The 144,179-nt window shown below is 45.3% G+C and overlaps 1 protein-coding gene across 1 annotated transcript; it reads left to right on the top strand.

Annotated features, from left to right (window-relative positions):
- Positions 1 to 27,871: 27,871 nt before the first annotated feature.
- TTLL10 (tubulin tyrosine ligase like 10) lies at positions 27,872 to 142,063 on the top strand. The gene is made up of 11 exons (XM_044277540.1): positions 27,872 to 28,193; positions 42,883 to 43,048; positions 58,038 to 58,156; positions 64,953 to 65,064; positions 69,369 to 69,454; positions 92,524 to 92,689; positions 120,904 to 121,075; positions 126,501 to 126,641; positions 126,998 to 127,114; positions 140,848 to 140,941; positions 141,229 to 142,063. The coding sequence occupies exons 1-11, from the start codon at positions 27,872 to 27,874 to the stop codon at positions 141,927 to 141,929; spliced, it is 2,196 nt and encodes a 731-aa protein (XP_044133475.1). The 3' UTR covers positions 141,930 to 142,063.
- The last annotated feature ends 2,116 nt before the right edge of the window (positions 142,064 to 144,179 follow it).

Genomic DNA, 144,179 nt, shown 5'->3' with positions numbered 1-144,179 from the left:
CTTCATGGTAACGAATAAAATTTTCCTAAAATGGCGGTTAAAAAAAAGAAATCAAATACTTACCTCATCTACAGACGTGGACAAAATTGTTGGTACCCTTTGGTCAATGAAAGAAAAAGTCACAATGGTCACAGAAATAACTTTAATCTGACAAAAGTAATAATAAATTAAAATTCTATAAATGTTAACCAATGAAAGTCAGACATTGTTTTTCAACCATGCTTCAACAGAATTATGTAAAAAAATAAACTCATGAAACAGGCATGGACAAAAATGATGGTACCCCTAGAAAACACAGAACATAATGTGACCAAAGGGACATGTTAATTCAAGGTGTGTCCACTAATTAGCATCACAGGTGTCTACAACCTTGTAATCAGCCATTGGGCCTATATATATGGCTCCAGGTAATCACTGTGTTGTTTGGTGATATGGTGTGTACCACACTCGACATGGACCAGAGGAAGCAAAGGAAAGAGCTGTCTCAAGAGATCAGAAAGAAAATTATAGACAAGCATGTTAAAGGTAAAGGCTATAAGACCATCTCCAAGCAACTAGATGTTCCTGTGAGTACAGTTGCACATATTATTCATAAGTTTAAGATCCATGGGACTGTAGCCAACCTCCCTGGACGTGGCCGCAGGAGGAAAATTGATGACAAATCTAAGAGACGGATAATCCGAATGGTAACAAAAGAGCCTAGAAAGACTTCTAAAGAGATTCAAGGTGAACTTCATGCTCAAGGAACATCAGTGTCAGATCGCACCATCCGTCGTTGTTTGAGCCAAAGTGGACTACATGGGAGACGACCAAGGAGGACACCATTGTTGAAAACGAATCATAAAAAAGCAAGACTGGAATATGCCAAACTACATGTTGACAAGCCACAAAGCTTCTGGGAGAATGTCCTGTGGACAGATGAGACAAAAATCGAAGTTTTTGCCAAGGCACATCAGCTGTATGTTCACAGACGAAAAAATGAAGCATATCAAGAAAAGAACACTGTCCCTACTGTGAAACATGGAGGAGGCTCTGTTATGTTCTGGGGCTGCTTTGCTGCGTCTGGCACAGGGTGTCTTGAATCTGTGCAGGGTACAATGAAATCTCAAGACTATCAAGGAATTCTAGAGAGAAATGTACTAGCCAGTGTCAGAAAGCTTGGTCTCAGTCGCAGGTCATGGGTCTTGCAACAGGACAATGACCCAAAACACACCGCTAAAAACACCCAAGAATGGCTAAGAGGAAAAAATTGGACTATTCTAAAGTGGCCTTCTATGAGCCCTGACCTCAATCCTATTGAGCATCTTTGGAAGGAGCTGAAACATGCAGTCTGGAAAAGGCACCCTTCAAACCGGACACAACTGGAGCAGTTTGCTCATGAGGAGTGGGCCAAAATACCTGCTGAGAGGTGCAGATGTCTCATTGACAGTTACAGGAAGCGTTTGATTGCAGTGATTGCCTCAAAAGGTTGCGCAACAAAATATTAAGTTAGGGGTACCATCATTTTTGTCCATGCCTGTTTCATGAGTTTATTTTTTTACATAATTCTGTTGAAGCATGGTTGAAAAACAATGTCTGACTTTCATTGGTTAACATTTATAGAATTTTAATTTATTATTACTTTTGTCAGATTAAAGTTATTTCTGTGACCATTGTGACTTTTTCTTTCATTGACCAAAGGGTACCAACAATTTTGTCCACGTCTGTATTTGCTCGCGGAGAAGCCATCATGATGGAAGAAAACGCACGAAATCGCGCACATGCTGCCATATGACATCACCACGTCATCACGCTGGCTGGGCGTAGTTACATCATCAGCAATGACTGCCCGCGTCCGTCTGGCGTGGTGACGTCATCACATCAGTGCGTGAGAGATTTTGCTTGTTTTCTTCCCTGATTAACACCTGAAAGGCCTTAATGTGACTGTCAGATGTCGTGATCAGGGTTGAACGCGGCTTCTGAGGGGTTCAATGATGGGGGGGTGGCGGCGTGATCACCGTTCGCCTTCATGGCATCCACTACATGCAATGGAACGCGATTGGCGACAAAGTAATTTGTTACAAATTGAATTTCTTTCATCTCTAGCTAGGTGCTGCCCCTTATTGCACTGAAGCCCACACTTCCATAAAGAATCAAAGTGTAGTTTCTTGGGGACACCTCAGTCAATTTTCACAAGACAGGTATTGTCTTAATCAGCAGGATCAACCCCATTAGGCAGCATGTATGGTTTAGAGCGCTTGACCCTGCTAATAGGTGCTTTCTAACATTTTTGCTTACCTTTGGATTTAAGTGATGCCCACAAATCATGTTAAAATTGCAGGACCACATCAGGTTTCCCTGGTCTAAACATATGCACTAAGGCTGTATGCTCAACCTAGAGGTAGCTTAAAGGAGTTGTGCAAGAGGTGAAGGGGGGGGGGGGGGGAGGCTTGGCAGGTCCCCCTACCTCCCACACACACACACTCACCCAGACCTATAAAGGAAAGATGACTTACCTGCTTCCTGGGACTGGATCTCAGCTCTTTCTCATGCTAGCCTGCGATGCTCCTCTGGGCTCCCTCAGTGTCAGCATCCAGTTTGACATTGCCGCAGCCAATAACTGGCTGCAGCAGAGACAGTATCCCTTCCCTTTGCGTCATGTGACTATTTGTCATGATGTAAGTTGAGCCGGGTTATTGCTATATCGAGTGATTGGCTGCGGTGATGTCAAACCAGATGTTGACATTAAGGGAGTCCAGCAGAACATCGTAGGCCTGCATGAGAAGATGAGAAGGAGCGGAGATATCTAGCGCCAGGAAGCAGGTAAGTCATCTTTCCTTTACAGATCGGGGTGAATGGAGGGGGAGTGCGGGGGTCTGCCAGCTGCAGCAGAGACAGCATCCCTTTGCGTCATGTGACTATTTGTCATGACATAAGGTGAGCCGGGTTCTTGCTACATCCAGTGATTGGCTGCGGTGATGTCAAACCAGATGTTAAAATTGAGGGAGTCCAGCAGAGCATCGTAGGCCTGCATGAGAAGATGAGAAGGAGCAGAGATATCCAGCTCCAGGAAGCAGGTAAGTCATCTTTCCTTTACAGTTCGGGGTGAATGGAGAGTCGTCGTCCCCCCCCCCACTACGGCAATGTCAAACCAGATGTTGACATTTTGTCCAATTAAACTCTTATGGCCACCTACAGTATGTGCCCTATTACTAAAGAGAGTGATTTCCGCCACCTTTAGTATCTGATCGCTGGAGGTCACAGCAGCCTGGTCTGTGCTGATCCCCTGATCGCTGCAGCACTGCCTTTCGAGCTAGGACCAATCACTGAGGACAACCCTTGTAAGTGTATAATCACTAGAAGTGAATTGGCCATGGCTTGTCGCCATTTATACGGAGCATAATCATCAGCACAGACAGAAAATAAATTAGCAAACTGTTGAAACCTCACATTTTTCAAGAGTTGGAGCTGTAGTTGGGCTGAGCACCGCCGGTTTACACGAACTCTTGACCGCATGATTATCCTGTCGATCTGTGTGAGTGCCCTCTCAGCAGTGCCCACTGCCTTACTACATAATTAGCAAACTGTGTCCTGGCCAGAGGTGAGTTTCACATCCCTCCGTCGTACTAAAACACATAATGTTATTTCATAATCTAAGCGCTATATGAAATTTCATCCGAGAAAGTGACACAAATACGTCTTGCTGCTCAGCCTATGTGCAGGAGATCCGCTTTTGGCAAGTGCAAAATGTTCCTTCAGATTAGAAAGTTATGAGCCATCGTCTGCTTTTCATTTTCATTCATGCCAGCAGCTTTTCTTTCTTTTTTAATAAGTAACTTGGCATGTCAGTTCTCTAGTTTCCAGTATAGGTAGATTGGATTTCATCCAATTCATTGTCTTTTCCGCTGTATTCACACTTGCCCTTTTCTGAGTATACAATGACCTGCAGAGGAGCAGAACAAGAAAGCAACCTTAACTGAGATCATTCCACCAGGAGAAACACAAGGCGGCTGGCAGAGCCAGTGTGTGAAAAATCCAAACTTCCTGGATTTTTGGTTGCACGTTGCATGTGACTTAGCAAACTTACTTCCAAGCTGTCTGCGATTTGTTTTTTGTTTTTTTTGTTTTTACAGCCAATTGGCTCTGCCTGAAAAACTGATCCAAAAAGTGCAACATTTTTGTGAAAAATGCTGTGAAACCACCCATAGACTGGTGTAACACAAAGGGAGAGATTTATGGAAACTGGTGTAAAGGAATACCGCCTCATTACCCATAGCAATCAGATTCCACCTTTTATTTTTCAGAGCTCCTTTGGAAAATTCCTCCTTATTTTTTTTCCTGGCAGTTTGTTGTTGGTCAGTGGTGTTTTTTTGGCATTGCAGCATAATCTCAGTCTGGATTTTTTTCCATTTTTTCATTGTCATTGCATACTTTTCACATAGACCTCCATAGTTTATTTTTATTTATTTTTTGCCCTGCTTGAAAAAAGAAAAGCATGCACATTGTGTTGCCATTTTGTATTTTTCCCTATATTGCTCCACAGAGGAAGTGACATCTTAGGGGGGTTCGCACTTTCATACAAAACTCTGGTGTTAAGACACACTAGATGGGCAAGAACACATCAGAAAGACCTAAAAAAAAAAACACAACAAAATGCTCAGCAAGCCAGGTATTTTTAATGCTAATTTGCCCTAAAACCATACGAGGGGCTCATAATCATAAAATAGGGCACCCTACCCAGGGTCTGTGGAAAACTGATGATGTGTTAATACACAAAATAAAATCAGTGGGTATGTGTGCTGATCACATAATTGTATCATAGGTTCCTGACCATGACACTTACTACATAGTAACATAGTAACATAGTACATAAGGCCGAAAAAAGACATTTGTCCATCCAGTTTGGCCTGTCATCCTGCAAGTTGATCCAGAGGAAGGCAAAAAAAGAACCCCTGTGAGGTAGAAGCCAATTTTCCCCACTTTGGGGGAATAAAAAATTCCTTCCCGACTCCAATCAGGCAATCAGAATAACTCCCTGGATCAACGATCTCTCTCTAGTAGCTATAGCCTGTAAGAAACAGTCATGTAATGTGTCTAAGTTTCGTTATCCTGGTAAACTGTGTTAAAATTTAATGTATAATGCTATTCTAGTAATACAGATAAATGTAAATGCCTGCAGTATTCGTTTGGTCAGTAGATGGCAGCATAGGACCAATTTGCATTGAAGTTTGCCATAGAGAAAGTGTATTAATGTGGTAGTGGCTCTTTAAAACAGCAGTTAAGTGTTGAAGTGACACGCCCCTTATGATGTCAGCCTGCCTCAGTGTGAGCAGGAATAATGAGGAAGAGGGACTAAAACTATAACGGCTGCCATCTTGGCTAGATAGAAAGCAAGTTCTGTGCTGTGTAAGACGTGTGTGGAGATACTAAAGGACGTTCCTGTGCAGCCAAGCTGTGTGAACTTCAGTCTAGAGACGGATGGAGTATAAAGAGACCGTGCATTTAGTGAAGCCAAGTTAAAAAGGACTGTGTGCAGCAGCTAACCTGTGGAGCTGACATTGGGCTGACTGGATTGCCCCAAACAGTAAAGAGACTCACAGTGCTGTCGAGGTACCGGACAGTCACTGTAAAATTCTGGATTATATCCATCTGGTTTTCCGGCCTGCTGAGGAGGACTTCTTTGTTGCGGATCCTGCGCTGGTTATAAAGGAAAAGGACGACATCGGGCCCCACCGTGCACTTCCACAAACTGTAAGAGGTCCACTTGGACCACTGGGATAAGGGGGGTGCGCACCCGCTTGAAAGTTAGGGTCAGTTAGGGATAGTTCCTGGGACTGCTATTCCTTAGTGTCCGCACCGCGAACACGGACACAGCAAAGGTGGAAATTGTTGTAGTATTTGACTTGAATTGTTCATACTGTTTTATTGTTAACCTGCTTTTATTAATTGATAGTAAATGCGATTTTCTTAATCTTGACTTCTGCGTACGCACTCTTTTCTGGTTGCGGAGTCATACCACCTGCCTTGCTCTCGGTTCACAAATTGGCGTAGTCGGCAGGATCCGCCTACCAGAATGGACGGCGACGCACCCGTTAGGAGGGATGGTGCTGGAGGAAGAATGCCAGCAGGGGCTGTAATGAGTCAGTTAGCAAAGTTTGATGGCAATAATATGTCTGTGAGTGTGTGGGCAGAGCAGATACGAATGGTACAGCGCATGTACCAGACCGCACCAGAAGTACTAGTAGAGCTAGCCATATTGACATTACAAGGAGATGCTAAGACTACAGTGATATTGCGGCCATTTGAACAAAGACAGACATTTGAGCAAGTTGTCCAGATTCTAGAGACTATTTATGGAGAAACCGCATTGCTGGGGTCCCTGCAGGCACGGTTCTTTCAGAGGGTACAAAAGGAGAATGAAAGTCTCCCTCAGTATGCAAATGCCCTACAAGAACTGCTCCGAGATATTCAAGGGAAGGAAAGAGGGGGCTCACCAGCCTTCTGTAACCCTGATCGGACACTCCGTGACCAGTTTGTTCTGGGGATCCGTGATGGCAGTTTGACTGTTGCTATGCAGGACTTTATACGACGGGAGACTGATGCTAAATTTCATGACGTACAGGTGGAGGCCATCTCACGTGCCAATAGTATGGTTCAGAAGCCTCAGACCGCAGTTGGAGTTACATTGTCGCAGGGGGCTAGCTCTGGCCCAGAAACAGTGGAAAAAGGGACAGTTAAAGAGATACTTACAGTAATGCAGAAATTGCAAGAGCAAATGGAACACCTACAAACCAATTGTAATGAGAATTCTATGAGAATTGCAGGCCTCCAGAAAACTAGAGACTAGAGTTGAGCGAACACCTGGATGTTCGGGTTCGAGAAGTTCGGCCGAACATCCCGGAAATGTTCGGGTTCGGGATCCGAACCCGATCCGAACTTCGTCCCGAACCCGAACCCCATTGAAGTCAATGGGGACCCGAACTTTTCGGCACTAAAAAGGCTGTAAAACAGCCCAGGAAAGAGCTAGAGGGCTGCAAAAGGCAGCAACATGTAGGTAAATCCCCTGCAAACAAATGTGGATAGGGAAATGAATTAAAATAAAAATTAAATAAATAAAAATTAACCAAAATCAATTGGAGAGAGGTTCCATAGCAGAGAATCTGGCTTCCCGTCACCCACCACTGGAACAGTCCATTCTCAGATATTTAGGCCCCGGCACCCAGGCAGAGGAGAGAGGTCCCGTAACAGAGAATCTGTCTTCATGTCAGCAGAGAATTAGTCTGCATGTCATAGCAGAGAATGAGGCTTCACGTCAGCCACCACTGCAACAGTCCATTGGCATATATTTAGGCCCAGCACCCAGGCAGAGGAGGGAGGTCCCGTAACAGAGAATCTGTCTTCATGTCAGCAGAGAATTAGTCTGCATGTCATAGCAGAGAATGAGGCTTCACGTCAGCCACCACTGCAACAGTCCATTGGCATATATTTAGGCCCAGCACACACACAGGCAGAGGAGAGAGGTCCCGTAACAGAGAATCTGGCTTCATGTCAGCAGAGAATCAGTCTGCATGTCATAGCAGAGAATGAGGCTTCACGTCAGCCACCACTGCAACAGTCCATTGGCATATATTTAGGCCCAGCACACACACAGGCAGAGGAGAGAGGTCCCGTAACAGAGGATCTGGCTTCATGTCAGCAGAGAATCAGTCTGCATGTCATAGCAGAGAATCAGGCTTCACGTCAGCCACCACTGCAACAGTCCATTGTCATAAATTTAGGCCCAGCACCCAGGCAGAGGAGAGAGGTCCCGTAACAGACAATCTGGCTTCATGTCAGCAGAGAATTAGTCTGCATGTCATAGCAGAGAATGAGGCTTCACGTCAGCCACCACTGCAACAGTCCATTGGCATATATTTAGGCCTAGCACACAGGCAGAGGAGAGAGGTCCCGTAACAGACAATCTGGCTTCATGTCAGCAGAGAATCAGTCTGCATGTCATAGCAGAGAATGAGGCTTCACGTCACCCACCACTGCAACAGTCCATTGGCATATATTTAGGCCTAGCACACAGGCAGAGCAGAGAGGTCCCGTAACAGACAATCTGGCTTCATGACAGCAGAGAATCAGTCTGCATGTCATAGCAGAGAATGAGGCTTCACGTCACCCACCACTGCAACAGTCCATTGGCATATATTTAGGCCTAGCACACAGGCAGAGCAGAGAGGTCCCGTAACAGACGATCTGGCTTCATGTCAGCAGAGAATCAGTCTGCATGTCATAGCAGAGAATGAGGCTTCACGTCAGCCACCACTGCAACAGTCCATTGGCATATATTTAGGCCTAGCACACAGGCAGAGGAGAGAGGTCCCGTAACAGACAATCTGGCTTCATGTCAGCAGAGAATCAGTCTGCATGTCATAGCAGAGAATGAGGCTTCACGTCAGCCACCACTGCAACAGTCCATTGGCATATATTTAGGCCCAGCACCCAGGCAGAGGAGGGAGGTCCCGTAACAGACAATCTGGCTTCATGTCAGCAGAGAATCAGTCTGCATGTCATAGCAGAGAATGAGGCTTCACGTCACCCACCACTGCAACAGTCCATTGGCATATATTTAGGCCCAGCACCCAGGCAGAGGAGGGAGGTCCCGTAACAGAGAATCTGTCTTCATGTCAGCAGAGAATTAGTCTGCATGTCATAGCAGAGAATGAGGCTTCACGTCAGCCACCACTGCAACAGTCCATTGGCATATATTTAGGCCCAGCACCCAGGCAGAGGAGGGAGGTCCCGTAACAGAGAATCTGTCTTCATGTCAGCAGAGAATTAGTCTGCATGTCATAGCAGAGAATGAGGCTTCACGTCAGCCACCACTGCAACAGTCCATTGGCATATATTTAGGCCCAGCACACACACAGGCAGAGGAGAGAGGTCCCGTAACAGACAATCTGGCTTCATGTCAGCAGAGAATTAGTCTGCATGTCATAGCAGAGAATGAGGCTTCACGTCAGCCACCACTGCAACAGTCCATTGGCATATATTTAGGCCCAGCACACACACAGGCAGAGGAGAGAGGTCCCGTAACAGAGAATCTGTCTTCATGTCAGCAGAGAATTAGTCTGCATGTCATAGCAGAGAATGAGGCTTCACGTCAGCCACCACTGCAACAGTCCATTGGCATATATTTAGGCCCAGCACACACACAGGCAGAGGAGAGAGGTCCCGTAACAGACAATCTGGCTTCATGTCAGCAGAGAATTAGTCTGCATGTCATAGCAGAGAATGAGGCTTCACGTCAGCCACCACTGCAACAGTCCATTGGCATATATTTAGGCCCAGCACACACACAGGCAGAGGAGAGAGGTCCCGTAACAGACAATCTGGCTTCATGTCAGCAGAGAATTAGTCTGCATGTCATAGCAGAGAATGAGGCTTCACGTCAGCCACCACTGCAACAGTCCATTGGCATATATTTAGGCCCAGCACACACACAGGCAGAGGAGAGAGGTCCCGTAACAGAGAATCTGTCTTCATGTCAGCAGAGAATTAGTCTGCATGTCATAGCAGAGAATCAGGCTTCACGTCACCCACCACTGCAACAGTCCATTGGCATATATTTAGGCCCAGCACCCAGGCAGAGGAGGGAGGTCCCGTAACAGAGAATCTGTCTTCATGTCAGCAGAGAATTAGTCTGCATGTCATAGCAGAGAATGAGGCTTCACGTCACCCACCACTGCAACAGTCCATTGGCATATATTTAGGCCTAGCACACAGGCAGAGGAGAGATTCATTCAACTTTGGGTAGCCTCGCAATATAATGGTAAAATGAAAATAAAAATAGGATTGAATGAGGAAGTGCCCTGGAGTCCAATAATATATGGTTATGGGGAGGTAGTTAATGTCTAATCTGGACAAGGGACGGACAGGTCCTGTGGGATCCATGCCTGGTTCATTTTTATGAACGTCAGCTTGTCCACATTGGCTGTAGACAGGCGGCTGCGTTTGTCTGTAATGACGCCCCCTGCCGTGCTGAATACACGTTCAGACAAAACGCTGGCTGCCGGGCAGGCCAGCACCTCCAAGGCATAAAAGGCTAGCTCTGGCCACGTGGACAATTTAGAGACCCAGAAGTTGAATGGGGCCGAACCATCAGTCAGTACGTGGAGGGGTGTGCACACGTACTGTTCCACCATGTTAGTGAAATGTTGCCTCCTGCTAACACGTTGCGTATCAGGTGGTGGTGCAGTTAGCTGTGGCGTGTTGACAAAAGTTTTCCACATCTCTGCCATGCTAACCCTGCCCTCAGAGGAGCTGGCCGTGACACAGCTGCCTTGGCGACCTCTTGCTCCTCCTCTGCCTTGGCCTTGGGCTTCCACTTGTTCCCCTGTGACATTTGGGAATGCTCTCAGTAGCGCGTCTACCAACGTGCGCTTGTACTCGCGCATCTTCCTATCACGCTCCAGTGCAGGAAGTAAGGTGGGCACATTGTCTTTGTAGCGTGGATCCAGCAGGGTGGCAACCCAGTAGTCCGCACAGGTTAAAATGTGGGCAACTCTGCTGTCGTTGCGCAGGCACTGCAGCATGTAGTCGCTCATGTGTGCCAGGCTGCCCAGGGGTAAGGACAAGCTGTCCTCTGTGGGAGGCGTATCGTCATCGTCCTGCCTTTCCCCCCAGCCACGCACCAGTGATGGACCCGAGCTGCGTTGGGTGCCACCCCGCTGTGACCATGCTTCATCCTCATCCTCCTCCACCTCCTCCTCATCCTCGTCCTCCTCGTCCTCCAGTAGTGGGCCCTGGCTGGCCACATTTGTACCTGGCCTCTGCTGTTGCCAAAAACCTCCCTCTGAGTCACTTCGAAGAGACTGGCCTGAAAGTGCTAAAAATGACCCCTCTTCCTCCTCCTCCTCCTCCTCCTGGGCCACCTCCTCTTCCATCATCGCCCTAAGTGTTTTCTCAAGGAGACATAGAAGTGGTATTGTAACGCTGATAACGGTGTCATCGCCACTGGCCATGTTGGTGGAGTACTCGAAACAGCGCAACAGGGCACACAGGTCTCGCATGGAGGCCCAGTCATTGGTGGTGAAGTGGTGCTGTTCTGTAGTGCGACTGACCCGTGCGTGCTGCAGCTGAAACTCCACTATGGCCTGCTGCTGCTCGCACAGTCTGTCCAGCATGTGCAAGGTGGAGTTCCACCTGGTGGGCACGTCGCATATGAGGCGGTGAGCGGGAAGGCCGAAGTTACGCTGTAGCGCAGACAGGCGAGCAGCAGCAGGATGTGAACGCCGGAAGCGCGAACAGACGGCCCGCACTTTATGCAGCAGCTCTGACATGTCGGGGTAGTTGTGAATGAACTTCTGCACCACCAAATTCAGCACATGCGCCAAGCAAGGGATGTGCGTCAAATTGGCTAGTCCCAGAGCTGCAACGAGATTTCGCCCATTATCACACACCACCAGGCCGGGCTTGAGGCTCACCGGCAGCAACCACTCGTCGGTCTGTTGTTCTATACCCCGCCACAACTCCTGTGCGGTGTGGGGCCTGTCCCCCAAACATATGAGTTTCAGAATGGCCTGCTGACGTTTACCCCGGGCTGTGCTGAAGTTGGTGGTGAAGGTGTGTGGCTGACTGGATGAGCAGGTGGAAGAAGAGGAGGAGGAAGCCGAGAAGGAGGAGGTGGCAACAGGAGGCAAAGAATGTTGCCCTGCGATCCTTGGCGGCGGAAGGACGTGCGCCAAACAGCTCTCCGCCTGGGGCCCAGCTGCCACTACATTTACCCAGTGTGCAGTTAGGGAGATATAGCGTCCCTGGCCGTGCTTACTGGTCCACGTATCTGTGGTTAGGTGGACCTTGCCACAGATGGCGTTGCGCAGTGCACACTTGATTTTATCGGATACTTGGTTGTGCAGGGAAGGCACGGCTCTCTTGGAGAAGTAGTGCCGGCTGGGAACAACATACTGTGGGACAGCAAGCGACATGAGCTGTTTGAAGCTGTCTGTGTCCACCAGCCTAAATGACAGCATTTCATAGGCCAGTAGTTTAGAAATGCTGGCATTCAGGGCCAGGGATCGAGGGTGGCTAGGTGGGAATTTACGCTTTTTATCAAATGTTTGTGAGATGGAGAGCTGAACGCTGGCGTGTGACATGGTTGAGACGCTTGGTGACGGAGGTGGTGGTGGTGGTGTTGGTGGTACATCCCCTGTTTGCTGGGCGGCAGGTGCCAACGTTCCTCCAGAGGCGGAGGAAGAGGCCGAGGCGGCAGCAGCAGAATAGGCCGAGGCGGCAGCAGCAGAAGAGGTAGCAGGGGGAGCCTGAGTGACTTCCTTGGTTTTAAGGTGTTTACTCCACTGCAGTTCATGCTTTGCATGCAGGTGCCTGGTCATGCAGGTTGTGCTCAGGTTCAGAACGTTAATGCCTCGCTTCAGGCTCTGATGGCACAGCGTGCAAACCACTCGGGTCTTGTCGTCAGCACATTGTTTGAAGAAGTGCCATGCCAGGGAACTCCTTGAAGCTGCCTTTGGGGTGCTCGGTCCCAGATGGCGGCGGTCAGTAGCAGGCGGAGTCTCTTGGCGGCGGGTGTTCTGCTTTTGCCCACTGCTCCCTCTTTTGCTACGCTGTTGGCTCGGTCTCACCACTGCCTCTTCCTCCGAACTGTGAAAGTCAGTGGCACGACCTTCATTCCATGTGGGGTCTAGGACCTCATCGTCCCCTGCATCGTCTTCCACCCAGTCTTGATCCCTGACCTCCTGTTCAGTCTGCACACTGCAGAAAGACGCAGCAGTTGGCACCTGTGTTTCGTCATCATCAGAGACATGCTGAGGTGGTATTCCCATGTCCTCATCATCAGGAAACATAAGTGGTTGTGCGTCAGTGCATTCTATGTCTTTCACCGCTGGGGAAGGGCTAGGTGGATGCCCTTGGGAAACCCTGCCAGCGGAGTCTTCAAACAGCATAAGAGACTGCTGCATAACTTGAGGCTGAGACAGTTTCCCTGGTATGCATGGGGGTGATGTGACAGACTGATGGGGTTGGTTTTCAGGCGCCATCTGTGCGCTTTCTGCAGAAGACTGGGTGGGAGATAATGTGAACGTGCTGGATCCACTGTCGGCCACCCAATTGACTAATGCCTGTACCTGCTCAGGCCTTACCATCCTTAGAACGGCATTGGGCCCCACCATATATCGCTGTAAATTCTGGCGGCTACTGGGACCTGAGGTAGTTGGTACACTAGGACGTGTGGATGTGGCAGAACGGCCACGTCCTCTCCCAGCACCAGAGGGTCCACTAACACCACCACGACCATGTCCACGTCCGCGTCCCTTACTAGATGTTTTTCTCATTGTTATGGTTCACCACAACAACAAATATATTATTTGGCCCAATGTATTGTATTCAAATTCAGCGGGATATAAATTTGAGGCCTAGTATTTAGGCGCTGGGTGACCGGTATGGATTTAGTGACAGAATTAGACTTGGAAATGCACAGAAGCGTGTGTGTGAAGTTATTCTGAATGACCCTATGTGCACCTTCAATATGATCTACCCTTTTAGGGATAGATTTCAAATAGCTCTGATATAGCAGAAACGACTAAATTATGAAATTGCTAAATTGGGAATTGTATTTCAACCCAGAACAAAAAATGTGCTTTGACGGACACTAAATAACTTTCCCAGCCACAACAGGACAGCGGTAACGAGAGATTTAGCGGGATATAAATTTGAGGCCTAGTATTTAGGCGCTGGGTGACAGGTATGGGTTTAGTGACAGAATTAGATTTGGAAATGCACAGTAGCGGGTGTGTGAAGTTATTCTGAATGACCCTATGTGCACCTTGAATATTATATACCCTTTTAGGGATAGATTTCAAATAGCTCTGATATAGCAGAAACCACTAAATTATGAAATTGCTAAATTGGGAATTGTATTTCAACCCAGAACAAGAAATGTGCTTGAACGGACACTAAATAACTCGCCCAGCTACAGCACTAGGGACAGATTTAGCGGGATATAAATTTGAGGCCTAGTATTTAGGCGCTGGGTGACAGGTATGGGTTTAGTGCCAGAATTAGACTTGGAAATACACAGTAGCGGGTGTGTGTGAAGTTATTCTGAATGACCCAATGTGCACCTTGAATATTATATACCCTTTTAGGGATAGATTTCAAATAGCTCTGATATAGCAGAAACCACTAAATTATGAAATTGCTAAATTGGGAATTGTATTTCAACCCAGAACAAGAAATGTGCTTGAACGGACACTAAATAACTCGCCCAGCTACAGCACTAAGGACAGATTTAGCGGGATATAAATTTGAGGCCTAGTATTTAGGCGCTGGGTGACAGGTATGGGTTTAGTGCCAGAATTAGACTTGGAAATACACAGTAGCGGGTGTGTGTGAAGTTATTCTGAATGACCCAATGTGCACCTTGAATATTATATACCCTTTTAGGGATAGATTTCAAATAGCTCTGATATAGCAGAAACCACTAAATTATGAAATTGCTAAATTGGGAATTGTATTTCAACCCAGAACAAGAAATGTGCTTGAACGGACACTAAATAACTCGCCCAGCTACAGCACTAAGGACAGATTTAGCGGGATATAAATTTGAGGCCTAGTATTTAGGCGCTGGGTGACAGGTATGGGTTTAGTGCCAGAATTAGACTTGGAAATACACAGTAGCGGGTGTGTGTGAAGTTATTCTGAATGACCCAATGTGCACCTTGAATATTATATACCCTTTTAGGGATAGATTTCAAATAGCTCTGATATAGCAGAAACCACTAAATTATGAAATTGCTAAATTGGGAATTGTATTTCAACCCAGAACAAGAAATGTGCTTGAACGGACACAAAATAACTCGCCCAGCTACAGCACTAGGGACAGATTTAGCTGGATATAAATTTGAGGCCTAGTATTTAGGCGCTGGGTGACAGGTATGGGTTTAGTGCCAGAATTAGACTTGGAAATACACAGTAGCGGGTGTGTGTGAAGTTATTCTGAATGACCCAATGTGCACCTTGAATATTATATACCCTTTTAGGGATAGATTTCAAATAGCTCTGATATAGCAGAAACCACTAAATTATGAAATTGCTAAATTGGGAATTGTATTTCAACCCAGAACAAGAAATGTGCTTGAATGGACACTAAATAACTCGCCCAGCTACAGCACTAGGGACAGATTTAGCTGGATATAAATTTGAGGCCTAGTATTTAGGCGCTGGGTGACAGGTATGGGTTTAGTGCCAGAATTAGACTTGGAAATACACAGTAGCGGGTGTGTGTGAAGTTATTCTGAATGACCCAATGTGCACCTTGAATATTATATACCCTTTTAGGGATAGATTTCAAATAGCTCTGATATAGCAGAAACCACTAAATTATGAAATTGCTAAATTGGGAATTGTATTTCAACCCAGAACAAGAAATGTGCTTGAACGGACACTAAATAACTCGCCCAGCTACAGCACTAGGGACAGATTTAGCGGGATATAAATTTGAGGCCTAGTATTTAGGCGCTGGGTGACAGGTATGGGTTTAGTGCCAGAATTAGACTTGGAAATACACAGTAGCGGGTGTGTGTGAAGTTATTCTGAATGACCCAATGTGCACCTTGAATATTATATACCCTTTTAGGGATAGATTTCAAATAGCTCTGATATAGCAGAAACCACTAAATTATGAAATTGCTAAATTGGGAATTGTATTTCAACCCAGAACAAGAAATGTGCTTGAACGGACACTAAATAACTCGCCCAGCTACAGCACTAGGGACAGATTTAGCGGGATATAAATTTGAGGCCTAGTATTTAGGCGCTGGGTGACAGGTATGGGTTTAGTGCCAGAATTAGACTTGGAAATACACAGTAGCGGGTGTGTGTGAAGTTATTCTGAATGACCCAATGTGCACCTTGAATATTATATACCCTTTTAGGGATAGATTTCAAATAGCTCTGATATAGCAGAAACCACTAAATTATGAAATTGCTAAATTGGGAATTGTATTTCAACCCAGAACAAGAAATGTGCTTGAACGGACACTAAATAACTCGCCCAGCTACAGCACTAAGGACAGATTTAGCGGGATATAAATTTGAGGCCTAGTATTTAGGCGCTGGGTGACAGGTATGGGTTTAGTGCCAGAATTAGACTTGGAAATACACAGTAGCGGGTGTGTGTGAAGTTATTCTGAATGACCCAATGTGCACCTTGAATATTATATACCCTTTTAGGGATAGATTTCAAATAGCTCTGATATAGCAGAAACCACTAAATTATGAAATTGCTAAATTGGGAATTGTATTTCAACCCAGAACAAGAAATGTGCTTGAACGGACACTAAATAACTCGCCCAGCTACAGCACTAGGGACAGATTTAGCTGGATATAAATTTGAGGCCTAGTATTTAGGCGCTGGGTGACAGGTATGGGTTTAGTGCCAGAATTAGACTTGGAAATACACATGTAGCGGGTGTGTGTGTGAAGTTATTCTGAATGACCCAATGTGCACCTTGAATATTATATACCCTTTTAGGGATAGATTTCAAATAGCTCTGATATAGCAGAAACCACTAAATTATGAAATTGCTAAATTGGGAATTGTATTTCAACCCAGAACAAGAAATGTGCTTGAACGGACACTAAATAACTCGCCCAGCTACAGCACTAAGGACAGATTTAGCGGGATATAAATTTGAGGCCTAGTATTTAGGCGCTGGGTGACCGGTATGGATTTAGTGACAGAATTAGACTGGGATATGGCCAAAAAATAAACAGACTATTGCTGGTTAAATGCACTTGGTGTGACAGCTTCACCCTGATGTAGGCTTTAGCCAAAAAACAACCACACCATTGAGGGTTAAATGCACTTGGTGACAGGCGCAGCTTGCCCCTGATTTAGTATATGGCCAAAAAATGAACAGACTATTGCTGGTTAAATGCACTTGGTGTGACAGCTTCACCCTGATGTAGGCTTTAGCCAAAAAACAACCACACCATTGAGGGTTAAATGCACTTGGTGACAGGCGCAGCTTGCCCCTGATTTTGTATATGGCCAAAAAATGAACAGACTATTGCTGGTTAAATGCACTTGGTGTGACAGCTTCACCCTGATGTAGGCTTTAGCCAAAAAACAACCACACCATTGAGGGTTAAATGCACTTGGTCGCAGCTTGTGCTGGCGCACCACAAGACACAAAATGGCCGCCGATCACCCCAGAAAAATGTGACTGACAAACGGTCTGGGCAGCCTAAAAACAGTGAGCAATTGAGGATCAGCAGCTCAATGATCCACAGCTGCAGATCGATCAGTTAATCAAGTCCTTTGGAGGAGTTAATCTGCCTAATCTCGCCCTACTGTCGCAGCCGCAACCTCTCCCTACGCTAATCAGAGCAGAGTGACGGGCGGCGCTATGTGACTCCAGCTTAAATAGAGGCTGGGTCACATGGTGCTCTGGCCAATCACAGCCATGCCAATAGTAGGCATGGCTGTGATGGCCTCTTGGGGCAAGTAGTATGACGCTTGTTGATTGGCTGCTTTGCAGCCTTTCAAAAAGCGCCAAGAAAGCGTCACAAAAGCGCGAAGAAAGCGACGAACACCGAACCCGAACCCGGACTTTTACGAAAATGTCCGGGTTCGGGTCCGTGTCACGGACACCCCAAAATTCGGTACGAACCCGAACTATACAGTTCGAGTTCGCTCATCCCTACTAGAGACGAAGGGGTGGGCCGTTCACACCAAGAAGGTCAGAATCACCCACAACCCTACTGGAGGGATGAGGATAGGACCTACCGAAGGGGTCCCAATAATGTAGTACAACTCTCAGGAGAGAGCGATGGGGCTTACCGAAGGGGCCCAAACCGATGGCCAGAGCGACGGGAAATACGCCACATTGCTACTAGATGTCCAGAGCAGCGACAAGCTTATGAGAGACCGCCGTTAAAACTGAAATCCCCTCCTGCAGTAGGGCGGGCAGTAGGGGAAACTGAGGAGACTATGAGAGGAGAATGCCCTGAAGAGGATCTGATCGCTGCAAGTCCCATCATACAGATGGAATTGGAAGGTATTCCGGTTACCGGGATGATTGACACGGGTTCCCAAGTAACGACCCTGAGTAGAGACTGTTACGAACTGTATTTTCAGCGACATGTGAAATATGATCCCCATACATTCATACGAGTGGTCGCAGCTAATCAGTTACCAGTACCGGTGGTGGGAGTGGCCTGGATGAATGTCAGATTATGTGGCCAAGATCTAGGCAAGAAAGGCATTGTGGTAGTACAGGAGTCACATGAAGTAAAGGTCCCTGTCATCTTGGGGATGAATGTGTTAAAAGAATTGGATCAGATTCTCTTTGAAAAGAAAGGTCACGGTTATTGGAGAGAAACCACTAGCCATCGGCCTACTCAAACGGCCTTCCAGCGGCTGGTCCGTACATGTGGCTTACAGAAAAGTTCAGATGCACAGTGTCCTCTTGCTCGAATTTCGGTCCCTCTGCATACAAAAGTTACGTTGCCACCCAGACGGGAGATGATAGTGTCCATGCCTGTAGGCACCTGTAGGAAACTAGAGGGCATAGCTGTGTTGATAGAACCACTGCCGACAGCCGAAAGAAGTGTTGATCCGCTAGTAGCCCGTTCCTTGGCAGTAGTCCGCAATGGGAGAGTACCCCTCCGATGTGTGAACACTCAGGATCAGAGTGTAGACCTAGCCCCAGGAAGGCTGCTGGCTAACCTCTATGTGACTCCGGAGGAAGTGAGGAAAGCGACCCCGATGCAGTTGAGGCCGGCTGAACGAGGTGAATGGGCCGTAACCGTGTCTATGGGGGAAGGCGAGAACCCCACCCTTAAATGGAATGGCAGTGCAATTCGAGAACAGATGAAGATAGAGACTTCTTCGTGTTCTCTGGAACAGATCCGGAAGGTAGATGAACTGTTATGGGAAAACCGCACAACCTTTGCACGTCATGCTGAAGATTTTGGATGTACAACAGGGATCTACCATGAGATTCCCACAGGAGACACCCTTCCAATCAGAGAGCGCTACCGACAAATTCCTCCACAGATGTATCAGGAGGTGAAAGAACTGTTGACCCAGATGCTGCAGGGTGGGATCATTCAAGAAAGCCAAAGTCCCTGGGCAGCTCCAGTGGTACTAGTAAGGAAGAAAGATGGGTCCATTCGGTTTTGCGTAGACTATCGAAAGTTGAATACCTGCACCGTACGAGATTCCTACCCCTTACCTCGGATTGAGGAGTCCCTTTCAGCACTAGGAAGAGCCCGCTACTTCTCCTCACTAGACCTGGCTAGTGGGTATTGGCAGGTGCCAATGGCCGAGAAAGATAAGGAAAAGACAGCCTTTATCTTGCCCATGGGACTATACGAATTTAACCGGATGCCCTTTGGATTGACAAATGCACCTGGAACGTTTCAACGATTGATGGAGAAATGTCTTGGTGACTTCAACTTTGAATTCACTCTCATCTACTTGGATGACATTATAGTGTACTCTGCAACCTTTGAGGACCATCTCCGCCAGTTGGGACAAGTATTTCAACGATTGCGGGAACATGGGCTCAAACTGAAACCCAGTAAATGTCGGTTGTTCCAATCTGAAATTGATTACTTGGGTCATTGTGTATCAGGAGAAGGGGTGAGGCCGTCAAGGGACAAGATAGCGGCTGTTCAAGACTGGCCGACACCGACTACCCTGCGAGAAGTGAGGGCGTTCCTGGGAGTAGCCGGCTACTACCGACGGTTTATTAAGGACTTTGCTAGAGTAGCAGCGCCACTTAATGCTCTCCTACGAGGCACCGCCGGGGGTCCGAAGAACCGGTCCGTGAAATGGGGCCCTGAACAGGAACACGCCTTCCAGGCATTGAAGGATGCTCTTACAACGGCCCCAATCTTGGTGTATGCTGATTACCACTTGCCCTTCCAGCTATATACCGATGCAAGCCTGTATGGTCTCGGAGCGGTGCTATCTCAGTTCCAGGATGGCCAAGAGCGTGTCATAGCGTATGCCAGCCGATCCTTGCGAGATTCTGAGAGAAACCCTGACAATTATAGTTCATTCAAGTTAGAACTGTTGGCACTGGTATGGGCCATGACTGAGAAATTCTCTGAGTATTTGACCGGAGCTGAAGTCTTAGTACTGACTGACAACAACCCATTGGCTCACCTGGAAAATGCCAAGCTCGGGGCTTTGGAGCAGAGGTGGATAGCCCGAATGTCTAAGTTCAATTACCGCATTAAGTATCGGTCCAAGACGGAGAACCAAAATGCTGATGGACTTTCTAGGGTAACTACCCAGGCCCCCAGCGGAGACGTGGATCATGAGTTGGAGCATATGGAGATGCCTGACTTCAGCAGATTTTCACAAGCCTTGGTCACTGCTATGCAGTGTGCAGTGGAAGGGACCGAAACGGCTCCTTTCTTTGGCCCCTCACTACAGGAATGGGTGCAAATACAGCAGGCCCATGAGGGGCTGGCGAAAATGATCAAGTGTGTTGAGAAAGGCAAGAAGCCCTGTAAAGAGGAAAGAGAACGACTGACCCGTGAAATGCTATTAGTCCTGAGTCAGTGGGAAAAGTTAGAGATGAAAAATGGAGTACTATGCCGAAAGGTATATCTGCCTTCTGAAATCGACATTTGTTACCAAATCGTAGTGCCTAGTGAACTGGCTCAATCATTGGCTCTTGAGGCTCATAATAAGAATGGACATTTTGGTCATGAGAAGACCTTTCGGTGGCTACAGCGACTGATTTACTGTCCAGCTCTCCGTCAAATGGTCGAAGAAGTATGTCATAGATGTCGAACTTGTGAGATCCATAAGGCAATAGAACAAAGAGCTCCCCTGCAAACCATAGTGACCCAGGAACCTTTAGAGATCGTCATGATAGACTACCTAATGGTGGGCCCATCCAACAGTGGGCACCAGTACTGCCTCGTAATGGTGGACCACTTCACCAAATTTGCGGTGGTGACCGCCACCAAGGACCAGACCGCTGAGTCAGCAGCTCGAGCCCTATGCCAAGATTTCATCCGAGTGTACGGGTGTCCACAACGCATCCACTCTGACCAAGGGGCTTGCTTTGAGGGACATGTAATGAAAGAAGTTCAACGTATCTACGGGATAAAGAAGTCGCACACGACTCCATACCATCCCCAAGGAAACGGAGCCTGCGAACGATTTAATAGAACTCTGCTACAGATGATGCGGACTTTGGAGGAGGACAAGAAGTTACAGTGGCCTCAGTTCTTGTCTGAGATGGTGTGGGCCTATAACAATCAGGTCCATTCTACAACGGGGTATTCTCCTTATACTCTCCTCTTTGGACGGTCTGGGCGAAGTGTCGGAGAGTTACAGTTAAATGATGTGGATGGGTTCCCTCCAAGAGATCCAGCCTCCTGGGTGCGAGCACACCGGCAGAGACATGAGACAGTTCATCGATTGGTGCGACAGCGTCTGCAAGAAAATTCTCATCCTGATAAGACCCCGGTGCAAAGGGCACCATTGCAGCCAGGTGACCTGGTGCTGGTACGTGTCAAGAAGCCTCAAGGAAAATTGGAAAGCAGGTGGGAGGCTGTGCCATATCGTGTAGTTGCCCGCAAGTATGCAAATGGGCCTGTGTACGAAGTTCAGAAGGAAGGAACTGATTGTGTCCGAGTACTTCACAGAAATATGTTGCGCCTGTGTCAATCTGAAGAAGCAAATTGTGATGGAACTGATAATGTCAACGAGCTCCCACAGTCCGAGACTGGTGGTGTGGAATGGGCTTACGATGATGAGGATGATTGTTGGCCAATCCCCGCTCCTGAGGATGTTCCACCTGTGACTAGTGTGCCCCCAGCCTGTGCCCCCTATGATGCGGAGTCTGCTGGTCCTTCTCAGCCTATGGCTACAGTACCCCAGAGTATACCAGTGGTTCTCAGATGCACCACTAGACCAAATGCTGGCATTCCCCCTGTTCGGTATGCGCAGGACGAGTTTATTTGGCCTGCCATACAACGGTACATTACCACTCTACATATAAGAGTACAGCCCTCTGGATATTCAGTCATTGGCAGGGACTGCCAATCTTAAAGTGGGGGGGAATATGTAAGAAACAGTCATGTAATGTGTCTAAGTTTCGTTATCCTGGTAAACTGTGTTAAAATTTAATGTATAATGCTATTCTAGTAATACAGATAAATGTAAATGCCTGCAGTATTCGTTTGGTCAGTAGATGGCAGCATAGGACCAATTTGCATTGAAGTTTGCCATAGAGAAAGTGTATTAATGTGGTAGTGGCTCTTTAAAACAGCAGTTAAGTGTTGAAGTGACACGCCCCTTATGATGTCAGCCTGCCTCAGTGTGAGCAGGAATAATGAGGAAGAGGGACTAAAACTATAACGGCTGCCATCTTGGCTAGATAGAAAGCAAGTTCTGTGCTGTGTAAGACGTGTGTGGAGATACTAAAGGACGTTCCTGTGCAGCCAAGCTGTGTGAACTTCAGTCTAGAGACGGATGGAGTATAAAGAGACCGTGCATTTAGTGAAGCCAAGTTAAAAAGGACTGTGTGCAGCAGCTAACCTGTGGAGCTGATATTGGGCTGACTGGATTGCCCCAAACAGTAAAGAGACTCACAGTGCTTTCGAGGTACCGGACAGTCACTGTAAAATTCTGGATTATATCCATCTGGTTTTCCGGCCTGCTGAGGAGGACTTCTTTGTTGCGGATCCTGCGCTGGTTATAAAGGAAAAGGACGACATCGGGCCCCACCGTGCACTTCCACAAACTGTAAGAGGTCCACTTGGACCACTGGGATAAGGGGGGTGCGCACCCGCTTGAAAGTTAGGGTCAGTTAGGGATAGTTCCTGGGACTGCTATTCCTTAGTGTCCGCACCGCGAACACGGACACAGCAAAGGTGGAAATTGTTGTAGTATTTGACTTGAATTGTTCATACTGTTTTATTGTTAACCTGCTTTTATTAATTGATAGTAAATGCGATTTTCTTAATCTTGACTTCTGCGTACGCACTCTTTTCTGGTTGCGGAGTCATACCACCTGCCTTGCTCTCGGTTCACAGCCTGTAATATTATTACGCTCCAGAAATACATCCAGGCCCCTCTTGAATCCCTTTATTGTACTCACCATCACCACCTCCTCAGGCAGAGAGTTCCATAGTCTCACTGCTCTTACCGTAAAGAATCCTCTTCTATGTTTGTGTACAAACCTTCTTTCCTCCAGACGCAGAGGATGTCCCCTCGTCACAGTCACAGTCCTGGGGATAAATAGATGATGGGAGAGATCTCTGTACTGACCCCTGATATACTTATACATAGTTATTAGATCTCCTCTCAGTCGTCTTTTTTCTAAAGTGAATAACCCTAATGTTGATAATCTTTCAGGGTACTGTAGTTGCCCCATTCCAGTTATTACTTTAGTTGCCCTCCTCTGGACCTTCTCCAGCTCTGCTATGTCTGCCTTGTTTACAGGAGCCCAGAACTGTACACAGTACTCCATGTGTGGTCTGACTAGTGATTTGTAAAGTGGTAGGACTATGTTCTTATCACGGGCATCTATGCCCCTTCTGATGCAACCCATTATCTTATTGGCCTTGGCAGCAGCTGCCTGACACTGGTTTTAGCTTAGTTTGCTGTTTATTATAATTCCTAGATCCTTTTCCATGTCAGTGTTACCGAGTGTTTTACCATTTAGTATGTACGGATGACTTGCATTATTCCTTCCCATGTGCATAACTTTACATTTGTCAGTGTTAAACCTCATCTGCCACTTATCTGCCCAAGCCTCCAATCTATCCAGATCGCTCTGTAGTAGTATACTGTCCTCTTCAGTGTAAATTACTTTACACAGTTTAGTGTCATCTGCGAAAATTGATACTTTACTATGCAAGCCTTCTACAAGATCATTAATAAATATATTGAAGAGAATAGGGCCCAATACTGACCCCTGAGGTACCCCACTAGTGACAGTGACCCAATCTGAGTGTGTACTGTTAATAACCACCCTCTGTTTTCTATTACTGAGCTAGTTACTTACCCACTTACAGACTTTTTCTCCCAGTCCGAGCATTCTCATTTTATATACTAACCTTTTATGTGGTACAGTGTCAAATGCTTTGGAGAAGTCCAGATATACGACATCCATTGATTCGTCGCTGTCAAGTCTAGAACTTACCTCCTCATAGAAACTGATTACATTAGTTTGGCATGACCGATCCCTCACGAAGCCATGCTGATATGGCGTTATTTGCTTATTTCCGTTAAGATGCTCTAAGATAGCATTTCTCAGAAAACCTTCAAACAGTTTACCCACAACAGATGTTAAACTTACCGGCCTATAGTTTCCAGGCCCTGTTTTTGGACCCTTTTTGAATATTGGCACCACATTTGCCATGCACCAATCCTGTGGGACATTCCCTGTCAGTATAGAGTCTGCAAATATCAGAAATAAGGGTCTGGCTATGACATTACTTAATTCCCTTAGGATACGGGGGTGTATGCCATCCAGTCCTGGCAATTTGTCTATTTTAATCTTTTTAAGTCGCTGATGTACTTCTTCCTGGGTCAGACAGGACACTTTTAATGGGGAATTTATTTTTGCATTCGGCATGTCATCTGACAGTTTATTTTCCTCAGTGAATACATTGGAGAAAAAAATATTTAACAGCTTTGCTTTCTCCTCGTCGCTCTCTGCGACTTCCCCCTCATTAGTCTTTAAAGGGCCGACACCTTCAGATTTATACTTTTTAACATTTATATTATTGAAGAACATTTTAGGGTTAGTTTTACTCTCTTTGGCAATTAATCTCTCGGTCTCTAGTTTGGCCGCTTTTATTTGTTTTTTACATGTTCTATTCTTTTCCTTATAGTTTTTCAGTGCTTCCATGCTACCCTCCTGTTTTAGTGATTTATATGCTTTCTTTTTGTCATTTATTGCTTTCTTTACAGTTCTATTTATCCACATTGGTTTCTTTTTGTTCCTTAACCTTTTATTCCCATACGGTATGTACCTCTCACAATGAGATTTTAGGATGTTTTTAAAGATTTCCCATTTTGTGGCTGTATTTTATGTACAGCGAGCCCATGAGGAGCTGGAAGGAGGGAGGGAATGGTAGTGGCTCTGGCTGTCAGTCAATCACGGCAGCTGTCCTCACACTGTTGCACCCTAAGGCCATCCAGTGAAAGGAGGGCATACTTTCTTCCCTCAAGGCACACCCTGGTTCTGGGCCTCCTGCCTGATGGTAGCTGGGATGCTTTTGATGCTACGTGTTTGGATGGGTGCAAGGCAGGTTGATTGCCAGCATATGGTGTGGGAGTCAGGAAACCAGGCCAGAGATAGAAGAATAAATATCTCTCTTTACTGTAGTGTAAAGTAGGAGAAGTTGTACATCCAACTATACAGGGGCGGATTGGGAACTAAAAGTGGCCCTTGAAAAAAAGGTAAAGGTTGCTCCATGTTGTAGGGGGGTCCAAATTGGCAGAAGGCAGGACAACAGTAGTAGGCAGGGCCAGCAATGCATTAGTGCAGGGAAGTGGCCCAACTCAACCAAATATCACAGTGCAGCAGAAAATACCGCTACCTACGCCAGAGGATTCTACTGTATCTCTGCCCTAAGGAAACTGGTGCAGTTAAATTCAGGAGGGCACCTGCAGCTGCTGACCAGGTGCATAAGAGAGAATCAGATCATTATGAACCTGTCTGGCGGCTGTGAATCACACATTGATCTGTCAGTCTCTGAATCCTGAGCCTCAAGGAAAATGAACCTTGGTCTGTGCTTCCTACGTTTCCTAATTCCCTCCTAAGACTCCCCTAGAACACTCCAGAGCTATGGGTGGAGAAAGCCACCATCTAGCAACCACCTACAAAGAGGCTGTGTCAAAGTTAGTTATCTCCTTCACTACCATACAGAGCTATGCTGGGATTTATACATGACATTAAATTACATAACATTCAAGAACAAATCATTTAAAAATACTTCTAGCTCAGGGCTAATGCATACATATCACCATATTTCTAACTAACAGTTCTGATCCAACAATTTCCAGCAATTAGCAAAACCCAAATAGCTTGCACCCACATAGCTGCAGTTTGGGCACCTCCAACACACACTGTATGTAACATATCCAATATAACACATTGCTGATGGTCAAATCTTATCCTTAGAGTTTACTCACCTCAGTGATTCATGTTTGTCTGCTCAGCATGTTCTTTACACATCCTTTAGCAGAAAAAAAACTGAGACATGCACTACTTCAGTCCATGTGGTGGACCAAACATGCCCACTGAGGTCTATAGGTCTGTAAACTGACAGAACAGTGTTTGGTCTGTTTTCACAGTCCATGGGTAGAAAAACTTTAGAAAACCCCTTCTCAGTCTAGCATTGCACGGGGGAAGAGGATGACACATGGAGGACAAAAAATTTACGCACAGACCAAAAAAAGATATCTTCATGTATGAAACACTGACCTTTCTTTATGGATATAAAATGGATACAGATTTGTGAATAAGGTCTAATAAATATCTGTGTAAAAAAAGGGTATAATCTGTGTAAAACAAATAATTGTATTCCTAGAAGATTTGACAACACACAGTATTTAGTAGGGCCTGCTATTGATCCTCCAGCCACACACTCATGTGATCAGATTTTCATATGTAGTTCTGAAGCTAAAACCAGGTGTGGACTCAAAACAGGTATCGTGGATGGGCAGCCTGAATCAATTCTAATCTATTATATAATAATTAACTGAATTTATTACCACCCTTCCAACCAGACTCTACATGAACTAAATAATAATTACCCTTAGTACACAAATGTAAGTAATGTTTAAAGGGCCTTCAAAAAGAATGAGTGAAAACTATTTCCTAATATACTAATCAATTTTTATTAATCATGATTAATTGATTAGTATATTAGGAAATAGTTTTTGCTCATTCTTTTTGAAGGCATTTATACATTTTAAGTGTTCCTGCTAGGATCTATAGTGGTACTAATGTTTAAAGGGGCATTACCATCTGAAACATTAATAGCAGATCTCTACGTTATGCCATCCACCTCTGGGACCTTATCTACTGAACAGGACCCAAAAAGTGAAGGAGAGCACACATCGCATGCACAACTTGATCTCTATTAACCATTATAGGACTTCCAAAAATAGCTAAGTGAGCATGCTCGGCTATTTTCGGAAGTCCCATAGTGGTGAACAGCGAGCAAACATGGCCACCTCTCCATTCTCTGCTGTAGGACTGCCAGAAGTAGCCAAGCCAAGCACTCAACTATTTTCAGAATTCTCACAGCAGTGAATGGAGATCATGCCAGGTTAGGTGGGGGTCCCATCTCTGTTACCTACATCTATTTGACATTGATGGCATATCCTAGTGATGTCATCAATGTCACAAATGGGAATGTGGCTTTAACATCTAAAGGCAAGATCCCAGTTTCTTATACATACCGTCATTTGGCTACTGATCACTGCTTAACTAAATGTGAAGATCTACCAAGCATAGCAAAGTCTTAGACACCTCTCTTTGTACAGTATTACAGTATATAGCAATCAGAAATGGGTATACTTTCCCCTTCCCCTTGATCCTTACTCAGATATTTTTCATTATCACAATGTTCATTGGTGGTGCATGGGTCAAAACTATAGTTAACAACTCTCTTTATCATGGTGATGTTAGCCCTCGTTGTTTTATCTATGGCCAGCTTATGGAACGAGGTACTGACTGGTCAGCACTTGCTTGTAAGCAAACTATTGGTTGTGGAAAAACAATGGCAAATGTTCCTTTTTTATTCTAAAGTTCATGAAATGTTTTATTCCCTCCTCAGATAACAACATAGTGAGATGGCCTAGGTTGCTTACTACCTAGTCCTTCAACCTCCCAAAATGCAGCTGAAGAGCAGTCCATCTGAGCCAAGGGAGGAAGACTCACAGCAATTGTATGATACATCAAAACGTCCTTCAGAGCCAACGGGAATCAAACAACATGAAAGGCAAATGGATACAAAGGATGCCATAGAAGAAGCTACACCCTCTGCAGCTAACAATGACAAGCTCGAGCGGCCAGAAAATCATCTTTCACAGGAAAAAAGCCATAATGAATCTAAAAGCCATACCGTCAGGGTCTCAAGATCTTCAAGAAAAGCTCCTTCCACAGCAAGAAAGAAGAAGAGGAGCCACCTTGGCTCAGACTCACAAATGTTACCAGGTATGACATTGTTAACAGAGGCATTAATAATATTATTCCAAAAGTTATATTTGATAATTTTGCCCCCCAGCGATAGACTTGGGGAAATGTTTTGCTATAGTCCCTTGTTTGAAGAGACTGTATCACTCCTATTTTTACCAATTAAAACCAAAGAGTGACACATATTCATTTTTTCTAATCTATTCTTATTTTCATTGTCAGCATACATAGTGCAGCAAGCCGTACTGAAGTGCAGTAAGGATGAATGGAGTGGTAGTGGTGGCAAGGATGGGTGCAGTAGTCGCTCATGGTGACTATCCCCACTCTGGTGCTCCCTGGTCCTGTGCAGTGGTTCGAATGTGCACCCTTTCCTCCCTCGGAGCTTTGGTGCTCCTGCATGGTAATAGGTGGGGTGCCCTTGGTGTAGATGGGTTTTGGGAGGGATGCATGGCAGGAGAGCAGTATGATAGCTAGGGACCAGCGTATGGGTGGTAGAGTTAATGACTAGGCCCATTTGGTTGCAATAAATAGTCTGTCTTTACTAAAAAGAAAATGGGAGCGGTTTTTCATGAAGCGTCAAAAGTCACAGTCCCGAGGTATGTTACAGAGCTTAAAGCTTCTCCCAATAGTTGTGTATAGGCAGTAGCAACGATGGTAGCTGTCCTCTCTGAAATTTATTCTAAGTTCACATTTCAATCTTCCCAAATAACTACAGGCATGCAATACAATTTTTATGAACTCTTTCTGCAGTTCCCAGTTGCAGGGTCAGAGGCGGACTGGGAACTTAAAGTTGCCCTGGAAAAAAAACTAAAAGTGTCCCTGTGTTGTGGGTGGGTCCAAACGGACAGAAGGTTGGGCAACACAAGTAGGCAGGGCCAACACATATTGGCAGGGACAACAGAAGCTAACTTTTCTGCTCCTCCCCTCTTGGTAGGAGTGGGCTGGCCCTGCTTCCTGCCAGGAGGGGATTTCCAGGAAGAACAGGAAACACACATCTGAGCTCCTGCTCCTAAGAAGGATTCTACAGAGAGAATATCAGCTAAAACATATCCTCAAGTAAATCCTTAAGAATTCAGACAGCAGAGTGACCAGCTAACACCTGCATCAAAGACACTGCTGTGAGGTGAGGGACTACAGCTAAGACACCCATCACCTACAATACTACTAGGCCAGTACAATATTAGTGCTAAACTGCAGCAAATCAACCTGCCTCCATATTCCTTACTGGTGCCAGAAGATTGCACTTGCAATCCGCTGCTATTGAACGTACCTGCTATTAAATGTAACTGCTATTGAATGTATACTTTGCACTTAGTAAAATAGACTGTGATACATTCACTTCTGGCTTCTGTCTTCAAAACTTGATTTCTGCACCAATCCTCAGTGGCAATGGCCTGAGGGAGAACACTGTGACACATCATCTCCTCAGGGCTACTACCACCCCCACCCTCTGTACTGGCTCCTCTGGGGCTTGCTGCAGCTGTGTCGGATATGATCTCAGAAACCCTTGCTGTAGATGCAGACACTGAACGAGCTGGGAAATACTGGGAGATTTTAGCCCACAAAACGGTGATTGCACTGGTGAACTATAAACCCAGGATCAATACAAAACTGAACATATGCATTAGCTTCCTAATAAACAGCATGTAATATTTTACAATTCAGAGATAGTAGCTTCAGGAGGGAATGGTGCGCAGTAGGGCAGAGGTATTCATGAAAATGCATATGTTGTATGCCACACATATTAATTAGGAAAGGGTGCAGCTTGAAGGAAAGGTGTATGTCTTAAGTTGTGTGCCAAAATTGTGCTAATTAGAGAGGAACGAAAATGTGTAAAATCCGATTTGGCAACTTCACCGATGTAAGCCAAGAAATTCAAATCATTACGAATTAATTCTTCATGAATCGCTATAAATCAGGAATACCCAAGCCACTCTGCCTTAGAGTACGGCCACATGGAGCGGCCATGCTGCGGGGAACCACACGGCCAATTAGCCCGCAGCTACATTTCATTTAATAATTTAGACTGCACTGTATAGTTCTTCTTCATTGTTAATGGCCGTGTGACACCTTTAATGCACCTTTAAACAGGGACTTCTACTGGTATGGGGTTTGGCTGGTTAGGTGGGACACAATATGCACATTATTGCAGTTCTTGTCTGTAATCTCCTGCAGGTTATTTGACAATAAACACAGAATATTAATCAGCTCTGGCATACCCACTTCTCCAACCCCAGCGCTCTCCTGCCCTACAGGTGGGAGCCCATCTGCTGCCATCTGCTTTTCCTCCTTTTCCACATTATCTAATATCAATGAGAACATCCAGCTCCTCCTCTGACTGCATCTTGCTGACATTTCCAGGATATGGAGAATTTGAAGGATGATTTGGAAGAAGTAAAGCCAGAAAAATATGAGGATGGTCATCATTAAGACCTGGCCCCCATAAGGGGTGCAGATTGGATTGTATTGGTTGGCATGCTGGCACTGGAATAATAAAGGCTTCCATCTTATTGGTTTTGAATTAAATATGTTAATAGGTTTTTGTCCGGTCGCCTGTTGGCATATTTGCCGTGCTACGGCCGCATCTCTGGTCCATCCCAATTATAGTGAATGGGGTGGACTTCTGGCAGCACACGTGTGCAAACGTTCGCTAGAAGAGCCTGCCGGACAAGCCTAACACCAGTGTGAAAGAAGCCTAATGCTGTATATATTAAAAAGTTCCTAAAGATTTTTCCTTAATTTATAGAATTCCTTTTACACATATCACTCCTCAAAAATGTCTCATTGCGCTGTACTTAATGACCTATAAAATCCAGGGATTATAATCCTGGCTTCACCCTACCATAAAGTTTTACCTTATGACCACACGGTCAGGTTTCCAGATGCAGTTTTGGAAGCCAAAACCAAGAGTGGATAATGAAAGGAGATAACGTATGAAGGACAGATGCAACTTCTTATCAGGAGACTTGAACGTGCGGCTGTACACTTTTCCAATAATAGGCGAGACCGCCTCTAATCCGCAATTAGAAACTGCACCTTTTGTGTGCGGATATGGTGCAGAAATGCACATAAATTTGTGTGGATCTCATGTGCATTCACCCCCATCGTGTGTAGATGGCATTAAAGGAAACAAAACCCACTAATCAGCTTTTCAGCAAGTAAAGTTAGTTATTACGAAGTCTACTGATTAAACCGAAAGAGAAGTGCGCTGCCCTCCTCATTACGGTGTGTAGGTGAGTCATACCCTAGAAATATCAATTTTTAACCACTGCTGCTTGACACCCACATTTCTGGACTGGCACACAGCCTTATCACATCTGCTTGTACTACAGGGAATATGACTTACTGTCTTACAGTTTATAAGTGTTCTAGTCACACTTACAAAATGTAGCAAATGTAGCAAAAATGCCAGAAAATACCCCTGCTTACATGCATTGATGTTCTGTAGGTCATGTGATTATACTGAGCAGGGGAAGCCATGCTGCAGTGCAAAGTGCTAGTCTATGGTCCGCGGCTACGTGATGTGGTGGTCAGCCGGTGCACACTAATATATTATACCTAGAGATGTAAGGTATCGACTTATATAGTAGATTATCACTTAAAGGGGTTATCCAATTTCTCCAACAGCCCCCCATGTGCCGGGCCCCTCACAGGTAATATACTTACCCTGCTCCCTGCGCCGCTCCTGGTCCCTGCACCGCTGCTACTCCCTGTACACGGATGAAAACATCTGGTGTTGGGGAGGAGCAGCCTATGGCAGGAGGGGACGGGGACGAGCCTCCCTAGTATCGCAGGTGATGCTAGGGACCAGGAGCAGCACTGGCAGCGGGGAAAGTATATTATGTGTAAGGGGCCCGGTACATGGGGGGGGGGCTGTTGGAGAAAATGGATAACCCTTTTAACCCGCAGAACGCCGTGCATGTACGGCGGGGAAAACTGTGCCAGAACGCCTTACATGCACGGCGTTCATTTAAATGCTCCCCTGCCGAGATCGCGCACCTGAAGCGCAAATTACCGTGCTGTATCGGGGACCAAACATCTCCCCCTTGGCGGCCAGGGACCGATCAGCAGTGGTCCCGGCCGCAGATCACCGCCACACATCCTGTTAGTTCCAATGAGCAATCGCACGCGTGTGCGCATGCACGCACACATCTCCTCCTCTTCTGGCACCCGGCTGTTGCTGAAATGAGAGGATCGGAGATGAGAAATAGCTGTCTGAACATAATTCATTGTAATTGGTCCGTTCCTGACTGTGGACCAATCACAATGAGTTATGTACAGGACGCTATCTCTCACCTTCGATCCTCTCATTTCAGTCAGAGAAGTGATCGGAGGCAGAGCAGTTAGACCTGTGAAAAAAGAAACAAACACACCCACCAAAAGTGCCCCTCATTCGTCCCCTGTGACCCTCATCACCCCTCATTTGTCCCCTGTGCCCTTCATCACCCCACTTATTAGTCCCCTGAGACCCTGTGACTGTGTGCTGTCTGCCAATAGTGACAATACATCAGCACCACAGTCCCTGTCATCCATACTGTCAGTAACCTGTTTTTGGCAAACCATTAGGGTTAGTTAGGGAGTTATTAGGGTTAGAGCTCTTGTTTTAGGGTAAGTTAGACGTTTATTGAAAAAAAATAATAATAATAAAAAAAAGTAATAAAAAAATATTGGGGACGTCCGTACGTCCCCCCCCATACCTCCGAACCTTTATCTTCTACCAATGATATAAAGCTCCACTGCTTTTGGAGCAATTTTATTTTTCTATTTTTTTTCTGAATATATATATATATATATATATATATATAGATAGATATAGATAGATATATATATCTATATATCTATATATATATCTATGTAAATTTTACAAAATGTCTCAACGGGTGTACAGCGCCGAGGAGGCTTATGCAATACTAGCCTCAGAGTCTGACTCTGACAGTGGAGAAGAAGAATCTTTTCTTGTTTATAGCTCTTCTTCTGATTCATCAGTTGACGTACCCTCTCACAGACACAGGAGAGTTAGCAGAGCATCAGCTTCTACAAATGACCCCAGCTGGACTTCTGCTATTAACTTTGTACCTCAGCTGCCGGACTTTACGGCCACTACAGGCATTCATGTGAACACTGCAGGGTTCAAGGAAGCTGATTTTTTCCATCTGTTTTTTTCTGATGAATTGATAGACATGATGGTGGAGCAAACTAATATTTATGCCAATCAATTTTTAGCCGCCCACCCCTTCAGTGGACTCCCACGACCCCTTTGGAGATGAAAATTTTTTGGGGTCTAATACTTAATATGGGGATAATTAATAAAACCATCACTACGGTCATATTGGAGTAATACCGCACCATTATGTCCAGGACCCGATTCGAAAGTCTCCTGAAATTTCTACATTATAACAATAATGCAGATTGTCCACCCCCTAATGATCCTAGATACGATCATTTATACAAAATTCGGCCCATTATAGATCATTATAATCTCAAGTTTGCCCAGGTCTACACCCCCCAAAAGCATCTGTCCATTGATGAATCCCTTGTGCACTTCAAGGGCAGACTGCATTTTCGCCAATACCTGCCCAACAAACGGGCCAGATATGGCATCAAACTCTACAAACTATGTGAAAGCCAAAGTGGCTATACACATAAATTTAGAGTTTACGAGGGAAAAGATTCAAAAATTGAACCCCCAGAGTGCCCCCCTCTCCTTGGAATAGCAGGAAAAATAGTATGGGACTTGATTCACCCCCTTTAGGGTCAAGGGTACAACTTGTACCTTGACAACTTCTACACAAGTGTCCCACTACTGAAATGCCTGTTTTCCAGAGACGCTGTTGCATGCGGAACTATCAGACGAAACCAAAAACATCTGCCTAAAATTTTTATAGACCAAAGGATAAGAGTGAGGGAAAGCAGGGCAGTTTGCAATGATAACATGATGCTTGTTAAGTACTTACTACCATACATGCTGACAGATCAACCCCTGTTCCAGTTCGTGGATCCACCGAATCAGTCCCCAAACCTGTGTGCATCCAGGACTATAATAAGTTTATGGGAGGGGTGGATATGTCAGACCAGGTACTGCAACCATACAGTGCCCTCCGCAAAACTCGGGCATGGTATAAAAAATTGGCATTGCACCTGACACAAATTGCCCTCTATAATGCTTTTGTAATATACAGAAGTGCAGGAAACAGAGGAAAATTCCTGCACTTTCAAGAAAATGTAATAAAGAACTTTTTATTTGGGGAACAGGAAGGGGAAGGGAGCAGGGCCACAGGAAGTGAGAGCAGAATAATACGAGGACAGCATTTCCCTGGGGTAGTTCCCCCCACAGAGACACGGAGAAGGCCACAAAAAAGGTGTCAGGTATGCTCCAGAAATGGAATCAGGAAATACACAATTCATCATTGTGAGACGTGCCCCTCAAAGCCGGGTCTTTGCATAAAAGATTGTTTTAGAAACTACCACACCTCTGTTGACTTTTAACTAAACCCCCTTTGATCATTTTATAAAACACCCCCTTGAAACTGTATGCTGGTAAAAATTCTAATTTCCCGTTTCTCCACATTTCAATTGGCATTCTTATAAAACCCATAGCAAAGCTAAAAATTCTCATTACGCCACTAGATGAATACCTTGACGGGTGTTGTTTTACAAAAGGGGACTAGAACTTTGTATGTTCTGGTAGCTCAGTGCCTCTGCAATGTGATGACATATAATATACAACATATTTCTTTGATATAATTTGAGACCCTTGTTTCTTTTAGCTGCTATATTTGGCGACTATGTCCTACCAAGTAAAGCTTATATATATATATAAAATTTGTAGGATACGGAATACATCAGGTGATGCTTATCAGTACACTGAACTTTACAGTGTGCCCATACAGCAGTTTACGGCCACATATGAAGTGTTGCCATATTCAGGAGAAAATGGGTAACAAATTGTGGGTTTAAATTCTTCTGTTACCCCTTGTGAAAATAAATAATGTGGGCCTAAAGAGACATTTTCTTCTTTACAGCCAAATATTTCTAAATTCTATGAAACGCTTGTTGGGTCAAAGTGCTCGCTACATGACTTAAAAAATTCCTTGGGGGGTGTAGTTTCCAAAATGGGGTCACTTCTTGGGGTTTTCCCACTGTGGGGGTACCTCAGGGTGTCTTCAAATGTGACATGGCACCTGAAAATTATTCCAGCGAAATCTGCCCTCCAAAAGCCATATGGCGGTCCTTTCCTTCTACGCCCTGCCGTGTTACCATACAGCAGTTTACGGCCACGTATGGGGTGTTTCTGTAAACGGCAGAGTCAGGGCAATAAAGATACAGTCTTGTTTGGCTGTTAACCCTTGCTTTGTTAGTGGAAAAAATGGGTTAAAATGGAAAATTAGACAAAAAAATGAAATTCTCAAATTTCATCCCCATTTGCCAATAACTCTTGTGCAACACCTAAAGGGTTAACGACATATGTAAAATACGTTTTGAATACCTTGAGGGGTGTAGTTTCTTAGATGGGGTCACTTTTAGGGAGTTTCTACTCTAGGGGTGCATCAGGGGGGCTTCAAATGGGACATGGTGTAAATAAACCAGTCCAGCAAAATCTGCCTTCCAAAAACCAAACGGCGCTCCTTTCACTCTACGCCCCGCTGTGTGGCCGTACAGCAGTTTACGGCCACATATTGGGTGTTTCTGTAAACGGCAGAGTCAGGGCAATAAAGAGACAGTCTTGTTTGGCTGTTAACCCTTGATTTGTTAGTGGAAAAAATGGGTTAAAATGGAAAATTAGACAAAAAAATAAAATTCTCAAATTTCTTCCCCATTTGCCAATAACTCTTGTGCAACACCTAAAGGGTTAACGACGTATGTAAAATCAGTTTTGAATACCTTGAGGGGTGTGGTTTCTTAGATGGGGTCATTTTTGGGTGGTTTCTATTATGTAAGCCTCGCAAAGTGACTTCAGACCTGTAGTGGTCCCTGAAAATTGGGTTTTTGTAAATTTCTGAAAAATTTCAATATTTGCTTTTAAACTTCTAAGCCTTGTAACATCCCCAACAAATAAAATATAATTCCCAAAATAATTCAAACATGAAGTAGACATATGGGGAATGTAAAGTCATCACAATTTTGGGGGGTATTACTACGTATTACAGAAGTAGAGAAACAAACTTTGAAATTTGCTAATTTTTCCCAATTTTTGGTAAATTAGGTATTTTTTTATGCATTTTTTTTGTGTCATGAAGTACAATATGTGATGAAAAAACAATCTCAGAATGGCCTGGATAAGTCAAAGCGTTTTAAAGTTATCAGCACTTAAAGTGACACTGGTCAGATTTGCAAAAAATGGCCTGGTCCTTAAGGTGAAATAAGGCTGTGTCCTTAAGGGGGTTAAAGGGGTTTTATGACTTTTTTATACTGATAATCAGTATCTGATCGGCAGGGTTCCAACACCAGGGAATTCCACCGATCAGCTATTGAAGAGACCTTGGGGCTCCAGCCTCCTTGCAGCTCAGCAAACACAGCACCGTACATTGCACAGTGGCTGTTCTTGGTATTGCAGCTCAGCCCCATTCATTTGAGGGCTGAGCAGCACCTAGGCCACTTGACCGATGAACGTGACATCACCGGCCCAGGGAAAGCTGCTGTGAATGCCGTGGCTTTCTTATACAGCTGATTGGTGGAGGTCCTGGGTGTCGGACCCACACTGATCTAATACTGATGACCCATCCAGAGGATAGATCATCAGAATAACAAAAAAAAGTCAGAAAGCCCCTTTAAAGGAGTCTGTTTGCTCTCTTGACATGTCTGTTATAGCAAATAATTGCTTTCCCGATGACAGAACTATTCTGGAGCACCTTTTTGTAGAACTTTGTGTTGTGCCATTCCTTGATTATTCTTCCTGGAAATGTACAAATAAAGTCATCAACTGGACAATGCAATTTACTTTGTTATTAGTGTATGTACCTATGCAGTCTGACAGTCAACATCAACTGGACAGGGTCAAAGACATACCCTTTTGTCCATTCCTCAATTTATTAATACATTTCCAAAAGGAATAACAGAGGAATGCTAAGAAAAGATGCTTCAGGATTGGTATTTTAAAGGGAGTGCAAAACAGGTATGTCAGGAGAGATGACAGGTCCTCTTTCAATGGTTTGTTTGCTACAAGTGTCCCATCATGACAGTCTTACCGCAGGGGGTATAATTTGTCAGGGAACCTGGCACCACAGCAGTGGTTAAACATTACAGAAATCCCATTGAAATCAATTGGCTATCCAAGTATTAAGAGGTAGTGTTGGGTCTCTCTGGCTAATAGATGAGGGGGCTCTCTGGAAAGGTTAGTTAATTAAGGCAGTGTTCACATCAGCGTTTGAAATTCTGGTATTCTGCTCTGGCATGGGAAAAGAATTTACAAGAAAAAAAGAAAAAATTGAGAATTTGAGGAACTTCAGGAAACAAAATCATTCACCAACAGTAATTTCGGGGAACACCCTCAATTAGGCATGACTACAACTCTTTCTAAAAGCTTGAAAGACTTTGTACACCGTGAGATTGGTACTTTCTCAACCTCTATTCACATCTAGATATTATACCAAGAGGTATGTGGATTTCTTTTAAACCTGTTTTTATGAATGATAGGGAGCCAAGACCAAGGGAATAGAAAGCAGTCTACTGAATACTTAGAGGGAAAAGGGTATTTTTAACCTATCTAGCTACAATCTCAGTCAAAGTGAGATATAAGTACTCTCCAAAGGGCTGTTGTTCTGCCCTTCCAAGGGCCCAGATATGTTTGAGTTGTTTGTGGACCTGAATTAATATATCCGTCGATTAACAATAAAACGCCATTTTATACTTAAGGACCTCACCCCTAACTCCACGACCACGACTAATATTAACCTTCTAGTGGGAGAGATAGAGGCCAATGTAGTAGACACCTTAATGGAGGATCTCCAACTCAATACAAACCTAGATTTACATTTTATCCAATAAAAAACTGTGGAGCCCACCTCGAAACATTTTACAATGTGCTCCTCAATGACCTAAAAACCCTAGCTGGCCCTGGTCAGGCAGAGATGAAACCAACACACAATCTCACTGAAGCACAAATTAAGGCCATCTCCTCCCTGAAATCCAATAAAGAAATTGTTATTAAGAACACGGATAAGGGTGGGGGGATTGTCATCCTAGACTCCAATGCCTATAACAATGAGTTTTGTGAATCTTGTCAGATGAGAACTACTATGTCAAACTCTCAAGTGACCCAGGTGACGATTTTAAGAAGACCCTAGCTTCACTTATTGATAGAGGGTTTTCTGAAAATACTCACTAAAAAAGAAACTCAATTTCTTAAAACAGCATTCCCCTCCACCACGTATTTCTATTTCTTACCCAAGATCCACGAAACCCTGACCAACCCCCCTGGCCGCTCAATTATCTCGGGGCTTGACTCATTGACCTCAAACTTATCTGCAGATGTAGATCAGACCCTACAGAGATAGGTCAAACATCTACCGTCTTACCTGAGGGATTCCAGCCATCTGATCACACTCCTCCGAGATATCAACTGGGAACCGGGGATGCTCTGGGTCACACTTGATGTATTGGCCCTATTTAGCAATATCCAACACCATTTAGGCATTAGAAAATTTCCTCAATGAGGACATGTTTTTACCACCTAGTCAAAAAGCATTCCTCCTAGATTCCATTCACTTTATACTGACACATAATTATTTCCAATACAAAGGGGAATTCTACCTCCAAAAGTGCGGAACAGCTATGGGGACTAGCTATAAGTACGCCCCATCATATGCCAACCTGTTCATGGGGGCCTTTAAATGTAGGGAGGGTCTCTTAAACTATGATGATATTGTCTTTTACAAAAGATTTTTCAACAACATCATCTTCATTTGGAGGGGAGAGCCCTCCACCTTGTCCGCACTTATCCATAAATTGAATTGTAAAGATTGGAACCTATCATTCACTGCCCATTTCGACCCTAACTCCATAGTCTTCTTGGATCTCCATCTTCAGGCCCAAGAAGGTAAAATTATAAAAAGCACACATTTTAGAGAAGTGGATGCAAACATTCCATACGGACAAATGAAACGGGTCCGGAGGAACTGCTCTGATAACAAGGTTTTAGTTAATCAACTAGCAGTACTACAGAAGAGATTTAGAGATAAGGGGTATACCAAAGATTTAATACGAGACTCTAGATCCCGCATCCTGAAAGAGTCAGGATGACCGCTTGAAATCCTGGTCAACCATCCCCAAGATTGAACCACTGGATGTACAGTATAATTTCTTCACCAGGTATAACTCTCTCCATAACTCCATTGAATTGATCCTTCAAAACATTGGCCAATTCTCTGTCAAGATCCAATCACTGGTAAAACCCACCAAAACCAGTATCACCTATATAACTCTAAAAAAAATATTAGCACCTTCCTGCCCCAAACATACTGGCCGTAATCTGGTTTCCCGAGATGGCGATCTCAGTACCTAAAGGTTCCTTCCAGTGCGGCTCCAGGCGCTGCATGTGTTGTCTCAGCATCTCGGACCATGTAGACGCAGTGATTATTTCCAACACGGGTGAATCTGTTCCGCTTAGACACAATATGAATTGCAACTCCAGGCACGTTGTGTATATGTTGGAGTGCCCCTGTGGGTTACAATATATTGGCCTTACTACCCAAACAGTGAGGGAGAGACTCAACCAACATCGTTCTAACATCCAGTGGGAATATTTGAAACATGGGGTGTCAAAAAACTTTTCTGAGGCAACCCTTTTGACCTAAAATGAACCCCTATAGATTCAGTTCCCCAATCCTACTCCCAGCTTTGCAAAAGAGAAATGTACTGAATCTACAGGTTCAACACCTTCACTCCCTTTGGCCTGAACGAAACCCTGGAATACAGTCACTATTAAATAGAATAGAAATAAAATTCCTTATCCAAACTAGCTATCCATCCATGCAGCCAGGTAGGAGAGATATGTGGTGCTGACCCTGTAGACCCAGTAAGAATATATTATTTTAACACATCACCATCCCATCCCTGCCGTGATCATTTAAGTGACGAATATGATGTAATTTATCATTTAATCCCCCTATTGTCACTTCCAACACATTCCCATCATCATAAAGAGGAAGGGGCTGGTCAAAAAGAAGGGGAGGGAGGAAGAAATATGAGGAAGGGAAGGAGTTAGAAATGGGATGAATGAAGGGACAATTAGGAGTGACATGACCCCCCCCCCCCCCACCCAACATCGCTACGTGCCTCTACTCAAATCAGTTCCTCCAAGGGTCTTTTAATTATATATAGGGTTAAAACCACTAACCCCTCACCATTTATTTATTATTTATTGATTTTTTTCACTCATCAATCTGAACAAATACCTATATATGATTTGATCTATGTATTAACCCCTCCTCCCAGCAGCCATCATGTTTTGACCTTAAAATAGGTGTATATTCATATGTACAGTATACCTATACTGATATATGAGGTATTTCTTATATTTATATATTTTTATATGGATTTAGTGTGCGTTTATATCCAAATAATATTAATATATTTTCATATATATGTCGATTACATGTGGCTTAATGTGAATATGAAACATATTTATGCTTATTTTTATCTAATATTTTTATCAGTTTTTTATTATTTATTCATTATATAGTCTTATATATATGGGATATAGTGCAAGTTTGGGTCTTCTAATGACCCCAGTAATATCCTGGCCACGGTCCGCTCCGCCTGTGGAGCACATTGTTTACAATGGAGACCTGGGGATCTTCCGATTGGTCCCGTTGTCTCCCTATTCATGGTGCGTTCCACTGGTGGAACACACATCCGGTTCTCAGCACCACATGACCGGAACCCAACCGAACCTAGCAGCACCTTATTCGCGGTGCGTTTCTACTGGTGGAACACACTTCCAGCTTCCAGTATCACGTGACCGGAAGTACACCCATAAAGTGCTCCTTCAGGCCCCGGTACTATGAACTATCTATTTGTATCATGGTTTTATGTGTGGGTTGTGTATAAAATATTATGAATGTATGTGCACCATGTTTTTCCTGAGGAAGGGGTTTATGACAGCCTCGAAACGCATTGAGGTATTTTCAAATAAAAGGTCATCTCGTATCACTTGAGAAGTCCTCTGGGTCATCTATCAATAAGATGACAAAGTGACCACCACTCTACAGGCGATCTAGGCGAGGGAGGGTCCGGTGTCAAGTGTCTTGAGCTTATCTTGCACCACCCTCCCTGGTGACGTGAGTAACACACAAGTTTGTGTGTATTTTACTTTATTGAAGACCACAGAAGTTGTCCAACATTGATTTTATCACCACAAAGTGTGTCCTAATTCTTTTTATTTACATTCTCTATCCATGTGGCTTTTTACCACATATATGTCTTCTAATTGACCTATCTTTGACACCTCTCCACGCGTCCTTTCCATCTGGATGGTTTATGGAGTGGCACTCTAAGCCCCTTAAAACCTAAAGTAATGACGGCTTTTGTCGACATCATCTCCTGCCACTTTTGAATTTATTTATGTTTTCTCTACACTTTGGCGCTCCACTTGCCTTTTTTTTTTTTTTTTTCATGTATATCCACTGCTACCGTGACCTACGAGTCAGGCCGACTTGGACAGTTCTATTTAGTGTGAGCAGCCTCACCCATCTCCATTTCTTTTTGGTCATTTGGTCTCTTTTTTTCTTGTGGGTAGACTTTGGCGCCCTATTCCCCCCCCACACCCATCCTCTTTCCCTACTATCACACCGTCTTCTCTTCACCTCTCCATTTTATCTTTAACTCTTTCCCCCCGTCACCCACTAGTGGCCTAGCCAGCTACATTCCCTTGTACTCTGACCATCCAACTTAGGCTCTTTTTTTTATATTTTTATACATAGAAACAGAATGCTGCATTTGTCGAATACAGCGTATGCCGGACACTGTCAAAGCCTGACGGATCCCATTCACTGTAATGGAGTCTGCTGCGTTTCCAGCATGAATACAAGGATTCTGCTGGACAAAATACCAGTATTGCTGGTATTATATTATTAGTGGTATAGCGGTATTATTAGGTTACTATATGATAATATTAGTCATTCTTTGCAAGGTGGTATTATTCAGTTATAGTATGGAGGTAACATTCAGCCATTGTATGGGGGTAATTACTCACTGTATAGTTGTATTATTCATCTATTGTATGGCAGTATTATTCACTGTGTGATGGTATTACTCAGTCACTAGATGGCGCTATTGCAATCGCTCGTCCCCATACAGCTGCCCAGAAATGATCATTTATGTGCCTGCATGAATGACAGTTTCACCCGATGAACCAGCATTTTGGTTTTTCATTGGGTGATCAGCTGCACCTTTAGGCGGGCACATTTTCGGGAACGAGTGTTCGTGGGAACGTTCATTCCCGATAATCTGCTCTATTATTGCATCGTGTGAATCCACCTTAACGTCACTGCATGCTTTGTGGGATGCAATCATTGCCGCCATTGTTTTTACCGAAGCCAGTGTTTGCTTGCTGTTGACATACACTTCATGTCTGAGTGTGAATAGTAATATGTGCATTAAGAGGCTGGCACAGACAGATATGGCGGTTGATGAATAACTCTTCAGAAGAGTTTCTGTTCTCTCTAGAGATTAATGGCTTCTGACATCTTATCGCTTGTCTTACCCCAAACAGCTGGATTGGAGACATCCGAGAAAGAGCCCTTAGATGCACCGAAAATGGAAACATCGGCAGGTCAGAAGCATATTTCACAACCACCTCATCTCCCAGAGAAGAAGCTGGAAGAGCCTCGGGGTCCAGGACCTTTCTTTTACTTTGGTGGTGGTAACGGGGCCCAAATGTAAGTAACTTATGTTTCAAAGTGTCTAAGAAATTATGTTTGCAACAGAGGGATAGCTATATGGGACGCAGAGGTGGAGATATTTTTGGACACTGTAAGATAAGGTGTTGTTCACTTGTGGCAGTGGTATGGCTATAACTGATGCATAAATTGTGGTATATATGGTCACTATAAGATGGCGTGTTGTTTAGTCACTCTTTAGTGCTACTCAATGTGTGGTGGAATTATTTGGTCACTATGGCGGTATTATTCAGTTATATATAGTTTACAGTGTGTAAGAGAGAATGTTTTTGGTAGTGGTATAGCTATAGGGGGTGCAGAGCTAGCGGTATATAAGATAAGGTGTTGTTTGGTCACTTGTGGCATTCGATAACTGTAAGGGTACAAGTACACTGCATGATTGTGATCCAGTCGAGAGTAGAGAGCTGAGCCTCTAGGTGTAATGGTAACGCCCCCTTTGCTCCTAGAGGCTCATTTGCATATATTAAAACATCATTTTTCTTAAGCGGTCAGAGCTGCTACGGCATCTGGAACGGGTGCCTGAGCCCCATGCTCAGCTATTTGGCTGTGAGTAGCAGGCCGTAGTGTGGGCCCTGCCTTCTTGTTTTCAGGAGGTTCAGCTTGGTGACTTTCCCCTAGGATGCCAATAGCAAGTTCCCTTAGTGAATGGGGTTCTCCTGAGTAACTTGGGAGCCAGGGTGCCCCAAAATAGTATGGCATAGTAAGAGGCATAATGCAGGTGGCTGCCGCTGCTGCTGGTGGATCGCTGAGGTCCAAGTGGGTGCTATCTTCGTGGTCAGACATGACCCTTGATGCCCAGTACCAGATTAGAGGAATTAGTACTGGCTACAATGCAATTTAGATGCAGGTTGCTATGGGTGACTGCAGCAGAATTGGTGCGTGGCTCCTTTAAGAGTCGCTGCAACTGCTCAATTTCGGGAAGTATGGTGCTCTGGCAGACATATTATAACTATTAACAGTCTTTAGCAAGGTTATTTGCACAATTGATCAAGATCACTCAGATCAAGATGGCCGCCGCTTTACTTCCTGTATGGGCAGCGATTCCTCTGTCCTTCTGGGAACTTGTATACAGCACTTTTGTTCCTGCTGCTGTTTGGTTCCCTCCCCTCTGCTGGGTGGAGATATCTGGGATGGTCGCTTAACCCCTGCTCTGCCACTGTGCTGCAGCTGATGCAAGCCCACACTCCTCAGCAATAAGTACATGCAGTAAGGCACAAAGATAAATCCTGTTATGGCACACAAATGTGATCCGATCCTGTTAGCACACAGTTGGATCCGGTTATGGCAGGGATAGACACACAATTCGATCCGATCCTGTTCCAGTGACGCCACTTTATGCAGTGACCAGGATGCGGGTAAACTGACGCCACTTTAATGCAGTGGGTCAGGATATGGGTATAATAGTCTATAGTTTGTTCGTGACGCCAATTGCAGCGTGCGCAGGGTATTGTCACAGGGCCCTTCAAAGGTGTTATAACGCACGTTAAAGTTTAGGAATGCCAGAGTGGTGTAATGTCTCTGTATGGTGGTGATAATGGTGTCAACGGTGCCTCCTACCTGGGTACGGCTGGACTCCTGGCTCACTTGCAATAAATTGAGGGTAGTGATAGTGGGAGTAATAGAGGAATTTGCAGCAGAAATTGAGATCCAGACTTTTGGTGAAGTTCAAACTTGTGTTTACTGATTGTAACTTTCATCCAAGCAAGATACAGCTTTAGTCTTAGGTCCCAGCAGGTATTGGCAATGGTTGGCAGGGATTTATCTTCTGCTCTATCAACCTGGAGCTTGCAGGAAAAGACGTCTGCTTGTAGCTCTATACTGTGGCAGGAATTTGGCTTCTGCTGTATGGGGACTGACGAGCTGAGGAGGAATGGCTTCTCCTAGCTAGTGTCTCTGGGTTTTACTCACAGTTATCTTCACAGGGTATGGTTTCTTCCTGGAACTGGAGTTGTCTGTAACTTTCTGCTTTGTGTCATCCAGCTGAGCTGAAGGGCTAGAACTGGTTCTAACAGTTTTTTTCCTCGCTTGCTGCAGGATGTGGGAAACTCCACTTCCCTTAAAGGGGTTGTCCAGGTTCAGAGCTGAACCTGGACAGCCCTCCATTTTCACCCCGGCAGCCCCCCTGACATGAGCATCGGAGCAGTTCATGCTCCGATGCTCTCCTTTGCCCTGCGCTAAATCGCGCAGGGCAAAGGCATTTTTCAGAGTTCCGGTGACGTACCGGGCTCTCCATGGGGCTGATGGGCGGGATTTGGCTCTGCCCTAGCCAGTAAAACGGCTAGGGCAGAGCTAAAGCCCGCCCCTCAGAGCCGATGACGTCACCGAACACACTGCTGGGCGGAAGTTACCGCCCGGCAGTGTGTTATTAAAAACAAAAGAGCCTGTGCCCTGCGCGATCTAGCGCAGGGCACTGGAGCGCATCGGAGCATGAGATGCTCCGATGCTAGGCTCAGGGGGGCTGCCGGGGTGAAAATAAGGGTATGTCCGGGTTCAGCTCTGAACCCGGACAACCCCTTTAAGCAGGGGGGCAGAACAGAACAGGATTGTTCCACTCTGAACGGCCATAGCATTAAAACTATCCCTAGCAATGATGCTGCCACCTGCTGGTCAACCTGGAACATTACAAGGAAAAAATTACATTTTAAAATGGTTTTATGCACAATTGTGAATGACATAATCAAAATCACATCAGATGACAATGTAATGGCTCCTGCAGGGCAGTAGCGGGGGTAGAGGAGTGTGGTAACACAACTCTGGGGTGTTACACTTGGATAAATAAAAGTGTTCCAAAGTTATCACCACATAAAGTGACACATGTCAGATTTGCAAAAAAATGGACTGGCCAGAAAGGTGAAAACTGGCCCGGGGTAGAAAGGGTTAACCTGGCACCAACACAACACATGGATCAGAGAACCGCGTTACCGGCTGAATCCCGATCAGGTGCTGTGGCGGCGGCGGCGGCGGCTGGAGACGGGCGCTTCCATTCCATAGTTTAGCTCCTTAGGTTTTTTAAAAGTTGGGTGGTATGTGTGTGTAGTGTATATATGGTGTATTTATGTATGTGTACCATGTATATGGTGTATTTATGTGTATGTGTGTTACATATATAACGTGTCGTGATGCCGCGTGTCCGCCGTTGAGTAGGGAACCTGTTGTTAAAAATGTTAATCCCACCGCTGTGTCCACACACAGAGGGAGGAGGTGTATTGTCTTTTTGCCTATGTATTGAGTGTTGATGACTGTAGGACAGGGCTGGTCTTATGTTGGATGGTCCCTGTGCTGTAAATGTGTTATGGTAGAGCATACATAGAGCAATGCTAAATGGCGAATTATGGGTGCTATACAATTCTGTGCCATACGTTGATGGCCATATAACAATAACAATGCTATACACTGCAAAAATAATATACTATACAGTGCTTTAGTAATACCAGCATAACAGCCCCAACAGTGGTGTACAATATGCTTTAATATTACGATCTCTGCTCTTGGGTGCAGGGCCTTCTGTTAAGAACCCTTTTGAGGGGGCAGCTGATGAACTTTGTGAGATTGCACTTTAATCACATTTGCAGTAGACACAATTTATTAGGTCAAAGTCTCCCAACGGTAAAACATACAATAAAATGACACAGGGCAAACAAAAACTGTGAGTGAAGGTAGTCCGCCCTCTGCTGGTGGAAGGAGAACCTGCAGTGTACATTAGCAATCACTAGTAGACATAAGGGCCAGCTCACAGTATTGATACCTTGTCTACATGTAGTTCTTTAGTGGAGCCCAAGGGTACTTGCACATGGGTGCGGGTTTACAAACTGAAAAAAATGCACATTTTAGCATCAAATCTGCACCAATAACCTCACGTGTTAATTGCAGTTTTTGGTGTGGATTTGATGCAGATTTTCTGGAGTTCTCAACCTTGCATTGCAAATCCACACAAAATAATTTAAAACAATTGACATGCTGAGGATTTCAAATTCCACTTTTCTTATACCGTATAAGGCCTCATGCACACGATCGTGCTGTTTTTTGCGGTCCGCAAACTGCGGATCTGCATTAAATGGAAGCCGTCCTTGTGCCTTCCGAAATTTGCGGAATGGAACGGGCGGCCCATTGTAGAAATGCCTATTCTTGTCTGCAAAACGGACAAGAATAGGACATGCTATATTTTTTTTGAAGGGGCCACGGAACGGAGCAACGGATGCGGACAGTAAACGGAGTGCTGTCCACATCTTTTGCGGCCCCATTGAAGTGAATGGGTCCGCACCCGAGCCGCAAAAATGGAGGCTCGGATGCGGACCCAAAACAACGGCCGTGTGCATGAGGCCTTACGCTGCCATTTTTCCGCATGAGGATTCATGCAGAAAAAACACAAGTAATCTGCAGTGTGTGGCCTAAGGCTTCCTATACACACACATTTTGTCTGGCATTTAAAAAACCACCAAAATAGCCACATACTTTTTTTGGCCACGAGTGTTTATTATCAGCTTGAAAATAAGTCAGAAACACAAAAAATAGCACTTAAATTAACAAAAACTCCTGGAGCAACTAAACGCGTGTGTGTCCTGCATTTCATACAGTATTTCACGTAGACCCTAGCTAAAATCTGGAGCTGAAATTTTTACTGCAAATTAGGTACCAAAAAACACAAGTGTAAAAACACCACAAAAAACACAAAAGTGCAAAAAAAACGCCAGCAAAAAAGTGTGATCCACTTTAAAACTTCTTTTAGGGCTCATGCACATGAAAGTCCTGAGGATAGGTAATCAGTAATAAAATGTCGGAAAACCTCTTTAAATCAAATGTAAGACATAATGCTACTCACTATCCATGTCTCACAATACAGTAGGTTGACACATCAGTGTTTTCTGGATAGCCATAAATTATGTTGTCTATGGCTTGCACCCTGCTCTTACCAAATTAGCAGTTGGAAATCTTCTTCTCTTGCACAGGTATCTGCTCTTGGGTTATCTACTGGGACATAACACAAGTGATTTAAGGTGGATTTCCGCTCGTTCATCGGGTGAAATGATCGGAGGTGCGGACACTTTAATCATCGTTCCCGGGCAGCAGATTGTGCGGTCTAAACCGCCTCTGCTGCCTAGGAACAATGATTTAGTATGAGGACAAGTAATAGCAGTAGTTATCAATTGTTCTCATACCGAGGAGGTGATTGCTTTATGTAAACAGAGCACTTCTCCTCCACTTAAAGAGCAGCCAATTATTGGGAAGCAACGCTTCCTTCCTGACAATAAGCCTCTCCTTGCCCTGTGTAAATCCACCTTTAGTCAGGTTCAATGTACATGGCAACTACAGGTAAGATGTTGTGACATCACAAGTAGGTGAAGTCAAGTGAGCTGCTGTGATGTCACAAATGAGGTTCAATAAGGCAAGCAGCTGTGACATTGCAAAGGAGTACATGGAGAATGGGAGTGGTAGTCATGGATCTCAGGGCGGTGTTAGGACTCATAGATCATGTTGGCGATCACCACTTTTCTCGGATGCAAGGAAATATCCTAAAGCTTGTATTCTTACACAACTGAAGAATTGGTTGCACCCTACCAACCTATTTGCCTTCTTAGTTACACCCCAGCACTGGGTTTTAGAGGATGGTTATGCTTATCTCCATGTGTCAGGAGCACCTGTCTGCTAGTTTGCTAGTGTTCACGCCTCTGCTCATTTTGGTACGGCTTTGAATCTCGGCAAGCTCACACACATCCCATGCCTAGCCCACGTGTTAAACTTAGTGGTTTAGTGGTTTCTCAAAACTTACCCCAATTTGCCTGAGCTACTGGTGAAGGTGCGCCGCGTGTGTGCCAATTTCCGAAAGTCATCCACAGCTGCCACCGTTCTGGCAGCGCTTGCAATTGCCAGCTCACCGACTGTTGTGTGATGTGAGCACGCGCTGGAACTCCACATTACACATATTAGCCAGGCTTTGTGAGCAGCAGAGGGTAGTAGTGGAATACCAGCTGCAACATGGTCGTCACCTTACCAGTCAGCTGCCACTCTTCACAAGCGACAAATGGGCATGGATGTCTGACCTCTGTGAGGTTTTGCGCAACTTTGAGGAATCAACATAAATGGTGAGCGGCGATGCCGCTATTATCAGCGTAACCATCCCACTTCTGTGTGTGTCTACTGAAATGCTCGCTGCTTACAATGAATGCGGACGCGAAGAGGTGGAAATGGCTTCTCAGCGTGAATTGGATGAGGAGGAGACTGTTGGCTCCGCTACAGAGGGTAGTACCCATAGCAGATTTATTCCATCGGTTCAGCATGGATGGGCAGAAGAGGAGGAAGCGGATGAGGAGATTGAGAGTCATCCTCCTGATGAAGACAGCAAAATCTTGTCTGTTGGGACTCTGGCACACATGGCTGACTTTTTGTTATGCTGCCTTTCCTGTGACCCTCGCGTTGTACGCATTTTGGCCAACACCGATTACTGGTTGTTCACCCTTCTCGACCCCCGCTACAAAGAGAACTTCTCATCTCTTATTCCTGTGGTGGAGAGGACTAGCAAAATGGTGCAATACCATAAGGTCCTTGTATAAAAATTGCTCCAAAAATTTCCAGCTGACAACGCTGGCTGCAGAGTACGTAGTTCTTTGGGCAACTGAGGAGGGGAGACAAGAGGAACACACAGCAGTTCCAACAGAGGCAGGGCAACACTCTACAAGGCCTGGGAGTGTTTCATGACACCCGCCAGCACCCTCACCCTGATGCGTGGCCTACTGTCACAAGGAGGGAAACATTTTGGAAGATGGTGAAGGAGTACGTAGCAGACCGTGTCTGCGTCCTCAATGATCCCTCTGTGCCTTACAACTATTGGGTGTCCAAGCTGGACACGTGGCACAAACTGGCGCTCTACACCTTGGAGGTGCTGGCCTGCCCTGCCGCCAGCGTTTTGTCAGAGCAGGTATTTAGTGCTGCTGGGGTCATAATAACTGATAAGCTCATCCGCCTGTCATCTGAAAATGCTGACCAGTTGACTCTTATAAAAATGAACAAGGCCTGGATTGCCCCTGACTTCTCTACTCCACCAGAGGAAAGCAGATGAACATAAAGGCACTTTAAATGTGGCTTTTATGGTGTATTGAATACACTGTATTCCCATGCACCCCTTTCATCACAAAAAAGAGTATATGGTTCAATCTTCCTTTTCTCGTCCTCCTTCTCCATCATATCAACATGCTTATTAGGCTGCCCTCGCTCCTAATGTTTTAGATGGTCAGCTCAGCAGCAGGCCCTCAACCATAATTTTTCCGATGATCAGCTCAGCAGCAGGCCCTCGCCCATAATTTTTTCTATGGTCAGATCAGCAGTAGGCACTCGCCCCTAATTTTTAGAGAGTCAGCTCAGCAGCAGACCCTCAACCATAATGTTTTCGATGGTCAGCTCAGCAGCAGGCCCTCGCCCATAATTTTTTCCATGGTTAGATTAGTAGCAGACCCTCACCCCTAATGTTTTAGATGGTCAGATCAGCAGCAGACCCTCACCCCTATTGTTTTAAAAGGTCAGATCAGCAGCAGATCTTCACCCCTAATTTTTTAGATGGTCAGATCAGCAGCAGACCCTCGCCCCTAATGTTTTAGAGGGTCACCAGCAGGCCCTTGCTCCTAATGTCTTTGAGGGTCACCAGCATGCCATAAATCATAATTTTTGGGTGTGTATGATGCTCTCCTTTATGTGTAATAAAGGGTGTATTGGTATGCCGGTTCCTTGTAATTTTTGGCAGTCCTTTCACTTAGTGCATAGGCTTTATGAGTGTAGGAATCCCACTACCTGAACAATTGTACCAGAATGTGAATGGGGCCCTCCTTTATGGGATATACAGGTTGTATCGGAGTGCCTCTACCTTGGAATTTTTGGCAGCACTTGCACTTTATATACAAATAAATATACAGGAAAGAATGTTTCCTAACAATTTTTCCTCTAAAATCAATTTTATCTACGGTTTTGTGCGTATTATTGTCAGTCTGTAAAATTGGCGTACTACTCAGACAACATCGTTCCCAGCAGCGACCTGGGAGTCCATGATGCATCCAAACATCCTCCCCATGCTGTTCCCTGACAATTTCAGTGGTGTTTCCATCAATTTCTGACCTTTTACTATGAACCAGACACCCTCCCCTCTTTAGAGCAGGGGGTGCCTGGTTTAATGCTCGGGTTCTCCCATTGACTTCCATTGTGCTCGGTAGAGCACCCGAGCATCCCGGGGTGTTCTACTTGAGCACCCAAGCACTTTGGTGCTTGATCAACACTACTAGTAACACCGTTTTCCATTTTATACGTACTTATCCTGCCTCTCTCCTGATCTTGATCTGGATGATTTAGAGTCACCATGGCTTGAGAACTAACGGGGATCTTCTTCACCATGGAATTCTTGACACATTTGAAGACCTCCGTTCCCACTTTTCCCTTCCCTATCAGGACTTTTTTAAATACCTAACGCTTCGCCATATACTTAATGGGAAGGCTCAGCTACCCCTGCTACCGTTCATGTACAAGATGTGCACATGAAAACTGGCAATTGACCCTGAAACTGCTACTCCTGAAGTTTTTAACATGTTCCCAAGTAATATGTTGGTTTTAAAAGAATTATAATAAAATTGAGTTTTAACAATTTATGGTAAATAGTTGCGTAGCAACTCCTCTGAGGGATCTCTTTGTTTGTTATTTTTGATTGAGGTGGTACAACGACCCTAGGAAACTCTTCAAAAAAGGGTTACTTGAATCCGACACATGTTGGAGGTGCAAACAACACAATGGTACGTTAGCCCAAATTTTATGGTCGTGTCCCCAGCTTTACATATTCTGGAATCAGGTAGAACAGAAGGTCAATGAGATCTGTAAGACTTCTATCAAACTATCACCTCGATCAATGTCATTCCTCTGATTGCTGGCATCCTTCATCTACAGATCTGCCCACTATGCTTATCCAAGCAGCCAGACTTCTGATTCCACTTCAGTGGTTGAGCACTAAACCTCCTATCTTAGACCAGTGGTTTGTTATAGTGGATCAAATATGTATGATGGAGGAGTTAGTGGGATGGGCTAACAGAGCACATGCTAAGTTTGCTAGGCTATGGAACCCTTGGAAAACCTTTAGACAACGTCACTAGCTATGATCCACCATTGCAGGGTAGTAGAGGGAAACCTATGTCTACTCAAGTCGCTTCTGCCTCTGCCTTTGCTTTTCACATTTGCCTTCGCCGAGAGAGCTTATTTTACCGTTATCTTACCTTTACTGAAATTTGTGCCCTTGTTCAGGCCTTAATGCAGATATACCATCTCTGTTTTCGGCTTTGTATTAGCTGCCATTGGTAAAATGTCCATGACTACTCATCCCTATCCCCCCCCCCTGTTTTTCCCTGTTTCCATGGTGTGTATCCCCCCCTCTATTTTTTTCCTCCTTACCTCCCAATATTGTGTCTTGACTCTTCATACTGATATCTGGTATTTCATTATATGATGTGCTGTAACCATTACATCTCTGTACTCACTTTGCTCGTTATGTCGACACAGAAAATCTTAATAAAAAGAGATTTGATAAAAAAAAAAAAATCTATTGAAACTATAAATAAAGTCTAACTTTACTAAGTTAATGATAGGGATTGTAGTACAAACAGCAGCAAAAGCACAGTTCCATAGTATGTCAGCAATATTATTTCAATAGCTGCATACCGACAGTAGCAGGGATTGTGGTTATAGTACTCCCTATCTAAAGACACTTTGCAGTCTCTCAGCAAAATCACAGGCATGCAATAAGGTCTGTAGTTCCTGGACTGAGGGATGCCGGCCTGACATACGAGTGGCTATTCCATCTCAAAGTGTGGAGAATGCTTTAGCAATATTCCCTTCCAGAGAAGCAAAGTCTTTCTGCCATAAATGAGCACAATACCTTGCTGTCTGAATCTAATCCACCACCTTGTAGGTTCTAGACCTTCTCAGATGTCTGGTCTCTCTCTCAGGAGTATTTTAGTACCATGGCTGCTTTCTGGGCAGCTGTAGGGTCAGAGACACTTTGCAGTCTCTCAGAAGAATCACAGGCAGGGACGTTGCTAGGGTCTCAAAAGATCTGGGGCTCGAGCCCCAATGCATATAACCCAATTCTCCAAGTCGCCCCATCCCCCCTGCACACTTCAGCACTAAAGACATTTTTATTGCTGCATGGAGACAATGACACATACAGGATTATACAGCACTACATATCTCTCACATTCAGTGCCTCCCAGGTGATGTCTCCTCAGTGTAGATGTTCTCTTTCATCACCTTCTGCATTCAGCCTAGACAACTGCTTTCAGCCACATCTCGTCTCTGCAGAATTTGACACACGAACATCTTACGTTCCTCACTTTTCTATAATTATCCTCCCGACTATCCCCAATACACTGCCCGCTGTGCTCCCCAATGCCCCCAAAAATAACTGCAGAAATTATACAGAAAGATAGTCCCCCTATAGTAATATAAAAGTCCCAACAATAGCAATAATTCTCTCCCAAAGTGACCTCATTAGTAACAGTGCTCCCAACAATGATAATATTACCCAAATGTGCCCATTAGTAGTGCTCCAATATTGTGCCAAATAATAATGCCCACCATAGTGCACCCAGTAGTAATACGGCAACTCAATTGCACCCCTGTAGCTCCCTCCCTGTAGCGCCCCAGACCTTCTAGTGCCCAAATCTTAAAGTACCCCCCTGTGGTGCTCACAGTCCTTATAGTGCCCCCCTGTAGTGCCCTCAGTGCTTGAACTGCCCCCCCATAGTTCCTATAGACTCTATAATGCCCCCTTTAGTCCTTTTAGTGTCACCTATAGTGCTCACAGTCCTTATAATGACCCCCTGTAATTGTCCCCAGTCTTTATAGTGCTCCCACAGTCCTTACAGTGCCCCTCTGTCCTTAATCTGACATCATCGCACCACCTAAGACCTGCCTGCATCGTACTACTAGCCTAGTTGCTTGCGGCCTATGAGAGAGAACGGCGGGACAGTGATTCAATTGTATCGCCATTCCTGAGGACAGCAATACGGTTGTACCATATTTTTTTCTTCACAGAAGCACTCACACCTCAGAACAGAAGCTGTCAAAGAGGGACATTTGTGGTTTATTGTGTGAAAGATGCACTTTTCCTGCATATTTATACACTCCAAGTGTCTGGTCCTGTCAAAGTGCAGAGGGTGCAGCAGTTGCAGAGAGAGCTGAGCCTCTGGGTGTAACGGTAACGCCCCCGTTGCTCCTAGAGGCTCATTTGCATATATTAAAACATCATTTTTCTCAGCAGTGTGGGCACAAATGAACATGGGGCCAACACAGATGTCTTCAGCTGCCAAGTGCACATGTAACAGGTCAGCCAGTGTCATAGGGACAGATCTGCTGACAGATGCCCTTTAATTAAACAGATTCTCTATATTTCGAAAATATTGAATTCGTTTGCAGATTCCGCCAAGTAAAACTGATAATATTGAGTGCCACGGCTGACTTTAGACATGTGCAGACTGCTTGGTCGCACAGGACATATCAGCCACCCCTTTTGAAGTGGCCATCTCTTATGGCCTGGTACCTGAAGCTTGTTGTGACCACTAGTATTGTAATATTAATTGTATATTGCTTTATTTAGACTTTGTATGTATGAAACTGCTACACTTTGTGTCATTTTTTTTTTTCCCTAATGCACCCAGATAGAAATGTCAGATTGCTGAAATACTCTGCATGCAGTTATGTCTCAGCAAATGTGTAAATGATTACAGGTGTGGTCTGATAAGACAGTGAATCTGGCCACAATAGGGTGTGAAAGTCCTTTCCCTGCTGCCCTTTAAAAAAGGTTCTCAGAGGCTACTTTTGGATAGTGTACCTCTTAGTGAGTAACATAGTACATAAGGTCGAAAAAAGACATTTGTCCATCCAGTTTGGCCTGTCATGATGCAAGTTGATCCAGAGGAAGCCAACAAAAAAACCTGTGAGGTAGAAGCCAATTTTCCCCACTTTAGGGGAATAAAAAATTTCTTCCCGACTCCAATCAACCGATCAGAATAACTCCATGGATCAACTACCCCTCTCTAGTAGCTATATCCTGTAATATTATTACGCTCCAGAAATACATCCAGGCCCCTCTTAAATTCCTATATTGCACTCACCATCACCACCTCCTCAGGCAGAGAGTTCCATATTCTCACTGCTCTTACCGTAAAGAATCCTCTTCTATGTTTGTGTACAAACCTTCTTTCCTCCAGACGCAGAGGATGTCCCCTCGTCACAGTCACCGTCCTGGGAATAAATAGATGATGGGAGAGATCTCTGTACTGACCCCTGATATACTTATACATAGTTATTAGATCTCCCCTCAGTCATCTTTTTTCTAAAGTGAATAACCCTAATGTTGATAATCTTTCAGGGTACTGTAGTTGCCCCATTCCAGTTATTACTTTAGTTGTCCTCCTCTGGACCCTTTCCAGCTCTGCTATGTCTGTCTTGTTCACAGGAGCCCAGAACTGTACACAGTACTCCATGTGTGGTCTGACCAGTGATTTGTAAAGTGGTAGGACTATGTTCTCATCACGGGCATCTATGCCCCTTTTGATGCAACCCATTATCTTATTGGCCTTGGCAGCAGCTGCCTGACACTGTTTTTTGCAGCTTAGTTTGTTGTTTATTAAAATTCCAATGAATTCCAAACATATCTCTACGATGCACTCAAAGACGTTTTGCCCAGTTGACAGTTTGAAAGGGGGTTCATCGTTGGACTGAGAGGGATGGTTGGTCCAGTCAGATCACCTGTAGAGAGCATGGTTTGATCCACTGATAAATGTGAGTAGCTCCCACAGTTTTGTTGTCCACCATCCAGACACAGTTAGCACCTTCATTACACATTTCTGCCTGGACCATTTCTATTTCTTAGCAGAAGGAAATTTGATATCACAGTGCCCATTACGTGCCCCACTATTGACAGCCAGCCACCATCGCCTTAGTTTGCAGTGGTGTCGTTAACAATAAATATGGGCTGCTATGATCTGGAACCGTATAATTTTTGGCAACATATCAAGGTCCTGCTTGGGATTCGACGATGCTTGAGTTTGAGTATGAAGGCCTCGTGGTGAGTGCTTCAATCCTGCCCTTGATGTGGAGTTAAACCTGCCCCAACTACTGGTGTGATAATCTGGGAGCCATCGCATATGACAGTCGGTCACCCCTAGTAGTGATACGACGGATACGAACAGCTCAGCGATATGTGCAGGACGTCCTGCGGCCACATGTGCTCCTCTCATGGCAGGGCTTTCAACTGGCATTTTTCTGCAGGATACTGCTCGCCCACACACAGCAAGGGTTTCCCAGGAATGTCTCCGCCAGATTGTAACTCTTCCTTTGCTGGTCAGCCACCAGATTTGTCACCAATTGAGCATTTATGAAATCAGCTGGGACGCCAACTTTGGCAATCTAAAAGTGCGCAGGATCTATAGGCTGAACTGTAACATCTGTAGGTACATGTGCTGTAGGATACCATACTGAACCTGTATGCCTCCACTGGATAGATCATCAGCATCTGATCGGCGGGGGTCCGACACCTGAGACTCCCGCAGTTCAGCTGTTTGAGAAGACAGTGTTGCTGGCAGTAGCACAGCTAAGACCCATTGAAGTGAACAGGGCTTAGCCGCACCCAGGCCAGTGATACTAGTGACATCACTGGGCCTGAGGGAAACAGCGAGAAGGACCCCCGGCAATCTGATGCTGATGATCTATCCAAAGGATAGATCATCAGTAAGAAAAAGCTGCAGCACCCCTTTAATAATGCTTCTGTAAAAACTGAGAAAAAGAAAAAGCTGAGTCACAATTGGAGTCCTCGGGGTAAGTTAGTGCCATGACGCTATGATGTAGGTTTCTATATACAGTATGTGGCACACCCAAGATGCACTCAGGGATTCTGCAAAGTAAACAACAAAGGTATAATTCTAGATTCCCAATTTTGCTTGTTCACAAGGGCATATTCTCATTGGTTCAAGTAGAAGTATCATGGGTTAGAAATGTATATTTTTACCTGCTGGGATATAAAGGTCTCTGAGCATCATTCTTGTTTACTTTGTTTCTATTACAAGAACTACCAATGGTATTCATTATTTGCATAGATATTTGTCTAACAATCTGACACCCTTTAAATTAGTAACACAGTCTTTAAATTGAAGGGTAGCCCTCACTTCATCTTCATCAGATGTGCCAGTGAAGATTTGGGGGGGAGGGGGAAATTTATAATTCCCTCTGCTCCAGAAAACTGGCTCCAAAACATCACATGCTGTACTTGCACCACATTTAGTAACTTTTTGGGGGATTTATGCACTTCTCAAAGTAAAGGTGGGGCTGGCACAGGTGGTCTGTCCCACTTGCTGGCATAAATTATAGCAGAAATTTACACCAGCAACCTTGCTGGTGTAGATCTCCGTTTAGGCACATGGACCTGCACTGATGCGCCACAATAGAACCGCAACACATATGCCAATGTCCTTCCCCATTATAGTCTATGGATGTCATTGAACAACCAGGCAGGTCTGGAGATACTATCCCTCCCTACTGATAGGAGTCCTAGAGGTGGATCCCACTTTTCAGGATTTTCTGGCCTAATCAATAGATACTGCAAGTCTTCTGCTGGAATATTTCTTTAAAGGGAACCCGTCCGCTCATTTTTATGATATAAACTGCCCACAGTACCCTTTCAGTATGCTCATGTTGCTCTCAAAGTGAATGCTATTCCCTTTTTACAACTTGTAAATGTGCTAAAAGTCAGCATTAATTCAGGCTCATGCCGAATGTACAGTAATTAGCGCTTTCAAGTGAAGGAGGCTGTCACTATTCTCCTTGAAGAAGTCAAGCGTTCACCACCTGAACCTCCAGCACCGCGATTGACGTTCTCTGTTGCATGGAACGTCATCCCTTTGCTGCCACAAAATGAAATTAGAAGATAACTTATAATTTTTACTTGTAGGGTAAGTGCTTACTGCTTGAACAAAGGTTGGCAACGAATCTACGATAACAAGAGGGATGACTACAAGCTGAAGTGGTGTGAGACCAAGAGTTCTGCTACGTACTATGCCTTCCGAGAAGGTACGTGATCAGTAGGTTCATATAGAAGAGGAGTTCTATGATGATGTGAATAGTCCATGTTCTGCCACCCAGAGTACAAAATACAAAGACCTGGTGTTTGTTTCCCCAGCTACATCCTTTCCATGATTGTTGCACCAGTTTCTCACTACGCTCCCTTTCCCTTGTATTTCCCTTGCAGAGAGTCCTGCACAGGTTCTTACCACCCAGTAGCACAGGAGATGGCACCAACCAGGGTCTGATTTTGGTGATTCCAGCCTACCATCTAATATGTATTGGGGTGGGACTATCCAGTCATGGGAAAGTAGAGTCTGGCATATTGGATTTTACCATGCCCTATACTTTGGTTCTCACTTAGAATAATCTGATGCCAGAGGCGTCTGGTAGATGTTTACTCAACTGTCCCCACTGAGAGCAATGCGAAGCCGAGCATGCATGGATATGGGAAACAGGTGTGCACCTAGCCTTTCTGCTGCCTGAGGCGAAAACTGAATTGGCGCCCCTCACCCAATGCCAATTTCTTAATGTAAGCCCTTTGCCACAATGAAACCGCTCATTGCCGATGGACCTTCATCTGCCCCCTCTTTCCCCTACCTGGCGCTGAATGAGGTGATCGCCTCACCTGGCCTCATTGGTGGTGGACCCCTGATGGGAAAGTTAGATGTAACAGCTCAAAGCAGAATGAACGCTGGGTCGCCGACTCATGTTTATGGCTACCTGAAAAGATTGTGAATTTCATGGTGAAAATTTCAGCTCAGTGAAGCTGAAGAACGCTTTAAAGGGGTAGAGAAAGTTATTACAAGGCACTTACTAATGTATTGTGATTCTCCATGTTGCCTCCTTTACTGCCTTGATTGATTTTTTTTCATCACATTATACACTGCTTGTTTCCAGGAGTTACGGCCACCCTTCAATCCAGCAGCAGTGGTCATGCTTGCAAAGTATAGGAAAAAGCGCTGACCTATTTGTGTTCTCACTGTCCCATCCACCAGAGAGGCCGGTGCCTTTTCCTTTATTGTGCAAGCGTGGCCACTACTGCTGGATGGATGTAACTATGGATACAGGCAGTGTATAATGTGATGGAAAAATGAATCAAGCCAGCAAAGGAAGCAATATGGACAATCACAATACATTAGTAAGCGGCTTGTATTAACTTCTTCTACATGATAAAGGCCATTTGCTAAGGTGAGGCAACCCTGTTAAAGGGCTTCCTGAAAATATGTGTTATAAATGTGTAAAATGGAAATCATTTTAAAACCTAAAAGTGCATTTATATGGGAGGTAAAACCTGCCAAAATTAAAATGAAATTGAAAAAACTAAAATTATAATTAAATAACGTTTTAAAATTTTAATTTCATCTAGTGTCTGCAAAATGCATGCCAAAATTTTCCAACTCCAACTCCATAAGTGTCAAAAATAAATGTAAAAATAAATAGCCTTTTTTCATTTTAAATTTCCACTTTGTCAATTAATTCTCCTCTTCCTATAGTGGGGTTTTCATGTCAAAATCATAGATCAAATGAAAACACCAAGTAGAAGCTGAAAATGGCAGATTGAGATTTCAATTTCATCTCTTGCAGGCATTTTCCCTGCCAAAAGTCAAATGAAAAAGAAAGCCCATTTGAATTTTCATCTTACTTTGTACTAACATTCAGATTCATTTAAATGAGCAGCAGTGGGCGTGGTGCAGCATGCAAAATGCTGTTATCTAATTCCTGACTGACCAGACAGTGACTCTGTATGTCCACTAGAGGGCGCTCTGCTTCTCCACATTTCCAACAGATAACACAGGATCAAGTTTATCATTCCAATAGATGGCGCTGTGACAGTGAAATCTTAGTACTGTGCCGAATGCATAGGATAAGATTATGAGTCTAATAGATGGTGCCCTCTTTTTGAGGAGTGAATTATACTAGGATTATGATTATATCATAAACTCTGCTGCTCTTTTAACCCCCTAGATGCCATGGTGCCTAATCACCTGCAGCATCTATGCGGTTAATCCACTCTGCCATACTTGAGTGAGGACGTGGTGGACGTTGCTCTAGAAAAGTGTCAAGAAGCTTAAAAAGTCGCAAATTATGGTACACATATGTCATGCGCCATAATCGGTGACTTTTTTTTACATCAGTATAAGTATTTACATAAGACAATTAGTAAATGTCCTCCATTGTGTCTGTGTGACCCAAAATCAGGGTCCATGACTTGCAGAAACGCGGCGCATCCTTGGCATCACTGTGCTGATTGGTGGGAGAGTTCCGACCTCCATGATCAGTATCAGTAACGCAGCTTTAGCGTAGCTACGTCCTATTCTTGTCCATGTTGCAGACAAGGACAGGCTTGTTACAATGGATCTGCAAAAAAAAAATGGATGCAATACGGATGTCAAACTGACATCCGTATTTTTTGTGGATCCATGTTTTGCGGACCATAAAATACATAGTCATGTGCATGAGCCCTTACCCTAAGGACTCATGTACATGACTGTATGTATTTTCTGGTTCACAAAAAACGGATCCGCACGAAATACGGATGACGGAACAGCTGGCCTCTAATAGAACAGTCCTATCCTTGTCCGTAATGTGGACAATAATAGGACATCTATATTTTTGCAGAACAGACATACGGAAACGGAAGGCACACGGAGTAACTTCAGTTTTTTTGCGGACCCATTGAAATGAATGGTTCCAAAAAAAAACGACATCCGTGTACGGTTACGATTAATATTAGGGTCAGTATTACAGTTACCGTTATTATTAGGGTTGCTATTACAGTTAGAAGTCCGGATTAGGATTAGTAATAAGGTTAGGGTCAGTATTATGGTTAGGCTCTGTATTAGGATTAGAGTTATTATCACAGTAAGGGTCCATTCACATGTCGCGTGTGTTTTACAGATCCACGGATTCGCAAAACACGGACACCGGCAATGTGCGTGATGCATTTTGCGGATCGCACATCGCCGGCACTTAATAGAAAAGGCCTAATCTTATCCGCAATTGTGGACAAGAATAGGACATATACTTGAAAGGAAAATATCCAGCACCTCGATTTTTCGTGCTTAACGATGTTTTATTCCACAAAACCAGGTTTTGTGGAATAAAACATCGTTAAGCACGAAAAATCGAGGTGCTGGATTTTTTCCTTTCAAGTATATGAGTCTGGGTCTCTTCCCATCCGTGCACCTTCCAAACGACTGATGCAGGTGAGCTGGACTGTTACTATTGTTCGCAAGAATAGGACATATTCAATTTTTTTCGGGAACGGAATTGCGGACCTGGAAGTGCGGATCCGCAATTTCGGATCTGGGCAGCACATCGTGTGGCCCCATAAAAATGAATGGGTCCTAAATTCCGTTACGCAAAATGCGGAACGAAATTGCAGACGTGTGAATGGGGCCTTAGGGTCAGTATTAGGGTAAGAGTTCAGTTTTTGGGCACATGAACAGAAAAGGGAAGGACAGTCTCCACTAACCTGTCCCAGAGGGGTCCCGCGATGATCATGCAGCAATACAGACGGGACTCTTCTGGCAGGTCTGCTCTGGTGTAACGTCACAGGCGGCGCGATAACATCATCTACGTCACAGAGAAGCGCCCGGAATGGAGGTACAGGGAACCAATCGTTTGTTTCTTCCACTGGAGCTGCCAGATGCTCAATTCTATTTGCGTCCAGTGGACGCAGATACAATTGAATGCAGGAGCTCCAGAAAAGTAAATTCACCTAGTGCCTGGGGTCATTGTTGGACTAGGGTGCTTAGGGCCCACCAGAAGAACTTATTCAGGGGCCTACCCTATAGCTACATGGAAAAATGAGGGTACATCATGTCACACTGGACCTAAACGCTGTAGATTTGCTGCACACAAGTACATAGTGTCAGGGCCACAGCGTTTACGTGCCAGCAAAGTGGATAGGATTTTAAGGGGTCTCCACAACATGTTATGAACAAAATTCACTGCACAGATTGGACTGCGGTGCAGATTTTAATTCAGTGGCAGGATTTGCTGTGGATTTACAGCATGACGGACCCTCACCCGTTCTTTTGTCAGGACTTCACACACATGACTGGACCACACAGCACTGTACTGTGCTCCGCCATATATCAATATCATAGGCTGGGGATAAGCAACCTCCGGAGTTCCAACTGTTCTGAAACTACAACTCCCAGAATCCTCCTTTCACATCTATGGGAGTCACAAGAACAGCTGAGTAAATGTGCATGCTGGGAGTTGTAGATTCACAGCAGCTGGAGTGCCGAAGGCAGTGGCGTAGCGAAAGGCTCATGGGCCCCGGTGCAAGAGTTCAGCTTGGGCCCCCTTACCCCAGTGCTTTGTGGCCAGGGGCAGGGAAGCACATAGCCTTTGCGGTGCCTGAAGCAAAAATTTAAACGGCAACACCTACCCCCCATGCCAAATTTTTGACCTAACTCCTTCTCTTCAGCCAGAGGAGTGACTTGACCAGCATGTATTTTGTATAATACCGGTGTCTTCTTCAGTGGCACAGGAGTCTTTGGCCTCCCTCAGGCTCCTGGGCGACTGCTACCCTCCTATAACTATACCTATGGCCGAAGGTTGCTGAGCGCTCTTGTAGGCCATCAATACTGATCATGAGGTCTGAACTCTCCCACCAATCAGAACAATGATGCAAAGGATGCTCCGCGTTTCTGTAAGTCATGGACCCTGATTTTGGGTCACACAGACACAATGGAGGACATTTATTAATTGTTTTATGCCACTATACTGATGTAAAAAGAAGTCACCGATTATGGCGCATGACACATGTGTACCATAATTTGCAACTTTTTAAGCTTCTTGGCACTTTTCTAGAGCAACGTCCACCACGTCCTCACTCAAGTATGGCAGAGCAGACTAACACCATAGATGCTGCAGGTGATTAGGCACCACAGCATCTAGGGGGTTAAAAGAGCAGCAGAGTTGATGATATAATCATAATCCTAGTATAATTCACTCCTCAAAAAGAGGGCACCATCTATTAGACTCATAATCTTATCCTATGCATTCGGCACAGTACTAAGATTTCACTGTCACAGCGCCATCTATTGGAATGATAAACTTGATCCTGTGTTATCTGTTGGAAATGTGGAGAAGCAGAGCGCCCTCTAGTGGACATACAGAGTCACTGTCTGGTCAGTCAGGAATTGGATAACAGCATTTTGCATGCTGCACCACGCCCACTGCTGCTCATTTAAATGAATCTGAATGTTATTACAAAGTTAAAATGAAAATTCAAATGGGCTTTCTTTTTCATTTGACTTTTGGCAGGGAAAATGCCTGCAAGAGATGAAATTGAAAGCTCAATCTACCGTTTTCAGCTTCTACTTGGTGTTTTCATTTGATCTATGATTTTGACATGAAAACCCCACTATGGGAAGAGGAGAATTAATTGACAAAGTGGAAATTTAAAATGAAAAAAGGCTATTTAATTTTACATTTATTTTTGACACTTATGGAGTTGGAAAATTTTGGCATGCATTTTGCAGACACTAGATGAAATTAAAATTTTAAAACGTTATTTAATTATAATTTTTGTTTTTTTCATTTTAATTTTGGCAGGTTTTACCTCCCATATAAATGCACCTTTAGGTTTTTAATTGACAAAGTGGAAATTTAAAATGAAAAAGGCCATTTATTTTTACATTTATTTTTTACACTTATGGAGTTGGAAAAGAAAATTCAAATGGAGAAATTGAATTTTCTTTTTAATTTTGGCATGCATTTTGCAGACATTCGATGAAATTGAATTGTTAAAACTTTATTTTAATTATAATTTTAGTTTTTTCAATTTCATTTTAATTTTGGTAGGTTTTACCTCCCATACATTTACACTGCACCGACTATGAGACAATTATTGGGAAAGAAGCGTTCCTTCCCGACCATTGCCTGCTCGTCATTGTTTCTGGGCTCAGAGTGCTGTTCACACTGCATGATCTGCTGCCCAGAATCAAGGCATAAAAGATAATTTCACCGGCACCATCACATAAGCAAACTATTGGAAACGTTCTTGGGAACGTTTGTTTCCGATAATCTACCTGACACATGGGCAGTGTAAGTGTGCCTTCAGTCAAACACTGTAAATGTGGTTATGACTGCAAGCATGTGATACATGTTATATCTGTGGGGATACAACTATTGAGATTCTCACCAATCTATAGAAAGGAAAACCCCTTTCCTCCCCAGAACGATGGATTCTGTAGGGAATTGTATGGAGAGGTAGCTGAGCATGCACCTTGTTCTGTATGGGAAGTATGGAAACAGCCATGTGAGAGGAAAGGCTAAAAATTAGTTAGTCATGAAAAGATTATTCAAGCCCAGGAACGTAGCAATAGGGGTGCCGAGGTAGCAGCCGCTACCGGGCCCAGGAGCCTGAGGGGGGGCCAAAGACCCTTGTGCCACATAAGAAGACACCAGTATTATAGAAAGTGCATGCTGGTCAAGTTACACCTCTGTCTGGAGGGAAGGGGTTAGGTCAAGAATTTGGCATGGGGGGAGGGGTTTCAATTTTTGCCTCAGGCAGCACAAAGGCTATGTGCTTCCCTGTCCATGGCCACAAAGCAGTGCGGGAAAGAGGCCTAAGCTGAACCAGGGCCCATGAGCCTTTAGCTATGTTATGGTCCCTCCAAACTATTCTCCATGTCTCAGCACTCAAAGTCCCAGAGTGTTATATGGAGAAGTGGAATTACAAGGTTCAACTGCACTCCTGCCTAAATGTTTGGTTTTGAGTGAACGTAAGCTTTGAGCATGAGTTTGGGTGTTTTTCTTTCATGCAATTTCTTGTTTTTGGCAGGTGAACAACTTGTATACCAAATACCAAACAATAAAGTACTCACCACCAAGATTGGGCTCCTAAACAGCCTGAGAGAATATGAAAGAGTCATGCAGAAAATCAACAAAACCAGGTGAGGAGGAGTTCACATCAATGTTTGTTAGAGGAGCAGAACAATGTAAATAATGGATTGGATGGGGCACATAACTGACCTGAACAGACTACATTGACTACAATGGAGTCTGTTCAGTTTCCATTCAGTTTCTTTATGGAATCTGAGATTGGGGTCCTAAATGGACCCCTTAGGTAGATATGAAAAATTGGCAGAATTGCTGAGGAATCTGCATCAGTTTACAATACCCTGTCCACTCATAGAAAAAAAATCTATGGAGACGTATGATTTGAGATGAGTAAGATGATCCTAAACTAATCAAATTGGACTCCAAAAGTTTGCATTCCAGCCGAATCACGAATTGTTTGCGATTTGATACGAGAAAATCTCTCAAAAGAGAAGAAGACATCTGCTACCAAATACAGATCATTTTGCAACAGTTTTTTTTATTTTTTAAAATCTGACAGCACATTGTGTTATTAAAGGAAACCTGTCATCAACTTTATGCTGACCGTACTGAGGGAAGTACAGAAATGCTGATGTCAGCGGTGTGTCACACATCAGCTAAAAGTAAGTGGTTGCTGAGAACCAGCTTTATAATCATTGCACCCCAGGCCTTGAAAAGAGTCAAATCTACCTGAGAAGAGTCCTGGTTATTCATAATCTCCTGCACTCCCTATCCATCAGTTCTCTCCTAGACCGATAGGGAGAAAACTCGGTAGAAGACTGTCAATCATCAGCATGTGGGTGGGGAGATCAGGAATTCATGAATAACCAGGACTCTTCTCAGGTAGATTTGACTCTTTTCCAGGCCTAGTCTGCAATGATTATGATGCTGGTTCTCTGCAACCATTTACTTTTAGCTCATGTGTGACACACCGCTGACATCAGCATTTCTGTCACTAATTTATACTTCCCTCAGTGAGGTCAGCATAAAGTTGATGACAGGTTCCCTTTAAACCGGCTGTTTGTTACCACCGGCTCCCATCGATTCACCCTCAGTCAGATATGTAATGTCGTCTTGGTGTTAAAGAGGTTGAAAGAAGTTGGATACATTCCTAGGAGACCTCAGTGTCATATATGACTTTTAAGGGCAATCTTAGCCCTTTTATTCGGGTGAAATTATTTATATCCAAATCAAATCTGCCGACTGATTCCTTAGAATCTAGCCAAAATATACTTCAAGAAATTCACTAATCTCTAAATATAGTCGCGATATGCTCACTATGCTGTAGAAAAACTGAGCATTTCAACTTCAAGGTCTGAAGGTGATGAAATCCAGCTCACAGCCGAGCTTCCACACAACCGCATAGCAGGACAACTAATACAATGTGAATAAAGCAAGACTGTAAGCCACACCCATATCAGACCGTGTGATGGAGGCTACCAGGTGCAAAAGAATGTTTAAATGCCAGGTAAAGGCACATTCAATACATATAAAACAAAATTACAAAAATATAGTGGCAAATATGGGGGAACTGCTCAAACCCCAAACACTGTAGCGTGTTTCTCATTGGGGGAGCAGTCCCACCGCATGTGGACCGCAGCAAACGACCATCCCCAGCAAAAAATACGTACAATAGAGGATGCCGGCGCGGTCCACATGCACCACAAAGGCATCCTACACAAAACGGAGCATTGTGCGGATGAAAATATAATTCTATAAATCACAGAAAAAAATGCACCAAACAGATATGCCACTGACTATACTAGCTAGTCATACAAGCAGATATTAAAAGCTGAGACTTTTGCCAATATATTCCTGTCAGGAACACATCGGAGCCCATCATGCACCACGTAACGGTCTCTAAGCATGGCAAGGGTCCTACCACTACGCTAACTATGGTGTGAACACGGTCTGAAGGTGATGTACACATTTTTTGCTGGGGATGGTCGTTTGCTGCGGTCCACATGCGGTGGGACTGCTCCCCTAATGAGAAACACGCTACAGTGTTTGGGGTTTGAGCAGTTCCCCGGTTGTGTGGAAGCTTGGCTGTGAGCTGGATTTCATCACCTTAAGACTGTGTTAACACACCATAGTTAGCGTAGTGGTAGGACCCCTTGCCATGCTGAGAGACAGTGACGTGGTGCATGATGGGCTCCGATGTGTTCCTGACAGGAATATATTGGCAAAAGTCTCAGCTTTTAGTATCTGCTTGTATGACTAGCTAGTATAGTCAGTGGCATATCCGTTTGGTGCATTTTTTTCTGTGATTTATATAATTCTGTTCCTATGCTGAAACAAAATAGCAGAATCTGTGCCCGCTGCTACTTATATATAGTGCGCCACTGCCATGTACAACAGCTGTGCCTGCTACTGCTTATTATATAGTACACAGCTGCCATACCCCCCCCATGAACTGTGCCTGCCTGCTGCTTATTATATAGCGCGCCACTGCCAACCCCACCATAAACTGTGCCTTCAACTGCTGCTTATTATATAGTGCACCAATTCCCTCCCTCCTACAACCTGTGTCTGATACCATTTAGTATATAGTGCACCACTGCCAGTCCCCTGCACTACTGCTACAAGTGCTATTTTTTATATAGCGTGCCACCCTCCCAGTCCCATAGCCTCCTCCTGAGCCCTAGGCCTCCAGCCCCCTAAGGCCTTGTTCACATTTCCATTTCCATTTTGTAGAAAATCCATCCATGTTTCATCCATGAAGATGCCCGTTTAGAATCTGTGTTTGGTCTATGTGTCTGTTCTTTGACCTCTGTGTGTCATTAATTTCCAGAGCATCATCTACCAATGGTCTGTGAAAGATGACAGAACATGAATGCCATCCGTGTTGTGTCAGTGTTTTTTCACTGACCCATAGACTTCAATAGGCGTGTTTGGTCCACATTAGCACGTCTCCATGAACCATTGATGTGTTAACAATAAAATGATTGTGTACGCATTTTCCACAGACATCACATATTCGTGAAAAACAGAAATGTGAAGAAGGCCTAACTTCGCTGGGCGCTCTCTGTCACCGTGGCAGATCTTCACACAGCGCTGGAGACTGCAGTGACTGCCACTCATGTTACTGCAGCCCCCCTCGTAGACAGTGCTTGCTCGCTGGGCTAGCTCGATGGCAATAAAGTCCTGTGACATGGCTCTGTAAAGTTTCTCTGCTGGTTGTCAGGCTCTGCCAGCACTGTTAATACTGATTGGCCAGCCTAGCGCCCAGCAGAGAGACAGAGCTCAGAGATGAATGGAGCCACAGCCACTGTGCTCTGGGTAAGGGCTCATGCACATGAATGTTCTTTCCGTGTCCGTTCATTTTTTTTTTGCGGACCATATGCGGAACCATTCATTTCAGTGGGTCTGCAAAACGGAAGTTAGTCTGTCTGCATTCTGTTTCCGTATGTCCGCATGTACTTTTTGCAAAAAATAGAACATGTCCTATCATTGTCCGCATTACGGACAAGGATAGGACTGTTCTATTAGGGACCAGCTATTTCATTCCGCATAATATGGAATGCACACGGATGTCATTCGTATTTTTTGCGGATCGGTGACTTGCAGACCACAAAATACATACGGTCGTGTGTATGAGCCCTAAGCGGTCTCCCTGGAGCACAAAAGGATGGGTCAGCAGGGAGTATGCAGCCGGCGGGGACTCAGGACGGGTGAGAGCCATTAATTGAAATTAGGTGGTGGGGACTTTTTTTCCAAGAACCCTTCTTTCAAACAGATAATATTTATGGCAGACAACCGCTAATAAGGGAGATTTATCAATGCCACCATTCATATGAAGCATCGAGAGACAAATGCATCCATGGGACGTGCAAAATGCAGAAAAGATTTAAAGGACATCTGTCAGCAGTTCTGTCCCTATGACACTGTCTGACCTGTTACATGTGCACTTGGCAGCTGAAGACGTCTGTGTTGGTCCCATGTTCATATGTGTCCGCATTGCTAATAAAAATGTTTTAATATATGCAAATGAGCCTCCGGGAGCAAGGGGGGCGGTGCCATTACACCTAGAGGCTCTGCTCTCTCTGCAACTGCCGCATCTTCTACTCTTTGATTGATGTTAGGAGAAGTCAAGCCCAGGCGTGATCACATTTAAACTGCCTGGCCCTGTCAATCAAGTGCAGAGGGACCAGCACAGCCTCTGGGTGTAACGGCAACGCCCCCGTGGCTCCTAGAGGCTCATTTGCAAATATTGAAACATCACTTTTCTCAGCAGTGCGGACATATATGAACATGGGACCAACACAGATGCCTTCAGCTGCCAAGTGCACATGTAACAGGTCAGCCAGTGTCATAGGGACAGAACTGCTGACAGATGCACCACTTTGACAATTGTGTGATAATTTGTTTTTCGTAACAGGGTGCTGAAAATGGCAGATTTTTTTCCAGAGACTGTTCGCTTGGATATGAAGGATGAAGCGGACACATTTTTTTCTACATATGAAGGTAACAAGAAGCACTTTCGCATAGGGTTTGCCTGCTTTTTACTATTCATAACCTAACCTCAGGATAGGTCATCAATATCAAGCGCTGCCTTCCATTCATTGTTCACCTGCTCGCGGCTGCAATTGCAGTGATGAGCCGCTGTAATTACAAGTATGGCGTCCTCATTCACTTCTATGCGACGGCTCCATCTGTTCAAGTGTCCCATAGAAGTGCAGTTGCTGCGGTGCAGAGAAGGCAGCACTCGTACAAGCGTTGCCTTCTCTTCAAACAGCTGATCGGCGGGGGCGGAGGGGGGGTCGGATCCCCACTGACCTGATATTGATGAACTATCCTGAGGATAAGTCATCAATAGTAACAAGTGGACAACCACTTTAGGTAAAGTTCTAGATTGTCCAAGAATTTTTAAAATGTGGGCACATACAGGGCTTATTCGTTTTTCTTTAGATGGCTGCAGGGCTAACGCTTATAGCTTATACTTTAGACCAGCCAAATCCCGTTCAGTAGCACACTTCCCCACCTAAATGAGATGTAGATGCAGGGATTTCTGACATTCAGCCAGTCCTGTTTCTCTATATATGCAGAATTTCCAGGTTATTGGGAGCTGTGTTACCACATGTCCTGGGCACATGCAGTGTCCCAGGGGGTCAGTAGTGTATGCTGGGCTTTGTAGTGCAGATTAACCCACTAACCTGGGATCCACTGTCGTCTTCAATCGGGGCAAATACTGGAACAGGCAGGTATTTAATGTTCGTGACGCCAGTGTCAATTAAACGGTGACACGCCGTGTAAAGTAATGTAGAAGAATGAAGCAACCACGGGATAGCCAACCAAAACTGGAACTTTACTGAATGTCAGTGATAATCATACATGGACGCAGTTGGAAGCGCAGTTCCATGGAAGACAGTTGGTTTCTATTTGAATACAGTTGGTTCTTAGAAGTACAGACTGGCCGGTTATAGCAATGTTCTTTACAGAGTGTTAATTACAGGAGATGCAGTACAGGCGGCTTGCACACTATTCCTGACTGGTCCTGAAACATGTGACTTATTCTCCAAGGTCTAATGCCCTATATCTGGCGTATCCTTGAAGCTGTCTTTATCTAGTACCTCCTCTGTTATCTTGAGTACCTCTTGCTTTATCAGATTGGCCTCTGTTGTATTCTGTGTCCCGGCTGGTTGCTTATGATGTTTCGGTTAAAACGGATGATGACTCAGGAGGGGAACCTTTTCCTTGGATCCGGAACCCGGTTACAGGGCCTATACTACCCTCTCCTAGTCGGCAGGCTCCAGGCCTGCTTTACTCTCACAGGCCCATGGCCTGGCCTTGACTCAGACACAGGATCATCTCAGACTCCTTTCTCCCACTGTCTGCCTGCTTACTATTTCCTGACTGGGCCTTATATAAACTAGGGTTCCCTAGCTCCCTCTAGTGACTCAGAGCTGGAATGACACCCTAGCCGGCCTGCACATGCACATTTCACAGTAACAGGAAGTACATAGCATTACATTAACAAGATGTTTCATACCAACCTCCCCATAAATACAGGGGGAACGACAGTACCCAAGTGACCCTTCTGTAGTGACGGGGTATTACTCTCCCGTACACTACACACATACAGTCATGTGAAAAAATTAGGACACCCTTTGAAAGCATGTGGTTTTTTGTAACATTTTTAATAAAAGGTTATTTCATCTCCGTTTCAACAATACAGAGAGATTAAAGTAATCCAACTAAACAAAGAAAACTGAAGAAAAGTCTTTTCAAGATCTTCTGTAAATGTCATTCTACAAAAATGCCTATTCTAACTGAGGAAAAAGATAGGACACCCTCACATGTATTCCCTCTTAAATTGGCTCAGATCTCACACAGGTATATCACACCAGGTGCACATAATTAGTAGATCGTTACTCTGCATGTTGAATGAGGCTTGCCCTATTTAAACCTCAGACATTTAGTTTGGTGTGCTCCTGACTGTTGAAGTGAGAGTGAGCACCATGGTGAGAGCAAAAGAGCTGTCAGAGGACTTCAGAAAAAAGATTGTAGCAGCCTATGAGTCTGGGAAGGGATTTAAAAAGATCTCAAAAGATTTTGAAATCAGCCATTCCACTGTCCGAAAGATAGTCTACAAGTGGAGGGCTTTCAAAACAACTGCCAACATGCCCAGGACTGGTCGCCCCAGCAAGTTCACCCCAAGAGCAGACCGCAAGATGCTAAAAGAGGTCTCCAAAAACCCTAAAGTGTCATCTCGAGAACTACAGCAGGCTCTGGCTACTGTTGATGTAGAAGTACATGCCTCTACAATCAGAAAGAGACTGTACAAGTTTAACTTGCATGGGAGGTGTGCAAGGAGGAAACCTTTGCTTTCCAAGAGAAACATCGAGGCCAGACTGACATTTGCCAGAGATAAAGTTGACAAAGACCAGGACTTCTGGAATAATGTTCTTTGGACAGATGAGTCCAAAATTAAATTATTTGGACACAACAGCAGAGGACATGTTTGGCGTAAACCAAACACAGCATTCCAAGAAAAGAACCTCATACCAACTGTGAAGCATGGAGGTGGAAGTGTCATGGTTTGGGGCTGCTTTGCTGCAGCAGGACCTGGTCAGCTCACCATCATAGAATCCACGATGAATTCTACTGTGTATCAGAAGGTGCTTGAAGAACATGTGAGACCATCAGTTAGAAAATTAAAGCTGAAGCGGAACTGGACCATGCAACATGACAATGACCCAAAACATACTAGTAAATCAACCAAAGATTGGCTGAAAAAGAAGAAATGGAGAGTCCTGGAATGGCCAAGTCAAAGTCCAGATTTGAATCCCATTGAGATGCTGTGGGGTGACTTGAAAAGGGCTGTACGTGCAAGAAACCCCTCAAACATCTCACAGCTGAAAAAGTTCTGCATTGAGGAGTGGGGTAAAATTTCCTCAGACCGATGTCGAAGACTGGTAGATGGTTACAAGAACCGTCTCACTGCAGTTATTTCAGCCAAAGGAGGTAACACTCGCTATTAGGGGCAAGGGTGTCCTATCTTTTTCCTCAGTTAGAATAGGCATTTTTGTGAACATCAAAGATACATGCTGATCAGTGGGGACGTAACGGCATGACGTAGGACGTGCCGTGCTCCTGCTCCCTCCCCCTGTCTCATGGGTTGCGGCGCCCGAAAGCATGTGTGGACGCGAACGCTGAGCGTCTGAAACCCCCCGCGGTCTGCCACCGGAGGACCTGTGGTGAGTCGGCCGAGTGCTTCGGAGTGGCTGACGCAGCAGGGAAATGAGACCGCCTCCTTCTCCACGGAGTGTCTGAAACCCCCTGCTGTCTGCCACCGGAGGACCTGTGGTGAGTCGGCTGAGTGCTTCGGAGTGGCTGACGCAGCAGGGAAATGAGACCGTCTCCCTCTCCACGGACCTTGTGAGAATGATCGGGTGCCTAGGCATCGTTTTCAGCAGGGATCCCTTTGTATAGCAGTGGACTGGCACAGAGGAAGAAATCGGAGCCGGACGCAAGTTGGCAAGCCCCCTTTACCTTGCTTGGGGTCAGCATGGTGCGGTCCCCTTTATCCCAGATCCGAATTCTCCGGTGACAGAAAAGAATGAAGGTACCGGTGTCTCCGCTCTCTGTCTGAGCCGGTGCGCTGATGCGCTGACCTTTTGCAAATTCGGTAAAACCGGTCAGAGGGAGGAAAAGTGTTTTTTTGGGGGGGACGCACTGTTACTTTAAGGGTAAGGATGTCTGAGGCCTAGCAACTGTGGGGCCCCACCCGTAACACCTGTAACACCTGTAAGACCCGGGAGCTGAATGCCAAGAGGAAAGAGTGAAGGGGTGAAGAAGGAAGGAAGGGGTGAAGGTGACGGAGAGAGGGGAGGAAGGTTATAAAGGGGAAAAAAAAAAAAAATAAAAAAAAAAAAAAAAAAATATATATATATATAAAAAAAAAGAAGAACTGGTTGATATTTTTTTGTGGAGAGGAGTCATTTTTCGCCCCAAAAATTGATTTCTGTGGTATTGACTGGTTGGATGAACTGCTGAACATATGCTCCCATACGTGTAGAGATACACATGAAACCGGACGAAGGAAGGAATGGGGGGTTGGCTCATTGCTGGACATAAATTAGTTGTCTCCATTCGTGGAGGAATCCTGGACTTGGTATATATAGTGGCAGATTATACCTGGGATAGACCAAGTAACGACTCCCTCCTTTAGTAGCGGATATTTAATTGCTAGTCAATTGTTGTGCATTGATATATATCCTCATCCTTTTTTTTCTCTCCTTTCCCTCTTTACTGGTTTGATCTCTGTCTGACTCCCCCCTTGTATTTGTCTAGCTTCTCTGTGGTTTTTGGTGGTTGTGGTGGTGGGGCCTATACCCATGCCTCCAAAGGGGATAAACCGACGATCCGCCGGCACGGCTGGCTCCTCCTCGCCAGGGGGTGGGAGGGGTAGCACCGCCACAACTAGCCTGGAGAAATATCTTAGATCCCCCCCCAAAATCAAGAGCTCCCTGCGTGGGAATAAGGAAATGCAAAAGGATAGCAGTGAGGCGGCTGCTTTGGAGGAACATGGGAGGGTGGGGATGGGTCATGGAGAAGGGATGGAGGAAAGAATCAACCTGGTAGACAATAAGTTGCTGGAAATCCTGGGCGCAGTGCAAAAAACTAACCATAGCCTGGAGGATTTGACAACTAAAATTGCATCGGTACAGGTGGATCTTTCCTTCATAAAGGAGGATATGAATAAGGTTAGGGAGAAGGTGAAGGAGTTACAGATAACATCCGGAAGTATGAAAACTGATATAGAGGGTTTAAAGAAAAGAGTGGAAGGAATGGAGGAGGAAAAGAAAACTCTTTTAGAGAGAATCACAATAATGGAAGATATGTCCAGGAGATCAAATATTAGAATAGTCGGATTCCCTGAGGGAGTAGAAGGTGAGGATACAGCAGGGTTTATACAACGGTGGCTGCAGGACAGCTTTAAAGATAAGGGTCTAACTAACCTGTTCTCAGTGGAAAGAGCCCATAGAATACCAGGGAGAACCCCTATAAAAGGGGCTCCCCCGAGGGCAATTCTAGCAAAAATACAAAATGATAGAGACAGGGATATAATAATGAGAACGAAACGAACGCTGCAGATATTAGAGTTTAACGGAAATAATATAGCGATTTACCCTGATTACTCAAGAGCCACCCAGATTAAGAGGCGGGAGTTTAAAGAAGTGAAGAAGAGACTAGCTGACGCCCAGATACAATATTCCCTGCTGTATCCCACTAAGCTACGCATAATATATCGTGAACAGGTCAGGTTTTTTGGTTCTCCAGAGGAGGTGGTGGAGTGGTTGGATGCAAAAGGAATAGGAACATGAAAGGCGCCAGATTGATTCATGGGACGGGGGGATAGGGGGTGGGAAGGGGTCGTGTGTAAGAGGTGGGGGAAATTCTCGATTTCTGCCGACCAGAGAGTGGGGGAGGGGGGGGGGGTGGGAGTAGGGTGGGAATGGTTGTCTTGGGAGATCTAAAAGGACCTAAGGTGAAGAAAAAGTTAGTGATTAATCTAAATGAGTAGTACGAATTGTATTATGACATGGAATGTAAGGGGCCTGGGAGATAGGGTCAAGAGGGTAATGGTTTTTGATATGATCTCTAAACATCTCCCGGCGATCGTAGGATTATTGGAGACACATAGTATAAAGGATAAAATAAGTCTGTTAAAGAAGAAATGGGCCCGGTATCAATACCACTCATGTTTTTCTACATACTCATCTGGAGTTAGCGTATATGTTCACCATAAAGTAGATTACCGTCCGATTGACGTGAAAATAGATGATAGGGGTAGATATGTATTTCTTCATTGTCAATGGAATGGTATTGTATGTATTCTGGCTTTTGTATATATACCTCCCCCATTTTCTCTAACGGTCATCCATAGGTTAGTGGAGTATGCAGAATCAAGAGGTAAATGCCCCATAGTAATCATGGGAGACTTAAATAACGTCATGAATGATGAGTTAGACAGATACTCTGTGATCCCAAAGGTTAAACAGATGACAGGGCGACATTCAGTGTTGTGGAAAATATCGCAGGAACTATCCTTAATAGACGTTTGGAGATATCTTTATGACGATAAGCCAGGGTTCTCCTGTTTCAGTCGGGGAAATAAAATAATGTCCAGGATAGATCTGGCACTGGTGAGCTCAGAATTGGTACATAAAATCTCTAGCATGAAGTATGAAGTGAATAGTATCTCGGATCATTCCCCTATGTGTCTGCGGTTTAAAACAAATCTAAGACGGACAACCTGTGAGTTTCGTCTGAACCCTCATTGGTTGAACTTAATTAAGGAGGAAGAGGACATTAGAGGGAATATAGAGGAATTTTGGAAATATAATATAGGCTCAGCAGGCTTAGGGCATGTTTGGGATGCCTTTAAGGCATTTCTACGTGGTATTTTGATAAGTAAAATTAAGGGTCTGAAAAGGGGATTTGCAGAACAGGAGAGAAAGCTGACAGATAGGATAAAAGAAATAGAAGCAGAATTTGTGACTAAGAAAACCCCTGAATTGACAAGCCAGATGGATCAGGCTAAAAATACACTGAGGAATTATTTGAGTGATAAGGCACAACAAAAGGTTTTTTTTGAGGGGGAACGATACTTTAGAGAATCCGGGAAGTCGGGAAAACTGTTGTCCACACTTATACGGAATCAAAGGGGGGGTAATAGGATTCATGGTGTTGAGGGGAGAGCTGGGGGGATGGTGTCCAGCCAGGAAGAGATGGAGCGAGAATTTGTGGAATACTACGCGGCCCTCTACTCCTCGGAGGGGGGGGGGGGACCTGAAGAAATTAGAACTTTCATGGAGGGAGCTCCGATTCCCAGACTCTCGGATGAGGAGAGGGATCGGTTGAACGGCCCTATTGAAGTCGAGGAATTACGGGACACATTGAAAACTATCCAGGGGAATACCAGTCCTGGGTTGGATGGCCTACCCTTTGAGATATATAGAAGGTATGGAGAGGTCATTCTCCCAGTGTTAGTACAGGTTTTAAATGAATCAATGGATAGTGGTGAGCTCCCGCCCTCTCTCTCCGAGGCTGTAATAAGTTTGATAGCTAAAAAGGGGAAGGATTAGAGTTGAGCGAACACCTGGATGTTCGGGTTCGAGAAGTTCGGCCGAACATCCCGGAAATGTTCGGGTTCGGGATCCGAACCCGATCCGAACTTCGTCCCGAACCCGAACCCCATTGAAGTCAATGGGGACCCGAACTTTTCGGCACTAAAACGGCTGTAAAACAGCCCAGGAAAGGGCTAGAGGGCTGCAAAAGGCAGCAACATGTAGGTAAATCCCCTGCAAACAAATGTGGATAGGGAAATTAATTAAAATAAAAATTAAATAAATAAAAATTAACCAAAATCAATTGGAGAGAGGTTCCATAGCAGAGAATCTGGCTTCCCGTCACCCACCACTGGAACAGTCCATTCTCAGATATTTAGGCCCCGGCACCCAGGCAGAGGAGAGAGGTCCCGTAACAGACAATCTGGCTTCATGTCAGCAGAGAATCAGTCTTCATATCATAGCAGAGAATCAGGCTTCACGTCAGCCACCACTGCAACAGTCCATTGTCATAAATTCAGGCCCAGCACCCAGGCAGAGGAGAGAGGTCCCGTAACAGACAATCTGGCTTCATGTCAGCAGAGAATCAGTCTGCATGTCATAGCAGAGAATGAGGCTTCACGTCACCCACCACTGCAACAGTCCATTTTCATAAATTTAGGCCCAGCACCCAGGCAGAGGAGAGAGGTCCCGTAACAGAGGATCTGGCTTCATGTCACCAGAGAATCAGTCTGCATGTCATAGCAGAGAATCAGGCTTCACGTCACCCACCACTGCAACAGTCCATTTTCATAAATTTAGGCCCAGCACCCAGGCAGAGGAGAGAGGTCCCGTAACAGAGGATCTGGCTTCATGTCACCAGAGAATCAGTCTGCATGTCATAGCAGAGAATCAGGCTTCACGTCAGCCACCACTGCAACAATCCATTGGCATATATTTAGGCCTAGCACACAGGCAGAGGAGAGAGGTCCCGTAACAGACAATCTGGCTTCATGTCAGCAGAGAATCAGTCTTCATATCATAGCAGAGAATCAGGCTTCACGTCAGCCACCAATGCAACAGTCCATTGTCAGATATTTAGGCCCAGCACCCAGGCAGAGGAGAGAGGTCCCGTAACAGAGGATCTGGCTTCATGTCAGCAGAGAATCAGTCTTCATGTCATAGCAGAGAATCAGGCTTCATGTCACCCACCACTGTAAGAGTCCATTTTCATAAATTTAGGCCCAGCACCCAGGCAGAGGAGAGAGGTCCCGTAACAGATGATCTGGCTTCATGTCAGCAGAGAATCAGTCTGCATGTCATAGCAGAGAATGAGGCTTCACGTCACCCACCACTGCAACAGTCCATTTTCATAAATTTAGGCCCAGCACCCAGGCAGAGGAGAGAGGTCCCGTAACAGAGGATCTGGCTTCATGTCACCAGAGAATCAGTCTGCATGTCATAGCAGAGAATCAGGCTTCACGTCACCCACCACTGCAACAGTCCATTGTCATAAATTCAGGCCCAGCACCCAGGCAGAGGAGAGAGGTCCCGTAACAGACAATCTGGCTTCATGTCACCAGAGAATCAGTCTGCATGTCATAGCAGAGAATGAGGCTTCACGTCAGCCACCACTGCAACAATCCATTGGCATATATTTAGGCCTAGCACACAGGCAGAGGAGAGGTTCATTCAACTTTGGGTAGCCTTGCAATATAATGGTAAAATGAAAATAAAAATAGGATTGAATGAGGAAGTGCCCTGGAGTCCAATAATATATGGTTATGGGGAGGTAGTTAATGTCTAATCTGGACAAGGGACGGACAGGTCCTGTGGGATCCATGCCTGGTTCATTTTTATGAACGTCAGCTTGTCCACATTGGCTGTAGACAGGCGGCTGCGTTTGTCTGTAATGACGCCCCCTGCCGTGCTGAATACACGTTCAGACAAAACGCTGGCTGCCGGGCAGGCCAGCACCTCCAAGGCATAAAAGGCTAGCTCTGGCCACGTGGACAATTTAGAGACCCAGAAGTTGAATGGGGCCGAACCATCAGTCAGTACGTGGAGGGGTGTGCACACGTACTGTTCCACCATGTTAGTGAAATGTTGCCTCCTGCTAACACGTTGCGTATCAGGTGGTGGTGCAGTTAGCTGTGGCGTGTTGACAAAAGTTTTCCACATCTCTGCCATGCTAACCCTGCCCTCAGAGGAGCTGGCCGTGACACAGCTGCCTTGGCGACCTCTTGCTCCTCCTCTGCCTTGGCCTTGGGCTTCCACTTGTTCCCCTGTGACATTTGGGAATGCTCTCAGTAGCGCGTCTACCAACGTGCGCTTGTACTCGCGCATCTTCCTATCACGCTCCAGTGCAGGAAGTAAGGTGGGCACATTGTCTTTGTAGCGTGGATCCAGCAGGGTGGCAACCCAGTAGTCCGCACAGGTTAAAATGTGGGCAACTCTGCTGTCGTTGCGCAGGCACTGCAGCATGTAGTCGCTCATGTGTGCCAGGCTGCCCAGGGGTAAGGACAAGCTGTCCTCTGTGGGAGGCGTATCGTCATCGTCCTGCCTTTCCCCCCAGCCACGCACCAGTGATGGACCCGAGCTGCGTTGGGTGCCACCCCGCTGTGACCATGCTTCATCCTCATCCTCCTCCACCTCCTCCTCATCCTCGTCCTCCTCGTCCTCCAGTAGTGGGCCCTGGCTGGCCACATTTGTACCTGGCCTCTGCTGTTGCCAAAAACCTCCCTCTGAGTCACTTCGAAGAGACTGGCCTGAAAGTGCTAAAAATGACCCCTCTTCCTCCTCCTCCTCCTCCTCCTCCTGGGCCACCTCCTCTTCCATCATCGCCCTAAGTGTTTTCTCAAGGAGACATAGAAGTGGTATTGTAACGCTGATAACGGTGTCATCGCCACTGGCCATGTTGGTGGAGTACTCGAAACAGCGCAACAGGGCACACAGGTCTCGCATGGAGGCCCAGTCATTGGTGGTGAAGTGGTGCTGTTCTGTAGTGCGACTGACCCGTGCGTGCTGCAGCTGAAACTCCACTATGGCCTGCTGCTGCTCGCACAGTCTGTCCAGCATGTGCAAGGTGGAGTTCCACCTGGTGGGCACGTCGCATATGAGGCGGTGAGCGGGAAGGCCGAAGTTACGCTGTAGCGCAGACAGGCGAGCAGCGGCAGGATGTGAACGCCGGAAGCGCGAACAGACGGCCCGCACTTTATGCAGCAGCTCTGACATGTCGGGGTAGTTGTGTATGAACTTCTGCACCACCAAATTCAGCACATGCGCCAAGCAAGGGATGTGCGTCAAATTGGCTAGTCCCAGAGCTGCAACGAGATTTCGCCCATTATCACACACCACCAGGCCGGGCTTGAGGCTCACCGGCAGCAACCACTCGTCGGTCTGTTGTTCTATACCCCGCCACAACTCCTGTGCGGTGTGGGGCCTGTCCCCCAAACATATGAGTTTCAGAATGGCCTGCTGACGTTTACCCCGGGCTGTGCTGAAGTTGGTGGTGAAGGTGTGTGGCTGACTGGATGAGCAGGTGGAAGAAGAGGAGGAGGAAGCCGAGAAGGAGGAGGTGGCAACAGGAGGCAAAGAATGTTGCCCTGCGATCCTTGGCGGCGGAAGGACGTGCGCCAAACAGCTCTCCGCCTGGGGCCCAGCTGCCACTACATTTACCCAGTGTGCAGTTAGGGAGATATAGCGTCCCTGGCCGTGCTTACTGGTCCACGTATCTGTGGTTAGGTGGACCTTGCTACAGATGGCGTTGCGCAGTGCACACTTGATTTTATCGGATACTTGGTTGTGCAGGGAAGGCACGGCTCTCTTGGAGAAGTAGTGCCGGCTGGGAACAACATACTGTGGGACAGCAAGCGACATGAGCTGTTTGAAGCTGTCTGTGTCCACCAGCCTAAATGACAGCATTTCATAGGCCAGTAGTTTAGAAATGCTGGCATTCAGGGCCAGGGATCGAGGGTGGCTAGGTGGGAATTTACGCTTTCTATCAAATGTTTGTGAGATGGAGAGCTGAACGCTGGCGTGTGACATGGTTGAGACGCTTGGTGACGGAGGTGGTGGTGGTGGTGTTGGTGGTACATCCCCTGTTTGCTGGGCGGCAGGTGCCAACGTTCCTCCAGAGGCGGAGGAAGAGGCCGAGGCGGCAGCAGCAGAATAGGCCGAGGCGGCAGCAGCAGAAGAGGTAGCAGGGGGAGCCTGAGTGACTTCCTTGGTTTTAAGGTGTTTACTCCACTGCAGTTCATGCTTTGCATGCAGGTGCCTGGTCATGCAGGTTGTGCTCAGGTTCAGAACGTTAATGCCTCGCTTCAGGCTCTGATGGCACAGCGTGCAAACCACTCGGGTCTTGTCGTCAGCACATTGTTTGAAGAAGTGCCATGCCAGGGAACTCCTTGAAGCTGCCTTTGGGGTGCTCGGTCCCAGATGGCGGCGGTCAGTAGCAGGCGGAGTCTCTTGGCGGCGGGTGTTCTGCTTTTGCCCACTGCTCCCTCTTTTGCTACGCTGTTGGCTCGGTCTCACCACTGCCTCTTCCTCCGAACTGTGAAAGTCAGTGGCACGACCTTCATTCCATGTGGGGTCTAGGACCTCATCGTCCCCTGCATCGTCTTCCACCCAGTCTTGATCCCTGACCTCCTGTTCAGTCTGCACACTGCAGAAAGACGCAGCAGTTGGCACCTGTGTTTCGTCATCATCAGAGACATGCTGAGGTGGTATTCCCATGTCCTCATCATCAGGAAACATAAGTGGTTGTGCGTCAGTGCATTCTATGTCTTTCACCGCTGGGGAAGGGCTAGGTGGATGCCCTTGGGAAACCCTGCCAGCGGAGTCTTCAAACAGCATAAGAGACTGCTGCATAACTTGAGGCTGAGACAGTTTCCCTGGTATGCATGGGGGTGATGTGACAGACTGATGGGGTTGGTTTTCAGGCGCCATCTGTGCGCTTTCTGCAGAAGACTGGGTGGGAGATAATGTGAACGTGCTGGATCCACTGTCGGCCACCCAATTGACTAATGCCTGTACCTGCTCAGGCCTTACCATCCTTAGAACGGCATTGGGCCCCACCATATATCGCTGTAAATTCTGGCGGCTACTGGGACCTGAGGTAGTTGGTACACTAGGACGTGTGGATGTGGCAGAACGGCCACGTCCTCTCCCAGCACCAGAGGGTCCACTAACACCACCACGACCATGTCCACGTCCGCGTCCCTTACTAGATGTTTTTCTCATTGTTATGGTTCACCACAACAACAAATATATTATTTGGCCCAATGTATTGTATTCAAATTCAGCGGGATATAAATTTGAGGCCTAGTATTTAGGCGCTGGGTGACCGGTATGGATTTAGTGACAGAATTAGACTTGGAAATGCACAGAAGCGTGTGTGTGAAGTTATTCTGAATGACCCTATGTGCACCTTGAATATTATATACCCTTTTTGGGATAGATTTCAAATAGCTCTGATATAGCAGGAACCACTAAATTATGAAATTGCTAAATTGGGAATTGTATTTCAACCCAGAACAAAAAATGTGCTTTGACGGACACTAAATATCTTGCCCAGCAACAACAGTACAGCGGTAACGAGAGATTTAGCAGGATATAAATTTGAGGCCTAGTATTTAGGCGCTGGGTGACAGGTATGGGTTTAGTGACAGAATTAGACTTGGAAATACACAGTAGCGGGTGTGTGTGAAGTTATTCTGAATGACCCAATGTGCACCTTGAATATTATATACCCTTTTAGGGATAGATTTCAAATAGCTCTGATATAGCAGAAACCACTAAATTATGAAATTGCTAAATTGGGAATTGTATTTCAACCCAGAACAAAAAATGTGCTTTGACGGACACTAAATATCTTGCCCAGCAACAACAGTACAGCGGTAACGAGAGATTTAGCAGGATATAAATTTGAGGCCTAGTATTTAGGCGCTGGGTGACAGGTATGGGTTTAGTGACAGAATTAGACTTGGAAATACACAGTAGCGGGTGTGTGTGAAGTTATTCTGAATGACCCTATGTGCACCTTGAATATTATATACCCTTTTTGGGATAGATTTCAAATAGCTCTGATATAGCAGGAACCACTAAATTATGAAATTGCTAAATTGGGAATTGTATTTCAACCCAGAACAAAAAATGTGCTTTGACGGACACTAAATATCTTGCCCAGCAACAACAGTACAGCGGTAACGAGAGATTTAGCAGGATATAAATTTGAGGCCTAGTATTTAGGCGCTGGGTGACAGGTATGGGTTTAGTGACAGAATTAGACTTGGAAATACACAGTAGCGGGTGTGTGTGAAGTTATTCTGAATGACCCAATGTGCACCTTGAATATTATATACCCTTTTAGGGATAGATTTCAAATAGCTCTGATATAGCAGAAACCACTAAATTATGAAATTGCTAAATTGGGAATTGTATTTCAACCCAGAACAAAAAATGTGCTTTGACGGACACTAAATATCTTGCCCAGCAACAACAGTACAGCGGTAACGAGAGATTTAGCAGGATATAAATTTGAGGCCTAGTATTTAGGCGCTGGGTGACAGGTATGGGTTTAGTGACAGAATTAGACTTGGAAATACACAGTAGCGGGTGTGTGTGAAGTTATTCTGAATGACCCAATGTGCACCTTGAATATTATATACCCTTTTAGGGATAGATTTCAAATAGCTCTGATATAGCAGAAACCACTAAATTATGAAATTGCTAAATTGGGAATTGTATTTCAACCCAGAACAAAAAATGTGCTTTGACGGACACTAAATATCTTGCCCAGCAACAACAGTACAGCGGTAACGAGAGATTTAGCAGGATATAAATTTGAGGCCTAGTATTTAGGCGCTGGGTGACAGGTATGGGTTTAGTGACAGAATTAGACTTGAAAATACACAGTAGCGGGTGTGTGTGAAGTTATTCTGAATGACCCAATGTGCACCTTGAATATTATATACCCTTTTAGGGATAGATTTCAAATAGCTCTGATATAGCAGAAACCACTAAATTATGAAATTGCTAAATTGGGAATTGTACTTCAACCCAGAACAAAAAATGTGCTTTGACGGACACTAAATATCTTTCCAAGCAACAACAGTACAGCGGTAACGAGAGATTTAGCAGGATATAAATTTGAGGCCTAGTATTTAGGCGCTGGGTGACAGGTATGGGTTTAGTGACAGAATTAGACTTGGAAATACACAGTAGCGGGTGTGTGTGAAGTTATTCTGAATGACCCAATGTGCACCTTGAATATTATATACCCTTTTAGGGATAGATTTCAAATAGCTCTGATATAGCAGAAACCACTAAATTATGAAATTGCTAAATTGGGAATTGTACTTCAACCCAGAACAAAAAATGTGCTTTGACGGACACTAAATAACTTTCCCAGCTACAACAGGACAGCGGTAACGAGAGATTTAGCGGGATATAAATTTGAGGCCTAGTATTTAGGCGCTGGGTGACAGGTATGGGTTTAGTGACAGAATTAGACTTGGAAATACACAGTAGCGGGTGTGTGTGAAGTTATTCTGAATGACCCTATGTGCACCTTCAATATGATCTACCCTTTTAGGGATAGATTTCAAATAGCTCTGATATAGCAGAAACCACTAAATTATGAAATTGCTAAATTGGGAATTGTATTTCAACCCAGAAGAAAAAATGTGCTTTGACGGACACTAAATAACTTTCCCAGCTACAACAGGACAGCGGTAACGAGAGATTTAGCAGGATATAAATTTGAGGCCTAGTATTTAGGCGCTGGGTGACAGGTATGGGTTTAGTGACAGAATTAGACTTGAAAATACACAGTAGCGGGTGTGTGTGAAGTTATTCTGAATGACCCAATGTGCACCTTGAATATTATATACCCTTTTAGGGATAGATTTCAAATAGCTCTGATATAGCAGAAACCACTAAATTATGAAATTGCTAAATTGGGAATTGTACTTCAACCCAGAACAAAAAATGTGCTTTGACGGACACTAAATATCTTTCCAAGCAACAACAGTACAGCGGTAACGAGAGATTTAGCAGGATATAAATTTGAGGCCTAGTATTTAGGCGCTGGGTGACAGGTATGGGTTTAGTGACAGAATTAGACTTGGAAATACACAGTAGCGGGTGTGTGTGAAGTTATTCTGAATGACCCAATGTGCACCTTGAATATTATATACCCTTTTAGGGATAGATTTCAAATAGCTCTGATATAGCAGAAACCACTAAATTATGAAATTGCTAAATTGGGAATTGTACTTCAACCCAGAACAAAAAATGTGCTTTGACGGACACTAAATAACTTTCCCAGCTACAACAGGACAGCGGTAACGAGAGATTTAGCGGGATATAAATTTGAGGCCTAGTATTTAGGCGCTGGGTGACAGGTATGGGTTTAGTGACAGAATTAGACTTGGAAATACACAGTAGCGGGTGTGTGTGAAGTTATTCTGAATGACCCTATGTGCACCTTCAATATGATCTACCCTTTTAGGGATAGATTTCAAATAGCTCTGATATAGCAGAAACCACTAAATTATGAAATTGCTAAATTGGGAATTGTATTTCAACCCAGAACAAAAAATGTGCTTTGACGGACACTAAATAACTTTCCCAGCTACAACAGGACAGCGGTAACGAGAGATTTAGCAGGATATAAATTTGAGGCCTAGTATTTAGGCGCTGGGTGACAGGTATGGGTTTAGTGACAGAATTAGACTTGAAAATACACAGTAGCGGGTGTGTGTGAAGTTATTCTGAATGACCCAATGTGCACCTTGAATATTATATACCCTTTTAGGGATAGATTTCAAATAGCTCTGATATAGCAGAAACCACTAAATTATGAAATTGCTAAATTGGGAATTGTACTTCAACCCAGAACAAAAAATGTGCTTTGAAGGACACTAAATAACTTTCCCAGCTACAACAGGACAGCGGTAACGAGAGATTTAGCAGGATATAAATTTGAGGCCTAGTATTTAGGCGCTGGGTGACAGGTATGGGTTTAGTGACAGAATTAGACTTGAAAATACACAGTAGCGGGTGTGTGTGAAGTTATTCTGAATGACCCAATGTGCACCTTGAATATTATATACCCTTTTAGGGATAGATTTCAAATAGCTCTGATATAGCAGAAACCACTAAATTATGAAATTGCTAAATTGGGAATTGTACTTCAACCCAGAACAAAAAATGTGCTTTGACGGACACTAAATAACTTTCCCAGCTACAACAGGACAGCAGTAACGAGAGATTTAGCGGGATATAAATTTGAGGCCTAGTATTTAGGCGCTGGGTGACCGGTATGGATTTAGTGACAGAATTAGACTGGGATATGGCCAAAAAATAACCACACTATTGCTGGTTAAATGCACTTGGTGACGGGCGCAGCTTGCCCCTGATGTAGTATATGGCCAAAAAATGAACAGACTATTGCTGGTTAAATGCACTTGGTGTCACAGCTTGACCAACCACACTACTGAGGGTTAAATGCACTTGGTGACGGGCGCAGCTTGCCCCTGATGTAGTATATGGCCAAAAAATAAACAGACTATTGCTGGTTAAATGCACTTGGTGTGACAGCTTCACCCTGATGTAGGCTTTAGCCAGAAAACAACCACACCATTGAGGGTTAAATGCACTTGGTGACAGGCGCAGCTTGCCCCTGATTTTGTATATGGCCAAAAAATGAACAGACTATTGCTGGTTAAATGCACTTGGTGTGACAGCTTCACCCTGATGTAGGCTTTAGCCAAAAAACAACCACACCATTGAGGGTTAAATGCACTTGGTGACAGGCGCAGCTTGCCCCTGATTTTGTATATGGCCAAAAAATGAACAGACTATTGCTGGTTAAATGCACTTGGTGTGACAGCTTCACCCTGATGTAGGCTTTAGCCAAAAAACAACCACACCATTGAGGGTTAAATGCACTTGGTGACAGGCGCAGCTTGCCCCTGATTTTGTATATGGCCAAAAAATGAACAGACTATTGCTGGTTAAATGCACTTGGTGTGACAGCTTCACCCTGATGTAGGCTTTAGCCAAAAAACAACCACACCATTGAGGGTTAAATGCACTTGGTGACAGGCGCAGCTTGCCCCTGATTTTGTATATGGCCAAAAAATGAACAGACTATTGCTGGTTAAATGCACTTGGTGTGACAGCTTCACCCTGATGTAGGCTTTAGCCAAAAAACAACCACACCATTGAGGGTTAAATGCACTTGGTCGCAGCTTGTGCTGGCGCACCACAAGACACAAAATGGCCGCCGATCACCCCAGAAAAATGTGACTGACAAACGGTCTGGGCAGCCTAAAAACAGTGAGCAATTGAGGATCAGCAGCTCAATGATCCACAGCTGCAGATCGATCAGTTAATCAAGTCCTTTGGAGGAGTTAATCTGCCTAATCTCGCCCTACTGTCGCAGCCGCAACCTCTCCCTACGCTAATCAGAGCAGAGTGACGGGCGGCGCTATGTGACTCCAGCTTAAATAGAGGCTGGGTCACATGGTGCTCTGGCCAATCACAGCCATGCCAATAGTAGGCATGGCTGTGATGGCCTCTTGGGGCAAGTAGTATGACGCTTGTTGATTGGCTGCTTTGCAGCCTTTCAAAAAGCGCCAAGAAAGCGTCACAAAAGCGCCAAGAAAGCGACGAACACCGAACCCGAACCCGGACTTTTACGAAAATGTCCGGGTTCGGGTCCGTGTCACGGACACCCCAAAATTCGGTACGAACCCGAACTATACAGTTCGAGTTCGCTCATCCCTAGGAAGGATGAGAAAAAGGTGGAGTCATATCGCCCCATCTCTCTCCTCAACACCGACTTTAAGATATGTGCTAAGTTGCTGGCAAACCGCTTAAAAAAAGTTATTGAGACATTAATACACCCAGATCAGACTGGTTTCGTACCTAAGCGTCAGGCGAGGACGAATATCAGACGGACATTGTTGAATATGCAGATGGCTGGGGAGGGTGCCCACTCCATCCTGTCTTTGGACGCTGAAAAAGCGTTTGACAGGGTGGAGTGGGCATACCTCTGGAGGGCTATGCATGAGTTCAATTTGGGGGAAAAATTTATTAAATGGGTACAGCTTTTATATAATAACTCGAAAGTTAGGGTTAGGATTAATGGAGTAATATCGGAGGCAATACCCCTGCAGAGGGGAACCCGTCAGGGGTGCCCACTCTCCCCACTATTGTTCGCTATATTTGTTGAGCCATTAGCTTGTAAGATCCGAGCAGATGGAAAAATTAGGGGATTTGGGGGAGATGGTGCACTGGATAAGATATGCCTATACGCTGACGATATCCTGTTTTTTGTGGATGGAGGAATATCAATGGTACAGCATCTGATGGAGGTAGTTAACCAGTTTGGCCATGTCTCCGGCTTCAAGGTGAACTGGACGAAGTCGGTGCTGCTTCCAATTGGTCAGGAAATTGGGCAGGAGGAAATTAACATTAAAGTCTTGAAACCTACGGAATCGTTTGAATACCTGGGAATAAAAGTTAGCTCAAGGATACAGGAGTATTTAGAACTCAATATTGAACCTCTATTAAAAAGGGTTAGGGAAAAAACAAGTGTCTGGCAAAAGCTGCTGATTCGACAAGTGGACCGAATAGCAATAATAAAGATGGTTTTATTACCACAGATTTTGTATGTTATCTCCTCGTGCCCAATTTGGATAGGTGACCATTTTTTTAATGCATTAGAAGGTGCGATGAATGACCTTATCTGGGGAAGGAAAAGGGTTAGGTTGAAGCAGAAATACCTATGGCTGGGCGAGGAAGACGGAGGTCTGTCCATCCCAAGTTTCAGGGGCTATTATTTTGCATCACAGCTCCAGTGGCTAATGATGGAAGACGATAGACTGCGACGCTTCCTGGAAAGGGAGCTGGGAACGCCTCGATATAACATCATTGGTACATTGGAAGCAGGAATTATAAAAATTAAGGGGAGGCAATGCCCAATTAATAAGATGGTACACTTAGTTTGGGTGAATATAAAAAAATTATTAGGAATAAAGCACACATTAAGGGTCTCACCTATTTGGGGAAATATTAACTTAAAAGAATTTTTGAACTTTGAGGATTATTTGTTTTGGGAAAAAAAGGGTATTAGATTCGTACCTCAAATAGTAGTGGAAGGAAAGTTGAAGACACTAGAGGAAATGGGTTTAAGTACAGATAAAGACTTTTTCACATGGTTTAGATATAGCAGATTGAAACACGCTTTTGACAAAACAAAGAATAAAGAATACTTTATCATAATGCACTCAGATTTTGTTGATTTTTGCTATCAGGGAATAGGGAGTAAAGTTTCAATTTCACAGATTTATAAAAGGATAAAGAAGGGTTTGGGAGGGGTGATTAGATTCAACAGTGAAAAGAAATGGGCACAAGATGTGGCACCCTTAATTTTGGACTGGAGAAATATCTACAAAAATGTTAAAAGGAGCACAATATCCAGCGGTTTTCGATTGACGCAGTTCTTTATTCTTCACCGGACCTATGTTACCCCAAGGGTTAAGAGTAAGATGTATAAAACTGGAGATGCAAAATGTTGGAAGTGTGGAGAGGAGGGGGCCGATTTCGTTCATTTGATCTGGTTCTGCCCGATTCTACAGGGGTATTGGTCGCAAGTTTTTCAGTACCTTGAGAGAGAGACAGGGAAACCGGCCCCTTTTGAGATTAGTATTGCAGTCCTGGGAGACACTAGAAGAATTGGGGGGGACAGAGAAAGGGAGAGAAAATGGGAAAAAGGTCTGATGTTGGCACGAGTAGTCTTGGCCAGAGGATGGGGAGTTGACAGCCCGCCAAATGTGGCGGACTGGAAAAATTTATGTGAACGGGTGACAAGTTATGAGAAAGCCAGGCAGATGAAGCCATGAACAAATAAGGAAAAGTATAAGGGACGGAACTACAAGGTTTCTGAAGAGAGGTTACTGAAAGGAAAGGCCTTTCGGATACTCCCAAGACAACCAAAAAGGGGTGGAGGGGAGGGAGGGGAGGTTTTTTCTTGGGGAAGGGAGGGGGGGGGGGATGTTATATGAGGTTCTTTAAAAGTTAAATTGAACGGGGATAAATTATTGGAGTATGTCTTCGTAGTTTATAAAGGTGTATAACTTTATTGTTAAGATACCCGCTTGTAATTTATGATGGCATATAGATGTATTTTTGTAATGGTTGACTATGTTATGTTTTAATAAGAAGAAAATGATAAATAAATATAATTCAAAAAAAAAAAAAAAAAAAAAAGAATAGGCATTTTTGTAGAATGACATTTACAGAAGATCTTGAAAAGACTTTTCTTCAGTTTTCTTTGTTTAGTCGGATTACTTTAATCTCTCTGTATTGTTGAAACGGAGATGAAATAACCTTTTATTAAAAATGTTACAAAAAACCACATGCTTTCAAAGGGTGTCCTAATTTTTTCACATGACTGTATGTATTTTCTCAGGCCTCATTGACACGACCATAAGCCGTCCATGCCTGTATTGTGGACTGCAGATGGTGGTTCCGCAATATATAGGCACTGGCCGTGTGAATTTCATATCACAGATGGGGACCCATTGACTTGAATAGGTCCATAAGATACGGATCGCAGCAAAGGCACAGATCGAAAACCCACGGAAGCATTGGGAAGCGTTTCCGTGGACTTTGGGGTCCGTGCCTCCATACCGCTAAAGATAAGACGTGTCCTGTCTTTTCCCATATATTGCGGATTGCAAATTCATTCAAGTCAATGGGTCCGCGCTGCAATATGGGATTCATGCGGCCGGTGCCTGTGCTTTGCGGACTGCTATTTGCTACACAGCACGGGCGGCTTACATTCATGTGAACAAGGCCTAACAAAGATGCACCTACACACTAAAAAACATTGCACATATCCAGGACATGTTCATCACCCTCTGACCCCCCCCACCCTAAATATACTATATGTACAATGTAAATGTAGGTGATGTATAGGGGATCCCCAGCGATCACAAGATCAGGGATCTCTTGAGTCCTTTTTGTGAATGGAGGATGCTTGACCACTGCCCCATCCACTTCTATGGGACTTAGCCGGGAGGTAACCGAGTGCCACACTCAACAGTCCCATAGATAGTGAATAGAATGGTGGTAAGGCATGTGTACTACTGGTCCGTTCACACAGGGAACCTTTCCCTCCCCCGGTAGTGGGGGTGGGGTGCCTCCGTTCGCATGATCTCGTTTGTATGATTTTCCTCATTGCCTAATGTCTTGGGATATAGTTCTTCACACCCTCAGGATCTGGACAATTTTTGCTTTTGCATTTTTTTCCTACCTTCCTTCCTGCCATAACCTTTTTTTTACTTTGTTGTTAACATAGCCATATGAGGGCAAATTTTTTGATAGGACAGACTGTATTTTGCAATGGCACAATTTTACGTACCATATCTTATATTTAACAATGGGAAACAAAAATTCTTTATGAGGTGAAATTAGAAAATAAATGCAATTTAGCGTTTGGTTTTTGAGGTTTGATTTTATGGTGTTCACTGTTCGCTAAAAATGACATGATGACATTATTTCCCTTCTACAGAGCTGTGTGAGGGATTGATTTTTGCGGAGTAGGCTGTAATTTCTATTTATAACATTTTAGGGTACGTACAACTTTTTGATCACATTTAATTCAATTAATTGGTGGCAAGGTGACAGAAAAAAAACTGCAAATTGTCCATTTTTCTTTTATTCCCGTTGCGGCATTCAATGTGAATGAGAAATATTTTTATATTTTAATAGTTTGAACGTTTTCAGAAGTGGCAATACTGATTACGTTTATTTTTTTATTTTTATATGTAAATCTTTAGAATTTTCTCTTTTTTATTTTTTCATTTTTTTCACGTTCAGTCCTTTTGGGGAATTGAGTCTGTGATCTTTTGATTGTATATACCATAGACTTCAATAAGTATACTATTGTTGTCTATGGGATTTTTACTGGTTGCCTATTAAGCACTATTGCAGGCACAGCTTAACTATTGCGGGCAGTGACTTTTGGCAGCCCTGGGAGCCTTAAAGGGGTTATCCAGGAATTACTATTGATGACCTATCCTCTGGATGTTTGATCTATTTCAGATTGGAGGGGGCCTGATGCCCGGGACCTCCGCCGGTCAGCTGTTAGGAGAGGCAGGGCACTCCGGGAGTGCTGCAGCCTTTTCCTAGGCCATGTGGCGTCACCATACATCAATCACATGGCTGAGTTACAGCTCAGCGCCATTCAGGTCAATGGGGCTGAGCTGCAATAGCAAGCACAACTGCTATATGATGTACGGTCCTGTGGAATGTCGGCTTAAAGGAGTTTTCCAGAACTTTTATATTAATGACCTATCTTTAGAATAGGTGATCAATATAAGTTTGGTGGGAGTCCGACACACAGCACCCCTGCCGATCGGCTCACTGGAGCTGTGCACAACTCCCCGCACTGAGTAGTGGCTGAGCCTGGTAACTGCAGCTCTTTCCTCAATCACTTGTATAGGACTGAGCTGCAGTTATCTGGTACTTCCACTACACAGGGTATGGAGCTTTCCTTGGTTCTAATATGCAGCATTCTCTGCAATCAGCTGATTAGTGGAAATACCAGGAGTCGGACCCTAGGAAATCTGATACTAATGACCTATCCTAACATCAATGTTAAAATCCTGGAAATCCCTTTAATCTGCTTTTTTACCCTACATCTTGGTCAATGGTAATTCCTGGTGAAGCGGTTTAATCTTTGCCTTGCTTTCTGGTTTTAGTTATGAGACACACTGCCTCAGTTCTTTTACATCATTGTATAAGTAATAGTATTCCCTGGTGATTTTATATTATAATTTAATTCTATTGATTGCTCTTTTATAAAACTAGATTGTGGAAACAACCCCAGTAGCTATGTTCATATGGCAGGATATATCTTATGATTAATTATATAACTGGTTCCTTATTCAATTTTTTATCCAGATGGACAAACATGGATCTGTAAACCGACTGGACTGAATCAGGGACGTGGAATCTATTTGCTGAAAAACCAAGAACAGATGAGTGCCCTTCGCTGCCAAATGCTTAGTGTAATTGAAGATTCCAGGAAACCTCCATGTAAAGGTCCTCAGGCCCGGATAGTGCAAAGGTAAGCTGACATGTAGGAGGGAGGACTAGCACCCACCCTACCAGAGTGACTTCAGGATTGTTTCAAATGTAATATGGTAATGTGTATGTCTCGTTACAGAATGTGGACATTGACCGTGTTTTAGAGATGAGTGAATCCATTTGTACAAACCGATTTGTTCATGAAACAGAATTGTTGTGCAGTGAGGGGTTGGCCCCACTGCTCCTGAGGCTCCCCCCTCCCCTTTGATTGACTGGGCCTGACATCTCGCCTGGCACTGTTAAACTCGCACATGTGCCGTTATGCCGAGTAGCGGAGCAAGCTCAGAGGCTCTGCTGCTGCACCACTGCTGTCACGGTATGGAGCAGTGAACCCTAAACTTGGCTGTCCCACTGTCCCTACCTGCTTGCACAATCCGCCCTAAGCGGCGGCCCACAACTGGTCGACAGTCCTTTCCTAAATAAGTGCAGGGGTCTATACGGGAGGGAAGACCAAGAGGAAGATAATAAACTAGTGACAGATCGGCAGCCACAAAAATAGCCACAAGGCAGGTAAGACCAAGATAACATGGACAAAGAATCCAGTATAGAGAAAGCAGTGGAGGGCTAGTGAGGTTATCCAGATATTGAGACAATATCAATCACAGGCAACCTGTGGCCAGCAAATTGCCTGTTTGAATAGGCCGCTCTTCCTAGTCACATGACGCCCCTTCTGTCACATGACCAGTGATGCCAGCCCCTTGCTGCTCAAGAACTCTGATGAGTGAATCGATTAGTATTAACTGATTCGCTCATCTCCACTATGTTGGAGTTACCATAGTTAACAAGTTGACAAGTTGTCTACATTCTTTCCCTTTCATCGCAGACTAAGGCTACTTTCACACTAGCGTTTCTATTTTCCGGTATTGCATTCCGTTCTATTTGGTTGCATTCTCATACCAGAGAGCAAACCGCAGCAAGCTGCAGTGTTCTTTCCGTCATGGGATGGGGTGCAAGACGGATCCATCATGACTCACATGATAGATCATGACCCACAATCAAGTCACCCACAGTCAATGGGGATCCACAGAGAAAATGAGAAAATGGATCCATCCCCATTGACCCACAGTCGATGGGGATGGATCCATTTTCTCTGACACAATCTGACACAATAGAAAATGGATCCTTCTCCCATTGACTTTCAATGGAGTTCATGACGGATCTGTCTTTGCTATGTTACAGATAATACAACCGGATCCATACATAACGGATGCAGATGGTTGTATTATCAGTAACGGAAGCGTTTTTGCTGTGTGAAAGTGTGAAAGTATCCTTAGGCTCCATTCACACGTCCGCAACGTGTATTGCGGATCCATGGATCCGCAAAACACGGACAGCGGCAATGTGCGATCCACATTTTGCGAACCGCACATTGCCGACACTAATAGAATATGCCTGTTCTTGTCCGCAATTGCGGACAAGAATAGGACATGTTCTATTTTTTTGCGGAACGGAAGTGTGGACCCGGAAGTGAGTATCCGCAATTTCGTGTCCGGGCAGCACATCGTGCTGCCCCATAGAAATGAATGGGTCTGCAATTCCGTGCCGCGGACATGTGAATGGAGCCTTAGGCTGAGTTTACATTATCGTTTAGCTTTCCGTTCTCCTTCCTTTAGAAGAAGAGAGAGAGAAAGAAAAAAAAACGGTATACTGTAAAAACAAAAAAGCATCCTATTGCATTAGTTGTCATCCGTTTGAGCTATTTGCGTCTGAGATCCGTTTTTTAAACAGGCGAAAAAAGTCCTGCATGCAGTACTTTTGTTTCCGTCTTAAAAAACTGATCTCGGATGGAAATGGCTCAGGCGGATGACAACTGATGCAACAGGATCCTGTTTTTTTCCTCTTTCTCTGTTCTTCTGATGGATCAGAAGAATGGAAAGCTAAAAGGTGATGTCATCTCAGCCTTATTTGGTTGAAAAGATTAAGATTTCATTGTACTATGTTTGTACCTTTAAAAAAGATACTTAGTAATGCTCATGTGTGAGAATGGTGCCTTGTAGCGCTGGAGTCCTAGGTTTGAATATGACCAAGGAGAACATCTGCATGGAGTTTGTATGTATGTTCTCCCTGTGTTTGCATAGCTTTCTCGCACATTCCAAAGACATACTGGTAGGGAGCTTAGATTGGGAGCCCCATTGGGCACAGTAAGAGACGCTAATGTCTGTAATGTCAGTGCTATAAAAGTGAGTAAAATAAATAAATAATTCATTGTAGTTGGTGCCCAAGGGGAGGGGGGACTCCTTGTGGCTAAAGCCTGTAACAGTGATGTTACTGGGAGAGGATCTCCTCAAGTGGAACTGATAAGAGGGGTTGTCTCTTACTAGATTGTGAGTGACATTTGGAGTGATGTCTGGCTGACAAATGACACCCTGGTGGCCTTTATAGAGTGTCGTGCCATAGTCCCAGAGTATGAATCAATAAGTAGGCCTCAGAGAAGGCGGTCAGGAGAAATGTCCAACCAAGAGGGAAGTGCAGAAGAAGGAGCTAGCATGCTGGGAGGGTGGTGCAGAGAGTTTTGGCACTAAAACCATAGCAGCCATCCCCATCTGAATTTGTGTGTATTCAGCAGCCCAGTGGTCCCCTCGTCTCAGCAAGTGCGTGTGGGAAAATCGCCCTCAATATAATCTGAACCATAACATTGTGTTTTATAATTTGTAGAGTGACCAATACCATTATGCTTTTGAACCTCTCCGTTTACTTCTTCTGCTTATGCATGATTCCCCTTACCGTACCTCAGCTATACCTGCTGGTAGGGAGCTTCTGATAGAGCGTAAACCTGGAGGGATTTGTAAAAATGAGTTGCAAGTTAAGATGCAAGTAAAAGTACACCTGCATATGTACGTCTGAACTTAGACAACAGCCTAAAAATGGAGCCAAGTTATCAAAGTGGCTGGTGCTGATACCTTTGATGCACATGTATGCTATCTAGTCTAAGTTTATGTCACCTAATAGTTGGCTTACAATTTTGGCACACATTGTCACATCTTAAGCCATGTCCCATTTCTGGCAAACCACACCTACTCGTACATTAAACAGTTTGGAGGTACAATGTACAAGTGGCTCATCACATAGATTTAGCAAGACATGACCACTGTCAGCTATATACAGTTGAAGGATACAGTGCATGCCAGGGTAAGTGGGGGTGGGGTACACTGACTCTCCACATTAAGGCCCCTTTCACACGAGCGAGTATTCCGCACGGGTGCGATGCGTGAGTTGAACGCATTGCACCTGCACTGAATCCGGACCCATTAATTTCTATGGGGCTGTTCACATGAGCGGTGATTTTCACGCATCACTTATGTGTTGCGTGAAAATCGCAGCATGTTCTATATTCACGTAATGCAGGCCCCATAGAAATGAATGGGGTTGCGTGAAAATCGCAAGCATCCGCAAGCAAGTGCAGATGCGGTGCGATTTTCACGCATGGTTGCTAGGTGACAGTCTATTCACTGTATTATTTTCCCTTATAACATGGTTATAAGGGAAAATAATAGCATTCTGAATACAGAATGCATAGTATAATAGTGCTGGAGGGGTAAAAATAAAATAAAAAAATGAATACCTTCTCCTCTTGATCGCGTAGTTCCCGGTCTCTTCTTTACTAGCTGTGGGCTAAAGGACCTGTGTTGACGTCAGATCATATTCTCCATCACCACGGTGATGGACCATGTGATTGGAGCATGTGATCTGACGTCACCACAGGTCCTTTAGCCCACAGCTAGTAAAGAAGAGACCGGGAACTACGCGATCAAGAGGAGAAGGTGAGTTAATTTATTTATTTATTTTAACCCCTCCAGCACTATTATACTATGCATTCTGTATTCAGAATGCTATTATTTTCCCTTATAAAATAAAACAATCTTAAGAACATCAATCCCAAGCCCGAACTTCTTTGAAGAAGTTCGGATTTGGGTACCAAACATGCGCGATTTTTCTCTTGCGAGTGCAAAACGCATTACAATGTTTTGCACTTGCGCAGAAAAATCGCGCATGTTCCCGTAACGCACCCGCCTCTTATCCGGGCCAAAAATATGACGCCTAAGGCCTCTTTCACACGGGCGAGATTTCCGCATAGGTGCAATGCGTGAGGTGAACTCCGGTGAAATCCGGACCCATTCATTTCTATGGGGCTGTGCACATGAGCAGTGATTCTCACGCATCACTTGTGTGTTACGTGAAAATCATAGCATGCTCTATTTTATGCGTTTCTCACGCCACGCTGGCCCCATAGCAGTGAATAAGGCTGCGTAAAAATCGCAAGCATCCGCAAGCAAGTGCGGATGCGGTGCGATTTTCACGCACGGTTGCTAGGAGACGATCGGGATGGCGACTCGATCATTATTATTTTCCCTTATAACTTGGTTATAAGGGAAAATAATAGCATTCAATAATAGCATTCTTTAAACAGAATGCTTACTAAAATAGGGCTGATGGGGTTAAAAATGTTTTTATTTAACTCACCTTAATCCACTTGTTCGCGCAGCCCGGCTTCTCTTCTGTCTTCATCTGTGAGGAAAAGGACCTGTGGTGACGTCACTGCGCTCATCACATGGTCCATCACATGATCCATCATCCATCTACAGAACCTTGAACCCAAACCTGAACTTCAGTGAAGAAGTTTGGGTCTGGGTACCACAATCAGTTTTTTATCACGAGCATGCAAAACGCATTGTACCCGTGCAATAAAAACTGAACAACGGAACGCAATCACAGTCAAAACTGACTGAAATTGCATACCTACTCGCGCGGGTTTGCCGCAATGCACCCGGGACGCACCCGGAGCCAAAACGTGACGCCCATGTGAAAGAGGCCTAAGGGTCTATTCACACATCCGCAATTCTGTTCTGCATTTTGCAGAACGGAATTGAGGACCTATTTATTTCTATGGGGCCGCACGATGTGCTGCCCGGATCCAGAATTGCGGATCCGCACTTCCGTTCCCGAAAAAAAATAGAACATGTCCTATTCTTGTCCGCAATTGTGGACAAGAATACACATTTTCTATTGAGTGCCGGCAATGTGCGGTCCGCAAAATACGGAACGCACATTGCCGGTGTCCGTGTTTTGTGGATCCATGGATACGTGGATCTGCAAAACACACATGGACGTGTGAATGGACCCTAACCCTCTTAGGCCTCTTTAACACGGGTGTCACATTTTGGCTCAGGGTGCGTCCCGGGTGCATTGCGGCAAACCTGTGCGAGAAGGTACGCAATTTCAGTCAGTTTTTGCGTTCCGTTGTTCAGTTTTTATCACGTGGGTGCAATGAGTTTTGCATGAGAGTGATAAAAAACTGAATGTGGTACCCAGACCTGAACTTCTTCACTGAAGTTCAGGTTGTGTAGATTCTATTTTTTTCCCTTATAACATGGTTATAAGGGAAAATAATAGCATTCTTAAAACAGAATGCTTAGTAAAATAGGGCTGGAGGGGTTAAAGAAAAGAAAAAATTATTTAACTCACCTTAATCCACTTGTTCGCGCAGCCTGGCTTCTCTTCTTTCTTCAGGACCTGGGTGAAGAACCTTTGATGACGTCACTGCGCTCATCACATGGTCCATCACATGATCCACCACCATGGTGATGGATCATGTGATGGACCATGTGATGATCACAGTGCCGTCACCACAGGTCCTTTTCCTCAAAGAAGAAGAAGAGAAGCCGGGCTGCGCAAACAAGTGGATGAGGTGAGTTAAATTATTTGTAATTTTTTTTAACCCCTCCAGCCCTTTTTTTACTAAGCATTCTGTATAAAGAATGCTATTATTTTCCCTTGTTATAACCATGTTATAAGGGAAAATAATAAAGATCGGGTCCCCATCCCGATCGTCTCCTAGCAACCGTGCGTCAAAAATCGCACCGCATCTGCACTTGCTTGTGGATGCTTGCGATTTTCACGCAGCCCCATTCACTGCTATGGGGCCTGCATTGCGTGAAAAACGCATAAAATAGAGCACGCTGCGATTTTCACGCAATGCACAAGTGATGCGTGAAAATCACTGCTCATCTGCACAGCCCCATAGAAATGAATGGGTCCAGATTCCGCGCGGAAATCTCGCCCGTGTGAAAGAGGCCTTCGATTTTCATACTTTCACCCAAAGTGACCTAAACTTTAGTGTCACCTATTTTTGACTCGTCATTGAAAATGTCATACTTATAACCAAAGCTTGAGTCTTCTTGTTTATGTCCCAAAGGTGAAGATCAGCACTTGCATGGTGATTTGCAGTCTAGTTTGCTCTAGAGATTTGCTTACTGTTGTCATGGGTGTTTTTGAGCTCAGCCACATCACCTGCTTCACATCTCAGGCATTTATAAAATGTGTTACTCTGTACATTGTTATGGCAGTGGGTGTGGATTCACTGTGTCAACCAACAGATTTGGCTTTGGGCTACTCCTAAGTGCGTTATCCTGGCAGTCCCCTGGTTTTTACCCTTTAATCCTTGTACAGGGATCTGCATTTTGCTGCCAGGGAGCCACCAGTATGAGCAATTTGATAAAAGTCAGGGGTCAGGGAAGGCAGCAAAGGGGCAATAAAGAGGTCAGGCACAGGTCATGTTATGGAGCAGACCGTTAATATCCAGGTAATGGGCAGAAGTTAGTACACAAACAGAATACAGTACAGTACACCTTTACAGGAACTAGCAAGCTAGGAACATATTGCTCAGGCACAATAGCCCCATTGTCTGCTGAAGAATAGGGTTCACTTCACACCTGCTGGCCCTCTAAGAGCTGGAGGGAGAGTGCGCAAGCTCTATGGGCAGAGGTTGAGAGTCCTGGCCAGCAAGCTGGGCATAGCCTGTATGGAGGGGCCAGGCTTGCTGGGAAGATGGAGACAGCGGGACGTGGGTCCATTCTGCCGTAAGAGGTGAGCAGAGCAGCGACCACCTCTGTAACATGTTAGGCTACTTTCACACTGGCGTTTCTGGGTCCGCTTGTGAGATCCGTTTCAAGGCTCTCACAAGCGGCCCAAAACAGATCAGTTTTGCCCCAATGTGTTCTGAATAGATAAGGATCCGTTCAGAATGCATCAGTTTGCCTCTGTTCAGTCTCCATTGCGCTCTGGAGGCGGACACCAAAACGCTGCTGGCAGCATTTTGATGTCCATCTGACGATGCGGAGCCAAACGGATCCGTCCTGACATACAATGTAAGTCAATGGGGACGGATCCGTTTTCACTGACACAATATGGTGCAATTGAAAATGGATCCGCCTCCCATTGACTTTTTAGTGTAAGTCAAAACGGATCCGTTCTAAACAGATACAAGCGTTTGCATTATCGGTGCGGATCCGTCTGTGCAGATACAAGACGGATCCACACCTAACGCAGGTGTGAAAGCAGCCTAACATGAATGCTGGCCTAAGCTTCATGGAAGATTTTAAGTTGTACTACTTGAAAGGGGTGCCCCCTCAGCCATGAAGATAACATGATGTCTGTATATTGAATGTTTTGTTGTTGTTGAATTGGTATGATCTAGAACCACAGCACACCAAATCCACTTCACAGTGCTTAGGCTACTTTCACACTAGCGTTCGATCGGATCCGTTCTGAACCTACTGTAGCAGGCTGGGTCGTCGTGCATTCAACGCGCTATTAATATGCTAGAATTAGGCTACATGCACATAGCCGTGCCCTGTTTTGCAGTCCGCCCATTATAGAAATGCGTATTCTTGTCTGCAAAACAGACAAGAATAGGACATGTTAAATTTTTTTTGGGGGGGGGACCACGGAATGGAGTAACGGATTTGAACAGCACACGGAGGGCTGTGCGCATCTTTGGCGGTCCCATTGAGCTGCAAAAAAGTGGCTTGGATGCGGACCAAAACAATGGTTGTGTGTATGAGGTCTTAGTGGGAGACCTATGCCCTGGAATCTGAATGAAGAAATACTGTATAGTAGTTAACAGATCGAAACAAAGATGATTTACTGTGAGAAAATGGTTATCCACAAGACTACATGTACACCATCCGTGCTTTATGCAGATAGGTATTACACAGTATTGTGGCAGTTACATTATACAAGTGAAATAATAAAGGGCATATTATACTTTATACTGTAGCATCCGATTTTTATTCACTTTGTGTACTGTATATACTTACAAAAAATAGAAGAAATATCACACGAACATTTTAGGTGACCCTGCTGCACTCTAGAGTGAGGACAATACAGTACTAAGTTTTCTTTTATTAGAGCTCCCCCTGGTGTCCAGATTTTGTTTTGTATGAAACTACTTCAGGATCATTGATGGAGGGAAAATGAAACGTATTTTCATTCCGTTTCTGTTCCATTTCTGTTCCATTTTATTTTTTTGTGGACTGTGGAACCAATCATTTCAATGGGTCCGCAAAAAACACGGAAGGTACTCCATGTACATTCCGTTTCCATTCCGCCAAGAAATAGAACATGTCCTTTTATTGTCTGCATTACGGACAAGGATAGTACTGTTTTATTAGGGGCCAGCTGCTCCGTTCTGCAAAATACGGAATGCACGCGGATGTCATCCGTATTTTTTGCGTATCTGTTTTTTGCGGACCGCAAAATACATACGGTCGTGTGTATGAGCCCTAACAAAGATGTTCAGTGCAGGGTATGCTTGCTAACGTTGTCCCTTCCATACCACTATGCCATTTGTAGTTGATCTTTTTTGTGACCTAATATTAACCTACAGATTAGTTAGGGACATTTTTTTAATTTTGTTAGATTTTACCTGCAGTCACCTGGCGTATATGCAACATCGTATTAGGGAAATGATGTGATGTTATGCTGCTAAGGGTTTATTCACACATCCATTTTAGATGGGATGCCCGGAGTTTGAAAAACAGTTTGAATGACAGGGCTAGAAGGAGCGAGCAGGAGAGGAAAGGAGAGGGAGGAGCTGGCAGAGGAACCAGGAGGAGCCAGGAGGAGAGGGAAGGAGAGAGAGGAGCTGGCAGAGGAACCAGGAGGAGCCAGGAGGAGAGGGAAGGAGAGAGAGGAGCTGGCAGAGGAACCAGGAGGACCGAGGTTGCCTTTGGTCTGCCCTTAGTGCACTTTACTTCTCATTTGCATGTGGATTAAAATTACTTTTGCTCCAGAATGAAGCAATTGATCACTAAGTGAAAGGAGCCATTACATTCAAATGCCTGGCTTAAGTGTGAATTTCCTGGAGACAGGTTAACCCTTTAATGCTTGGCATGTTTTTGTAGTGTCCCACTAGGTATGGGTGGGCACTACACAAGGGTCAATTGGTGTGCGCGTTACTCCTACTCACAAGGAACAGAAATGTCATATTTAATTCTGCATTTAATGTGTGTTTTAATGTGTTTTTACATGCAATGTACCCCTGTGTGATGCAGTAGCAGGCCTAGTTGGGTGTAGTTAGACATCCCAGACACTAGAGGGAGATAGGGAGCCCCTAGTATAAAGGTCCAGGCCCAGATAGGGAGAGTGAGTGCAGAGTCAGGAGTCTGAGAAGACAGAGGTTAAGAAGCCTGCTCCTGACATGCAGCTGGATAGCCCTGGCTGCTAGTGATGTCCAGGAGGCTGTTGAGAAGCTCCAGCCTGCCTGAGAACAAGAGAGCCTAAGTTAGCTCTGAAGAGATACCCCAGTTGCAGGAACCAACCTCCTGGGAGAAACCTACAGTTATCCACCTGATAGGAGGAGGCGACCCAGGGTAAGCAAAGTGACCCTGATGGGCAGAGGATTTTAGGAATCATAGCAAGGAGTATAATACCTGAGGAAGAAAGTAACCAAGGATATAAGCCACCCTTTTAGGCATCCGGGCCTTGGGAGATATAAAGCCAGAGCAGGAGTTCTAGAAGGGACACTGTACATTGATTCTGAGGAAAGGTACAACCTGCTGCTGAGTGCTTGTGGAATTTACCCTCAGCGTATCTTGCATGACTATTGCCTGCCATATTTGTGAATAAGCCCCTTTTGTGGAACTGTAATATAAAGACTGTGCTACACCTGCTGTACAAAGTTGGATTGTCCAGTAAAGTTACGTTTTGGTTCACTGTATACTTGTGTACCTTCATCATTCCAACCACCAACCGGCGTGCCACCGTCCAAAGGCACTGGCGTCACGAATACCACAGGGACCTTGCCCCAGGCACACAAAATACCTGTAACATCCAGGGCACCTCAACTACCATCAGGCCTGGTCCCTATCTACAGAGCGTGCCCCAGAGGAACTGTGTCTACCTCTCCTTCACTGCCACGTGCCTGCCCAGGGTTCTTCAAATATAGTGAGTACCCTCGATTGCCCATAACTGTGACCTCACTTCGTCATACCCTGCAGGTCTGGCGTGTTGCATAAATTGGCGTCACGAACAGGATCCGAATATTCCTGCGCCATAGCGGATTTAAAAACTGTGTGCTGAAAATCGTCTTAAAGTGACATGCCCCAATTGTTTTATTGAAAATTGCTGGGCCAAAGTGAACTGTAATATTTGCGGTGTGAAGATTGCATTGTATGGACTGTTTTCTGCTTATTTAAGCCACCGCTTGCTGTCAGTGAATAGACAGCTATTTTGCTCAAAGATGGCCGCTGAGCTTGATTGAAATTGTTTGCTGCGTCATCTTCATCCTAAATTGGCGGTAAAAATTGGCGCCTTCTGCTAAAAGTGCGGGAAGGCTGTATGCTGGCGCCACCGCCCTGTCTGGACATTTGCATGTCTGCTGTAATGGACTCCGCCTCCCCCATACTGGAGTACCTGGGGGGCGGCCTCCCAGTGCAATGGGAGGATCTGTCTGAACTTGTTGGCGCCACCCTGTCGCTCTCCAGAGAAGGATCGAGCATGTTGAGGAGTGAGGACTTTCCTGCTGATATGTCCGCGCCTGATTTATTAAACATGAATATGACTGGTGTTGAGCAAGAGGATGCTCCACCGGCCTACTCTCCGGGACCGGAGAGACCCGCCTGCCCGCCACCAAGGATGCAACCGGAGACCTATTATGGCTCCTGGAGAGACTTCTTCCAGCCCTCGTTCAAGTGGTCAGCTCTAATGGCAGAGATCCGGGAGGCCGCAATAACGAAGAAAACGACTAAAACCAAAATTTACTACGAGGAACTGGCAAAGACCGTTCACGAGTGCCACACTGACACACAACCCCGCCTGGAAAGGAGAATGGGGTTGGTTGTGGCCTTTGACAAGGACCGAGGCTTCGGTTTTATAAAAGACTACCTGACTGGACGAGACTTATATGTCAACAGGAGGTCCGTCAAGCGGAGCTACCTCCCAGAACGTCTACATAACCTCCGTGAGGGAGAGGAGGTTGAATTTACCCCTGCTGAGGGCCTGCGAGGCCCCTACGCCACTGCCGTGTCCCGTCCTAAGAAGAAGACAGAGGACTGGGACCTTGATGAGGACCACCCTGGCTGCGAGCAAGAACCTATGTGCTCTCCAAAACCGGCCCATCATGCTTTCCAAGAAAGGGGCTCCTTCATTGGCCCGAATGTATTTTGGCAGCCGACAGTGGTAGAGAAGAGGGTTAGCCCATGGCCCTCACCTGAGTTGCCTCGCAGGGAGAAAACTGTCCGTGAGCTTCAGGATGCCGAGAGATTCCGAGCTACCCTGGAAAATATCCGCAGAGGGAGGAAAGCGGACGCCTCACCTGAGCCTGCAGCGGCTGCGCAGGACGAACCACCCACCTTCCAAGTGCCGACGGCGACAGCGGAGACCAGCGATCCCGACTCCGAAAGCCTGGACGACCAGATTGTGCGGCTGGAGTTAAAGCTACGGGAGCTACGCTAGACTGCCTCCGCCAGGATCCGGACTCCACCTGACCTGCAAGAAAGAAGACGTAAGTACTCGGACGTCTCCGGGTCTAAGGTGAGAGTACCTGTCCCTGCCAGTCGTCCCTCCTTAGTACCGGCACCTGTGGTGGGATCCTCATACGCTGTGCACCGGCGCACAGAGCCAGTCGTTCCAGAACCCACCGGACCGCTTGCAGCAGCGGTACCCAGGCCAGTGCAGCAGCCCACGATTGTAATGCCTGCTCCGGTGAGGTCAGCGACTTTGATCACCCCTAGGCCTATGGGGCCTATACCTATTAGGGGTCCGTTTATGTTACAGTTGCCCCCCAATACTGTGTTGTGGGCACATCCATCTGTTGAATCGCAATACAGGCCCAATATACAAATGGAGCCAGGGAGCACCACTGAAATGCAAAGTGGATATGACTTGCCCCTGTGAATTGGCCTGCTAGGCCCTTGATGTTGGATTTATTTTGCCAAGGGATCCTAAAGAAGAGTTAACCCTTTCAGGACAGGAGTCCTTCGTTGTTTTGGCCCTCTGTTGCTGCTGCCAGTTACACACGGCTCAGTGGAGGCGGCAAGCCACTGAAGTATCACGTGCAGCAAGGCCATCTTGTTTACAGGACCTCCTGCCTGCTTTCTCAGAATAAAGACCCAGTTGTGCCTGTTTTCATGTTGCACCTTTAACCCTTTAACCCCCTTTTCAGGTTGATTAAGGGTATTACAGCACTACTTTGATGTGTATGCCATTTAAATAATGTGGACTATTTTATGTGCTGCTATTTTATTATGCAACTGGAATTTAAAAGAATTGGGCCCAGGGATAGACTCAAATGCACATGAGCCTCTGAGATTTTGCTACTATTTTAAAGTATTGTGCCCAGAGATGGACTCCACCTCATGCGAGCCTCTGTGATTCTTGCTATACTGTCTAAAGGTCCTATATCTTTACTGAGCTGTGGATTGAACAAAAAGAAAAGAACCTGGGTACGGACTCATTTTATATGCTTTGAGCCTCCAAGAATTGTTATTTAATGTTTTTACATTTTCCATGGACTACAACTGTTCTATCATGGACAATTTGCACTTAAAAGTATTATATGGACTATCCTGGTATTTATTGTTACGCTGTGCCAGGTCAGCGCCCCTGTTCCCATTGTTTTATCCTGAGAGAAGAGAACGACGCCCCTTTTCACCATTACTTGCTCCTAATCCAGTGGAACTGCCTAATATATGTATACATATAATGTATATTTTGCAAATGTAGATGTGTTTTCCTGCTTTGCTTTATCGTCCTCATTACAGGTGCAGTATCCAGCTGTGCAGGGACCCTCTATGTTGCGCCGAGGACGGGCAACGTTATAGCGTGGGGGTATGTAGTGTCCCACTAGGTAGAGCCCCTAGTATAAATGTCCAGGCCCAGACAGGGAGAGTGAGTGCAGAGTCAGGAGTCTGAGAAGACAGAGGTTAAGAAGCCTGCTCCTGACATGCAGCTGGATAGCCCTGGCTGCTAGTGATGTCCAGGAGGCTGTTGAGAAGCTCCAGCCTGCCTGAGAACAAGAGAGCCTAAGTTAGCTCTGAAGAGATACCCCAGTTGCAGGAACCAACCTCCTGGGAGAAACCTACAGTTATCCACCTGATAGGAGGAGGCGACCCAGGGTAAGCAAAGTGACCCTGATGGGCAGAGGATTTTAGGAATCATAGCAAGGAGTATAATACCTGAGGAAGAAAGTAACCAAGGATATAAGCCACCCTTTTAGGCATCCGGGCCTTGGGAGATATAAAGCCAGAGCAGGAGTTCTAGAAGGGACACTGTACATTGATTCTGAGGAAAGGTACAACCTGCTGCTGAGTGCTTGTGGAATTTACCCTCAGCGTATCTTGCATGACTATTGCCTGCCATATTTGTGAATAAGCCCCTTTTGTGGAACTGTAATATAAAGACTGTGCTACACCTGCTGTACAAAGTTGGATTGTCCAGTAAAGTTACGTTTTGGTTCACTGTATACTTGTGTACCTTCATCATTCCAACCACCAACCGGCGTGCCACCGTCCAAAGGCACTGGCGTCACGAATACCACAGGGACCTTGCCCCAGGCACACAAAATACCTGTAACATCCAGGGCACCTCAACTACCATCAGGCCTGGTCCCTATCTACAGAGCGTGCCCCAGAGGAACTGTGTCTACCTCTCCTTCACTGCCATGCGCCTGCCCAGGGTTCTTCAAATATAGTGAGTACCCTCGATTGCCCATAACTGTGACCTCACTTCGTCATACCCTGCAGGTCTGGCGTGTTGCATTTTGGACCTTAAGGTCAAGCTATTTTATTTTTTTGCTTTCATCACTAAATCCCCAGAGCCGCAGCATTTTTTTTTTTCATTGAAGTGGCCATGTGAGGAGTTGTTTTTTTGAACCCCTGTTGGAGTTCATAAAATGTATTGCAGAACTTTTATTATATTTTTTGGGGAAATGGAGTAAAAACCCAGAGAAATAAATGAAACAAACTTTATTCTGCGGGTCAGTTAAAGAATGATTGTTTGTATGTCATGTTATTCTGAGAATCAAAATGAAAGGAAGATGGCAGCACGTATTCAGTCTTGCAAAAAAAAAAAAAAAAGAAGCTATGTTGCAACCATACATTTTCTCAAGCCCTTTTCAGAATAAAGCACTACCGCTCTCTTTGCGAGACCAGATGCGTGATGCAGTCTTCCTTTGATTTTGCGACTATTGGGCATTTAAGGATGGAGCCTGGCACTACTAATTTCATTTCTTGCATTGTATTGAGTCAAGATACTGTGCATTATTAGTGAATTCATTGTGCTGCAATAGCAGCATTTATATACCCGTTTTATTACACACATTCTATTGCCATTGTAAATTATCAATAGCAGTGTGCAGTGTGTTTGTAGAAGGAGAAGGACATTTTGCTCCTCCCTCTGTCTGTAAATAACATAAAAAACACTTGCAATTTTGCTACCGTTTAAAAATATGGAGTACCAATCCTGTGACTTTTCATTTATAAGCCTCATAATAAAATGTCTGGTAAACAGAAGAGTGAAGAATGAAAAACTCAGGCCTCATTATCCAAGAGTCAGAATGTGTGTGGTGTAGTATTGCAAACAGCAAGTAATGGCACCAGCCATCCAGTCAGTAGTGGTAGTAGTAGTACCAGAAGGCCACAGATCCCCCTTGCTTCTGATAGGTACCACATTATTATTGAGGACAAAGAGGATAACACTGTGGACTGGATGGTTCACTCCTCTTCCTGGTCACAGCAGAATGATGTTGAGGTCACTTATGATTCTGACAATGTGCCTTGGAGCAAGGGGTCACAGCATTCCTAATGCTCCTTTCACTTGCATCTTCTCTGTCTTCACTGCCCTGTCCTAATGGGCCACCTTCCTTTTTCCTAAGGAGAGGCAATACAACCCCATGTGTTATGGAAGATGCTGAAGAGAGTCTCCCTCTTAATGAGATGTTTGTGAACAGTCAGCTTTGGGCTGCCATGGTGGATGTAGTAGTAGTAGTAGTAGTAGTAGTAGTAGAGGCACTTGTAGCCATGGTGACGGTGGTGGTAGGGGTAGTGGTACCACTGGTGACAGTGGCACTTGGGGAAAAGACAGATACTACTATGCCTTTTCCCGCCAGAGCCCTAATGGGGCATTAGTGCCGGATTCGACTGGCCAAAAACCAGTGCTAGTGTTAAGCTTGCTTAAAAGTGGTAGGGAGGGTTAAGACTATGACGATGATTGTGAGTTGGACAGGACCTGGGAACTAGATCTATGTGCTGAGGAGGAGGTTGGTGGCCATAGTGGCGGCAATAAAGAGAAGAGCCAATGTATGTCAAAGACCTTAAAAAAAACTGTCTAAACTTTTATTATGGTCAGCTCGGGAACTGGAGATGCTGCTGATACTGTGGGCACAGGCTAAAAACATCCAAGACCTAAGCTAAGTTCGGCTGCCACTAGCTCTGTTCGAGTATCTCCTGTCTGGCAGTTTTGCTGTACAGTGACGACAGACAAAAGCATTGCAGTGTGCAAGATCTTAAGGATGAAAATAAACTGTGGGGGGTTCTAACACAAATGTAGGCACCATGGTTCTAATTGCAGCACTTGATGTGGCATCACTAGTTACTGTGGGAAAACAGGTGTCCACCAGCTAGTACAACAAGAATGTTCTCATTATCCCAGTCTCCTTTGTGGCAGTCAGGTTGCATCTATGATCCATGTGCAGTGTCCTTGCTGCTTCTCCCGCTCAGACTACTACTCATCTTCTTCCTACTCCACTCCATTTACAATAAAAAAGTCACCAGTCCGCAGTAATGATATGCAGCAGGTCCGCAAAGTGATGTGGGATCAATCACACTTCAAATGGATAAAATATATGGGTTTCGGACCGCGCTTTTTATTCAGGCCAGTACGCAAACTTAGATCTTTCTTCCTTCTTCCTTTACAGGAGAACCGAGGGCTACAAATATCCTTTAACTGGATATCCTGTAACTATAAAGGTAATAATAGTGTGAGACCGTATGATAAGGTAACCTGCACTGCACAGATTGTACTCACTCGGCGTTTTCAAGAAATAGGCGTAGATATAATCCCTCCGTAATGGATTGTTGAGATTCTCTCATATACCGCTTTCTCGTGCACTACTGCAGGGTCTCCACCCGGTCTTTAATCAGGTATAATCCAGATAATTTCTCCAGATTCTGATAGGTTTCTGTAGGTACAAGTGCTTCTACAATAGTGAAGCTCAGTTGATATGTATTTAAAAGTTTTTATTTGTCCATACTTACAAGACAATTGTTAAAAAAGTCATATAAAATTCCCAGCGTCGATAATACTGCTACTGCCCACTCCACTCCATTGTCAGCCATCGATAATGAATTGTGTGGCCAGGAAATAACTATACGCACCCAGCAATCTGCTGGTGTACAAGCTTAACTCCTACCTGGCCAAGTTGCTGGTGATGCAGTCGCTGCTGTACCACTTAGTGGATTCTGCTGCCTTTATTGAGCTGATGGCATGCGCTCAGCCTCGCTGGAAGATACCTAGCCACCATTATTTCTCCAAAAAGCTATCCCTGCCTTGTACTGTTGCGTGATGGAGAATTTGGGACTCCTTGAAATTCTTGCTGTTTGGCAAGGTGTACCACCATGGACACCTGGAACAGCTGTTATGCGCAGGGACAGTACATGTCTTTCACAGCCCGCTGGGTCTATCTTTTTTGCAGCACCGGCGATGAAGCACCACAGCAGATCCTATTGACACCTCCATGTTTGTGTCTGTCTGGTTACCACACTAGGTGCTTATCCGGCTCCTCCACGTCCTCCTCAATGGACATCCTCCTGCCCCCAACAGAAGCAGGGCAGAGCGTTGCTTCCACTACTCTTCCCTCCCACCGTATGTGTAAAGTGAAGTGTTGCCATGCTGTGTTAGAGCTGATCAGCCTGGAAGAGAGTAGCACAAAGCCAATCAGTTGCTGAAGTACATCAAAAAGCAAAGATCCAACTGGCTGTCTCCTTGCCAACTCCAATAGGGCAAGATTATCAGCGACAGTGGCAGGAGCTTTGTGGCCATGTTGCTATGGGGGAAATAACATATGCTCCATGCATGACGCCATGATAAATTTAGCTGTGGAGCACGTTTTAAAAAAGTACTGTGGCTTGCAGAAGGTTCTGGCCATGTCCAGGAGACTGTCTTCACTTTTCAGCAATTGTTATGGCAAGGAACTCCCTCCTGGATTTGCAGCAGCAGAACAGTCTGCCATTGTACCTCTTGATCTGCTATGTTTCAATTCGCTGGAATGCCACCTTGCATATGGTAGAGCATTAATACAAGCAGCATAAAGAGGTAAATGATTTTGTCATGCACCAGACCACCTCAGCAGGGAGTATGTCTTGTTTTGAGGTCAGGCAGTCGCATGTCAATAGAGATGCATATAGCATACTCAGGCCCATTGAAGAAGCCACCAGATTTGTCACTAGTACCAACTGCAGCATCAGTGATATTTATTTTAGAACAGACGTTGACACTGATGCAACAAAGGATGGCAAAATAACTACTTATGCTTCTTGCTGGCCAAACTTTAGTTGTTGAGGACCCACCTGGACAAATTCCCATGGAGGGGGAAGTGAAGGAGGAAGATGAGGAGCTACCACTGGAGGAGTCAGTCGGTGGGGGAGGAGCAGAAGCCTGATGATAGTGATGACGATGCTGGCCATGTGGAGGAAAGAACTAGGTCCTCGGAGATGCTGGCGATTATGCTAAGCTGTTTGCTTGCTTGCTTATGTACAGACAGGCGTATTGTTAGTATGGAGTGATCTGATGGTTACTGGACAGCCATGTTTTTAGATGCTCATTAAAAAGGCAGAATGGGGATTATTCTCTTGTTATCGAAAGGGAGGACAAATTGCTGTACTACCAGGATGCACTGTGAATGCAGCCTGCTGCAGCTTTCGGCGAGCAGACAGATCAGACCAGAAGACCCCTCTCTGCCACCAAATGAGTCACCCACCTCCTGCCTTCTTTGCTACAACAAGTATCAGAAGCTGCAGCAGCAGCAGCCAGTTCAGTCTCATGAACATGACAGAGCAGTTTATTCATGTGCTGCGCCAGGGTGATGCAAATGAGCAAACAGAGACATACCCGGGCTCGGGCCTTTCTCCAGCACAATTGAAGGTGTTGTTCGGGCTTGAAGATGTTGTCTGGTATTTTAACATTGAGGACCTACCCTTCAGGGCACACTCTGCTTCTGGGATTTTTTCCTGATTGCGGTTGGGGTGCCCATGATATTAAGTGTTTGTATGGGTGCAAGGCAATTCATGTAGAGTGCAATGGCCAGCTTATTGATTTAGGCAAGGAAGGGAGTTAGGGCCTTCTTCTCTTTCTCTCTTTGTACTTTTATAATGGTGGCTGTAATGTCTACTCTGGGATACAGGGCTTTAATGATACTACTGGTCAGGTCGTCTTCAGGTGTGAGAGGTGTGTTAACAGTGTCCCTCATTGTAGGAAACTCTTAGCAGCTTTAGATAGCAGGCTAACAAATTCTAGTTGTCTAATTATCTCCTTTGTCTTTTGCCTTCTCTCCTTCTGTAGATCATACAGAAATTGGTAAGTCCTTGTATCTTTTTGGGCCTAAGGAAAGGGAGCATGAGGAAACAGCTTACTCTCTCTGAACTTTCCCTAGAATAACCTCAAACTAGGGGTGGAGCAACATCAAAGACTATAAATATGAAGGATATAGAAAAGGCTTTTTGTGAAATGGGTAGTATTATGAGAGCAAACTGATCTCTTCACATTGAAAAAAATCAAAATACTAATAAAAAGGTCACTTAAAATTATAATAACTGTTCCTAACAGACTACTGCCTCTCCTGGAGGATGGTGCAGATCCTTTTGTCAGATCCTTTTGTTTGGGAGTATAGTGGCAGAAATGGCCTGACATTGAAGAACAATACACTAAGGCACATAATGGTCCCATGCAAAGAAAAGCCATAGAAATCCTTATAATAGCAGCCATAAAACATTAAAGCAGCACAATAACCAGCACTGACTGCTCCCAGGACCGAGGCTTTGTAAAAACCATGGAATACAGATGATGGCAGGACTACAATAGTGTCCAGATTCCCCATGGTTGTTTATGGTAAAAATTGTATTTTGTAAGGAGAATAGGGCAGTGAGCAGCACCATGTATAAATCAAGATCACACGACAATTTTTTTTAAAGTCTGTTTTCTAGGTGGATAGAAATTACTCACACTGCCTGATCTGATCTGAAAACTACCATTATTAGTAAGATGTATAAAATCTATTTTAAGAGGAGAACATTATTTTCTTTTAAGGCTGGATTCACATACAAGTGAAACATTTTAAGACAACCACCCAAAACTGCACTGGAATTGGAGATGGCCAGTATGCATAATACAGTATATGGTGGAACTGAAAATCTGGTCTGAATAAATGGCTAGTGTTCTGAAAGAGGTGGTCGTCCAAAGAGGTTTCACTATATATCAGTTGTGTCCAGCCACTTGTTTTATGCCTGAGCCTGACATAACAAATAGCAGAGTTTTGCACTTTGTGCAGTGTTCCAGTGTCCATATCTGGACATCTTATCTAATGTGACTAGGCACAAAACTGTCCCTATAGGAAACTATGGGATCAGTTCTACCATCAGTTTCCCTTTAGTGTACTATAGAACCTACATCTTGACAGATGGACAAGTTAAAGGTATGTAAATTGTGTAACATGGAGTGCCTATGGTTCCACATTGTAGGCATTTCACAGTGCTGCTGTACAGGGCCTCCATGTTCCATCACATTCTACCCTCAAAGCAATGTTTCTGTGAAATAATAATACCTTCAACATGGGATGGAACGTGCATCCATTTTATTTTCTCATGGACTCTTTATAAAATGGCACCCAAAGATACAATATACAGGCAGGTCCATAACTATTTGGACATTGATACGACTAACATTTTTGGCTCTATACACAACCACAATGGATTTAAAATGAAACAAACAATATGTGCTTTAACTGCAGACTGTCAGCTTTAATTTGAGGGTATTTACATCCAAATCAGGTGAACGGTGTAGGAATTACAACAGTTTGCATATGTGCCTCCCACTTATAAAGGGACCAAAAGTAATGGGACAATTGGCTTCTCAGCTGTTCCATGGCCAGGTGTGTGTTATTCCTTCATTATCCCAATTACAATGAGCAGATAACAGGTCCAGAGTTCATTTCAAGTGTGCTATTTGCATTTGGAATCTGTTGCTGTCAACTCTCAAGATGAGATCCAAAGAGCTGTCACTATCAGTGAAGCAAGCCATCATTAGGCTGAAAAAACAAAACAAACCCATCAGAGAGATAGCAAAAACATTAGGCGTGGCCTAAACAACTGTTTGGAACATTCTTAAAAAGAAGGAACACACCGGTGAGTTCAGCAACACCAAAAGACCTGGAAGACCACGGAAAACAACTGTGGTGTATGACCGAAGAATTCTTTCCCTGGTGAAGAAAACACTCTCCAGGAGGTAGGTGTATGTGTGTTAAAGTCAACAATCAAGAGAAGACTTCACCAGAGTGAATACAGAGGGTTCACCACAATTTGTAAACCAATGGTGAGCCTCAAAAACAGGAAGGCCAGATTACAGTTTGCCAAACTAAACAAGCCTTCACAGTTCTGGAACAACATCCTATGGACAGATGAGACCAAGATCAACTTGTACCAGAGCGATCGGAAGGGTATTGAGAAGGAAAGGAACTGCTCATGATTCTAAGCATACCACCTCATCAGTGAAGCATGGTGGTGGTAGTGTCATGGCGTGGGCATGTATGGCTGCCAATGGAACTGGTTCTATTTATTGATAATGTGACTGCTGACAAAATCAGCAGGAGGAATTCTAGAGTGTTTCGGGCAATATTATCTGCTCATATTCAGCCAAATGCTTCAGAACTCATTGGACGGCGCTTCACAGTGCAGATGGACAATGACCCAAAGCATACTGCAAAAGCAACCAAAGAGTTTTTTAAGGAAAAGAAGTGGAATGTTATGCAATGGTCAAGTCAGTCACCGGACCTGAATCCGATTGAGCATGCATTTCACTTGCTGAAGACAAAACTGAAGGGAAAATGCCCCAAGAACAAGCAGGAACTGAAGACAGTTGAAGTAGAGGCCTGGCAGAGCATCACCAGGGAAGAAACCCAGCGTCTGGTGATGTCTATGTGTTCCAGACTTCAGTCTGTAATTGACAGCAAAGGATTTGCAACCAAGTATTAAAAAGTGAAAGTTTGATTTATGATTATTATGTCCCATTACTTTTGGTCTCTTAAAGGGAGTCTGTCACCACATTTGAGCATATTAGACTGATCAAATAGCGTTATATGTGCCACCGAGAACTTAAAAACGGTACCTTTGTTGTATTTAATGGAGTTTTCTTTCAGCCAAAAATGAACTTTTAAGATTCTGTAAATGTGCCCTCTCAAGTAAGGCCGGACTATAGGTGTACCTTAAGGGTAGGCCTTCATGAGGAATTTGGTGCCAGGGGCCTGGTAGAGGTAGGGTTAATGTATGGCGGGAAGCGGAGGGGCGGGTTAGCGTAGGTGGAGTTAGGTTGTAGTTTATTTAAGGGGCGGTAGCTGGGGGCCATTTTAGAGCCAGGAGAAAAAGCGGAGGAAAGACAGCACACGTGCGACCTACCATGCAGACGGTGGAGGTATTGCTGGAGCGGTTGCGGGCGGCAGGGGAGGCCCGTGGACCGGAGTGGCTACAGGAGCTGCTGGCTGGAGTGCTGCAGGGGGAGGCGGTGGGTATAGCAGGCCCGTCACCACCGGCGCAACGGCCGCGGTGGGTCCGGCCGCCGGCGCGCCTTAGCCCTAGTGAGACCCCCCGGGCTCGGCGCAGGCGCAGGAGCCCCTCTAGGGACCCTTCACGGTCGGGGGTTGGGGGGAGCATGGTAGCCCCAGCCCCCGGGTGTGGGAGGAATCCGCGTGCGCAGCGGAGCTCTGAAGGAGGCAGGACCCCATCACCCCTGCCTTCACCTGCGGCCGGCGTGGGATCTGGAGCTGGGTCGGCGGGTTCCTTGCTCCCCCTAGTGGCAGGAACGTCCGCTCGTCGTGGGAGAGTCTGCAGCAGGAGGACGGAGCCTGTACCAGTAGTGGCCACTAGAGGGCGCAGGGCTCCCAGGGATCACGGGCAGGTGTCTCCTGGCCTGGAGCTGCAGGAAGAGTCCATGAGGGAGGAAGATGTTGAGAGCGCACCCAGCTTGGACCAGGTTGGGGTGCAGTCGTCGGGTCGATCCAGCGCAGCAGGAGCCTCCGTGGAGTCGGCGGTGAGGTCGGTTCGTCTGGAGTCCGGATCAGCGGCTGATGGGGTCACAGCGCCCAGGCAGCCAGGTGAGAACATGTGGGGCGTATTGCAGAATTTGATGGGTGGCCCAGGGGGTGTGGGGGCTGGGGGTAGTCACGGGGAAATTGTGGGGGGTTTGGGGCAGTTTTTGACGAGTTTGGCGGGTTTGGTTGCTGGTATGGGGGTGGCAGGTGCGTCTCCGTTGCCGGCATGGGGGGTCGGGGGGGGTTTAGGAGGGGCGGCGAGGGATGGGCAGTCACGGAGTGTGGGGTCGGTGTCGGTTCAGACGCAGGTGGGGGGCGAGGAGGAGAGGCCTAAGGTTAGCGACGCGGCAAAGGGGGAGGTATATGTATGTTTTGAGGGGCCGTTGGGGGCGCATTTGAAGCAGGACATGCGGGAACGGATATGGCGGGGGGAGTATGTTGAAATTTTTTCGCTTCTCCCCCTGGAGCGGTTTAATCTGGATAGGGAAAGAGTGGGCGAGGGAAAAAAGGAGGATGATGAAAAGCGTCGGCATAGACTCATACCGCGTACGTTTGCCAATTGGTTGCAGGCGTTTGCGATCTTGGCAAGTGTAATTGGGGAAAAGGCGCCGGAGTGTTGCTCGGCCTTGTTTTGCTATCTGGATGCGATTGGGGAGGCGTACCGGGTATATGGTGGGACTGGGTGGCTCCGGTATGACGAGCAATTCCGGCAGAGGAAAGCGGTGCGGCCTGATATTAGGTGGGACCATAAGGACATCAGTCTATGGTTGCGGGTGACTGCGCCGCCGCGTCAGGGGCAGTCCTTTCGGGGGGACGCGGGAGGGGCGCCAAGTCAGTCTGCGGTGTCGGCAGCGTCAGCAAGAGGTTTGTGTTTCCTCTTTAATGAGGGGAGCTGCAGGTTCGGTGCCAAATGCAAGTTCAAGCATGAGTGCACGACTTGCGGAGGTGCTCACGGGGCTAACCGGTGTTTCAGGGGCGGTAAGCACAGGGGGTCAGACTCGGCTGCGAAAGGGGCTGACTCTGGTTCGGGTGGAAAGGATGGAGGAGTACCTAAATAGGTATCCTAAGCGGGAAGCGGCGGAATTGTTAATACGGGGGTTTTCGGAGGGATTTCGGATTCCGTCGAATCCATTGCCAGTGGTCGTGCCGCAAAGAAATTTGCGGTCGGCTTTGGAGTTTCCGGAGGTGGTCTCGGAAAAGTTGGCAAAGGAGGTGGCCTTGGGCAGGATGGATGGGCCATTTGTGGAAGTGCCGTTAGCTGGTTTGAGGGTGTCTCCGCTGGGGTTGGTGCCTAAGAAGGAGCCGAACAAGTTTCGGCTTATACATCATCTGTCTTTCCCGAAGGGTGCGTCGGTCAATGATGGTATCGATCCTGACATTTGTTCGGTGGTTTATACGTCATTTGATGCGGCTGTGGCGTGGGTTAGGAAGTTGGGGCCTGGGACCTTGTTGGCTAAGGCGGATATTGAGGCGGCTTTTCGGTTGCTTCCGGTCCATCCGGACAGTTTGCATTTATTGGGGTGTTTTTGGGATGGGGGGTATTTTGTGGACAGGTGTCTGCCTATGGGTTGTTCTGTGTCATGCGCGTACTTTGAGGCGTTTAGTTCGTTCTTGGAATGGGTGGTGGTGGATGTGGCCGGGTGTTCATCCATTATCCATTACTTGGATGATTTTTTGTGTTTGGGACCGGCGGGCTCGCGGGTTTGTTCCCTTTTGTTAGCTACGTTGCAGTCGGTTTTTGCGCATTTTGGGGTGCCATTGGCGGTGGAGAAGACGGTGGGCCCGGCGACGGAATTAAGTTTTTTGGGCATTGTAATTGATACGGAGCGGATGGAGTGTCGGCTTCAGGAAGAAAAAGTGGTTGATTTGCGGGCGGTCGTTGAGCGGGTGAGGCAGTCAGCGAAGGTGAGGTTGCGGGATCTGCAGTCTCTTTTGGGAAAATTGAACTTCGCGTGTAGGATCATGCCTATGGGCCGAGAGTTTTGTCGGCGGTTGGCGGCGGCTACGGCGGGGGTGGTCGCGCCGCATCATTTTATTAGGTTGGGGCGGGAGTTGAAAAGGGATTTGGAGGTTTGGGCTGGGTTTTTGAGGGATTTTAATGGTAGGACTTTGATGATGGGCGAGGTGGTCGATAGTTTCGATTTTGAATTGTTTACGGATGCGGCTGGCGGGGTGGGGTTTGGGGCTTATTGTCATGGCCAGTGGTGTGCAGCTCGGTGGCCGCAGTCTTGGGTTGAGCGGGGGTGGGTCAGGAATTTGTGTCTTCTTGAACTTTTTCCCATTGTTCTTGCAGTAGTGTTGTGGGGGGACAGTTTCAGGGACAAGAAGGTGAGGTTTCATTGCGATAACATGGGGGTGGTGCAGGCGATCAATGGTTTGACGGCCTCGTCGCCGCCCGTGGTTCGCCTGTTGCAGCATCTTGTGTTGCTTTGTTTGTCGTTTAATGCATGGGTGGTAGCAGTCCATGTGCCCGGGGCTTCTAACAATATTGCGGATGCTCTTTCTCGTTTGCAGTGGGAGCGGTTTCGGCAGTTGGCTCCGGAGGCGGACGCGGAAGGTCTGGAGTGCCCGGGGTCGCTGTGGGGTCTGTTGGAGGTACTGTAGCGGGGTTGTTGCGGGCGTCATTGAGTGCGGGCTCGTGGGCTGCGTATGGGAAGGCTTGGAGGGACTGAGAGCAGTGGTGTTCGGGGTTAGGGATGGGGGTAGATGAGGGGGAGATACCTCTATTGTTGTTCTTGGGGCAGGGCAAGGAACAGGGTTGGTCGGTGGAGCAGCTGAACAAGTGTGTAGCTGGGCTGGCGTTTGGCTTCAAGTTGAGGGGTATGGTTGATGTTACCAAGACCTTTTTGGTGAGGCAGGTTTTGAAGGGTTGGAGGAGGGGGCAGCGGACTGAGGATCATAGGAGGCCAGTGTCGTTCTCGTTGCTGTTGAGGTTGGGGGGACAGGTTGGGTTGGTTTGTACTTCTGTAGGGGAGGTTAGCCTGTTTCGGTTGGCATTTTCGTTGGCCTTTTTTGGGGCTTTCCGGTTGGGGGAATTGGTGGCTAGGAACGTCAGGGTCGCGGGGGGTTTACGCGGGGAGGAAGTGCAGTTGTTTCTGGACAGGGTGGTGGTCAGGTTGCGGTCGTCTAAAACGGATGTGGAAGGAAAAGGGCGGTATGTTACTCTTTTTTCAGTCCCGGAGTGTTTTTTGTGTCCGGTTAGATGTTTGCGGGTGTATAGGGAGGGGGTGTGCTTTGAGGGTGGCCCGCTGTTGAGGCATGGTGATGGTTCTTTTCTGTCCAGATTTCAGTTTGTGGCAGTGTTTAAAAAATGTTTGGTAGGGGTGGGGGGGGACCCAGCAGACTTCACGGGTCACTCCTTCAGAATTGGGGCGGCAACTGAGGCGGCTAGGTTAGGGTTGAGTGACGAGGTTATTAAACGGATAGGGCGTTGGGAATCTGTTAGGTTCCGGTCATATGTGCGTTTGGGTGGGTTGTAAGTGGTGTTGGCGTCTAGGTAGTGACGTGTTTTCTTTTGTTTGCGTTTTATTGCAGGCTCCGGTCCGGCGCTAGTGTGGATCCTTGGACATTCGTTCGTTTTTTGGGGGGCGTTGCGGGCCGATGTTCGGGAGAACGGTCGTCAGTTGGGGTTTGGCAGGGATGTCGCGGTGGTGAAGTGGCTGGGTTCTAGAGGTATGTTGTGGGGCGGTGTGTTGAGGGAGGTTCATCGCTTTGTGCGGTTAGACAGGGCCCCGGAGATTTTAGTGCTTCATGTCGGGGGCAATGATTTGGGGGTTAGGCCGGCTAGGGAATTGATCAGGGATATCAAATTTGATCTATTACGGCTGTGGTCATTGTTCCCACACATGATAACGGTGTGGTCGGATATTGTGCCTAGGAAGACGTGGAGGGAGGCGAGGTCTGTGGAAGCGGTGAACAGGGCTCGCATTAAGGTGAACAGGGCGGTTGGACGGTTTGTGGGTCTTGGGGGGTTTTGGAGAGCAGATGGGGTTCACCTTAACGCGGTCGGGATTGATCTGTGGTCCTTGGGATTACAGGGCGGAATTGAGAGGGCATTGGAGATGTGGAGGAACGCGCAGTCTTGAGGTTGGAGTGGTCAAGTTGCGCGTTGTTGGCGGGGGGAGGTCCTCGGAGCTGGTGGAATGGGTTGCTGCTTGAGAATGAGAGGGCCTCAATGGTGGGGCTGGACTCTCAGGATTGGGCACTCGGTTAATCAGTGAGGGCATCCATCAGTTTGGTGGCTCCGAGCTGGGTGTTTACGGCTGGAGGCAAGGTGGATGGTCCACTGAGTGGTTGTGCTGGATGTATACATGTTGGGGCTTCTAGGACCTCCCTCGGCTGGGGGAATTCATTGTTAAATTATTTGTATTTTTGTTTAATAAATAACGGCTGCTGTGGCCGATTTAAATCCGACTCAAGTCTCTGTGTCTTATTGGTAAGGGGGAAGTGAAAGGGTTAATGAGGGAAGTGTTATGGGGAGGAATGGTTGGTAGGCCCCGGTGGGGTCACCAATAATTCGCTCAAGTGCCCAGGGCGGTGTCTCAATCGTCCGAGCCCCAGGCAGCACCTCCTCAATGGCTCATAATCCTGCTCTCCGTGTGTCTCTGTCTGCCCGTTTACTCTCCTCCTCTCTCCTTTTTCACTGCGCCCGCTACGAATTTGACCGCGCAGCCGCAGTGGAAAAGGAGAGAGGAGGAGAGTAAACGGGCGGACAGAGACACACGGAGGGCGGGATTATGAGCCGTTGAGGAGGTGCCGCCTGGGGCTCGGACGATTGAGACGCCGCCCTGGGAACACGAGAGGGCGCATTTACAGAATCTTAAAAGTTCATTTTTGGCTGAAAAAAAAACTCCATTAGATACAACAAAGGTACCGTTTTTAAGTTCTCGGTGGCACATATAACGCTATTTGATCAGTCTAATATGCTCAAATGTGGTGACAGACTCCCTTTAACAATTGGGAGGCACATATGCAAACTGTTGTAATTCCTACACCGTTCACCTGATTTGGATGTAAATACTCTCAAATTAAAGCTGACAGTCTGCATTTAAAGCACATCTTGTTCACTCCATTTCAAATCCATTTTGGTGGTGTATAGAGCCTAAAATGTTAGAATTGTGTCAATGTCCCAATATTTATGGACCTGGCTGTTGACTCATATGGGGAGATTTATCAAACTGGTGTAAAGTAGAATGGCTTAGTTGCCCTTAGCAACCAATCAGATTCCACCTTTCATTTTCCAAAGCTGTTGAAAATTAAAGGTGGAATCTGGTTGCTATGGGAGACTAAGCCAGTTCTACTTTACACCAGTTTGCCAGTTTGATAAATCTCCTGTATAGTTTTCTGCAAAATGGACCCATATCACAAACATGTGCATGAGACCTTAGTGTTACGTGGTGGATAACCTTGCCATCACCATGGTATAACGTAATAAAAGTAAAAATGTAGCTGGATTTCCTGGGTAGCAAATAAAATCCACATTTGACCCATTCAACAGCTACAGGTAAATAGTTGACTAGTTGAGAACACCATTTTACATGTCTACAGTTGCTGCAAATATGTTCACATTGTCTTTAGGAACCACTACATCTCTTGGTATGTCCAAAATATTTTGTGTACTGCAGGTATATACCAAACCCTTTGCTGCTGGAAGGGAAGAAGTTTGATATTCGCTCCTATCTGCTCATAGCTTCTACTGTACCCTACTTTGTATTCTTCCGCCATGGCTATGTTCGTCTTACATGCAACCCTTATGATCCAAAGTCTGATGACCTCACAGGCCACCTAACCAACCAGGTATGTGATATTTTCTATAATCGTCTCTTGATGCCTTTCACTCTATGGGTATATTTACATCCGGCAGATTTGTCACTGAAATTTCTGCAACTGAAAATTTGTTCCATTCATCCGCATGGGGTTGTTTTGGTGGATATGACATGGCTTTCTCAAGTCCCACTCAGATGAATAGGGCAGTGACAGAGATTTCTACAGCAAAATCTGCCAAATGTGAATTTACTCTAAGACATCTTTGGTCACTATAAGCCAAACCAGAGGTGGGTTTTTCATATCAGCCCCCCAGCCAGTGGGACCTTTCAAGAAATCCATACTCACCGTGTCCCTGCCACTTGGTTCTGCCTCTCTGGCTTCTGGGCTGTTTTCCCTGGACTTCTGATCCCTGTCTGTCAACTTCCTGCACAGACATGTGCCGCTGAAGCCAATAACTGGACACAGCTACTGGACACAGTAGCACGTCATTGGTGGATCACATAGCATTGGCTGCAGTGGCGCATGTAACCCCATCCATGCAGGAAGTTGACTGATGAGCATTGGAATTCCAGTGCAGATAGCTACAAAGCCAGGGAGGGGTGAGAAGCAGGTTAGTATGTTTTTTTCCCCACAGGTCCTGGTGGCTGGGGGCAGAATAAAAAAACAATTTTAGAAAAGTAATGTTTCTGTTGAAAACCCCATAAAATATTAAGCTCCTTTGTGTGACGGACTGAACTGTCACTGGGGCTGCTGGTGGTCTAGCCTTCTTCCTATGGACCCAGAATTATGGAGACCCCCACCCCCCGGCTCATTATTCTACAAAGGGAAAAATGGGTAATTTCTGCCTGAGTGATTACGTTATCCCATTGTGTTGATTAATTGCATCACATGTGTGTGTTTTCTGCCTGTAACTTCATGTGATTGGTTTATGAAAGAAACTATCTCAATCTTCCACAAGGTCCCCCATGGGAGTGTCCCTTGCTGGAAGACCTGCATAAAAGGCTAACATGTTGCCCCATTAAAGGGTCCTGTTCTATCCTTCATGAAGTCTGGGCTCATGTTTGGGGGATTGGAGAACTACACTCTGGGGATTGCTATAATCATTATACTCTCCAGAGTATAATCCCTATGGCTTGTAAGAGCTTGTTCCTGCATCGCTCTCTGAAGGAAGAGAGGGTCACCCACTGGAACCTGGTAACCTTGTCGTAGGTCCAGGGTGGGTAGAAGACGACGAGATCCCAACCAAGCTACAGCGGCTCGTGGGGTCGGCAGTGCTTGGAGCCCTCGGGAAGCACTAGGAGCATCCATCAACGGAGGTACCCAGTCGGGGTGCTAGGAGATCCGTTACACTTTGCTTTACTTGTCTTGAGTGATAAGACGGCGTAAAAAAGTCACAAATCTTGTGCTTGCAACTTTGCGCCTAAGTGTGCCTAAACGCCATTGCGCTTAAGTGCAAGTGGCATTTTTATTGTGTTCTCGACACTTTCCTGAAAAGGGAGCATGGTGAGGGAGGGGGCAATGCCAAATTTATCCTAAAAGAAGACTGAGCTTAGAGCTGCTGTAGATTTTATCATCGGCGCACAAACTGCCAGAGGATGCACCTAATGTATGAAGAGGAGTGCTTCTTGTGATAAATTTAAAACTATGTCCTCTTGTAGCCGTTTTTCTTCTTTTAAATATTCTCTCCTCTTTTACCTTGTTGATTCCCTTTATGTATTTAAAAGTTTCTATCATATCCCCTCTGTCTCATCTTTCTTCCAAGCTATACATGTTAAGGTCCTTTAATCTTTCCTGGTAAGTTTTATCCTGCAATCCATGTACCAGTTTAGTAGCTCTTCTCTGAACTCTCTCCAAAGTATCAATATCCTTCTGGAGATATGGTCTCCAGTACTGAGCACAATACTCCAAATGAGGTCTCACTAGTGCTCTGTAGAGCGGCATGAGCACTTCACTCTTTCTACTATCCTATGGACATCCTATGGACAGATGAGACCAAGATCAACTTGTACCAGAGCAATCGGAAGAGTATTGAGAAGGAAAGGAACTGCTCATGATCCTAAGCATATCACCTCATCAGTGAAGCATGGTGGTGGTAGTGTCATGGCGTGGGCATGTATGGCTGCCAATGGAACTGGTTCTCTTGTATTTATTGATGATGTGACTGCTGACCGTTACACTTTGCTTTACTTGTCTTGAGTGATAAGACGGCGTAAAAAAGTCACAAATCTTGTGCTCGCAACTTTGCGCCAAAGTGTGCCTAAACGCCATTGCGCTTAAGTGCAAGTGGCATTTTTACTGTGTTCTCGACACTTTCCTGAAAAGGGAGCATGGTGAAGGAGGGGGCAATGCCAAATTTATCCGAAAAGAAGACTGAGCTTAGAGCTGCTGTAGATTTTATCATCGGCGCACAAACTGCCAGAGGATGCACCTAATGTATGAAGAGGAGTGCTTCTTGTGATAAATTGGGCACAACCTTCTGCAATGCAGGGCATGTCATAGGTCAGCGGAAAAAAAAAAATCTGTATTGATCTCAAAAGGTTAAGATCATAATTCTGCTGATCTCCTGTAACCAGAAAGACCAGCATTGTGGTGGTTCTGCTGACAGTTACATACAGGGGTGCACCACCAATGCGGCGAGGTGAGGCAATTGCCTCAGGCTGCATAAGGTAGGGGCAAGAGGTGGGCAACAGAAAGGGGATTATCTTTTTCTGCAGTATAGTATTGGGAAGCATAGTGGGCATAGTATGTGGCGCGGTATTACCCTGTATGTAATGTTTTCCAAGTATGTCTTTAACAGTAGGGTTGGAGGGAAGGGGTTAGGTTAAGAAATTGGCATGGGGGGTGGGCTCTGTTTAAATTATTTTTCGCCTCAGGCAGTAGAAAGACTAGATGCACCCCTGGTTACATAGTAAGATAGCCTATAGGTCACATGTCTAGAGGCGTAACTTGAAGCTCATAAGTCCCAGTGCTACCTTTGTAACTATGCCACCAAATTCTACATTCCGTGCCATTTAAATATACTGGTGTCTTTCTGAGCCATTTACCTGCAGCTCTATCATTAGCATGAAGACAAACATTTAATATAGTTTGCATTTGTTGGCTGCAGGGAGATGTGCTGCTGACAAACGATAATTTCAGTGGTGCATAAAAGATGCACCATCAATGAGAAACAAGCGTGGTAGAAGCAGTAGAAGCAGTGACAGCAGCTGTGTCCTGTTTAGGTTCCCGCTATATCTTGCACTGCAGCATGTGATATGGCCTTTCGAAGTTCAAGGGAATGTTATCTGTAGCCTTTAGCCATGCAGGTGTTACTAACAACATATTAATAAATTAAGGACTGCCAGTTCAACTGAGGAACGAGGCAACTTAGAAGGAAGTTATGGAAAATAAATCTGTACAGTTGGAGCATATGTTCCCATATGAGCAGGAGTTGGCAGACTGACCATGTTTACAAAGCAGAGCTTTCATTGTTACACTCATATAATGCATATATAAATGGGTTGTCTCAAGTTCAGGTCTAGCGCAGATCCCTAGCCCTGAATTTTTGGCTCAGTCAGAGGACGGTGACTTTTTACTTAATTGATGGCACAGGCAGTGCTAGAATGATCTAATCATGCCACCGCTTGCCTGTGAGTGTGTGCTCCTGAGGCTGCTAGTAAATGATTTTCATTAGCAGCTTCTGGACCTTTTCCCGATCATGAAAATTAGCTAGTTATGGTAAGTGTGGTGGCTAGGATCTGCCCCATGTTTTACCAACCTCTCCTCCCTTACTTCTGTTCCTGCCATGATGCCCTACTTGTGTCTAACAGCTCCAAGGCTACTGCCATGGGCCTGCAGCTGTTCATCTCTAACACTGCAGATACAAGGTGGCCTGGGGACAGGAGCTACTACACATGCGTAACTATGTGCACTGCCACAATTCCAAACACCAAAGAGATCCGTGTTTTTTTTTATACAGTGTGCAAGAGCGGCTAATGCTGCTGGATTGGAGCAGTGGCTATAACCCCTGACAGAGCATTTTATAAGTGATATAAACAGAAATATATCTCAGAGAGGAAGAAATATAGACTATATTAGTTAGTTAATTATCATAATTTTACATGCAAGATAGATTCCAGAATGGAGGTTGTTTTCTTTTTCCCATTTCTTTCCTTTTTACTCCAGTATGGAGATATAATTAATTCAATTTGGGGGGTCGCTTGTGCAGCAAGCCTGCAGGGGTAGAGCCGGGAGGAGGGGAACGGTCGTTGTGGCCCTTATAGGAGTGGTAGTGGTTCACAGTGGCTGTCCTCACTTCAGTGATCCCTAAGGCCATGCAGTGAGTGGAGGTTGCACTTTTTCTTCCCTCGGGGCACAACCTGGGCTTTCTGGGGCTCCTGGTGTTGGGTGGAGTTCCCTTGATGGTAGGTAGATGGGTGCAAGACAGGAGAGCAGATGTAGGGGCCAGTGGATAGTTGGTGGAGTCAATGACCAGGCCTGTTGGTTACATTTAATAAAGTCTCTCTTTTATGGAATTGATGATGGGAGTAGTTGTAGTAGTACAAATAGCAGCAATAGTAGCAGTATAGCTGTGTATAAGCAGCAACAAGTCGTATTGCCATAAACGTGCAGTACCTTACTGATTTTCCATGCACAGCCTTGGTTCTCTACAATCTGTATGGATTTCAGGATTTCTTTCCCTCAGGGATATTCTCTCAGTTCAGTTACTTTTCCTGGCAGCTTTTAGTCTCCGAGATGAAGCTGTTTGAGATGCTGCTGTGCTCAGGCAAGTGCTGCAGCCTCTTCATTACATCGGTCCTGTCACTCTTTGTATTGTGTCATGCTGTGTATTGCTGCCTTGCTCATTCACTAGAATGGGCAAAGCTGCATTACCCTGCACTGTCACTATTAATGTATGGGCAAACCCTATACCGCCATTACTAAAATATGCCAATTGAATAGAATTGAGTAGAATTCATGCAGACATTACATATGGGATTTCAGCCGAGTATGTTTCAAACAATAAATTAAGTTACTGACATTTTCTTCACTTTGTTGATGTTCGGTAAAAAGAGGTTTCACCTTTAAATGTTGCAGTAGCCATCTTGCAGCTCCATACAATAAAGTCAACTTGTTGATCATATTGGGTGATTTTTTTTTCTAGTTTATTCATCATGAAAGCAATTACAGTAATATGTTACATGGAGCTATTGACGAGTTGTATATTTCACCTGTAATACCATGACTAACCGCATGGATTGTTGTTGGGTACAGATCACTTTCTTTCCGCTATGTGTAGTACTCAACTGTATAATGTCACCTACTGGTAAAAATACTATATTTTTGTACAGGCATTGCTACCTCATTTTCACGTAAAAATCAGGTTTGGTTGAAAGCTTCTAAAAAGAAACATGGATAACCCCTTTAGAAGGCTTGAGCAATGTGTAATACTATATCATTTTTCTTTGGCTTCTAGTACATGCAGAAGAAGAACCCTCTTTACAATGAACTAAAAGAAGAAACTGTATGGACAATGGAAAGATTCAACACTTATGTCAATGAGAAGTTTGCAGAAAGCAAAGGTCTACCTCAAAACTGGGTGCTGAATACCTTTACGGTGAGACAACAGAGAGTACTGACCATAGATCTTATTTTTAATGATAAACCTAACCTATAGATTACTGCATTTTTTCAATATCTCAAATCCTTCCCAGGACCCCTCATCATTGCATATCATTGAACAATGCAACCTCAGATATCAGGGAATATTTTATTCAGAAATGTTTTTCTAGAGCATGACGTGCTGCATTTATTAGACATAATTCACTCATGATGGCTTGTGGACCCTGCTAGATGGCTTCCTGAAGAAGAGCCTGCCACCTTCATGGCTAACAGTAGATATAGGAAACACTATTCTGCAGGGAAGTCTGCGATTGTTTTTGTCTTACGTAATTTTCTTCCTGTCTCTGACAGAAAAGGATGCAGCAGATAATGATCCACTGCTTCCTGAGTGTGAAATCAAAGCTGGAGTGTCGCCGGGGATTCTTTGACCTTATTGGCTGTGACTTCCTGATCGATGATGACTTTAAGGTATTAAATGCATGCTTATGATTAGGGATGAGCGAACTCGAACTGTATAGTTCGGGTTCGTACCGAATTTTGGGGTGTCCGTGACACGGACCCGAACCCGGACATTTTCGTAAAAGTCCGGGTTCGGGTTCGGTGTTCGTCGCTTTCTTCGCGCTTTTGTGACGCTTTCTTGGCGCTTTTTGAAAGGCTGCAAAGCAGCCAATCAACAAGCGTCATACTACTTGCCCCAAGAGGCCATCACAGCCATGCCTACTATTGGCATGGCTGTGATTGGCCAGAGCACCATGTGACCCAGCCTCTATTTAAGCTGGAGTCACATAGCGCCGCCCGTCACTCTGCTCTGATTAGCGTAGGGAGAGGTTGCGGCTGCGACAGTAGGGCGAGATTAGGCAGATTAACTCCTCCAAAGGACTTGATTAACTGATCGATCTGCAGCTGTGGATCATTGAGCTGCTGATCCTCAATTGCTCACTGTTTTTAGGCTGCACAGACCGTTTGTCAGTCTCATTTTTCTGGGGTGATCGGCGGCCATTTTGTGTCTTGTGGTGCGCCAGCACAAGCTGCGACCAAGTGCATTTAACCCTCAATGGTGTGGTTGTTTTTTGGCTAAAGCCTACATCAGGGTGAAGCTGTCACACCAAGTGCATTTAACCAGCAATAGTCTGTTCATTTTTTGGCCATATACAAAATCAGGGGCAAGCTGCGCCTGTCACCAAGTGCATTTAACCCTCAATGGTGTGGTTGTTTTTTGGCTAAAGCCTACATCAGGGTGAAGCTGTCACACCAAGTGCATTTAACCAGCAATAGTCTGTTCATTTTTTGGCCATATACAAAATCAGGGGCAAGCTGCGCCTGTCACCAAGTGCATTTAACCCTCAATGGTGTGGTTGTTTTTTGGCTAAAGCCTACATCAGGGTGAAGCTGTCACACCAAGTGCATTTAACCAGCAATAGTCTGTTCATTTTTTGGCCATATACAAAATCAGGGGCAAGCTGCGCCTGTCACCAAGTGCATTTAACCCTCAATGGTGTGGTTGTTTTTTGGCTAAAGCCTACATCAGGGTGAAGCTGTCACACCAAGTGCATTTAACCAGCAATAGTCTGTTCATTTTTTGGCCATATCCCAGTCTAATTCTGTCACTAAATCCATACCGGTCACCCAGCGCCTAAATACTAGGCCTCAAATTTATATCCAGCTAAATCTGTCCCTAGTGCTGTAGCTGGGCGAGTTATTTAGTGTCCGTTCAAGCACATTTCTTGTTCTGGGTTGAAATACAATTCCCAATTTAGCAATTTCATAATTTAGTGGTTCCTGCTATATCAGAGCTATTTGAAATCTATCCCAAAAAGGGTATATAATATTGAAGGTGCACATTGGGTCATTCAGAATAACTTCACACACACCCGCTACTGTGTATTTCCAAGTCTAATTCTGTCACTAAACCCATACCTGTCACCCAGCGCCTAAATACTAGGCCTCAAATTTAAATCCCTCTAAATCTCTCGTTACCCACCGCTGTACTGTTGTTGCTGGGCAAGATATTTAGTGTCCGTCAAAGCACATTTTTTGTTCTGGGTTGAAGTACAATTCCCAATTTAGCAATTTCATAATTTAGTGGTTTCTGCTATATCAGAGCTATTTGAAATCTATCCCTAAAAGGGTATATAATATTGAAGGTGCACATAGGGTCATTCAGAATAACTTCACACACACGCTTCTGTGCATTTCCAAGTCTAATTCTGTCACTAAATCCATACCGGTGACCCAGCGCCTAAATACTAGGCCTCAAATTTAAATCCCTCTAAATCTCTCGTTACCCACCGCTGTACTGTTGTTGCTGGGCAAGATATTTAGTGTCCGTCAAAGCACATTTTTTGTTCTGGGTTGAAGTACAATTCCCAATTTAGCAATTTCATAATTTAGTGGTTTCTGCTATATCAGAGCTATTTGAAATCTATCCCTAAAAGGGTATATAATATTGAAGGTGCACATAGGGTCATTCAGAATAACTTCACACACACGCTTCTGTGCATTTCCAAGTCTAATTCTGTCACTAAATCCATACCGGTGACCCAGCGCCTAAATACTAGGCCTCAAATTTAAATCCCTCTAAATCTCTCGTTACCCACCGCTGTACTGTTGTTGCTGGGCAAGATATTTAGTGTCCGTCAAAGCACATTTTTTGTTCTGGGTTGAAGTACAATTCCCAATTTAGCAATTTCATAATTTAGTGGTTCCTGCTATATCAGAGCTATTTGAAATCTATCCCAAAAAGGGTATATAATATTGAAGGTGCACATTGGGTCATTCAGAATAACTTCACACACACCCGCTACTGTGTATTTCCAAGTCTAATTCTGTCACTAAACCCATACCTGTCACCCAGCGCCTAAATACTAGGCCTCAAATTTAAATCCCTCTAAATCTCTCGTTACCCACCGCTGTACTGTTGTTGCTGGGCAAGATATTTAGTGTCCGTCAAAGCACATTTTTTGTTCTGGGTTGAAGTACAATTCCCAATTTAGCAATTTCATAATTTAGTGGTTTCTGCTATATCAGAGCTATTTGAAATCTATCCCTAAAAGGGTATATAATATTGAAGGTGCACATAGGGTCATTCAGAATAACTTCACACACACGCTTCTGTGCATTTCCAAGTCTAATTCTGTCACTAAATCCATACCGGTGACCCAGCGCCTAAATACTAGGCCTCAAATTTAAATCCCTCTAAATCTCTCGTTACCCACCGCTGTACTGTTGTTGCTGGGCAAGATATTTAGTGTCCGTCAAAGCACATTTTTTGTTCTGGGTTGAAGTACAATTCCCAATTTAGCAATTTCATAATTTAGTGGTTCCTGCTATATCAGAGCTATTTGAAATCTATCCCAAAAAGGGTATATAATATTGAAGGTGCACATTGGGTCATTCAGAATAACTTCACACACACCCGCTACTGTGTATTTCCAAGTCTAATTCTGTCACTAAACCCATACCTGTCACCCAGCGCCTAAATACTAGGCCTCAAATTTAAATCCCTCTAAATCTCTCGTTACCCACCGCTGTACTGTTGTTGCTGGGCAAGATATTTAGTGTCCGTCAAAGCACATTTTTTGTTCTGGGTTGAAGTACAATTCCCAATTTAGCAATTTCATAATTTAGTGGTTTCTGCTATATCAGAGCTATTTGAAATCTATCCCTAAAAGGGTATATAATATTGAAGGTGCACATAGGGTCATTCAGAATAACTTCACACACACGCTTCTGTGCATTTCCAAGTCTAATTCTGTCACTAAATCCATACCGGTCACCCAGCGCCTAAATACTAGGCCTCAAATTTATATCCCGCTGAATTTGAATACAATACATTGGGCCAAATAATATATTTGTTGTTGTGGTGAACCATAACAATGAGAAAAACATCTAGTAAGGGACGCGGACGTGGACATGGTCGTGGTGGTGTTAGTGGACCCTCTGGTGCTGGGAGAGGACGTGGCCGTTCTGCCACATCCACACGTCCTAGTGTACCAACTACCTCAGGTCCCAGTAGCCGCCAGAATTTACAGCGATATATGGTGGGGCCCAATGCCGTTCTAAGGATGGTAAGGCCTGAGCAGGTACAGGCATTAGTCAATTGGGTGGCCGACAGTGGATCCAGCACGTTCACATTATCTCCCACCCAGTCTTCTGCAGAAAGCGCACAGATGGCGCCTGAAAACCAACCCCATCAGTCTGTCACATCACCCCCATGCATACCAGGGAAACTGTCTCAGCCTCAAGTTATGCAGCAGTCTCTTATGCTGTTTGAAGACTCCGCTGGCAGGGTTTCCCAAGGGCATCCACCTAGCCCTTCCCCAGCGGTGAAAGACATAGAATGCACTGACGCACAACCACTTATGTTTCCTGATGATGAGGACATGGGAATACCACCTCAGCATGTCTCTGATGATGACGAAACACAGGTGCCAACTGCTGCGTCTTTCTGCAGTGTGCAGACTGAACAGGAGGTCAGGGATCAAGACTGGGTGGAAGACGATGCAGGGGACGATGAGGTCCTAGAGCCCACATGGAATGAAGGTCGTGCCACTGACTTTCACAGTTCGGAGGAAGAGGCAGTGGTGAGACCGAGCCAACAGCGTAGCAAAAGAGGGAGCAGTGGGCAAAAGCAGAACACCCGCCGCCAAGAGACTCCGCCTGCTACTGACCGCCGCCATCTGGGACCGAGCACCCCAAAGGCAGCTTCAAGGAGTTCCCTGGCATGGCACTTCTTCAAACAATGTGCTGACGACAAGACCCGAGTGGTTTGCACGCTGTGCCATCAGAGCCTGAAGCGAGGCATTAACGTTCTGAACCTGAGCACAACCTGCATGACCAGGCACCTGCATGCAAAGCATGAACTGCAGTGGAGTAAACACCTTAAAACCAAGGAAGTCACTCAGGCTCCCCCTGCTACCTCTTCTGCTGCTGCCGCCTCGGCCTATTCTGCTGCTGCCGCCTCGGCCTCTTCCTCCGCCTCTGGAGGAACGTTGGCACCTGCCGCCCAGCAAACAGGGGATGTACCACCAACACCACCACCACCACCTCCGTCACCAAGCGTCTCAACCATGTCACACGCCAGCGTTCAGCTCTCCATCTCACAAACATTTGATAGAAAGCGTAAATTCCCACCTAGCCACCCTCGATCCCTGGCCCTGAATGCCAGCATTTCTAAACTACTGGCCTATGAAATGCTGTCATTTAGGCTGGTGGACACAGACAGCTTCAAACAGCTCATGTCGCTTGCTGTCCCACAGTATGTTGTTCCCAGCCGGCACTACTTCTCCAAGAGAGCCGTGCCTTCCCTGCACAACCAAGTATCCGATAAAATCAAGTGTGCACTGCGCAACGCCATCTGTAGCAAGGTCCACCTAACCACAGATACGTGGACCAGTAAGCACGGCCAGGGACGCTATATCTCCCTAACTGCACACTGGGTAAATGTAGTGGCAGCTGGGCCCCAGGCGGAGAGCTGTTTGGCGCACGTCCTGCCGCCGCCAAGGATCGCAGGGCAACATTCTTTGCCTCCTGTTGCCACCTCCTCCTTCTCGGCTTCCTCCTCCTCTTCTTCCACCTGCTCATCCAGTCAGCCACACACCTTCACCACCAACTTCAGCACAGCCCGGGGTAAACGTCAGCAGGCCATTCTGAAACTCATATGTTTGGGGGACAGGCCCCACACCGCACAGGAGTTGTGGCGGGGTATTGAACAACAGACCGACGAGTGGTTGCTGCCGGTGAGCCTCAAGCCCGGCCTGGTGGTGTGTGATAATGGGCGAAATCTCGTTGCAGCTCTGGGACTAGCCAATTTGACGCACATCCCTTGCTTGGCGCATGTGCTGAATTTGGTGGTGCAGAAGTTCATTCACAACTACCCCGACATGTCAGAGCTGCTGCATAAAGTGCGGGCCGTCTGTTCGCGCTTCCGGCGTTCACATCCTGCCGCTGCTCGCCTGTCTGCGCTACAGCGTAACTTCGGCCTTCCCGCTCACCGCCTCATATGCGACGTGCCCACCAGGTGGAACTCCACCTTGCACATGCTGGACAGACTGTGCGAGCAGCAGCAGGCCATAGTGGAGTTTCAGCTGCAGCACGCACGGGTCAGTCGCACTACAGAACAGCACCACTTCACCACCAATGACTGGGCCTCCATGCGAGACCTGTGTGCCCTGTTGCGCTGTTTCGAGTACTCCACCAACATGGCCAGTGGCGATGACACCGTTATCAGCGTTACAATACCACTTCTATGTCTCCTTGAGAAAACACTTAGGGCGATGATGGAACAGGAGGTGGCCCAGGAGGAGGAGGAGGAGGATGAGGAAGAGGGGTCATTTTTAGCACTTTCAGGCCAGTCTCTTCGAAGTGACTCAGAGGGAGGTTTTTTGCAACAGCAGAGGCCAGGTACAAATGTGGCCAGCCAGGGCCCACTACTGGAGGACGAGGAGGACGAGGATGAGGAGGAGGTGGAGGAGGATGAGGATGAAGCATGGTCACAGCGGGGTGGCACCCAACGCAGCTCGGGTCCATCACTGGTGCGTGGCTGGGGGGAAAGGCAGGACGATGACGATACGCCTCCCACAGAGGACAGCTTGTCCTTACCCCTGGGCAGCCTGGCACACATGAGCGACTACATGCTGCAGTGCCTGCGCAACGACAGCAGAGTTGCCCACATTTTAACCTGTGCGGACTACTGGGTTGCCACCCTGCTGGATCCACGCTACAAAGACAATGTGCCCACCTTACTTCCTGCACTGGAGCGTGATAGGAAGATGCGCGAGTACAAGCGCACGTTGGTAGACGCGCTACTGAGAGCATTCCCAAATGTCACAGGGGAACAAGTGGAAGCCCAAGGCCAAGGCAGAGGAGGAGCAAGAGGTCGCCAAGGCAGCTGTGTCACGGCCAGCTCCTCTGAGGGCAGGGTTAGCATGGCAGAGATGTGGAAAACTTTTGTCAACACGCCACAGCTAACTGCACCACCACCTGATACGCAACGTGTTAGCAGGAGGCAACATTTCACTAACATGGTGGAACAGTACGTGTGCACACCCCTCCACGTACTGACTGATGGTTCGGCCCCATTCAACTTCTGGGTCTCTAAATTGTCCACGTGGCCAGAGCTAGCCTTTTATGCCTTGGAGGTGCTGGCCTGCCCGGCAGCCAGCGTTTTGTCTGAACGTGTATTCAGCACGGCAGGGGGCGTCATTACAGACAAACGCAGCCGCCTGTCTACAGCTAATGTGGACAAGCTGACGTTCATAAAAATGAACCAGGCATGGATCCCACAGGACCTGTCCGTCCCTTGTCCAGATTAGACATTAACTACCTCCCCATAACCATATATTATTGGACTCCAGGGCACTTCCTCATTCAATCCTATTTTTATTTTCATTTTACCATTATATTGCGATGCTACCCAAAGTTGAATGAACCTCTCCTCTGCCTGTGTGCTAGGCCTAAATATATGCCAATGGACTGTTGCAGTGGTGGCTGACATGAAGCCTGATTCTCTGCTATGACATGCAGACTAATTCTCTGCTGACATGAAGCCAGATTGTCTGTTACGGGACCTCTCTCCTCTGCCTGGGTGCTGGGCCTAAATTTATGACAATGGACTGTTGCAGTGGTGGCTGACGTGAAGCCTGATTCTCTGCTATGACATGCAGACTGATTCTCTGCTGACATGAAGCCAGATCGTCTGTTACGGGACCTCTCTGCTCTGCCTGTGTGCTAGGCCTAAATATATGCCAATGGACTGTTGCAGTGGTGGCTGACGTGAAGCCTCATTCTCTGCTATGACATGCAGACTAATTCTCTGCTGACATGAAGACAGATTCTCTGTTACGGGACCTCTCTCCTCTGCCTGGGTGCCGGGGCCTAAATATCTGAGAATGGACTGTTCCAGTGGTGGGTGACGGGAAGCCAGATTCTCTGCTATGGAACCTCTCTCCAATTGATTTTGGTTAATTTTTATTTATTTAATTTTTATTTTAATTAATTTCCCTATCCACATTTGTTTGCAGGGGATTTACCTACATGTTGCTGCCTTTTGCAGCCCTCTAGCCCTTTCCTGGGCTGTTTTACAGCCGTTTTAGTGCCGAAAAGTTCGGGTCCCCATTGACTTCAATGGGGTTCGGGTTCGGGACGAAGTTCGGATCGGGTTCAGATCCCGAACCCGAACATTTCCGGGATGTTCGGCCGAACTTCTCGAACCCGAACATCCAGGTGTTCGCTCAACTCTACTTATGATATTTGCCCTGATCGGCTGGTTATATTCCATGGAATTAAAAATTACATCAAAGGGGTGGTCCCACAATCAACATTTATCGCTTAAATGATGAATGTCTCATCACTGGGGACGGACTGCCTGCCAATCACTAGAATAGGGGTTCCGCACCTCCCATTACTCCTCTCTGCATGACTACAGTGAGGAGAAGTTTGAATTGGGCAACGGTTAAGCATGTGCAGTGCCACTCCATTAAAAGTGTATGGGATTGATGGTACTTGACTGTATCCCTTAGCCACATTAGACATTGAATGGGGCACATGGTGGACCAACACTCTATTCAGGTGGTATGACTGCTATGACCTATCTTGTGATTAGGTGAGGAATGTCAATTGTGGAAACAACATGGAGTTTGTCGAGATTTATTAAGACCAGCGTTACGTATGCTGGTCTTAATTTGCCCTGTGCTGGTGTAAGATGCACCAAAATGAAATCTATACCATCCAGGAGCTACAGTTGATTTCTGGTGTAATGTGTGTGTCACACATGTGACAGGTGTTAGAAGGTCTGAAAGACTGGCTGCACATGAGTGATCTGACAGCCTCTTTTGGTTTCACTTTGTGTGTTGCTGGTATGTCCACACCTCCTGTTCAGGTGTGGATCATGTGACCTTTACCTTCCTCTATTTAGTCTGGCTTTACCCAGCACTCCTTGCTCTGGATAACTTCATTTGGTTTTGGAAGAGCTGGAGTGATGTTCTTGTTGAAGTTATGTTCATCCATCATCCTCAGAAGTTAAGTGTTCCGCTTGTTGTGTTTTGTATTTCCCCCCTGGTTGTTTACTAGGCGTCAGCGAGATGCTGGTTCCTTCACCAGGGAAGGAACGGGTTTTCTCTGCCCTATCATTACCTTTAGGGCATCCGAGGGTCACCAGGGTTTTCTAGGTTCCTGTGTATGGGTAACTCTAGCATCGAGAGGTGCCCATAGGGATAGGAGTTAGCGCCAGGAGCAGGGTTTTATAAATGGTGACCCTTTTCCTTCCCTAGCGGTGAGGCCTAGTGTCTTTCCCTTTTCTTATTGTTGTCTTTTGGTTTTCTCCACTACTACATCCGTGATAGTGTGACTGTTGTCTGCCACACATGTTAAATGCATCTGCAGCCTGCCTCCTCCCACCATGCCCTGTCTACTTTTTAGAAAAGTGGCAAAAATGTTGTAAAAATCTAAAAAGTCACAAATTTTGTTGCAAAATGTGCAACCTTTCTTTACCAGAAAACTGGTGTAGAGGTATATTAAATCTCCTTCTATGTCTGCATTCCTGCTTCGCATCTGTCATTTAGAATGTCTGAATTACCGTATATAATTACAGTATAAAGAGTACACTAATCAAATAGTCACATGGTCAAAGTTTCCAAGGCCACCATAAGCATAATGGGTTTTGAAGTCTTACATACGACATGGATTTACTAGCATTGCCTATTTTATACCTAAGTTGAAAATACATTTTGAGTCCTAAGACACTCACTTCAGGTGCAGTGATCTTGTCATGTTAGCCCATGAGCTTTCAGTAAAAATGAATCTGAATAGACAGAAGGCCTGGGCCACAGTGCAAAATCCATAACAGGGCCTCTACCTACCATGTACTTTTGGGCAGTAGGACTCGATATGACTGCTACCTCTGCAATACTTTATGTATGCCCCTATAAGTCTATGAGTAAGGTCCATAGGGACCAAATTTGAGATCAGTGCTCAGTAATGTGCTGGCTTTCAGGTCAGTGTGGGAGATATACTAATCAAAATGCCCAAAACCTCTGGAGAATTTTGCCCCAAACAACTAGTACACATGCTTTCTACTACATTTATTAAGTAAAATAAACAGGACATGCACTGCTGCAAACACAACAATGGGAACAAAGAGGCCTAAATGAGCATAGTCTCACTTGCTGGTGCCCATGGAACAGACTCAAGTAGATATAAAATTCTTGTATGTAAGATGTTAATCTCCACATACTGTTGCTATAGGTTACTCTACCTCTTCTTACCTTTTCACTTCTGGAGAGGGGCAATCAGAGGGACAAGCAGCTGAAACACTGCAACAATAGTTGCTTTAACGCGCAATATTTCTTACACTCACAGGGTAAAACAGAGTACATCAATAAAAATCACAAATCTCCCTTGTGAACACGCCCAACTCAAGTTTCGCTCTTGCTGTTTCGGGATTATTCTCCCATTTTCAAGACTGTCTATTTATACTTCCCCACCCTTTCTTATTTGTCACCTTTAAATACATAAATGCACATGAAACAAATAAATACTTTTAAGTTTTATATACTTTTTATTTAAATCTCTGCTCTTTCTATGTTTAGGAGTCGCCTGAATGGTCCAACTCAGTGTTTGACAGCAAATTCTGCATGACTATGCACACAAAGAAAGTGGTGGATCATTGATTAGGACCAGAGCAGAGATGTAAATGAATAAATAATGTCAAATTTTACTGAAATGAATGTAGCAGGCTAAAACTATATTGTCATTGACGAATCCAGGATTCATTAGAATCCAACAGTGGTTGGGTTTGCATATGAAGGCCTCAAGGTGAGCACTTCAATCCTGCCTTTCCCTGGCCGGTCTGGCCAGGGAAAAAAACATGGTGATGCAGCACTCTCGGCCTGAGGCAATGAAGAAGCACGTCAGTGCATTACGACGTCAGCTCATTCAGCTCACAGCTCCGCCCGACGTATAGAGAAGCCAGCTGGAGATCATTCCCACGCCTCTATATAAGCCTGGCTCTTGTGGGTGCAGGTGCCAGTCAATTTCTGTTCTTCTGGCTCCCCATGCTGTTATTTGGTATTGCATTGACTTCTGTGACTTCTAGCTCTGGTATTGTGACTATGTTTTCTGGCTTTTAACGATTTGGTCTTGTATTGCTCTTCTGGTTTTTGATGTCTGGCGCGTCTGGCTCTCTCATTCGCTTCTGGTGTTCTTGGCTCTTTGTTGACCGACTGACTTTTGACCCTGGTACCATACGACTACTCTTATTGTGTCTGTTTGTTTATTCCCTGTTTGTGTGTCGCTCACATACGTACAGTATATAGGGACGTTAACTAGTTGTGCGGTCAATGTGTAGGGTGAACATGCAAGTAGGCAGGGATAGTGGGTCTGGGGAGTTTTAGGGCTACACTATCACTGTGTGCGTGCTACATTGCTGTCATATCCTGAAAGACACACCGCTGGTGTGATGATCTGGGGAGGCATCGGATACCACGGTCAGTCACCCCTAGTAGTTATATGAGGGAAGGATACAAACAGCTCAGCAATATGAACTGGACATCCTGCGGCCACATGTCACTTCTCATGGCAGGGCCAATCCAGCATTTATGGGACCAGTTGGGATGCCAGCTTTGGCGACCTATGAATGTGCAGGATGTGCAAGTCCATCTGCAACAACTGTGGGCAAATGTGCTGCAGGATCCCATACAGAACCTGTGTGCCTCCATCACCAACTGTATCTCTTCTTGTATCCAGGATAGAGGTGGCCCAACAGGTTCTTAGAGCCTTCTTTCTATTGTACAGTTTTCCCCGATAAAATTATCCTTTCGCTCTAAGATTGTGATCACTTGCAGATATCATCCTTACATTCACACCTAGAAAGTTTCATTCTAATCCAACATCTCATTCAGATTTTTTTTTTTAGACTCATTCAAAAAGGGAGCATAGCTTAGCTGGAAGGTCTTGTAAGGAGGTGTATTTGCCAGAAATATGTGTCATTAAAGTGCTTTAATGTCAATCAAAATGAGCAGTTTAAATTGAATTCTGTACTGTATGGGTAACCAGTGCAATGACTGACACACGGCAGAGGAATTGGAGTAGCTGTTAGACAGATAGATGAGTCTGGCTGCTGCATTCAGGATAGATTGGAGAGGGTATTGTCTGGTGAGCGGGAGACAAATTAGTAATCAGTTACAGTAATCAAGATAGGCATGGCTCAGGGCAACAAAAGGAGGTTTTGTTGTTTCCACAGTAAGAAAGGGACGGATTCTAGAGATGTTTTTGAGGTGCAGGCGGTATGAGCGGGTGAGAGACTGACTATAGGGGTAAAGGAAAGATCAGTGTCAAACATAAAACCGAGACACTGAGAGTTTCAACACTGAGAGGGAGATATCAGGTTTATGTAAGTTAGTGGAAGGAGAAAACACCAGTAGTTCAGTTTTGAAAGATTCAGTATAAGATAGAGAGAGGACAAAATGTTAGAGACAGCGGACAGACAGTCACTGGTGTTCTGTAGTACAGCAGGGGGGATATCATGGAAGGAAGTATAAAGTTGGGTGTTGTCAGCATAGAGATAGTATTGAAAACCAAATCCATTGATAGTCTGTCCAATAGGGGCTGTGTAGAGAGAAAAGAGAAGACCAAGGACTGAACCCTGATGAACCCCAACAGCAAGAGGGGAGGAGTGGAGGTAGAGCTAGTGAATGATACACTGAAAGAGCGACCAGAGAGATAATAAGAGGGCCAAGAGAGAACAGTGTCCCTAAGGCTACATGCACACGAACGTATTTTGTTTCCGTGTCCGTTCAGTTTTTTTTGGCGGGTAGGATGCGGACCCATTCATTTCAATGGGTCCGCAAAAAATGCTGACATTTACACGCTCAAACCAGCAGCCAATGTGCTGTCTGCATCAGCATGTCCGTTCAGTAGCCCCACAAAAAAAAAAAATAGAACATGTCCTATTCAGGATAGGTATTGTTACAATGGATCCGCAAAAATACGGATGACCATACGGACGTCATCCTTTTTTTTTTTGCGGATCTGCAATATGTGGACCCCAAAACACATACGGTCGTGTGCATGTAGCCTAAGGCCGATAAATTGGAACATGGTGAGGAGTAGATGGTGGTTTACAGTGTCGAATGCAGCAAAGAGATCAAGGTGAATTAGTAAAGAGTAGTCAATTTTGCATTTAGCTGTCAGGAGTTCTTTGGTCACTTTGGTGAGGACAGTTTCAGTAGTATGTAGGGTGCGAAAAAACTGATTGTAATGGATCAAGGAGGGAGATAGTAGATGACGCGAGTGTAGACCAGACACTCCAGGAGTTTAGCGATGAAGGGGAGATTAGAGACAGGTCTGTAGTTGACTGCGCAAGATGGGTAGAGATAATGTTTTTTTTTTAATAATGGGGCTATGACAGAATGTTTGAAAGAAGATTTTGGTCAGGCGAGTGGTGACAGTCAGGAAGAGAGACTGGAAGGGGTGTGAAGGAATAGGGTCAGTAGTTCTTGTGGTAGGACGAGAAAAAGAAAGTGGTCTGGAGACTACTTCTACTGTGACTGGGTTGAATGTGGAGATTGAGCAAGAGGAGATATGGGTAGGAAAGGGATCAATGACACTAAAAGGCAGGGAAATTTTCTCTTTGAAGTAGGTGGCCAGATCTCCAGCATGGAAGTCTGCACTAGGCACTTGCACTTTTGGACTAAGGAGGGAGTGAAAAGTGCCAAAAAGTTTTTCAGATTAGATAGTGTAGAGATCAGGGTGGTAAAGTAGGATAGGGCCAATTATTGGGAATAAATATTCCTACAATCAACTTTTAATAGGGATGTGCTGCACACAATATGCAAAGTGAATAGAGGATGAGCAATCATAATAATGATTGTTCGTCCCCCTTTTACTTTGCATCGGGCCATATGAAACGCACTTTAAATCGAGTGCTGGTTGACTTGTCTGTCATCACAGAGGGGCCAGCATTGGCCCTTATAAGAGGACCTGAAGGTTACACTGCCAAAATATAGGATAAGTAAATCTACCCCAATGTTAAATGACACGGGTAATATAATGCAACACATCGTAGTGATCCTATTATTGTGTTTCTACCTAATTAAGTCTATTGATCTATTTCCCTCTTTTATTATATTGTTTTCAGATAAGCTGATGCAAAGTTCTCTTTAACTATGTCAGAGTTCAATAGGCTTCTCCATTTTGCCTTCTAGGTGTGGCTACTGGAGATGAATTGTAACCCTGCCCTGCACACCAACTGTGAGGTATTGAAAGACGTCATCCCCTGTGTTGTCAATGAGACTCTTGGTAGGTTCCTCATCAAGAATTTCTTAAACAACAATACAAAAAAAAAACAGCATGATTCATACAGATATAGCCAGCATTAAGCCAGTAATGATAAAGTTAGTTACATCCATAACATTGAATATATAAATAGTTTAAGTGTTACTCGATCGTTTGGCCAACAGCTATTGAATGTGTATGGGCAGCTTTAGAGGCTATACATTCAGTTTGTAGACCTAAGAATTTTTTTAGTATACACACTCACTTGTTAAAACTTCTTTACTGAACATGCTCTGCATTTTCTTTTATAGACTTGGCTTTTGAAATCTTCAGAAAAAGTATAAAATGCCAACGCATTTTGCCCCTGAATACTCAGAATAAGTTCATACTATTGTACAATGGGGAGACAAATGAACAGACCATAAAATTCAACTGGCCAAGAAGCAGCAGTCCTGTTAAGACACTGAAGACCATGCCACCTGAAATCTTGAATGGACCAGTAAAACAAGTAGAAAAACCCCATATGCCATTGAAAATCTCCATAGACAACGGTACCCACACTCTAGTGAAGCGTACCATCTCAAGGTCTCCTCAGAGAGCAACCTTGCCGATGACCCCAGTTAACATGACAGGTCTTCATGATAACCTTAATCTCTATTCAAGAAGGTATAAAACAAAAAATGACATAACATCTAAAAATTTTGATGGCCCTCAAAATAATAGTGCAGCAGACATGATCCAAACAAGAGGAAAAACCGAACAGCAGACCTCTGTAGCCAAGATATCCTTTTCAGGACCACAGAAATTTCGAGTTATCGGCAGCAAAACGCCTCAGCACATGAAAAGGAGCGCAGCTGAAGTAATCATAACTACCAGCACCGTAATCACTCATGGACAGAAACCTCATGATTCTAGCACAGGTTCCTGTCCAGAGCCTGAGGATACTGGGGGATTTGGTTGTCTAGAAGATGGCAGCAATGACCATAAACCCTCTGAAACTTTTAAGGACTGAGTCCCCAAAAAATGCAATAAAATCAGTTTATGAGTTAGAGCAGATTATCTGCTACATGGTTGTTTAATCTGCCTCCCTGTGCTTACATCCTGAGCATCTAAACTTACAATATTCTGTGATACCTAAAGGGGTTGTCCGCTTTTTACTATTGATGACCTATTCTCAGGATAGGTCATTAATGTCAGATCGGCAGTGGTCCAACTCCCATCTCTCCTGACAATCAGCTGTTTGAAGAGAAGGCAGCCCTCGTGAGAGTGCTGACTTCTCTGCTCTGTTTACCTGCTCGCTGCATGAACTGAATCAACTGAAGTAGTGAGCTGGTGTAATTAGAAGTATGACGTCACCATTCACTTCCATGGGACATCTCTGTCTGTTCAAGTGAATACTACAGAGGCATCCCAAAGGAAGTGAATGGGGACACCATACTTGTAATTACACTGCTCACAACTACAATTTCTGCTCCGAGCAGGTAAACAGAGTAGAGAAGGCAGCACTTGTATGAGCACTGCCTTCTCTTCAAAAAGCTGATTGGCGGGGTTGCCGCTAGTCAGACCTCGACCAATCTGATATTAATTACCTGTCTAGAGGATAGGTCATCAATAGTAAAGAAGCAGACTACCCCTTTAAAGGGTTTGTCCCATCTGGATAATTATAACATATCTCTAGGATATGCCATATGTGTCTGATTGGAGAGGTGAGAGTCATACCTTTTATAGAATCCACTGAAGGATTAGGCCTTATTGTTGATATCGGTGGTACCCACCCTTATTGAAGATTTATGGCATATCCTGTCCTTTGAGTTATTCGTATTCATAGCACTGAAATTATCTTGTGGCCTGTTTTACCACTGTTAATAATTATATGGAATAACAAAAAAGGTATCCTCTTTTCCCCAGATGTAGAGCCATTGTCCTTGGGATGTGTCTGATATTACGGCTCATCTTCGCTCTAGAAAACAGAGCTGAACTGCATTACCAGACACAAGCTACGGAGTCGTGCTGTTTCTGGAACCAAAATCAAAAGCTTTCTTTCAGTTTTATACAACACTTCTAATTTTGTGTTGATCTGTGTGACACATGGTGCTTTGGGAAAACGGGTAATAAATATTTATCCGATATCTATATTTTATTAAACAGTGTATTGTTTTTTATTTTATCATGTCTTCCATGACCTTCTTCCCTTCACAACCATAGTAGGTTTAGAGAACTCACTGCCACCCTGTAACATGCAATGGGCGTGGACCTACTGTACCAACTTACTGGTTTGTCTTTTCGCTAACTCTAAAGGCGTTATCCCCTCAGTCCCATGGTATTTACCCTTTAACCCTTACACAGGGATCTAGACATCAGTGCAGGTGAACCACCAGGCCACTAACTCTTGAGATAGTCCTAGTGTAGTTGGCGGATGACCCAGAGGGGTAAGAGACACTCGTGAGAAGCACTGAGGGGTCAACCAATATTCGTAGTCAGGAGACAGGCTGAGGTCAGGGCAGGCATCATTCACATTTATCCGAGAAACAAGTCCAAAGTCAGGGCAGGCAGCAATAGAGCAAAAAGGGAAACAGACTAATGTCAGGACAGGCAGTGGAGAATCAGTGAGTTTTCAGGCAGAAGTTCTGTACACGGGAAGTCAGACAGAATTAACTCATCTTCACTGGTTAACTAGAAACCTAAAGCACAGGCACCCTCCCAATTAGGAAGGTGCCTTATATACCCTCAGGCAGCCAGCCATAGGCTGAGGAAGAATTCAGACTTGCGCACACTGACCATTTAAGAGGCAAAGAGCGAGTATCTGCGCATCCTACCATACAGACTTTGAAGGAGAGCAGACAGCAGAGCCCACATGGAGCGCCAGCGGCCAAAGCCACTGCCAGTGGCAGAAGAGGGTGCTTTGGTCCGGACCACCGGTAAAGCAGTACAAAGGGCTAGGTAAGAGATGCAGAGACCGCTCAGGAGAGCGAGGCAGTGGCAGGTATGGACTTACATCATAATATACCCTAAAAGCTGCCAGCAGCTTCCTAATTGGATTGGATGTAAGGGACTGAGTTAGTAAGATGGCATATATTAGTGGATTCTGAGATTGACATAATGGAGATGCTTTGTGATGAGCTACTGGAGAGCAAGGGACACATACACTGCTCAGAGGCCCTCTGCTATGTGTCTGCCCCAATGATGTGACTTACATCTGCACAGAGCTACAGTTCCAACCTTTATAATAATGGCAGAAAATTTGCACAGGAAATTATAAATA

Source organism: Bufo gargarizans, chromosome 2 (genome assembly GCF_014858855.1).
Source record: "Bufo gargarizans isolate SCDJY-AF-19 chromosome 2, ASM1485885v1, whole genome shotgun sequence".
NCBI classification, from domain to species: domain Eukaryota; kingdom Metazoa; phylum Chordata; class Amphibia; order Anura; family Bufonidae; genus Bufo; species Bufo gargarizans.
Note: the sequence above shows the minus strand (reverse complement) of the source record. Positions and strands in the feature narration are given on the sequence as shown.

Bases quoted from the DNA above. Each gene is read 5' to 3' on its own strand.
- TTLL10 (XM_044277540.1), top strand. From the start codon at position 27,872: ATGCAGCTGAAGAGCAGTCCATCTGAGCCAAGGGAGGAAGACTCACAG. The intron at 43,049-58,037 runs GTAAGTAACTTA...TTTTACTTGTAG, and splicing joins GGTGGTAACGGGGCCCAAAT to GGTAAGTGCTTACTGCTTGA. The intron at 92,690-120,903 runs GTAAGCTGACAT...TGTGTACTGCAG, and splicing joins CAGGCCCGGATAGTGCAAAG to GTATATACCAAACCCTTTGC.